This window comes from Salmo trutta, chromosome 16 (assembly GCF_901001165.1).
Source record: "Salmo trutta chromosome 16, fSalTru1.1, whole genome shotgun sequence".
NCBI lineage: Eukaryota > Metazoa > Chordata > Actinopteri > Salmoniformes > Salmonidae > Salmo > Salmo trutta.
The window spans coordinates 21,888,158-22,032,336 of NC_042972.1; the positions used below are offsets into that span (position 1 = coordinate 21,888,158).

Genomic DNA, 144,179 nt, shown 5'->3' on the forward strand with positions numbered 1-144,179 from the left:
AGTATGACGATTACACAGGTGCACCTTGTGCTGGGGACAATAAAATGCCACTCTATTGCGCAGTTTTGTTACAAAACACAATGCCACAGATGTCTCAAGTTTTGAGGGAGCGTGCAATTGGCATGTTGACTGCAGGAATGTCCACCAGAGCTGTTGCCAGATAATTGAATGGTCATGTGTCTACCATAAGTCACTTCCAACATAATTTTAGAGAATTTAGCAGTACATCCAATCGGCCTCACTACAACAGACCATGTGTATGGCGTCGTGTGGGAAAGCGGTTTGCTGATGTTAACCTTGTGAACATAGTGCCCCATGGGGGCGGTGGGGTTATGGTATGAGCTGGTATAAGCTACGGACAATGAACACAATTGAATTTAATCAATGGCAATTTGAATGCACAGAGATACCATGACGAGATCCTGAGGCCCATTGTGCCATTCATCCACCGCCATCACTTCAGCATGATAATGCACAGGCTCATATCGCAAGGATCTGTACAAAATTCCTGGAAGCTGAAAATGTCCCAGTTCTTCCATGGCCTGCATACTCACCAGACATGTCACCCAATAGGCATGTTTGGGATGCTCTGGATTGACGTGTACAACGTGATCCTGCCAATATCCAGCAACTTCTCACAGCCATTGAAGAGGAGAGGGACAACATTCGGCAGGATACAATCAATAGCCTGATCAACTGAGTATAGGGTCTGAATACTTTTATAATATTTTTTTTACGCCCGTTTTTTTTTTATCTTGTCTCATCGCTGCAACTCCTCAAAGGGCTCGGAGAGGCAAAGGTGGAATCATGCATCTTTCCGAAACATGACGCGCCTAACCACGCTCCTTAACACCCGCCAGCTTAACCAGGAAGCCAGCCACACCAATTTGTCAGAGGAAACACAATTCAACTGGCGACTGGGGTCAGCCTACAGGCACCTGGCCCACCACAAGGAGTCGCTAGAGCGTGATAGGACAAGTAAATCCCCACCGGCCAAGCCCTGTCCTAATCCGGATGACGCTGGGCCAATTGTGTGCCATCCTACAGCCGGTTGTGGCACAGCCTGGGAATGAACCTGGGTCTGTAAGCACTATTCATTCGGGCAGGTAGCATTCTCCTGGCATCTGCTAAACCCAGATTCGTACGTCGTACTACGAGATAGTGAAGCATGATTCATCACTCCAGAGAACACGTTTCCACTGCTCCAGAGTCCAATGGCGGAGGGTTTAATACCACTTCAGCACTTCTTGGCATTGCACATGCTGATCTTAGGCTTGTGTGCAGCTGCTCGGCCATGGAAACCCATTTCATGAAGCTCTCGACTAACAGTTATTGTGCTGAATTTGCTTCCAGAGGTAGTTTGGAACTTGGTAGTGAGTGTTGCAACCGAAGACAGACGATTTTTACGCGCTACATGCATCTGCACTCAGCAATCCCGTTCTTTGAGCTTGTGTGGCCTACCACTTCGCGGCTGAGTCGTTGTTGCTCCTAGACGTTTCCATTTCACAATAACAGCCCTTACAGTTGACCGGGGCAGACCTAGCAGGGCAGAAATTTGACAAACTGACTTGTTGGATAGGTGGCATCCTATGACGGTGCCATGTTGAAAGTCACAGAGTTCCTCAGTAAGGCCATTCTACTGTCAATGTTTGTCTATGGAGATTGGATGGCTGTGTGCTCGATTTTATACACCTGTCAGCAACTGGTGTGGCTGAAAAAGCCAAATCTACTAATTTGAAGGCATGTCCACATACTTTTGTATATCATGTGTATGCTGCAAGTAAGATGACCTAAACACATTTGGGTAGATTTAAATGTGGTGGATGCTTCTTTATTTTTTCAATTTAATAAAGTAACAACCGTATGAATATGATTGTCTGCTGTTGATTTAATTCATATGGATTATAACCCAATGGGTTGTTAGGAATTGTCTTATATAGTTGCACAGTGTTCATGCTTTAGGCCTCTTGAGTGGACCAAATATTACAACTAAAACAATTTGTAAATGAACAAGTTTTTAAATGTATTATATATATATATATATATATATGTATGTGTAAAAAAAAATTGATAAAAAATTGTTTTTGCTTCATCAATATGGGGTATTGTATGTAGATTGATGAGTATAAAATCTATTTAATCCATTTTAGAATGAGGATGTAACGTAACAAAATGTGGGAAAAGTCAAGGGGTCTGAATACTTTCCAAATGCACTGTATATGAGCTATAACTCAGTTAAATCTTTGAAATTGTTGCATGTTGAATTAATATTTTTGTTCAGTATAGTAAGGCATTATTTTTCTAATTAATATCCATTCTCCTCCCAGAGTTGCTGAATATCTTTCACATTTCCAGTTTTGTGTGACAATTCTCAAGTCAAGTTTGCGGGATATCCATGCTGATTTGTCATAGGTGCTGAAAAAAGATGCAGAGGTACTGTTGGACTGAAATGCTGGCAGAAACTGCCCTTGAAGGTGTAGTGACTTTGCTTTCATTAATCGGATTACTGTTATTTATCTAATCAACTAACTGTGTTTAATTGTTACCCAATTAAAAAAATCATGTAACAATTAATGCATTAGGAATTTGGGGCACCACGAGGGCAGTTGCTTAAAGAGTTACCATCTCGCAAATTAAACTCTAAAGGTCTTCACCTATCACATCCATAAAACAGGCAACGTATTAATCATTACCTCGTATCATATCATCATTCTGAACAGTTGTAACCTCCTTGCATCTGCAAAATCCCCAGCCTTACTTATGATTCTGTACTACACAAATTGGTTTAATTATTTATTTACTAGCTAACTAAATGGTAACACAGATAAACATACACACTTAATACATCAGAAAAAGGTCCCTTGTAGGAGGGAGAGAGAGAGAGAGAGAGAGAGAGAGAGAGAGAGAGAGAGAGAGAGAGAGAGAGAGAGAGAGAGAGAGACTTATCGTTGATACATGTTAGGAACTATTCTCACAGTAATCAACTTTGAACACAAACCACCGCCCGTTTGGAGTAAGAAATCATAAATGTATTTACGTGTAAATGCCTTCGTTCGCCGTGTCTCAGTTGGAACCAGGCCTTCTTAGGAAATGTGTTGGGCCTTTCCGTAGCACACTTGCAAGGCTCTGATTGTTCAAAAGGGGTCCCCCCCAGTCTTCTACTGTTGTTAAACTCTGGAAGATGCTCCTTTGAAGATAGGCTAGCCAGCCATGTCGACGGTTCCCATTAGTGATGACAGTAGTAGAACACGGTGATTTGAGAAGAGTAGTACAATGGAATGGTTTGAAGAGTGGTAGAAATGTCCCACTTAAATTTGCTTTTCTAGATACTTTAGTAAGGACAGCTAATCAGCCGTACCAATGATTGTCTGGGAGGTGAGCTTCCCACCTCTACCTCGTGTTGATATTCAGAGTTCGAACCACTTTGGATGTGAGCTGCAACTACATGCCTCCCCGGTCTCAATATAAATGTTTTATCAATTATTTTATACACTCTGCTCGAAAGGGACGGCTCTGTCAGGCTGACACGCTTTCTGACCTCACTCGGGGCGTGGCTACTTACTGTGTGAAGTTTGTAGAAAACAAATGATCTCTTATGACTCCTAAAATCACATCCCTATCTTAACAACAATACTCTCATCATTTTTCAAATTCATGCTCAAGGATGGAGACTTCGTATATGTAGTGTGTATACTTTTCAAGTTACAGTATTTCCTCTATAACATTTTTTATGACATCACAAAATAACCAACAATATGACATTAGTTATCTATAGCTCGCCTCTAACCATTCCCCATGTTCTTTGTTAGAAATATTGTTCCTGTATTTGCTTTAGAGCGTGTTAGAGTTCCGGCAGGAAAACGTATCTGGAGACAAAGCACATTCCTTTGTGAATTTGGAGAGGGAGACCCTAGATCTTTTACAACAGGGCGTGAAGTGTCAACCCACTCAGCAGCTCCCTTCTCCCCCCTGACCTGAACCATTTGGATCCTCACAGGACAGTCATGACAAAAAGGATAGCAAAACATTCTTTGAAAACTAGATGTAATGTTGGCATTACCAAGAAAAAACACTTTGACAATATGAACCTTTTAAGCTGTGTACAATGTAGCAGTGGTTCACAAACTGTGGGGCGTGCCCCCTAGGGAGGTTGCAAGGGGTCAGCAGGGTGGGCATGGGGGTCCCCCCACCCAAAAAAATAAACTTACTCTTGAAAGTTTTAATCGTAGAATGCACACGGTGCAATTTCAAAATTGGGTAGCGTGTCATCAGTTGTCCTCTTGTCATGTCAGTCATTGCATACCTTAGAGAGTTATTTATAACTTCGCAGAAATGTCCAGATCAACAAGTTTTTTAGCCCATAGATTTTGTAGTAATGTTAGAGTCAATCAAATATCACATGAATGAATACACATTAGACATGGAAAAATGTATAGAATTGCAAGATGTTCCCCAAGGCTGGAAGGAGTGCCTGAGTGAAACATTTTGGGAACCCCTGCAATATAGAGCCTATAATTAATTCACACTTAATGTAAATCACTCTAAGTAAGAGCATCTGCTAAATGAATGTAGTGAATCTCATGAATGTCCTACTTCACGTCACCTTGTCTCATTCATCCCTTGTCATCCCAGCCCAGTATTCTCCATCTGCTAAATGACTGAAATACCATGTAGGCTACTGTATCACGTCACCCTGTCTAACCCATCCCAGCCCAGTATGCTCCATCTGCTAAATGACTGAAATACCATGTAGGCTACTGTATCACGTCACCCTGTCTAACCCATCCCAGCCCAGACAGCCCACACACACACACAGACACACACACGCTTGTGCGCGGACACACCATGGTGGTGCCTGACATGTGACAGGCCGGAGGTGATTTGTGGAGGATCGCGAGGCCCAAGCAGTCAGAATGAAAATGAATACGACAGCAGGGAGACAGGCAGGGTGCGTGTGTGTGGGGGGGGGGGGGATAGGGCATGGATGGGGGTAGCTCTCAACAGGAGGGATGAGGAGGGAGGGAGGGGTGAGGGAGAAGTGGGGGGGTTAGGTAGCAGACTGAGGGGTTTCGGTCTAAGTTATCAAGACTGAGCAAAGGGGGGGAGGTTAGGTTTGAGGGGGTGAAGGGGGTGTGAAAGGAAAGTGGACGGGATGAGAGGTTTTGCGCAAATCTTTGAAGGTTCAAGGCTTGGACATCAAGGGGCGGGTGGGGAGGAGAAGGAGGGGAGAGGGGTTTAGGTTTTTTGGGCTAAGCTCTCAAAATGGATATAGGAGAGGGGCTGAAGTTGTGTTTGGGTGGTGAAGGGAGACAGTTTGGGGTTGAGGTTTTGGGATGAGAAGCTTTGAAGGCTCAGCACTGAGGGAAAAGAGAGGGGGTGAGGGATGGGTGACAAGGGAGGCTCAGGGGTATTAGGTCTGAAAAATGAGCACATCCATCAGCCATGTAAAGAGAGACAGGAACGATGGGAAAAAAATTTACTTCCCAGAACAGGGCCAAATAAATGAATTTGAAACCCTTTTACCACAAACACACATGTTGTCTGACATGGTTGCACTGCTCATTCATTAAGCAAGCCATGGCTTAATATAATATAAAAAGCAGATGAAGACAAAATGATCTACACTACATGACCAAAAGTGCTTGTTGTACATCTCATTCCAAAATCATGGAGTTGGTCCCCATTTTGCTGCTATAACAACCTCCACTCTTCTGGGAAGGCTTTCCACTAGATGTTGGAACATTGCTGCAGGCACTTGTTCTATTCAGTCACAAGAGCATTAGTGAGGTCAGACACTGATGTTGGGCGATTAGGTCTGGCTCGCAGTCAGCGTTCCAATTCATCCCAAAGGTGTTCGATGGGGTTGAGGACAGGTCTCTGTGCCAGCCATTCAAGTTCTTCCACACCGATCAAGTACTTCCACACCTATATCTGTATGGACCTCACTTTGTGCATGGGGGCTTTGTCATGCTGAAACAGGAAAGGGCCTCCCCCAAACTATTGCCACAAAGTTGGAAGCACAGAATCGTCTAGAATGTCATTGTAGGTTGTAGTGTTAAGATTTCCCTTCACTGGAACTAAGGCACCTAACCCGAACCATGAAAAACAGCCCCAGACCGTTAATCCTCCTCCACCAAAATGTACAGTTAGCACTATTCATTCGGGCAGGTAGCATTCCCCTGGCATCTGCTAAACCCAGATTCGTACGTCGTACTACGAGATAGTAAAGAATGATTCATCACTCCAGAGAACGCGTTTCCACTGCTCCAGAGTCCAATGGCGGAGGGTTTAAAACCACTTCAGCACTTCTTGGCATTGCGCATGCTGATCTTAGGCTTGTGTGCAGCTGCTCGGCCATGGAAACCCATTTCATGAAGCTCTCGACGAACAGTTATTGTGCTGACTTTGCTTCCAGAGGCAGTTTAGAACTCGGTAGTGAGTGTTGCAACCGAGGACAGACGATTTTTACGCGCTACATGCATCTGCACTCGGCGATCCCGTTCTTTGAGCTTGTGTGGCCTACCACTTCGCGGCTGAGTCGTTGTTGCTCCTAGACATTTCCATTTCACAATAACAGCCCTTACAGTTGACCGGGGCAGATCTAGCAGGGTAGAACTTTGACGAACTGACTTGGTGGAAAGGTAGCATCCTATGACGGTGTCATGTTGAAAGTCACAGAGTTCCTCAGTAAGGCCATTCTACTGTCAATGTTTGTCTATGGAGATTGGATGGCTGTGTGCTCGATTTTATACACCTGTCAGCAACTGGTGTGGCTGAAAAAGCCAAATCTACTAATTTGAAGGCATGTCCACATACTTTTGTATATCATGTGTATGCTGCAAGTAAGATGACCTAAACACATTTGGGTAGATTTAAATGTGGTGGATGCTTCTTTATTTTTTCAATTTAATAAAGTAACAACCGTATGAATATGATTGTCTGCTGTTGATTTAATTCATATGGATTATAACCCAATGGGTTGTTAGGAATTGTTTTATATAGTTGCACAGTGTTCATGCTTTAGGCCTCTTGAGTGGAGCAAATATTACAACTTAAACAATTTGTATATGTATCACTTTTTTTATTTATTGAGTAATTTCCCAATGCATTAAAACAGATCAACAAGAGCTTTCTAGGTTTCTTCAGAAACTTCTCCAATGAAAAACTTCTAACAACTAAATGATTTGTCTGAAAAAGAATGGAGGTCCCAGAGTTTTACAGCCTGGCCCACGTGTCTACACTGTCTGTTATTTCATCTCCTCAGCATCCAACTGAAACGTGGATTGTTCACACATTGTGTAGTTTCATTTGTATAAAGAGAGAAATACTCAATATATTTTTGTTGGTGGTGTTTCTCTCTCTCTCTCGCTCTCTCTTTCAGCTCCAGCATATCACAATAATACAGCAACCACTCTGAACACTCCCTGAGATTCAATTGCAGCCAAGATGACAGTCTTGGACTCAGGCCTGCACTGTTTGATACTGTAGATACACTCTATGAGTCTGCATACTGAATTAGTTTGACTCCATTTCACTCACTATGCTTGCTACCGCTGCTACCGCCGCCTACAACACATTCCCATTCTGCATGACATTGGGTTGAATTCATCTCTTTCTCATTTCAGACAACATTTAATGCGTGACCTCTTTTTATTAGAGTTAATGAGGTGAAAGTAAGAATTTGGACATGTTCATGTCAACTACACTCATTTTGGCACATTATTTGATGTTGATTTTCTGCAGCAATGGTGATTTGAATGTTGTCATAGTAACGGGCCCATTACTTGCCTATGAAGGAATTGTCCCATATACAGTGTCACTCATGTAAGTAATTCACCTACCACTGATCTACACGGGTGTATTATGAGTTATCATAACCGTGAAGATATACAGTATGTGTTAAGTTGCAGTTCTCTGTCTAGTCTTGCATGTCTAATAGTGTCTTGTATGCGCTAATTGTCTAACCCATGGTTAATCTCTACAGTAGGCCTGTGTGGATGTGCTTTGTAATAGTGCTCAAATTAAACTTGCATGTCTTATTACTGTATTTGTGCATGTTACTATTCCTTGTGAAGTCATATGTAGCCTCGGCTATATATGGCTCTAATTCATATTGTGCCTGTTCTTTTGTCATTAGTGCTGTGAGTGTCAGCGGCCTAATGTGGCCCATAGGCTGGGAGCGGGGCTCAGGTGTGTGTAGGCCTAGACTCCTAGATGAGACTGGTGTAATCATTTTAAGGGGAGCGCTTGAGCACCCAGTGCGACAGCCGGTCCCACTCCGTGATGATATTGTGTGCATATTGGGGCATGAGATGTTCATTAGTGAGGTGTGAAGGGAGGGTTGGGGGATGGGGGGCGGGTGCGCAGCACACACGGTCGAGAAACAGCGAGGGGGAGAGAAAGGGAGAGAGGGGAGGGAGGGGAATCACCGATGCTCCTATTCTGAAATGAGTAGCTAGCTGCTGCGTATGAGAGGCAGGCAACAAAAGCGAGGCAGGCGCGTTTTGTTTTTCTTCGTTTCATTCTAGAGGAGAAGAGAACAGAAGGTGAGAGAAGGGGAGGAGAAAGGTGGGAAGGGGGTATAGAAGCGAAAGAAAAAGAAGAGGGCTGCTTTTAGAGAATGAGAGGGAGATAGAGAGAGAGGACATCCTAATGCGACAGGGGCTGCAGCTTGACTAAATTGAGTAGCGCAGAAGGGGGGAGACAGGAAACAGAGCGTGAGCGACGACAAACGGAGATAGAGAGAGGGGGGAGAGAGAGCGAGGTAGAGAGAGAGGGAGGGACAACAAACATCTGTCAGATGAGGCTAGAGATGCTTCTATTATCTGAAAATCCCGTGTGGTCTCCTTTATTACAGGGCGTTCTGAGCGGGCTGCATCAGTGTGTCTCTTGCGCATGATCAGCCGTCTACACATCCCTTCTGGCCGGAGTGAACCCACATCTCAGCATCTCTCCGCCAGCAGAGAGAAAGAAATAAAAACGCTCGCTCTCCTCCGCTAATTGAGGTAGGTAAAATGCGCATTTATATTTATATGTCGCAATATCACATAAAATGTGTTTGTTGTCTGACCTAAAAATTGGGCGGATTAAACCTTGTGTTTACCTGTCGTTGAAAGGGTTTCAAATTGCATGATGTCGCTTGAGCGGTTGTTTTGGTTTGGTTTTCCGTTTTTATCTCATTAGACTCACTAACTGTGTGTGGGATGGAGATACGCACTTACATGCCATTTAGCATGATTATAGGTCTAGAGTTAACCCCCCATCTCGTTTTGAGACACCTCATGGATTATTCCCATAGTTTACGGGATCAAACAGGGGCATGGTTCATGCTCCATTGACAGCCCCCTGATTGGTGAACAGTAAAACGGTAGCTTGTGTTTTGGTTTTATCTCAGCTAAAGTGACGGGAAGCTCAACTTAGTTCAACCAATAGGTGGAGAAACCCTACGGCTTCTCCCGGTGAATATAGGATACCCATAGCCTACCTTCATCATACGCTGCTGAGGAGAACGGCTGGCGGGCAGGTGTATAACCTATAGTTGATGCCACCGGCGCACACTGTCGCTCACGCGCGCGCACACACACATCCGACTCACCCAGCAGCAGTGTCAAGGAGAGTAGACTGAGGAAAGGATGAGGGAACAGTCCACAGTTCATATGAACGCAATCAAGAGAGTAGGCTAATAGTGCTGAAGGGAAAGGGCACATGCAATGTATTAATACTGTTCATATCAAATTACTAATATAATGTTGAAGAACATACACAATTCAGAACATACAGTAAGTGTCTCGCTGCATTGCCCCCAGATTGTACCACTCCAGACAGTTCATGTTGAATGTTAATATTAACCTTTTAACATAATAGCCTATTCGGTTTTCTCTTTATCTCGAGCGACAGCACAGTCAGTGCATAATAAATCAATGCGTCTTCATGCCATCAACAGAACACCTCTAAAGTACGTTTTAATAAAATTCGTAATACTACGAAGTTATTGAATAGAAACACGCAAGTTGCAAGTGGAGGGTGAAGGTGCATGTTTATGCTTTTGTCTGGTCTATTTGGCAAAGCAACACTGTAGCATGTTTTGAATGTTCAGTGCAGAAACAGTCAAGCATCCACGCTTGCGTTGGTGTGATAGTAACCTTAGCAGAGTTGCCAACAACTACCATAAGTTCAGGTTTTCAGGGGAAATTGAAGATAGAGCCTAGCCTGACTTCCACTTTTGGACGATAACAATGCTACACCATGTCTTAACTCCTACTTCACATTTACTGGATTGGTTGAACAGTGCAGAAAATAACCTCCCAAACAGTTTTTTAAAATTCTCATCAAGACCAAAATGTGAGAGATTGGTTCCAGGCATTTCTTCTATGCCTGCTACTTTAGGATGATGTGAGAGTAGTAGAGATGGCAAGGATAGAGGTAGTAGAGATGGATATTGCTGTATCACTCAGAAGAACCATAATCTAGGCATTGTGAGCCTGTGACAGTGTTGCATTGTGGTGAGGAGAGCCCTGCTAATCCTCAAATTGAGATGTTAGCTATAGTGTTGTTAAAGCATGAATAGGCTACTCAGCCTTGAGGAGCCTTGAGAAGCTCTCTAGTTTTGTATCTCTGTGTTGCTGCAGCAGCACGGTCTTCCTATGTGAAAGCCAGCAAGGCTGTATCACCACCTCAGCAATGATCAGGCTGAGGCCTGGACACTGTGTGACCGCTGTGCACATTCACTTTCTTCTCATGTTGCTGATGATGTACTGGGGTTCCTCTCGTCTTAAACTTGGCAAGGTTAGCCCTCCCATGCTTAAGCATGCTTAGCTCCTTTAGCCGGAGCGTCTGTCTTTCCCCCGTTGGCTGTGTCTCTGTGTCTCAGTGACCCACCACCAGCTCAAAGACTCCTTCTGCTCCCTCTAACGAGGGGCTGACCACAGGGGTCAATCCTCCCTCAGAGCTCTGTGTGTCTGTATTGTGTGTGTGTGTGTGTGTGTGTGTGTGTGTGTGTGTGTGTGTGTGTGTGTGTGTGTGTGTGTGTGTGTGTGTGTGTGTGTGTGAGTGCGTGCGTGCGTCTGCGCGTGCGTGCATGTACGTATGCATGTTTTGTTCAGTGACTCATGGCACCACTGCAGAGCCTTGAGAATGTCTGAACATCTTAAAATCTTAGATCTAGAACCGATAGAAGGGAGAGGAATGCTTTGTCTTACACTGGTAAATAGAGCAGATAGAATACTGGTGAAATGCTTTGTTCTGTGTGGAACCCTCTCAGATTGGGAACTATAAGGCTACAATTGAACTTGACAGACTGATTGGCTGTATAAAACCCACTTCCGACAAAATGTATATTAGACCAGAAAGCATTGAGCTGTTGCTACATGTTGAAATGTTTGGCAATTTAAATAGAGACCAGTCACGTGCAGCGCCAGCTGAATACGTTACAAATGGTTGAGGCGTGAGCCGGATGTTGCAAAATAGTTTAAACTACAACTCTACCAAAGGACAAGACCAGAGAACGTGGGGATCACGTTAAAATGGTTAAGAAATCTACAAACTTAAGACCAATTATTCAGTCTGCAGCTGTTTAAGTATTTTAGTCTGGTAAACGCAACCGATCGAATGGTACTCTGAAAGATCTATTCTGGAGAACATTTCCTTATCAAGCGACCAGGGGTACGTCTGACGTATCCATTACAACAGACACTATCCAGAGCTTGCTGAGAAGACTACAACCACGAAAGACTTTGGGACTTCTGGGGAACGCAACCAGAGACTTTTTGTCGACTCTCTCCAGCAGACGGACCAGCGATCACAGAGAGACAACAAAGGCATACACTTGTAGATATGTAAATTGCAATTTATTTTCGAATGAGCGGCTGTGCATGTTCAAAGTATTAGCATTTCCATGGGTGTAGTTATCAACTGTATATCCGTGTTGTTTCTCTGGCTTTCCCGCTCTTGAGCTGTCCCCACCCCTTTTATTTGTCTACCGTCATATCGGTTTCGTCCACTAGGGACTTTTTCTTTGTATCATGTTAGTAACAAATGTATTGTGTGTGTATTTATGTAATTCTGTGTGATTATTTCGTTAATTAGTAAATGAATATTTAAGCCAATTTGTATACCGCTAATTTATGCTAGGGTTCGTGCAGATATCTAAGGGTTTGCGACAATCAGAATATGACTAATGAGGTAATAATACATTAAGAAGTGACTGTAATCGATAAGATATGAAAATATGTGAAGAGAGTTAAAATCGGGAAATTGCAACTCTTTAAACAACATTTTCCCGTGGTGCCCCAACTTCCTAGTTAATTACTATTCCGTGATTAGTTTAATCACATAGAGAATTGATTTGATGATATAACAGTCTTCACATTAATGAACAGCAAACGTTACGACATCAGTAAGGTCACTCCTATAGAATTCTCTGGTCACTCCGACTAAGGCTAACTTGAATGATTGATATCCCACACTTATATGTGCTATGTATGCAATAGCCTGGGGACGACGTCCCACCAAGAAACACTTACCTTGATGAAAGCCCCCAACCTAAAGAAATTTAAAGTCTATTTCTTCTGGAACCAAGTGACATGTTCCTCAGTACACAAACATGCACACAACAAAAACGAGCCATACCACGCGGATCTGGGCCCATTTGATAATTTATAACACATACATAAATGTCTTGTATCATATGACACTGTACTTACTATAAGGTCAGACACCTTTGGCCATTCATAACATACATAAAGGCTTAATGATGTAAACACAAATGTATTAACTCTTGGGGAATTATCACTAACAGCTAAACAAAGAAACATTAAAGACATGTTTAAACCATACATTTATTTTTATTTGTACTTTTTTTTAAACAATACAAATACATGAAGTCCAGCAATGCAATTACATTGGACATTACACAGGGCTATGATTAGTGTAGCTTGTCCCTGAGCTGGCGGAATAATGATTTTTTGCCTCTCTTCCTGCTAGAGGTACTGCATGTTGGTTCCAACCTTAAAGTAACAACAAAGAAAGTTAGCAGGTCTGTTAGGAAATGCCTTTGTCACACCGTCTGGTTAAAGGCATTTCTGTGCTGTGCCAGAAACTCTAAATGGGAAGATGGCAAACTCCATTCAATTCATATGATTATATTCCTCTTTCATTTACAAATCTCATGATGTGACTATGAGACATGGCTTTATCTAGGGGGATTTGTATCTAGCTAGCTACATTTCAACTAGCTAGCAATTGCTGTGAAGTCACCGAAATTATTTGAAATAATGATTGAGATAGCTACAGTATGTAACATTCAGAATCAGAATCACCTTTATTCACAAAGGACAATTACATATACCCAGAATTCGATTCGGTGAAATTGTGAATATAGGCGGTTAACATTATATACAGACAGAATATATTGACAAAGAATTTACGACTCCACACACTATAAACAGCAAAAAACACAATACATGCACATACATACATGCATTAATTGACATGAAGACTGAACAACAGTAACCCAGCAAACAGTGAAGGTCATGAGGACATTCTGCAAAGTTCCCATTAGGCCCCTTAAGGGTTTTGGCACAACGTTATCTCTCTGATGTTCTGAGAGCGTTCTAAGAACATTGCGTGATGGTCCCAAGAGAATATTCTCTGGGGGACCTTTGTCTAGTTTCAGGACATCACAGAGGACCATGTCAGGACCTTTGTAGAATGTTCTCAGGACTTTCATTTTACTAGTCCTTAGGACATCCCGTGATGGTCCAAGGGGAATCTTCTCTGGGAGACCTTTTTCTAGTTCCATGTAAGTTCCCAGGACGTCACTGAGGACCATGTCGAGACCTTTTTAGACATTCTCAGGACGTTTATTTTACTAGTCCTTAGGACATTGTGTGATGGTCGTAAGGGAATGTTCTCTGGGTGACCTTTGTCTATTTTCCTGTAAGTTCCCAGGATGTCACTGAGGACCATGTCAGGACATTTTTTGTGTCATGGTCCCCTGATGGTTTTATTTAGTTCCCAGTTTGTCCCGGGGACATACCCAAGGATGTTTTTAGGACGTTCTTGGGACGTTGTGTCATGGTCCCCTGGAGGTTTTGTCTAGTTCCCGGTTGGTCCCGGGACATCCCCGAGAACGTTTTTAGGACGTTCATGCGACATTGTTTCACGGTCCCCTGAAGCTTCCCTGGAAGTTCTTGGAGGTATTTGTCACATGATTGTCCCAGGTGGCCCAAATCATTATAAATAAAGTAATGAAATGGTGTGGGGTTTTGAAGGTTAGTGTTTACGCTGCAGTGTTAATTTTCTGAACAATAACTATGACAAAAAATAATTGTCAGCAACCTATTTTTCCTGACTAAAACTATGATAGGATGCCCTTTAAAAAAATCTATAACTATTACAATTTTATTTCAATTTGAGTCTACGAAAATGTGACGAGACAAGAATTCCACGTGAGACTAATGGACATTTGATTTGACATGAAGCTCCTTTTCATCTGTTTTGTCCAATCACAGGAATGCATTCGTTCAGAATATTTCATGCAATCCTCTTATTGGCAGAATTGACGTCTTTCAGTTGCGTGGTCTGATTGTGTCACGATCGTTGTAATAACATTCGGACCAAAGCGCAGCGTGATATGGGTTACACATGTTTATTGAATGAAACGCACAAAAACAATAAAGAACGAATGAAACGTGAAGCAAATGAAGTGCTCACAGGCAACTACACATAAACAAGATCCCACAAAACACAGTGGGGAAATGGCTGCCTATATATGATCCCCAATCAGAGACAACGAAAAACGGCTGCCTCTGATTGGGGACCATACCAGGCCAACATAGAAATAAACAACCTAGATTACCCACCCTAGTCACACCCGACCTAACCAAAATAGAGAATAAAAAGGCTCTCTATGGTCAGGGCGTGATAGTACCCCACCCCCAAAGGTGCGGACTCTGGCCGCAAAACCTGACTCTATAGGGGAGGGTCCGGGTGGCCATTTAGTGTTGGTGGCGGCTCCGGTGCAAGTTGTAACCCCCGCCAGACCCCGGATCCGGCCATGGCGCCGGGTTGGACGCCGTGCCTGGACTGGGCACCGGCGCAGAGGAAGGCTCTGGCCTTGGAGCGGAACTGGACGCCATGCCTGGACTGGGCACCGGCGCAAAGGAGGGCTCCGGCCATGGAGTGGGACTGGACACCAGCACAGAGGAATGCTCCTGCCCTGGATCTGGACTGGACACCTTGCCTGGAAGCTCCAGACCGTTGACCCTTGCTGGAGGTTCGGGACCGTTGACCGTCGCTTGAGGTTCCGGACCGTGGACCGTCGCAGGAGATTCCGGACTGTGGACCGTCGCAGGAGGTTCCGGACTGTGGACCGTCGCAGGAGGCTCCGGACTGTGGACCGTCGCAGGAGGCTCCGGACTGTGGACCGTCGCAGGAGGTTCCGGACTGTGAACCGTCGCCGGAAGCTCTGGACTGTGAACCGTCGCCGGAAGCTCTGGACTGCGAACCGTTGCCGGAAGTGCTGGACTGTGAATGCGCACTGGAGGCCTAGTGCGTGGATCCGGTGCAGGGGGAACCGGACTGGTGACACGCACTTCAGGACGAGTGCGTGGAGCAGGCACAGGACGTACCGGACTAAGGAGGCACACTGGAGGCCTGATGCGTGGGACCGGCACAGGTTGCACCGGACTGGTGACACGCTCTTCAGGGCGAGTGCAAGGAGCTGGCACAGGACGTACTGGGCTGTGGAGGCGCACTGGAGACCTGGTGCGTAGAGCCGGCACAAATTGTACCGGAACGATGACACACTTCACACGGCGTGTGCAGGGAGATGGCACAGGATGTACTGGGCTGTGGAGGCGCACTGGAGACCTTGTGCATAGAGTTGGCACACATGGTACCGGACAGATGACACGCTCCTCAAGGCGAGTGCGGCGAGCTGGCACAGGACGTACAGGGCTGGGGAGGCGTACTGGAGACCTGGTGCGTGGAGCCGGCACAGATTTTACCAGACTGATAGCACGCTCCTCAGGATGAGTACAGAGAGCTGACTCAGGTGGCATCAAACTGATAACACGCTCCTTAGGGCGAATGTCGTGCATCATACACCAACACAACAACTCTCTCCTTTCTCTCTCCTCCAATTTCGATATCAACTCACTGACGGTCTCTGACTCTCTCCGTTAACTCGCCTCTAATTTCTCCATCTTCTCCCAGACTGGCTCTGGTTCACTCCTCCCCAGAAAAATTGTGGGGCTGTTTTTTGGGCTTTCGTTGTGGCCGCGAACCCCGGCGTCGTCGCTGACCTCCCTTATCTCCTTGCGTCTGCTTCCAAGGAAGGCTTTCGTGTCCCTCCATGATTTCCTCCCATGTCCAGGATATCTTCTCCTCCTTGATCTCCTCCCAAGCCCAGGATACCTTCTCCTCCTGGGCACGCTGCTTGGTCCTGGTTTGGTGGGATCTTCTGTCACAATCGTCGTAATAACATTCGGACCAAAGCGCTGCGTGATATGGGTTCCACATGTTTATTGAATGAAACGCACAAAAACAATAAAGTACGAATGAAACGTGAAGCAAATGAAGTGCTCACAGGCAACTACACATAAACAAGATCCCACAAAACACAGTGGGGAAATGGCTGCCTATATATGATCCCCAATCAGAGACAACGAAAAACGGCTGCCTCTGATTGGGGACCATACCAGGCCAACATAGAAATAAATAACCTAGATTACCCACCCTAGTCACACCCCGACCTAACCAAAATAGACAATTAAAAGGCTCTCTATGGTCAGGGCGTGACAGATTGAGCTGATCTGCCCGGCTCTCCCACATACAGTAGCTCCCAGACATTCACTCCAGTCACAAGTCAATCTTTTGAACTGATGCGAAGCCAGGACACTTCACTTGTAACTAACTTCAACTAGAAACACAATGTTTTCTTTCTCTCTTACTTTCATGTAGGCCACCCCCCCCATACAATAAAACAGTACATAACACAACACATTAGCATACACTACTCTACCATAACATATCTACAATACAAAATCAATAATACAGCAAAATAACAGTATTAAAATGTGTGTGTAGAGTGCGTGTGTTAGTGAATGCTGTGTGGGTCTCTTCACAGCCCACGCTGTTCCATGAGGTGTAGTTCTCTTTTTTTGTGTGTTTTACCCCCTTTTCCTCCTCAATTTCAGTCTTGTCTCATCGCGGCAACTCCCCAACTGGCTCGGGAGGCAAAGGTTGAGTCTTGCGTCCTCCGAAACATGACCCACCAAAATGCGCTTCTTAAAACTTGCCCGCTTAACCCGGAAGCCACCTGCACCAATGTGTTAGAGGTAACACCATTCACCTGATGTCTGAGGCTCAGCCTGCAGGCGCTGGCCCACCACAGGTTGTCGCTAGAGTGCAATGAGCCAAGTAAAGCCCACCCAGCCAAACCCTCCCCTAACCCGGACGACGCTGGGCCAATTGTGCACCGCCGTATGGGACTCCCAATCACGGCCAGTTATGATACAGCCTGGGATTGAACCCGGATCTGTAGTGACGCCTGTGCGATGCAGTGCCTTAGACCGCTGCGCCAAAATGGGGATGCCTGTTTTATCTGTTTTTGAAATCTGATTTTACTGCTTGACTGAGTTGTGTGATGTGGAGTAGAGTTACATGTAGTCATGGCTCTATGTAGTACTGTGCATTTCACGTAGTCTGTTCTGGACTTTGGGACTGTGAAGTGAACCCTAGTGGCATGTCTTGTGGGGTATGTATGCGTGTCTGAGCTGTGTGCTAGTTGCTTAAACAGACAGCTCGTGATTTCAACATGTCAATACATCTCACAACAACAAGCCCTTGATGGTTATGATGGGGTTCAAATAAGAGCTGTAAATTGTTTAACCTTCAGCCGAGACTTTACAATCTACCACAATATCAATGTTGCCTGCTAAGGAATATGAGGGCATAGTAGGCCTATTTGGGCAAGGCCATCTACAGTGCATTCAGAAAGTATTCATACCCCTAGACTTTGTCCACATTTTGTTAAGTTACAGCCTCATTCTAAAATGTATTAAATCATTTTTTCCCTCATCAATCTACACACAATACCCCATAATGACAAAGCGAAAACAGGTTTTTAGAAATGTTTGCAAATTTATTAGAAATAAAAAAGAGAAATACATACTTATTTACAGAAGTATTCAGACTCGAAATTGAGTTCAGGTGCATCCTGTTTCCATTGATCATCCTTAATTAAGATGTTTCTACAACTTGATTGGAGTCCACTTGTGGTAAATTCAATTGATTGGACATGATTTTGAAAGGCACACAACTGTCTATTTAAGGTCCCACAGTTGACAGTGCATTTCAGAGAAAAAACCAAGCCATGAGTTCAAAGGTATTGTAGAGCACCGAGACAGGACTGTGTCGAGGCAGAGATCTAGGGAAAGGTACTAAAAATTTCTGCAGCAATGAAGGCCCCCAAGAACACAGTGGACTCCATCATTCTTAAATTGAAGAAGTTCGGAACCACCAAGACTCTTCCTAGAGCTGACTGCCCGACCAAGCAATCAGGGGAGAAGGGTCTTGGTGAGGGAGGTGATCAACAACCCGATGGTCACTCTGACAGAGCTCTAGAGTTCCTCTGTGGAGATGGGAGAAACTTCCAGAAGGACAATCATCTATGCAGTACTTAACCAATCAGGCCTTTATGGTAGAGTGGCCAGACTGAAGCCACTAATTAGTAAAAGGCACATGACAGCCCGCTTGGGGTTTGCCAAAAGGCACCTAAAGGACTCAGACCAAGAGAAACAAGATTCTCTGGTCTGATGAAACCAAGATAGAACTCTTTGGCCTGAATGCCAAGTGTCACGTCTGAAGAAAACCTGGCACCATTCCTACGGTGAAGCATGGTGGTGGCCGCATCATGCTGTGGGGATATTTTTCAGTGTCAGGGACTGGGAGACTCGTCAGGATCGAGGGAAAGATGAACGGAGCAAAGTACAGAGAGATCCTTGATGAAAACCTGCTACAGAGCACCCCCGGACCTCAGACTGTGGCGAAGGTTCACCTTCCAACAGGACAACGACCCTAAGCACACATCCAAGACAATGCAGGAGTGGCTTTGGGACAAGTCTCTGAATGTCCTTGAGTGGCCCATCCAGAGCCCGGACTTGAACCCAATCTAACATCTCTGGAGAGACCTGAAAATAGCTGTGCACTGACGCTCCCCATCCAACCTTACAGAGCTTGAGAGGATCTGCAGGGAAGAATGGGAGAAACTCCCTAAATACAAATGTGCCTAGCTTGTGGTGTCATACCTAAGAGGACTCGAGGCTGTAATCGCTGCCAAAGGTGCTTCAACAAAGTAGTGAGTAAAGAGTCTGAATACTTATGTAAATGTGATATTTACGTTTTTAATAGATAATACATTTGCAAAAATGTCTAAAACCTGTTTTTTGCTTTGTCAGTATGGGGTGTTATGTGTAGAATGATGAGGGAAAAAAACAATTTAATAAATTTTAGAATAAGGATGTAACATAACAAAATGTGGAAAAAGTCAAGGGGTCTGAATTCTTTCCGAATGCACTGTAAACGTGATGGAAATTAGTCTAAATATTCATTATTTAATAGAAGAAAATGCACTGACTATTATGTGACTAAAGTGTGACTAAAGCTAAACATACGTTGTCCAGCGTTTTAGTCGACTGTGAAATACTACAGTTAATGAAGGATGAAATGATTAAAATGTGACTGAGGCTAAAAGGTATTTTAAGGCTAAACCTAAATACTAAACCAGAATAACAGCAAAGTAGCTGTTTTCTATTGACATTTATTTGAATACATCCATAACAATGAGCTGATAATACCCGATTATGCCTGGCATAGCTCGAAAAGTTTGCCTTCTTGTCAGGACACTCAACACTGTTCATTACGAGGAGATCACATTGCATATCAATTACTAGGGTCGAAGCTAGCTAAATAGTTTGTTGCTAGCAAACCTGGCAATATGACAACTGATTTCAAAAATACCAGTTGCTGAAAACAGCTGGTGTAACTACAAACATGTGGGAGGATTTGGCAGCATAGTGCCACTTGCGTCATGACTGCAACAGTAGGGACCAGAGAATTTCATGTTCATCATTCACCAAGCTATCTCATCAAATCCTCCCAAAAAATATGTCTGTGCAACAACAAATACATGCTAGCTAGCCAACTAGCTAAGTATAAGTGTTGGGACGCGTTGGACCTGTGTTTACAATGTATCCAATTACGGTTTGTGTGGTTGGTTTACCTTTCTGTAACTTTTTGGCAAGTACAGTCTGCATGTGTAAGCGCTTATTAAGTCATGATTGCAAGGTGTCCTGATATCTTTTCACAATTGTCCCCTTATCTGGTTGTAATGTCCTTTCTAGAGTGCCTTTCTAGCCAATCAGAAATTAGTATTCACCCACACTGTGGTATAATCTGTTTTAATTTTACTCCTGAATCACTATGATAAATATCATAGTTTTTCTTGAGTGTGTTTTTAACAGAGCTGATATTTACTTTGAAGTGCAATAGGCATACAGGTGAAATCAGTCATACATACAGACATGGTGGCATAGCAGGAAGATTGTAACCCTGTGAATCAAGAGGTTGTGAGTTCAAATCCCAAGTGAGGACATGTTAATCAATAATTACTGTATGAGTAAACATATGAAATGTAAAACATGTAAGTTGTAACTACAGTATGCTAAAAGATGTGTGTGTATACCAGAAGTCCTCACAAAAATAGTACACCAACAAGTGTAAACCTCCAGGAGACCATGAAGCAATGTCCTTGGGACAAACTGTGTCAATGTGTGCTTGTGAGTGTCTATGTATGAGTATTCCTGTATGATGTCCATGAGTTTGTTTGTGTTGTAATTGGCAGTGGGGTGTGGTACAGTGCCTTCAGAAAGTATTCACACCCCTTGAATTTTTCCACATTTTGTTGTGTTACAGCCTGCATTTAAAATGGATTACACTGAGATTGTTTTGTCACTGGCCTACATACAATTCTCCATAAAGTTAAAGTGGGAATATGTTTTTCAATTATTTTTAAACAAATTAATCAAAGAGGAAAAGCTGAAATGTATTGAGTCAATAAGTATTCAACCCTTTTGTTATGGCAAGTAAGTTCAGGAGTAAAAATGTGCTTAAAACTTCTTGGGGCTATGTGGGACGTTAGCGTGCCACCCGTGGCGCACCCTATCAACAGCAGGTGCATTTCAAGAGCGGCAAATTTGAAACCAAATAAATGTCAAAATTCAAATTTCTCAAACATACAACTAACTTACAGCCTTTGAAAGATAAACATCTTCTTAATCTAACCACGTTTACCGATTTCAAAAAGGTTTTACGGGGAAAGCATAAAGTTAGGTTATGTTAGGAGAGTACATTGACAATAGCTGTGTGTAGTGTATTGTCGATTCAAAGACAGGCGTCACCAAAACCATAAAATCAGCTAAAATTATGCACTAACCTTTTACAATCTCCATCAGATGACACTCCTAGGACATTATGTTAGACAATGCATGCATTTTTAGTTCTATCAAGTTCATATTTATATCTAAAAACAGCGTTTTACTATGGCGTTGATGTTCAGGAAATCGTTTCCCTCCAATACCGGCAGTCAAGTCATGACAACAAAATAATTAATTAATATTAGAAAACATTGGTAAAATATTATATTGTCATTCAAAGAATTATAGATTTACATCTCTTGAACGCAATGGACTTGCCAGATTTAAAATTAACCTTACTGGGAAATCACACTTTGCAATAATCTGAGCACTGCGCCAGAAAAATACGCATTGCGATACAGACTAACCGCCATGTTGGAGAGATCTAAAATCGAAAATACTATGTAAATAATCCATTACCTTTGATTCTCTTCATCAGATGTCACTTCCAAAGAATCCCAGGTCCATAACGAATGTAGTTTTGTTCAAAAAAGCTCATCATTTATGTCCAAAAACCTCCGTGTTGTAGCACATGATCTAAGCCAGCCGGACTTCACTTCACTTCAAGAACGGAAAAAATATATTTTCGTTCGTTCAAACATGTCAAACGTTGTATCGCATAAATCATTAGGGCCTTTTTTAACCAGAACATGAATAAAATTCAAGGCGGACCATTGGGTTCTCTTTTAAAACGTTTCGGAATGAGAGTACCCACCATCAAATCGCACGCCAGGTGTCTAATGGGCCATCGCCGTTCCAACGCTCTTCTTCAGTCAGATCTCACTGTAGAAGACTCAAAACACTTTGTAAAGGCTGGGGACATCTTGTGGAAGCAATAGGAAGTGCCAAAATATTCCTCCTTCCCTTTGTTTTTCAATGGTATAGGCTTAAAGTCAATTCAACACATCAGGTATCCACTTCCTGTCAGAATCTGTCTCAGGGTTTTGCCTGCCAAATGAGTTCTGTTATACTCCCAGACACCATTCAAACAGTTTTTGAAACTTTAGGGTGTTTTCTATCCAAACCTGAACAATAATATGCATATTCTAGCTTCTGAGTTGGTGTAATAGGCAGTTAAAAATGGGCACATATTTTTTCAAAAATTCTCAATACTGCCCCCTATACCCTAACAGGTTTAACAAGTCACATAATAAGTTGCATGGACTCACTCTGTGCAATGATAGTGTTTAACTTGATTTTTGAATGACTACCTTATGTCTGTACCCCAAACATACAATTATCTGTAAGGTCCCTCAGTTGAGCAGTGCATTTCAGACACAGATTCAACCACACAGACCAGGAAGGTTTTCCGATGCCTAGCAAAGAAAGGCATCTATTCAATCGAATGTGTTTATAAAGCCCTTTTTACATCAGCCGATGGAACAAAGTTCTGTAAAGAAACCCAGACTAAAACCCCAAACAGCAAGCAATGCAGATGTATTGGTAGATGGATAATAAAAAGCAGACATTGAATATCCCTTTGAGCATGGTGAAGTTATTCATTACACTTTGGATGGTGTATCAATACACCGAGTCACTACAAAGATACAGGTGTCTTCCTAACTCAGTTGCCAGAGAGGAAGGAAACCACTCAGGGATTTCACCATGAGGCGAATGGTGACTTTGAAATAGTTACAGAGTTGAATGGCTGTGATAGGAGAAAACTGAGGATGTGTCAACAACATTGTTGTAACGTGCATCGTATAGAGGGGACCAAGGCGTGTTGAGTGCTCATGATTATTCTTTAAATTAAAACTAAACACTTTTACAAAGAAACAAAATGACAGCAAACAGTTCCGTCAGGCAGCAGACAACAAAACGGAAAACATCTACCCACAAAACACAATAGAAAAAACCTCAACTTAAATATGATCTCCAATTAGAGACAATGCGAACCAGCTGCCTCTAATTGGAGATCATCCCAAAACTCCAACATAGAAATAGAAAAACAAGAACTAAACATAGAAACAAAAACATAGAATGCCCACCCATATCACACCCAGACCTAACTAAACAGAGAAAAAATTGCTCTCTTAGGTCAGAGCGTGACAATTGTAGTTGTTGACTCCACAATACTAACCTAATTGACAGAGTGAAAAGAAGGAAGCCTGTATCAAGGCACAAGGCGAGACCCAAATGCAGACACAGCAGGCAGATGGTTGGAGTCTTACGATGTTTATTAATCCAAAGGGGTAGGCAAGAGAATGGTTGTGGGCAGGCAAAAAGGTCAAAACCAGATCAGAGTCCAGGAGGTGCAGAGTGGCAGGCAAGCTCGTGGTCAAGGCAGGCAGAAGGGTCAGGCAGGCGGGTACAAAGTCCAGAAACAGGCAAGGGTCAAAACCGGGAGGACAAGAAAAAGGATAATGCATAAAGCAGGAGAACAGGAAACCGCTGGTTGACTTGAAAAATACAAGACAAACTGGCACAGAGAGACAGCAAACACAGGGATAAATACACTGGGGAAAACAAGCGACACCTGGAGTGGGTGGATACAATAACGAGGACAGGTGAAACAGATCAGGGTGTGACAGCCTGTACAGAATAAAAATATTAGGCACTAAAGTAATACTGCAAAAAAGTTGGCAAAGCAATTAACATTTTGTCCTGAATTCAAAGTGTTTGTGGCAAATCCAATACAACACATTACTGAGAACCACTCTCCATATTTTCAAGCATAGTGATAGCTGCACAATTTAATGGGTATGCTTGTAATCGTTATGCTGGGGAGTTATTCAGGATATAATGGAATGGAGCTAAGCGCAGGCAAAATCCTAGAGGAAAACCTGGTTCATTCTGATTTCCACCAGACGCTGGGAGATTAATTCACCGTTCAGCAGGACTTTAATCTAAAACCAAATCTACACATGAGTTTCTTACAAAGAAGACAGTGAATGTCCCTTAGTGGCCAAGTTACAGTTTTGACTTAAATCTACTTGAAAATCTATGGCAAGATCTGAAAATGGTTGTTTAGCAATGACCAACAACCAATCTGATAGAGCTTGAAGAATTTTGAAAAAAATTATGGGCAAAAGTTGCACAATCCAGGTGTGGAAAGCTCTTGGAGAATTACCCAGAAAAACTCACAGCTGTAATCGCTGCCAATGGTCCTTCTACAAAGTAGTGACTCAGGGGTGTGAATACTTATGTAAATGAGATATTTCTGTATTTCATTTTCAATACATTTGATAAAATTTCTCATAACATGTTTTTCTTTGTTATTATGGGGTATTGTGTGTAGATGGGTGAGAAAAAACATATATTTAATAAATTTAGAATTCAGGCTGTAGCACAACAAAATGTGGAATAAGTCAAGGGGCATGAATACTTTCTGAAGGCACTGTATGTGCATCAAATTGAGCAAAGTAGTATATAAAAGCATTGATTTTGATATGTTATTACATGATTGGTTGAAATTTTTACATTATTCATACAAACAGTTGTTACTCACCACTTGTTAATGTAATAACTTATTACATTTAGCGTAAAAAGTTATTACATTTACAGGTCAACATTTTATTACGTTTACCAGCAAGTTAAACGTTTATTAAATATATTTTTTTTACAAATAGAAAAGTTATTACATATACTGTTGTTACAGGCTCTATGTGCGATGGAAGGAGATATCAGTCATTCAGTCTCTCCAGATGATTCCTCTGGACCATCTCTGCTCTGACCTTCTAGTCTCTGACTACAGCAGTGGGTACCAACCGGTTGATTGCGATCCACTGGTCGATCTTCAAGGCATTCCTAGTCAATCACCAACATTTCTGTAGAAAATCCAATGATAAAGCCTCACAGTCCTTTTTTTTGTTGCGCTGTTGGCGGTAGGTGCACTTGATTCAGAAGCCCTGCTCACTGGGTTGGCAAAGTGTTCCCATTTTGAACCATTTAATTTGTCCGGTGGCCGGAGAGATCTTTGGCTAAATTGAGTTTGCCCACTGCACTGGCCAATTCGATAGCTAAAATCAAGGTGCCACAGCGAAAATTGATACAAGCATACATGAGATGTCATAACTTTTAAGACTATGATCAGAGAGAGACTGTCAAAGAATACAGCGAAGAGCTGCTGTTTTTATGAGAGTTCATGTCTAAGTTTTTATTCAGCACTGTCAACACTATTTTTATTCAACACTATTACAAACATAAAACACACTTCTCTCTACTTCCACTCAGCTGCAGCTGAAATGAATGAGTAGCCAAGTGTATTGATAGCACTGCCTGTGTCTTATTATTATTAGCAGCTAGTCGTGTCTATTTTAATATTAAGGCATTTTTCACTTTCTCTGGTCATAGGAACAACATGAATTTGTGCATGAGGCAGATGCGGTGCGACTTGAGTGTCTCCATCAGGTGGAAGACGGTGTCCCCTCTCTCTGGACAGTCAAACCGGAGGAAAGGAAGAAGAGAGCAGGGACCGTGAGAGGCGGACCCTCTGCTGCTCACTCTCTCCCTCCCTCCGTTAAGACTAATGCCGTGTTCAAAACAACTGGGAACACGGAAATCTCTGACGTCAATGGGTTCAAGACATCTAGGAACTCGAAAAAAAAACTAGATATCAGGAATCAAGGTAAGACCCAGATGCAGACTGTCGAAGTAACAATGGAAACAGGAGACAAAGGGTTGTGAGACATAGGTTTGACTCTGGACACATGAAAGGTGGGATGTATACGAAGGGTACGGGGCAACAGAAGACGAACAGCAGAGGTGCTAATAATCTTGGAGATGAGAAATGGGCCGATAAACCGGGGGAAGAGTTTGCGGGATTCCACCCAGAGGGGCAGATCTCGGGTGGATAGCCATACCTTCTGCCCGAGATGATACCGGGGAGCCGGGGTCCAATGGCGATCCGCTTGTTGTCGATACCTGGATGTGGTCTTGAGGAGGGCCGACCAGGCTCTCCTCTAGGTACGACGACAGCGGTGGACAAACATCTGGACAGAAGGTACGCTGACCTCTTCCTCCTACTCGGGGAAGAGCGGGGGCTGATACCCCGGGGAACACTCAAACGGAGATAGGCCCATGGCAAAGCAGGGAAGGGTGTTGAAGAACTGAGGTCCCCGGTCGGAGACCATGTGCATGGGCAGTCCATGGATCGGGAAGACATGCTGCACCATGAGCTGGGCCATCTCCGTGGCCGAGGGTAGTTTGGGGAGAGGAATGAAGTGAGCCGCCTTGGAAAACCGGTCGACCACAGTCAGGATGGCAGTGTTACCCTCAGAGGGGGGAGACCCGTGACGAAATCCAGGGATATGTAGGACCAGGGACGATGCAGGACAGGCAGTGGTTGCAGAAGACCAGCCGGAGCTTGCCGAGGAGACTTATTCTGAGCACAGACCATGCAGGCGGAGACAAACGCGGCGACATCCGGAACCATTGTAGTCCACCAAAAGCATTGTCGCACGAAGGCCAGGGTCCGACGGGAGCCGGGTGGCAGGCAAGCCTGGAGGAATGGGCCCACTCCAGGACCACGGATCGGACAGCGTCAGGCACACACATCCGATTATTACCCGGTAGTCGATGCACGCAGGTGTCTTGTCCTTCTTCTCCACAAAGAAGAACCCTGCGCCGGTGGGAGGAGAAGAAGAATGGACAGTCGGACAGGCAGGCTCAGAGACAGGACAGGCAAGGGTCAAAACCAGGGGGGCGAGCAAAAGAGACACTGGGAAAATGCAAGAGCTGAGAAAAACGCTGGTTGACTTGACAAACAAGACGAACTGGCAATGGACAAACTGCGATCACAAGTATAAATACACAGGGGATAATGGGGAAGATGGGCGACACCTGAAGGGGGGTGGAGACAATCACAAGGACATGTGAAACAGATCAGGGTGTGACACTAGATCCCACTGGGAAAAATAAGTCATGCAACTCAGAATTTCAAGTCAGAAACTCTGGCATCTTTCTGGAGCTCTGAACTATTGACCTGATGATCACTGGGGACCTCGTTTTGTTCCCGAGTTCCCATTTGTCTTGAAAGCACCATGACCATCAGATGCAGGTACCATCAGTCCAATAAAATAAAAAAGCAAATTATTTGCAAATTATTTAAATTTATGTTCAGCTGTGTCTCGCAAGTGCTACACCAACTGATCTATTTTGTTATCAAAGCTTGAGTTTTGAAATATAATAAGGTCTGAGAAGAACAATATTTGCAGGCCAGGCATATAACCAATATGCTGTGATAATGTACTGCACAATCGTCTTTCCTACAGAACTGTTTTAATTAGATTCATGTAAATTAATGTAAGTAATGTTTAAAAAAAATCTGAGCGGTAGATCTCGGCTTGCTTTTTAACTGCGAAAGTGATCTTGACTCAGAAAAGGTTGATGACCACTGGTGAAGATTTTGAAGCATTGGACTGGGTTGTGTTCAGAAGGCAAGAAGCTGGAGAACATGTTATCAAATGGAGGAGATAGTTCTTGTCCAATGGGAACATACATTTGTTCAGAACCTCTGCTCTCTCTCTCTCTCTCTCTGCTCTCTGCTCTCTCTCTCTCTGCCTCTCTCTCTCTCTCTCTCTCCGCCTCTCTCTCTCTCTCTCTCTCTCCCTCTCTCTCTCTCTCTCTCTCGTGACACTTGTTCTGAACTCCCAACACCCCATCAGGGTACAGTGGTTTGGTGTTCTATCCCGGCTACACGCCATCCCTCCCAGTCACACATTCCTCTTCACACACATACTCCTCTTTCAGCTTGGTCAGTGTGATAATGTGCGTGATTAATAGTTTGAATGGCTAGACTGTTGAGCTTGTGACACTTGTTCTCTCTGGCTCAGTTCAGTAGGGACTGTTGAGACTGTGGCCCGTCTGACTGAGCTCTGATCTGGTCTCATACTGCTGATGAGTCCACACACATCCCCATGAATTAGCCTCCTAAAGCACTCTGTAAATTGGGAACTGAGTGGGAGACAGAGAGCTGTGTGTGTGTGTGTGTGTGTGTGTGTGTGTGTGTGTGTGTGTGTGTGTGTGTGTGTGTGTGTGTGTGTGTGTGTGTGTGTGTGTGTGTGTGTGTGTGTGTGTGTGTGTGTGTGTGTGTGTGTCCACAACCACACATATGAAATGTGTTTGAGACGTGTCAAGTGAAGAGTCATGCATGTGCTTTTTTTGATGTCACTATACATTTTATGTGTGTGTGATCTGCTTCACGTGCATGTATTCCATCCAGAAAACCTACATTTGTTCTGTGAAAGTTCCAACAACATTAGTTAGGTCTCTACAAATGTTCTCATAGCACAAAAACTGTCCAGTCGTGCTGATCTTTGTATAAAACGTTTGCCTGATGTTGCAAGAACTTCGTAGAACACATTTAATCTGTTCTTTAAAAGTTACCAGAATGTTTTGTTAGGTTGGGGGAACAGTCTGGTGGGAACTTGTGGGGACATCACAAAATATATGCTCCCAAAACACAAAAACTGTCCACTTGTGCGGACGATTCTACAACATTTCTTTTAGGGGGCAAAAAACATTCACCTGATGTTACAAGAACATACGGCAGAACACATTTCTTCATTTCTTTAAAGGCTCCCAGAATTATTTCTTATATTATGGGAACAGTCTGGTGGGAACATTGTGGGGACATCACAAAAGATATGTTCCTAAAACATGTAAACTGTCCAGTTGTGCAGATGATTCTACAATGTTTTAGGGTGCAAAAAACATTAACCTGATGTTACAAGAACGTCTGGGCTCTGGCTGGGCCACTCAAGGATATTAAGAGACTTGTCCCAAAGCTACTTCTGCATTGTCTTGGCTGTGTGCCTGGGGTCGTTGTGCTGTTGGAAGGTGAACCTTCGCCCAAGTCTGAGGTCCTGAGTGCTCTGGAGCAGGTTTCCATCAAGGATCTCTCTGTACTTTGCTCTATTCATCTTTCCCTCAATCCTGACTAGTCTCCCAGTCCCTGCCTAAGAAAAACATCCCCACCCTATGATTCTGTTACCACCATGCTTCACCGTAGGGATGGTGTCAAATTTCCTCCAGACATGACGCTTGGCATTCAGACCAAAGAGTTCAATCTTGGTTTAATCAGACCAGAGAATCTTGTTTCTCATGGTCTAAGAGTCCTTTAGGGGCCTTTTGACAAACTCCAAGTGGGGTGTCATGTGCCTTTTACTGAGGAGTCTACCATAAAGACCTGATTGGTGGAGTTCTGCAGAGATGGTTGTCCTTCTGGAAGGTTTCCCCAACTCGACTGAGGAACTCTGGAGCTCTGTCAGAGTGACCATCGGGTTATTGGACACCTCCCTGACCAAGGCACTTCTCCCAGATTGCTCAGTTTGGCTGGGCGGCCAGTTCTAGGAAAACTTCTTCCATTTAAGAATGATGGAAGCCACTATGTTCTTGGAGACCTTCAATGCTGCAGACATTTTTTGGTACCCTTTCCCAGATTTGTGCCTCGTCTCTGAGCTCTATGGACAATTCCTTCGACCTCATAGCTTGATTTTTGCTCTGACATGCACTGTCAACTGTGGGACATTATATAGGCAGGTGTGTCCCTTTGATCAATGGAAAAAGGATGCACCTGAGCTCAGTTTTGAGTCTCATAGCAAAGGGTCTGAATACTGATGTAAATAAGGTATTCCTGTTTTTATTTGTAATACTTTGCAAAAAAAATGTAAAACCTGTTTTCGCTTTTTCATTGTGGGGTATTGTGTATGTAATAATTTTTAGAATAAGGCTGTAATGTAACACATTTTTATGCAAAAAGTAAAGGAGTTCGAATACTTCCCAAATGCATTGTAGGTTCCCAAAACTCACACTGTCCAGTTGCGCTGACATTCAGACAATGTTTGTGTCAGGCTGCACAAAACATTCCTTTCATGTTGCAATAATGTTGACAGAAGAGCCTTTCTGAGTTCTTTAAAAGTTACCAGAACATTTAATTTAGTTTAGGAAACAGTGTGGTTACATTACAAGATAGGTTCCTAAAACACAAAATATAATCAGTTGTGATGACATTCATGCAATGTTTAAGTTTGGTTGCATAGGACATTTCTATAATGTTTTAAGAATCTTAACAGAACACCTGGTCTGTTCTTTAAATGTAATTAAGTTATGTGAAATGTCTTGGATGTTGCAAGAAAATTCTTGTTGATTTTCACAGAGAACATTCCCACAATGTTCCACCATTCCCAAGTAAGTCTGTTTATATGACAATCATAGCGTATTTGTTTTAGGTTTCACATAATATTGCGTTTATGTTCACACAATATACATTTTACTTTGTCTTAGAGGTCCTTGAAACATTTAAAAAGTTTGACATACTATTGCCATAACATTCTCATGTAATTCCTTAAAACACAGAACAACAGATCCCAATTATGTTTTTCTCCAGATTTAATGCAAATTCACATTTCAGAAATGTATTGTAGGTGATATAGCATTTTAATTTCATTCATAGTACATTTTACCAGCATTTACTCATTCAAACACAACAACATTTTGTTTTCTTCATATGTTGACAATTTGCACACATGGGGTTAGAACCTGCAATATTTACTTTTTAAGACAAGTCTTTTACCATCTGCGCCGCCAGAGAAGCTCTCATATGTCTTATTTTTTTCCATATATAGTGATGGAAGTATGTTCTTTTGAATTTGCACAGAACCAATTTGGGTTACTGAGAAAACATTACTGGTACATTGTGTTATTACATTACCTGGAAACCTAATGAGAACTTTTAGGGAATGATCTGCGGTGGTTGCTACAGATGTTGTGCACGTCATTTTAGTGAATGTTAGAACTTTCCAAGGATATTTCATTTAAAACAAAAAAAGATCAAACCCTATCGATAAATGTATGGGAATCTTAGCTAATGTTCTGGGGATGTTCCCAGTTTGCTGGGTAATGTGTGTGTACAGACTGGCTGGCTGGAGCGGTGTGGGAGTCCGGGGACTGTCAGGGCAGCAGATACAAGCCGAGCAGCAGAGGTGCAAATTAAAAGTCAGTGAAGCGCTATAGGGGAACACGATGCAGACTGCTAATGCTGGGGCCCTACACAGCTAGCCTGCTATCACATTGATAATGTTAGGGCAGCGTTAGCCAACTACTACATTGGTAATATCAGGGCAGTGCGAGCCAGCTAACACTGAGTCATGGCAGGACAGAGCACTGGGGGGTAACAAGGAGAAGAACATGAGTTTGGGGAAAAGAGGGAGAGAGAGGAAGAAGAGACTGAGAAAGAGCAAGACACAGGACAATGAGGATATACATTATATATATATATATATATATATATATATATATATATATATATATATATATATACAGTACCAGTCAAAAGGCTGTGTAAGGGCTATTTGACTAAGAAAGAGTGTTATGGAGTGCTGCATCAGATGGCCTGGCCTACACAATCACCCGACCTCAACCCAATTGAGATGGTTAGGGATGAGTTGGACCGAGTGAAGGAAAAGCAGCCAACAAGTGCTCAGCATATGTAGGAACTCCTTCTTGACTGTTGGAACAGCATTTCAGGTGCAGCTGGTTGAGAGAATGCCAAGGATGTGCAAAGCTGTCATCAAGGCAAAGGGTGGCTACTTTGAAGAATCGAAAATCTTAAATATATTTTGATTTGTTTAGCACTTTTTTTTGGTTATTTCATAGTTTTGATGTCTTCACTATTATTCTACAATGTAGAAAATAGTAAAAAATAAAGAAAAACCCTTGAATGTGTGTGTCCAAACTTTTGACTGGTACTGTATATGTACACTAAGAGGAGTGGGAGGCCCCGGTGCACAACTGAAAAAGAGGACAAGTACATTAGCGTGTCTAGTTTGAGAAACAGACGCCTCACAAGTCCTCAACTGGCAGCTTCATTAAATAGTACCCACAAAACACCAGTCTCAACGTCAACAGTGAAGAGGTAACTCCGGGATGCTGGCCTTCTGTTTCTCAAATGTATTTACATTTACATTTACGTCATTTAGCAGACGCTCTTATCCAGAGCGACTTACAAATTGGTGCATTCACCTTATGATATCCAGTGGAACAACCACTTTTCAATAGTACATCTATATCTTTTTTGGGGGGGAGGGTAGGGGGGGAGGGTTAGAAGGATTACTTAATCCTATCCCAGGTATTCCTTATTTGGCTAAGGTGTATGTAAACTTCCGACTTCAACTATATATATATATATATATATATATATAGAGAGAGAGAGAGAGAGAGAGAGAGAGAGAGAGAGAGAGAGAGAGAGAGAGAGAGAGAGAGAGACTCAAGGAGGACCTTTTTACTGTGACTTTTATAGATATATAGTTATGTTGGTACAGTCAGTGTTGTCTCATAACCTTAATGCTCTAATCACAGTCTTGCCCAGGACTGGCTGAGCTGGAATCATTTATAAAAATAAATCATGTAAATATAGCCACCCACACTGCACTGAGGGAGCCAGGCAGGCAGCAGACCACATCCACACAGGCAGCATGCTGCATTCACACACAGTAAATGGAAACTGCCCATTAGATGTTGATCCAACGTCAGTTTTGTGTTCCCCCCACCCCTAATGTTAAGGTTAACATTGTGTGAGGTAGGACTGGGCGATAAATCAATGTCAATAATTATCGAGGTAATTACTTCCCTCAATAACAATATTAAAACATTTAGATACATTTTCGATAATGTCGATATAGAATAATTAGGTACAGCAGTCCATTTCACCTCTGAAGCAGCAGGAATGTTCGGAGAAGTGACAATATGCACGTGGAGAGGTATACACCCACTAAAAACCACTTAGCACCTCGAGTGATGGAGTAGCCACTATTAACCACAAAAAATTGTGTTTTAGGCGAAAACAGTGGCAGTGATAGCCATGGAGAAGGAGCAGCTTCCAACGAAGAAATGATTGATGAAAAGGGTTCAACTGTTTCAGTTATTTGGAAGTGGTTGGCTTTTTGAAGTCCGACAAAGAGCAGAGCAATGTTCGGTGCAAATTGTGCGGTAGACAGGTGGCTACCACGTCTGGTAATACGACAAACCTGTTTCACCATCTGAAGCAAAATCACTCTTTGGAACATGCAGAAAGTTTGAGTTTGCGCCGTGGTATTGATAAACGCCCCTCAAGCACCTGCCAATCTAGGAATGTTCACCCGAAGCAGTCAACACTGACAGCGTTTACGCCCTACGAGCAAACATCGAAAAAACACAATGACATCACAAATGCTATTATGCATTGCATTGCAAAGGACATGCTACCAATTAGCACAGTCGAAAAGGAAGGTTTCAAGAGGCTTATCAATTTAATTGACCCCAGGTACGTGCTCCCTGGCCGCAAACATTTCTCTCACACCGCACTGCCTAAACTCTACGCTGAGTGTAGAGAAAAAGTTGAGGAACAGCTCAAGACAGATTTGACATATTTTGCTACTACTACCGATCTGTGGTCGGGCCACACGTCAGAGCCTTATATTAGCCTCACGATCCACTATATTGACAAAGAGTGGAATCTTTGAAATAAACATCATACTTTCCTGACGACCGCATGGGTGAAGCTATAGCAGAGGGGCTCATTGACGCTCTCGCCTCCTGGGGACTCAGTCAAGTCAGACACGTCTGCATTACAACGCATAGTGGTGCGAACGTGGTGAAGGCTGATCAAATCAACAAATGGACCCGACTGCAATGTTTTGGACATCGTTTGCACTTGGCCATTGGTAAGTAACCTTGTCAATTGTGTATATTGAAGTAATTGGTTAGATGAAACTAAATGTGTTTTTTTTTCATCAGCTGATTAAGTTAACTATTACATTCGGACTTAACTAAAGGGATTATTGTGATTTTAACATTTTATTAAAATCTCTTGACTTCTCTTCGAGCGAGTGGGTACAGACAAATGGGTAAATCGAGCAATTGGAGTGTGTAAGAAAGTGGTAGGTGCCTTTTCCTATTGGTGGAAAAAGAAGAGAGACCTGGCAGTTTCTCACAAAGAACACAACCTACCCCAGCACAAGTTGGTGACAGAGTCGCCTACCAGGTGGGGATCACGTCAAAAGATGGTGCAAAGAGTACTGGGGCAGGAGAAATACATTTCACAGGTCTTGTCCAGTGACAAGAAGACCTGGCACTGAGCTCCCACCTATACAGATATAGATGTTCTTGAGTCCATCAACGAGGCATTGACCCCACTAGAATTCACAGATGCTCTATCTGGTGAGTCTTATGTCAGTGTGTCTTACCTGAAGCCAGTACTACACCTGTTCAATACAGAGATCATGAAACCTGATGATGGTGAAACAGCTCACCCTAACCATCAAAACGATATTCATGGACTATCTGAATGAGAAATATGACGACCTAGCCACAGATGACCTCCTGGACAGGGCCTCGTTGGTCGACCCTCAGTTTAAAACACATTACATCAAAGAGGAGAAGGTGGGCCACAAAAAAGCAATAGCTGTCTCAGAGATGGTCAGTGAGGGACATGAAAACCCAAAACGTAAGGGTTTATAGCTTTAAAAAAAGTGGAGTTCGTGTTAATTGTGAGTTCTACTTCTGACAAGAAACATTAAAGCCTTGGGTTTGTTCAGGCAGGCTTGAGTCTGAAGCAGAAATGACATTTAAACATTTGATTAAAAATAGAATCATTAAAGCTAGAGACAGTAGACAGACTTGTCTTGCAACTTGTAAGACAACTACCCCAACAAACTGATGTGCCATTAGGCTAACAGTTCTAAGGCATATTGACTTGCACCATTATATTTTTTGCTCATGACTTGTAAGGGTTTACAGCTTTAAATAAAAGTGGAGTTAAAATGTGAGTTCTACTTCTGAAAATAAAAAATAAACATTAAAGCCTTGTTTGTTCAGGCATTCTTGAGTCTGAAGCAGATAAGCAAATTTTAAACATTATTTGATTAATATCGTGATCATCGATTTAAAATATATATTGTGAATTTATTTTCTGTATCGCCCAGCCCTAGTGTGAGGGTAAACTGATCATAGTTCTGGGCACATTAAAAACCAATCTATTTGTTCACAGACAATGGATGAAATGTTGAACCAAGGTCCTGACCCATCAGTCATTAACCTGTCACAAATGAATTAACCAAGATATTTATTGTAACACAGGGAGATATGGAGTGCAGATCTGGGGAAGCTCGGATGATATGTAGAAAACCAGATGTGGAGACTGAGGTTGGAGTGAGCTGGGTAGAACTGGGTAAACAGGTCCGGAGGGGAATCCAAAGTAGTGATGGTGAGCTAAATCCAGAACAGGGAAGTAGGGTGGTGAGATGTGGAACGGGAGACAGAGAGGTAAACTGCAATGAGAGGATAAACAGCGTCAGGCAGGGAAACTGGCACAGCAGTGTAACAGGATCTTGAATAATCATAAATAACTAGAAGCATGAAGTGACTGAGCAGAGATTACGATCTGGCAGAGTAGAAGTGGCAGGACTGAGTATTTGTAAAGGTCTTGATTATGGAACGAGTTGCAGCTGGTAGGGATCTGCTCTGACTCCAGCACACCTGTCTCCAACCACACAATCACACAGAGAGGGAGAGGGAGAGAGAGTGTACTGGGGGAGTAACTGCAGTTCAAGAAGACACCGGATGAACACAAGAGGGCGTAGCAGGAGCAGATGTGACACAGTGTCCTGGCTGGAGCAGTTCCCAAACTGGCAGCTCATGGTGCCATGGTAACATAATAATGCCCAGCTCCTCAACTCTTCCCTGTAACTCTTCCCTAGATCATTGCTGTAATGAGAATGCATTCTCAGTCAGCTTACCTGTTAAGTGAAGATCAACGGCAGCAGACTAGACACACACAATCTCCTTAAACTTGAACTTTGATTCAGAGAGTTGGCCTCTGCTACAGCAGCAAAGTTAGGATGTACCTCCAAAAGCTTCTTTTGGGAGCGAGTAACATTTAGAAATTATATTTCTAATTTATTTGACACAGCTTTTGCCTCACGGAATCCAACTGGGGTTTCCCTAAAACCAAGGAAGGCCTTTTGAATAATGGATACAGCTAAGGCTTTTCAAGTTATTGGGCAGAAATAAGATGTTGCACTCATTTCTAAAGAACTTTGTGCTGAGTTCGGCTTTGGGGGTCTTGGCACCTAACTATTAAAATGTCATGGGGAGAAAGTAAGATCTCCCTAGATGAGAGAACATGATCCTGAAACAAACATGCATTCTGAATATGATGTATGGCCAGCATAGTTTGTGGAGATGCTCCTTTGTCAAATCTACAGGAGCCTAAGTCAGGCCAGATGTGTATTTTCAGAGTGGCTGATGATCAATCAATCACCCAAAACACAGTGTGCGTTCTTCCCTAAGCCTGTTAGTCTTCCGCCATGAGCACTGATTTCTAAATACCTGCCTGTTAGTCTTCTACCCTGAACACTGAAGTCTAAATCTCTGCCTGTTAGTCTTCCATACTGACACTGATGTCTAAATCTCTGCCTGCCTGCCTTCCTTTCTCCTTGCTAAGCCATGAGTTTTGTTCTTTTGAAGGATCTCTGCTCCTAACCCAACCAGCTTGTGCTTCTGATTGCCGTAACAACGCACTTAGCATCAGCTCACTTCAATCAGACTTAATATATTGTATCTCAAAGCTGCAGTTTCTCCTCTCATGTGTGTCTGTGAGAGCTGAGTGGCCCTCTAGAACACTGGAGGCCCTATAGAACACTCTCTGCAGATGTAAAACTGCCTACTTCAGATATAACTGAAGTTGAGTAGTGATTGTTAGTTACGGTAGCTAGTTCCTCCTACCTCCTTCAGAGATGGCCATCTTTACATTCAAGAGTACATTTCTAATTATTTCAAGGTCGATCCACACAACACTTTCACCAACACTATGCCCACCACGCCAAGACATTTTTCTACAGCACTTATAAAAACGTTCTAGCTCAGCCAGACACATATAACACCTCTTAACATCGCCAGGTTATTCAAATTGCTTCATTTCCTGTGCTTGTGTGCTTGAGACAGAGGGTTAAACAGAGAGAGGGAGGGAGGGCGAGAAAGATTCTGGACAGGGTGACCGGAGACAGAGAGCAACTAGGTGCAACACATATGTCTCTATTTCAGCCCTGCTGGGCAAGACAGAGGCTGACATATCAAGTATTATTTTCTGGTGGCATGCTGTTTCAAGGTTAAGAGACTGTTACCTTGAGTATGTATTATAGATACAGTATGTTGTTTTACAGCTTAGCTCTCTGCTTTTGCTTTAATATATGTCAATTAAAGAGTCCACTCCTAATCTTTTTAATGCGATAACCGTGGAGTTTGCAATATTTTATTCTTACAGAGCTGTAAAAAAACGGATGATAAAAACCATTGGTTTGTCATGAGATAATATGTTAGGTATTTTGTTACAGTAATCACTCATTTGTCCCCCAAGATGAGATGTCATGAACTTATTTCACCCTGAGCAGCACATATACCATTAGGTTGGATATAACTCAACACCCTGCCGTTGGCATTGTGTGAGAAGCTTTCTGCTGTCGGAGCTATAAATGGTGCAGCAGAATGATGTCCTCTAGAGCAGTGGTTCCTAAACTTTTTGTAGTCCCGTACCCCTTCAAACATTCAACCTCCAGCTGCGCACCCCCTCTAGCACCAGGGTCAGCACACTCTCAAATATTGTTTTTGCCGTCATTGTAAGCCTGCTACACACACGCTATACGGTACATTTATTAAACATAAGAATGAGTGTGAGTTTTTGTCACAACCCGGCTCATGGGAAGTGACAAAGATCTCTTATAGGACCAGGGCACAAATAATAATATAATAATAATCAATCATTTTGCTCTTTATTTAACCATCTTACATATAAAACTTGTTCATCGAAAATTGTCAATAACTCACCACAGGTTAATGAGAAGGATATGCTTGAAAGGATGCACATAACTCTGCAATGTTGGGTTGTATTGGAGAGTCTCAGTCTTAAATAATTTTCCACACACAGTCTGTGCCTGTATTTAGTTCACGCTAGTGAGGGCCGAGAATCCACTCTCACATAGGTACATGGTTGCAAAGGGCATCATTGTTTTAACAGCGCGATTTGCCAAGGCAGGATATTCTGAGTGCAGCCCAATCCGTAAATCTGGCAGTGGCTTCTGATTAAATTACATTTTCACAGAACCGCTTGTTGCAATTTCGATGAGGCTCTCTTGTTCAGATATCGGTAAGTGGACTGGAGGCAGGGCATGAAAGGGATAATGGATCCAGTTGTTTGTGTCATCCGTTTTGGGAAAGTTCCTGCGTAATTGCACACCCAACTCACTCAGGTGCTTCGCTATATCACATTTGACATTGTCCATAAGCTTGAGTTCATTTGCACACAAAAAATAATACAATGATGGAAAGACCTGTGTGTTGTCCTTGTTAATGCAGACAGAGAAGAGCTCCAACTTGTTAATAATAGCCTCAATTTTGTCCCGCACATTGAATATAGTTGCGGAGAGTCACTGTAATCCTAGATTCAGATTATTCAGGCGAGAAAAAACATCCCCCAGATAGACCAGTCGTGTGAGAAACTCGTCATCATGCAAGCGATCAGACAAGTGAAAATTATGGTCAGTAAAGAAAACTTTAAGCTCGTCTCTCAATTGCCCCTTGATAACCAGTGCACTTCTTTCTGTATGTTGTAAAAGCATAGAGCAGAAAATACACGAGAGTTCAGGGTCCTTGTATTAACAAAGTTAACCATTTTCACTGTCGTGTCCAAAATGTCTTTCAAGCTGTCAGTCATTCCCTTGGCAGCAAGAGCCTCTTGGTGGATGCTGCAGTGTACCCAAGTGGCATCGGATGCAACTGCTTGCACTCCACTAAGTCTCCCTGTCATGGCTTTTGCGCCATCAATACAGATACCGACACATCTTGACCACCAAAGTCAATTTGATGTCACAAAGCTGTCCAGTACTGTAAAAATATCCTCTCCTGTTGTCCTGGTTTCCAGTGGTTTGCAGAAGAGGATGTCTATCTTAATTGACCCCCCATAAACATAACAGATATGTACCAGGAGTTGTGCCAGGCCCGCCACGTCTGTTGACACATCCAGCTGTAACGCATAGAATTCACTGGCTTGTATGCAAAGCAGTAATTGTTTCAAAACATCTCCTGCCATGTGACTGATGCGGCGTTTGATGGAGACATTGTCTGTATAGTTTTTGGGCCTTTTCCCCCAGCATTGTCCCAGCCATATCCACGGCAGCAGGAAGAATTAAGTCCTCCACAATAGTATGGGGGCTTGCCTGTCCTAGCCACTCGGTAGCTCACCATATAAGACGCTTCTAGCCCCTTGTTATTAATGGTATCTGTTGCTTTTATACATGTCTTACTATTCGAAAGTCATCTTAATTCTCACTCAAAAAACTCCCGCGGCTTATTTTTCAAATTGTCATGTTTTGTTTCCAAAATTGCTGCGCTAGAGTGAAGGTTTTATTGAATTGTGAGATAGTACTTTTGCACATTTAACACACTGTGGCTGAGGAAAGGCACTACACCCAATATAAGTGAACCCTAAATCAATGTAGTTATCATCATATTTGAACCTCTTCGATGGTCCAACGTCCCTGTCTGTTGTTCAGTGCTTTCTCAGGTATGGGGGCAGTAGCTCTTCGTCTGTATCAGATTCACAACTGTCAGTGTCCGTGCTAGCTGGGCTAACAACAAATGTAGAATTACTGATGCTAGCATTGGATGTGCTCGTGTCATCAACAGGTGCAGGTGTAGTACAGGTGCAGGTGTAGTACTGGTGCAGGTGTAGTAATAGTACTACCAGTAGAGCTGGTATGTGTCTCCATGCACGCTTACTTTTTTTGAACCATTTCTCCATTTACGAGTAAACGGAATGAGCAGGAGCTACGTTTGGCTACATATGGACCGTTAGTGGAATTCTTGCGAGAGAGTAACGGTTAATGTGATTGGATGTTAGTTATTTGACTAGGCTACCTGTATTTGACATTGTGTTATTTCACTGAGCACTAGATAGTTTCATTTAATTTTTGACAGTGAAACGAGGCTACTCAGGTGAGATGTACCCCAGTTTGGGAATACCTGCTCTGGAGGACCACTCATATCAGGGGCCAGAGGTCACTGGGCTACATCCGGGGTTCGTTTGTCAGGTCATTCCACATCTGCTGATTTATGAACACACACACACACACACACACACACACACACACACACACACACACACACACACACACACACACACACAGACACACACACACACACACACACACACACACACACACACACACACACACACACACACACACACACACATAGATGCTGAGAAGTTCCATCCACAGATTAAGTTACTATTGTTATCAACTCTTTCCAGCACTCTACAGTACGGAGGTAGATTTTAAATCATGGATGAAAATGGCCCCCAGCAAAATTCAGTTCATTCTGTGGGCTGCTAAACTTCCAGACATTTAGTCTGAACGCAAAATAATCCTTCTTGTCGTCTTCTTGAAAGGTCAGAGCTATAGACGTGTTTTCGTCCCGTTTCTGGAAAGGGCAAATGTACACAATCACCATTCATGAGAGGCAGAACATTCTGAAGTCCTATCTTAACCAATATCAGTCTAGAACACACACACACACACACACACACACACACACACACACACACACACACACACACAGACAGACGTATGTACGCACACACACACACACACACACAAACACACACACACACATACCTGCGGACCGCAACTCAGGGCAGGTGATGGTCAGTGTCAGGGAGACTGTTTTAGTCCTGCTCTCTTCACTCAATATCCACATGCTGTAGGCTACATGCTTAGATACATACACACATGTATGTAAAGAAATACACTGAACAGAAATATAAACCCAAAGCATTGGTCCCATGTTTCATAAGCTGAACTAAAAGATTCAGGTGCACAAAAAGCTTATTTCTATCAAATTTGGTGCACTAATGTGTTTACATCCCTGTTAGTGAGCATTTCTCCTTTGCCGAGATAATCCATCCACTTCCAGGTGTGGCATATCAAGAAGCTGATTAAACAGCATGATCATTACACAGGTGCACCTTGTGCTGGGAACAACAAAAGTCCACTCTAAAATGTGCGGTTTGTCACCCAACACAATGCAACAGATGTCTCAAGTTTCAGGGAGCGTACAATTGGCATGCTGACTGCAAGAATGTCAACCGGAACTGTTGCCAGAGAATTTAATGTTAATTTCTACCACATCCAACGTCATTTTAATGAATTTGGCCTCACAACTGCAGACCACGTGTAACCGCACCAGTCAAGGACCTCCACATCCGGCTTCTTCACCTGCGGAATCTTCTGAGACCAGCCACTCAACAGCTGATGAAACTGTGGGTTTGCGCAACCAAAATATTTCTGTACAAACTGTCAGAAACCGTCTCAGGAAAGCTCATCTGTGTGTTCGTCATCCTCACCAGGGTCTTGACCTGACTGCAGTTTGGCATCGTAATCTAAATCAGTAGGCAAATGCTCACCTTTGATGGCCATTGGCATGCTGGAGAAGTGTGCTCTTCACAGATGAATCCCGGTTTCAACTGTACCAGGCAGATGGCGTTGTGTGGGCGAGCGGTTTGATGATGTCAACGTTGTGAGCAGAGTGCTCATTGAAGAGGAGTGGGACAACATTTCACAGGCAACAATCAACTACCTGATCAACTCTATGTGATGTGCAGTGCTGCATGAGACAACTCTATGTGATGTGCAGTGCTGCATGAGGCAACTCTATGTGATGTGCAGTGCTGCATGAGACAACTTTATGTGATGTGCAGTGTTGCATGAGACAACTCTATGTGATGTGCAGTGCTGCATGAGGCAACTCTATGTGATGTGCAGTGCTGCATGAGACAACTCTATGTGATGTGCAGTGTTGCATGAGACAACTCTATGTGATGTGCAGTGCTGCATGAGGCAACTCTATGTGATGTGCAGTGCTGCATGAGACAACTCTATGCGATGTGCAGTGCTGCATCCCATAGATTTCATAGATTTCCTTATGAACTGTAACTCAGTAAAATCTTTGAAATTATTGCAATGTTGTGTTTATATTTTTGTTCAGTGTAGTAATGTCATTAACCTTTTCATATGTTTTCTAGTAAATATCAGGCGATGAAGCATTGCATTTAGATTTGTACTCGAACATTCTGGAACCCTGCAACACATTCACTGAACACTGGTGACACTGCCAAACCTTCTAAATCAGACTTTAAATTGCAATATTCCAGACTCTATCAGACTCTGTCTCTGTATCAGAAGGATTGTCAGCCCTCTAACCCTTGTTCCTCAGCAGAGCACTGTTCAAATACACACAGAGGAATGGTATCTCATCATTAGAGCTTAAAACACCTCTTGCTTCTAACCTAGACCAGCACACTCAGCTGCATATAGAAGAAGCACCTAAAAGACAGTTTGCGTTTGGGTGAAATATGGACCCCCGGATTGATTTACAATGTTTAGAGCAAGTTCTGTTTGCTCCTGCTCAGCTCTCTCTCTCTCTCTCTCTCTCTCTCTCTCTCTCTCTCTCTCTCTCACACACACACTTTCAGTCTATATCACACACACACACACACACACACTGTGTACAATATAGCCATCCCTCCTACGATCCACTTGCTGCTTGTATTGTTGATAAAGGGTTTTATTTACCAAGATATTTCTTCACACCACATTCAGAAAGGAGAATGTGTGAACAAGCAACGGCCCAGTCAAACAAGGTCATGGTTGGTACAATCCAATCCTGATGAACCCGGCTCAAACACACTCATCCCTGTCCAAATATTGCCATGGTTGTCTGCAGAGTTCTGAGCATCACAGAGGCACGCTTTAAACTCGTAACTCTGTCAAATCTAAACTGTAAACTATACTCGAAATCCCAACAGTAAACTAAACTCTAAATTCCAAGTCTAAACTTTAGGATATTGATGTCTGTAGAATATAGCGGTGTGATTATAATGCTGTTATTGATTTGTACTAATGTTTGTTCAACAATAGGACTACAATAGTCACATCTGAGTTCTCTGTACTCTCATTGCCCTGCATGGTCAAACGTTGCCCTTAGAAACGGTGTGTGTGTGGGGGGAGGTTATCGTGTGTGTGTGTGTGTGGGGGGGAGGTTATCGTGTGTGTGTGTGTGTGTGTGTGTGTGTGTGTGTGTCGTATAATCGTGTTTGTTTTTGACAGTGTGTATGTCTGTTTCCATCAGTTTGAATGTGGAAAACCCTCTAATCTTATTTTATAGTGAATCTGGTTGGTGCTTCCCCAGCGACTGACTGACAGCCAAGGTGGTGATTGAATACATAATGTATGACCAGCACTGTGTGTGTGTGTGTGTGTGTGTGTGTGTGTGTGTGTGTGTGTGTGTGTGTGTGTGTGTGTGTGTGTGTGTGTGTGTGTGTGTGTGTGTGTGTGTGTGTGTGTGTGTGTGTGTGTGTGTGTGTATTGTATTGTGTGTTTGTATTTGCTCAGACTTGGTCATGACTGGAGAAGGAGACAGAGAGAGAGAGAGAGAGAGAGAGAGAGAGATAGATGGGGGGAGCCAGGGAAGGACAGTAAGTATTTCAGAAAGTATGTGTGTGTCTATGCATGCATGCCTGCCTGCCAGCAATGTATGTGTGTAGAGTACTCTTCGTAAGTCAGATATACAAGCCCAATAGTATGTGAATGACAGTCTAACCATTTAAAGTGTGTATCAAGTGAGTTTGAGTCTGAATTCCAATTACCCTGGAGGAGATAGAATATGCGTGTGCAGAATACTGCTACTGTGACTGTCACAGTTCCATCTGTCTGCGGTGCTACATCTTACAGCTGTGGAATTGACATGACATGCATTATATCATTAGGTGTTAAAATCAGGAGCATTCTGATTTACCTGTGAAATCGTAGCTTAGCAGTCCTTAGTCTTCCTGACTAATTGTGGTAATGATCTCTTTACCTTTAATCTATGTGTGTGTGTGTGTGTGTGTGTGTGTGTGTGTGTGTGTGTGTGTGTGTGTGTGTGATGACTCCGTTATATGATTCCAGTCACGCTGCCAGTGTCTGTCGTCTCACGCAGCAATATCAGCCGTCTCCATCTTCAAGCCTCTCTATCTCTGAATCAACAGGGAGGGATCTGTGTGTGTGTGTGTGTGTGTGTGTGTGTGTGTGTGTGTGTGTGTGTGTGTGTGTGTGTGTGTGTGTGTGTGTGTGTGTGTGTGTGTGTGTGTGTGTGTGTGTGAGTGTGAGTGAGTGAGTGAGTGATATTCAGAGAGGTGCACTATGTAGAAGCCATCCAGAGCTCCCAATCTCCACAGTTCATCCCAGAGATGGATTTAGGGAGCAGATCAGTGTTTTGTTTGATGTTCTCAGGGGGACTGGCAGGGACAGCTAACTCCCTCTGCTTTCTCATCAAACACCTGCTAAAGAGATGGTTATCACCAAGAAGACAGGAGATTTCAGAGCAGCCTGTGCGGTGTGTGTACGTGTGTGTGTGTGTCTGTGTGTGTCACCTGCACCTAAGGCCAGAGCAGACAGGATATTAGTTGTCACCCCAGAGGATTGGGCAGTACTGTGGGGATCTTAGCTGATCAATAAAGGTTTTGTCTTCTGGTGTCCCCGTGGGTCACTTCACTTCCTTCCTCCTTTCTCATCCTCTCTTCCTCACTCCTTCCCTCTCTTCCCCTCTTCCCCTCTACCCCTCTTCCCCTCTACCCCTCTACCCCTCCCCGTGCCCAGAGTGGTGTCCCAAACAGCCAACTGGGGTGTGTAATGCATTTTGAGAGTGTCCTTTGTTGTCCCTGTGTGTGTGTGTGTGTGTGTGTGTGTGTGTGTGTGTGTGTGTGTGTGCGTACATACGTCTGTCTGTGTGTGTGTGTGTGTGTGTGTGTGTGTGTGTGTGTGTGTGTGTGTGTGTGTGTGTGTATGTGTGTGCGTACATTCGTCTGTCTGTCTGTGTGTGTGTGTGTCTGTGTGTGTGTGTCTGTGTGTGCGTACATACGTCTGTCTGTGTGTGTGTGTGTGTGTGTGTGTGTGTGTGTGTGTGTGTGTGTGTGTGTGTGTGTGTGTGTGTGTGTGTGTGTGTGTGTGTGCGTACATACGTCTGTCTGTGTGTGTGTGTGTCTGTGTGTGCGTACATACGTCTGTCTGTCTGTCTGTGTGTGTGTGTGTGTGTGTGTGTGTGTGTGTGTGTGTGTGCGTACATACGTCTGTGTGTGTGTGTGTGTGTGCGTACACACGTCTGTGTGTGTGTGTGTGTGTGTGTGTGTGTGTGTGTGTGTGTGTGTGTGTGTGTGTGTGTGTGTGTGTGTGATGTGATGACTCCGTTATATGATTCCAGTCACGCTGTCAGTGTCTGTCGTCTCACGCAGCAATATCAGCCGTGTCCATCTTCTAGCCTCTCTATCTCTGAATCAACAGGGAGGGATCAGTGTGTGTGTGAGTGTGTGTGTGAGTGAGTGTGTGTGTGTGAGTGTGTATGCAGATGTGTGTGTGAGTGAGTGAGTGAGTGAGTGAGTGAGTGAGTGAGTGAGTGAGTGAGTGAGTGAGTGAGTGAGTGAGTATGCAGGTGTGTGTGTGTGTATGATATTCAGAGAGGTGTACGATGTAGAAGCCATCCAGAGCTCCCAATCTCCACAGTTCATCCCAGAGATGGATTTAGGGAGCAGATCAGTGTTTTGTTTGATGTTCTCAGGGGGACTGGCAGGGACAGCTAACTCCCTCTGCTTTCTCATCAAACACCTGCTAAAGAGATGGTTATCACCAAGAAGACAGGAGATTTCAGAGCAGCCTGTGCGGTGTGTGTACGTGTGTGTGTGTGTCTGTGTGTTTCACCTGCACCTAAGGCCAGAGCAGACAGGATATTAGTTGTCACCCCAGAGGATTGGGCAGTACTGTGGGGATCTTAGCTAATCAATAAAGGTTTTGTCTTCTGGTGTCCCCGTGGGTCACTTCACTTCCCTCCTCCTTTCTCATCCTCTCTTCCTCACTCCTTCCCTCTCTTCCCCTCTTCCCCTCTACCCCTCTTCCCCTCTACCCCTCTACCCCTCCCCGTGCCCAGAGTGGTGTCCCAAACAGCCAACTGGGGTGTGTAATGCCTTTTGAGAGTGTCCTTTGTTGTGTGTGTGTGTGTGTGTGTGTGTGTGTGTGTGTGTGTGTGTGTGTGTGTGTGTGTGTGTGTGTCTGTGTCTGTGTCTGTGTGTGTGTCCTGTCGGCAGATGTCTGGGCTGAGTTAAAAGCTCCGTGGCCTCAGGCAGTCCTTCCCTCCTTAACGGAGCGTGACGACTTCAGAGGGACGACGGGATGGAGGGATGGAGGGAGGAGAAGGTAGACAATGACAGATAGTGGTAAAAGAAGGAAAGGGAGATGTTGTGGTGTCTATCTGTGGGATGTGGTTTGGAAGCACTGTGAAGGACGAGGATCTGAATGTCAATTGGCAAAATTGTCCGCCTCCCAAAAAAGTACCATCAACCAGCAGTCCTACTCAGTCTGATGGAGAGGAGAGGAGCACATAGGAGAAAACTGTGAAAATGAGTGGAGAGAAGAGTTGGAGGGAGCAGCAGAGATTTCTTCAGCAATCAGACCTACACTCAACTCCACACAAGTGGAGTCAGTGTTAACTCAACCCCTCAGCTACAGCACACACACAAACATGCACGGACACCCTCACACACACACTGCGCGTACTAGCAAGATGGACTACCGCATCCAGCCACCCTTTATTCTAGTCTAGACCCAGTCATCCATATTGTGTGAAGAGAGTGTGTGTGTGTGTGTGTGTGTGTGTGTGTGTGTGTGTGTGTGTGTGTGTGTGTGCGTGCGTGCGTGCGTGCGTGCGTGCGCGCGTGCGTGTGTGTGTGCGCGTGTGTGCGTGCGAGGCATGTTGTTGAGGACTGCTGAGAGCACTGCTGTGTGTGTTCCCTCTCTTTTCTGCTCACTCTATGCTGTAGAATCCCCACTCTGTAGAATCCCCACTCTGTAGAATACCCACTCTGTAGAATACCCACTCTGTAGAATACCCACTCTGTAGAATCACCACTCTGTAGAATCACCACTCTGTGGAATCACCACTCTGTAGAATCCCCACTCTGTAGAATCCCCACTCTGTAGAATCCCCACTCTGTAGAATCCCCACTCCGTAGAATACCCACTCTGTAGAATCAGCACTCTGTAGAATCACCACTCTGTAGAATCACCACTCTGTAGAATCCCCACTCCGTAGAATACCCACTCCGTAGAATACCCACTCCGTAGAATCCCCACTCCGTAGAATACCCACTGTGTAGAATCACCACTCTGTAGAATACCCACTCTGTAGAATACCCACTCCGTAGAATACCCACTCCGTAGAATCCCCACTCCGTAGAATACCCACTCTGTAGAATACCCACTCTGTAGAATACCCACTCTGTAGAATACCCACTCCGTAGAATCCCCACTCCGTAGAATACCCACTCTGTAGAATACCCACTCTGTAGAATACCCACTCTGTAGAATCACCACTCTGTGGAATACCCACTCTGTAGAATCCCCACTCTGTAGAATCACCACTCTGTAGAATACCCACTCTGTAGAATACCCACTCTGTAGAATACCCACTCTGTAGAATCACCACTCTGTAGAATCCCCACTCTGGGCCCTCTCCTCTTCAAACCACTCATTAAAAATGCGACATCAGTTCTCCTTTGTTAGATTGCTTGACCGGCTTGTCCCCAGAAACAGCCCAGAATGATTCAGCTGAGAGCAGAAAACAGATAACAATGAAGTTGCCACTACCAGACTCTGATCTAGGGTCAGTTGTGTTTCCCCCCTCTTATGATTAGGGTTAGGATATGGAGAGGCTATATAACAGGTTCTAGATCAGTGCCCAAGGGAGGAACTTCTCCCTTCTAGAGTGCTGGTTCCATTACTGTTATCTGTCAGAATGTGTCAGAGTTCTGAGTTCCAATTACAGGAGCAGAGAGAGGAGCAGAGAGAGGAGAGAGAAAGAGAGAGGAGGAATAGAGTGGAAGAGGTGTGCACTGATGGGTGACTCACCCCGAGGATCCACAATGGGCCACAATGTTCCACAGCGCTGCACACACAAATGGAAGGGTCTGCACTAACTGCACACATTGGACAGATTTCACTCTAATACGACAATTAGTCCCGCGCGATTGACAGAAAACTCTCATTCTGTGAGACAGACGTGTCTTGTTCATTTGTGGTTCGGTTGATTGCTAAATGCACAACACCTGGTTGTAGCTCCTCATTTAGTAATGAGATACTGTAAGGAAACCATCTGGTTCAACAAAATGTCTGCACTGATCTTTAAAGGGATGCACCTGCATCTGCAGGAGTCGTGTTCCATTGCAACAACCATTTATTTTTTTACTAATTGTCTTGTCTTGTCTTCATCTAAATCAAATCAATCAAATTGTATTTGTCACATGCTTTGCGAACAACAGGTGTGGACTAACAGTGAGATGCTTACCTACAGGTCCTTCCCAACAATGCAGAGAGAAAGAAAATAGAGAAATAATAGAAAAGTAAAACACATAATAATAAAATGAATAGTAGATACACGATGAGTAACAATAACTTGGTTATATACAAGGGGAACCAGAACTGAGTCTGTGCAGGGGTGCAGGGGTATGAGGTAATTGAGGTAGATATAAAGGGACAGATAGTAAACAGTAGCAGCAGCGTATGTGAGGAGTCAAAAAAATGTGTGCAAAATGGGTGTTATGGCTTGGGGGTAGAAGCTGTTCAGGGTCCTGTTGGTTGCAGACTTGGTGCATCGGTACCACTTTCCCTGCGGTAGCAGAGAGAACAGTCTATGACGGGTGGCTGGAGTCTTTGACAATTTTTAGGGCCTTCCTCTGACACCGCCAGCTAAAGAGGTCCTGGATGTGATGTACTTGGCTGTAAGCACTACCTTCTGTTTCAACTTGCGGTTGGATGCCAAGCGATTGTCAAACCAAGTGGTGATACTGCCAGTCAAGATGCTCTCAATGGTACAGCTGTTGTACTTTTTGAGGATCTGAGGGCCCATGGCAAATCTTTTCAACGTCCTGAGGGGGAAGAGGCATTGTAGTGCTCTCTTAACAACTGTGTTGGTGTGTTTGGACCATGATACATCGTTAGTGATGTGGACACCAAAGAACTTGAAGCTCTCGACCCGCTCCACTACAGCCCCATCAATGTGAATGGGGTGTGCTCAGCCCTCGATTTCCTGTAGTCCATGATCAGCTCCTTTGTCTTCCTGACATTGAGTGAGAGGTTGTTGTCCTGGCATCACACTGCCAGGTCTCTGACCTCTCAATGGGTTGTCTCATTGTCATTGATAATCAGGCCTATCACCGTCATATTGTCGGCAAACTTAATGATGGTGTTTGAGTTGTGCGCGGCCACGCAGTCATTGGTGAACAGGGAGTACAGGAGGGGACTAAGCACGCACCTCTGAGGGGCCCCCGTGTTGAGGGTCAGCGTGACTGATGTGTTGTTGCCTACAGTACCCTCACCACCTGGGGGCATTCCATCAGGAAGTCCAGGATCCAGTTGCAGAGAGAGGTGTTCAGTCCCATGGTCCTAGCTTAGTGATGAGTTTGGAAGGCATTATGGTGTTGAACACTGAGCTGTAGTCAATGAACAGCATTCTCACGTAGGTGTTCCTTTTGTCCAAATGGGAAAGGGCAGTGTGGAGTGCAATGGAGATTGCATCATCTTTGGATCTGTTGGGGAGAAATGCGAATTGGAGTGGGTCCAGGCTGCCTGCGATAATGGTGTTGATGTGAGCCAAGACCAGTCTTTCAAAACATTTCATGGCTACATATGTGAGTGTTATGGAGCGATAATTATTTAGACAGGTTACCTTGGCGTTCCTGGACACAGGGACTATGGTGATCTGCTTGAACCATGTAAGTAACACAGAGTGGGTCTGGGAGAGGTTAAAATATCATTGAAGACACTGGCCAGCTAGTCAGGGCATACTCTGAGTACACGTCTGGCAATCCATCTGGCCCTGCGGCCTTGTGAATGTTAAACTGTTTAAAGGTCTTATTCACATTGACAATGGAGAGTGTGATCACACAGTTGTCTGGACCAGCTGGTGCTCTCACTCATGGTTCAGTGTTGCTTTACTCGATGAGCATAGAATGCATTTAGTTCATCTGGTCGGCTTTTGTCACTGTGCAGCTCACGGCTGGGTTTCCCTTTGTAATCCGTGCTAGTTTGCAAACACTGCCACATTCGACGAGCATCAGAGCCGGTGCAGTAGGATTCAATCTTAGTCCTGTATTGACGCGTTGCCTGTTTGTTTGTTTGTCAGAGGGCATAGCAGGATTTCTTATAAGCATCCGGGTTAGTGTCCCGCTCCTTGAAAGCAGCAGCACTAGCCTTTTAGCTTAGTGTGGATGTTGCCTGTGGCTTCTGGTTGGGATATGGATGTACGGTCACTGTGGGGATGTAGTCGTTGATTCACTTATTAATGAAGCCGGTGACTGATGTGGTAAACTCCTTAGTGCCATCGGATGAGTCCCGGAACATGTGCCAGTCTGTGCTAGCAAACAGTCCTGTAGCTTTGCATCCGCTTCGTCGGACCACTTCCGTATTGAGCGCGTAATTGGTACTTCCTGTTTAAGTTTTTGCTTGTAAGCAGGAATCAGGAGGATAGAGTTATAGTCAGATTTGCCAAATGGAGGGCGAGAGAGAGCTTTGTATGCATCTCTGTGTGTGGAGTAGTATGGTCTACAGCCTGTCATGAGGTATTCTAACTCAGAACCTCAAGACTTCCTTAATATTAGAGATAGCACACCAGCTGTTGTTAACAAAGAGACAAACACCACCCCCCTTGAGTTTACCCGACATTGCCATTCTGTCCTGCCAATGCATAGAATAACCAGCTAGATGTGTATTATCCATGTCCTTGTTCAGTCAATTTTCTGTTGATAGGATAATCTTGAACGGAGCTCGTCCAGTTTGTTCTCCAGTGATTGTATATTCGCCACTAGAACAGAGGGTAGAGGGGGTTTATTTACTCGCGTCTGTAGTTTCATCAGGTTGCCCGCACGTCGGCCTCTATATCGCCGTCTCTTTCTTTTCCAAGTGTCGGGATTAGGGCCTGGTCTGGGGTGAGCAGTATATCCTGCACCGAAGACTCACTGAAGTAGAAATCTTAATCCAAATTGAGGTTAGTGAAGCTCTTTTCGGTCATAGGAAATGATGGCAGAAACATTATGTAAAAAAGAGTTACGATCAACGCAAAAAACCCCACAAAATAACAGAATTGGTCAGGAGCATGTAAAATGGCCGCTATACATTCCAGCGCCATTGCCAACTCAGTGTATCCAAGCCGTATTAAAGCATAGACTGGACATAAAGAATGTCATACAGAATGTTTCTATCTGCTTTGAGCTAACTGTTGAACCAGCCTCAGATGTTTGGCTGTGGTGCAATGGAGACGTGAGAGCAATGTGATATGCTGCTCCCCTCTTCTCCTTCCACAGTCCATTAAGCTGTGAGCTGATTTGATGAGCTATATCTCTCTGTCTCTGCCCGGCTCGGTTTCTGTCTGTTTCTCTGCTGTCTCTGCTGTCTTCAGGATGGCAGGTAGCCGCAAAGTTAGAACATTGGGCATTTCCGTTATACACTTGTGTTAACAGAACAAATATAAGCACCCTCAAAATATTATTATTTATTGCTATCTTTTGCTCTGTCTGCCCCCCTCTTTCTCTCTCCTTCTCCCGCTCCCTCTGCCTCTCCCAATCCCCCCTCTCTCTCATCATAACTCTCTCTCTCCCTCTTTCTTCCTTCCTCCCAATAGCCCCCCCCCCCCCCCCCCTCTATTTCCGCTGTGTGTTTAATAACAGTAGTATCCAGTGAAATGTCAGAAGGTGACAGTTTGGGGAGAGAGGGAGCGCACAGAACACTGTGCGAGAACACAGACTGACAGAGTAGATAATGTTAGCCAGGGTCTGTCAGGGGGAATTCTGCCATGGAGTAACTTGTTCCTGGTCTGTAAGCGAGTCTACTAGGCTGTGAGCTGTCTGGACGACATGTGCCAGCTTCCGAGGAAAAAAGCCTGAACCTTCCTGTTCTATTGATGTTTCTAAAGTCCTTGGACCTTTTTTATTGGATTAGAAGAGTATAATACACTTGATCAATTAATACCCTCTCATTGCTTTCTACGTTCGGATTGGACTATATTGTTTTGAGTTCTTTTTTGCCATACAGTGCTGAATTTAGATTAGGTGGAAATGTGTTTAGTGAGTCTGCGTGTTTGGCCAGCGATTTCAACTAAGAGAGAGCAAGAGAGAAAGGGAAGGAGATAGAAAGGGAAGGAGATGGAGAGACAGGGAAGGAGATAGAGAGAAAGGGGAGATGGAGAGAAAAGGATGGAGATGGAGAGAAAGGGAAGGATATAGAGAGAAGGGAAGGAGATGGAGAGAAAAGGAAGAAGATAGAGAAAAGGATGGAGATGGAGAGACAGGGAAGGAGATAGAGAGAAGGGAAGAAGATAGAGAGAAAAGGATAGAGATAGAGAGAAAGGGAAGGAGATAGAGAGAAAAGGATAGAGATAGAGAGAAAGGGAAGGAGATAGAGAGAAAAGGATAGAGATAGAGAGAAAGGGAAGAAGATAGAGAGAAAAGGATAGAGATAGAGAGAAAGGGAAGGAGATAGAGAGCGGGGACAGAGGAAATATAAGAAGGTAAGAGACGACATTGTTAAAGGTTTGTTCTGTTTGTTCTGTTTCTCTCTCTCTCTACCTTGGGCAAGTATTTATTCTGTAATGTAACATGAAGCAGAGTGCATACTGCATGGGGAGACAGTCTCCTGGGTGTGTGAGAGGCAGCAGGAGAGATAGCTACTGAAGAGATAAGGCCACTGGAGCATACTAACCAGGGTTGAGTCTCAAATGGCACCCTATTCCCTATATAATGCACTACCTTTGACATAGGCCCATAAGGCTCTGGTCCCCAAAAAATGATGTAGTAGGGAATAAGGTGCCATTTGGGACACACCCCAGCTCTAGTGTTGTTCCACAATGCTTCAGTCCAGAGACATTGTACTGTTAGGATGTTCAGAAGAATAGATAAGTTCTGCTTGTAGGCCACGTGTAAGAGTGCTAGCCGTGTAGTTTAACCAGGAGTAAATCTGTCTTTCTTTTTGTTCTCCACAGGCACTGATAAGCCACTTCTAATTTCCTCCTGGTGTGGTGCAGATCTGGTTCTGATCCTGTTCGGTCCAGTTCTGATCAGAGTGTGAAAATGGGGCTTTTGCTGTTTCTGTTGAGCCTCAGCTCCTTAGCTCTGAGCTACGCTGTCGGTAAGGTTTCTCACTTTTTCCTTCTATCTTCTGTTACCTGTCCTCTCCACTCCTCTCCACTCCTTTCCTCTCCTCTTCTCTCATGTCTTCTCCTGTCCTCTTTTCTCTCATGTCTCCTCCTGTCCTCTCCTCTCCACACCTGTCCTCTCCTCTTCTCTCATGTCCTCTCCTCTACTCTCATATCTTCTCCTGTCCTGTCCTGTCCTCTCCTCTCCTCTCCTCTCCTCTCCTATCCTATCCTCTCCTCTCCTCTCCTCTCCTCTCCTCTCCTCTCCTCTCCTCTCATGTCTGCTCCTGTCCTCTCCTCTCCGGTCCTCTCCTCTCCTCACATTTCATGTCTGCTCCTCTCCTCTCCTTTCCTGTCCTGTCCTGTCCCCTCCTCTCCTCCAGTATTCTCGTCTATTCTCTTTCTCCTGTGTTCCAATGTCAGAACCTTTCCTCCTCACATCCCCTTCACTGTCAGTTCTCCTCTCACGCCTACTCCATCAGTCAGAACCTTTCCTCCTCACATCCCCTTCACTGTCAGTTCTCCTCTCACGCCTACTCCATCAGTCAGAACCTTTCCTCCTCACATCCCCTTCACTGTCAGTTCTCCTCTCACGCCTACTCCATCAGTCAGAACCTTTCCTCTTCACATCCCCTTCACTGTCAGTTCTCCTCTCACGCCTACTCCATCAGTCAGAACCTTTCCTCCTCACATCCCCTTCACTGTCAGTTCTCCTCTCACGCCTACTCCATCAGTCAGAACCTTTCCTCCTCACATCCCCTTCACTGTCAGTTCTCCTCTCACGCCTACTCCATCAGTCAGAACCTTTCCTCCTCACATCCCCTTCACTGTCAGTTCTCCTCTCACGCCTACTCCATCAGTCAGAACCTTTCCTCCTCACATCCCCTTCACTGTCAGTTCTCCTCTCACGCCTACTCCATCAGTCAGAACCTTTCCTCCTCACATCCCCTTCACTGTCAGTTCTCCTCTCACGCCTACTCCATCAGTCAGAACCTTTCCTCCTCACATCCCCTTCACTGTTTGTTCTCCTCTCACGCCTACTCCATCAGTCAGAACCTTTCCTCCTCACATCCCCTTCACTGTCAGTTCTCCTCTCACGCCTACTCCATCAGTCAGAACATTTCCTCCTCACATCCCCTTCACTGTCAGTTCTCCTCTCACGCCCACTCCATCAGTCAGAACCTTTCCTCCTCACATCCCCTTCACTGTCAGTTCTCCTCTCACGCCTACTCCATCAGTCAGAACATTTCCTCCTCACATCCCCTTCACTGTCAGTTCTCCTCTCACGCCTACTCCATCAGTCAGAACCTTTCCTCCTCACATCCCCTTCACTGTCAGTTCTCCTCTCACGCCTACTCCATCAGTCAGAACATTTCCTCCTCACATCCCCTTCACTGTCAGTTCTCCTCTCACGCCCACTCCATCAGTCAGAACATTTCCTCCTCACATCCCCTTCACTGTCAGTTCTCCTCTCACGCCTACTCCATCAGTCAGAACCTTTCCTCCTCACATCCCCTTCACTGTCAGTTCTCCTCTCACGCCTACTCCATCAGTCAGAACATTTCCTCCTCACATCCCCTTCACTGTCAGTTCTCCTCTCACGCCTACTCCATCAGTCAGAACCTTTCCTCCTCACATCCCCTTCACTGTCAGTTCTCCTCTCACGCCTACTCCATCAGTCAGAACATTTCCTCCTCACATCCCCTTCACTGTCAGTTCTCCTCTCACGCCCACTCCATCAGTCAGAACCTTTCCTCCTCACATCCCCTTCACTGTCAGTTCTCCTCTCACGCCCACTCCATCAGTCAGAACCTTTCCTCCTCACATCCCCTTCACTGTCAGTTCTCCTCTCACGCCTACTCCATCAGTCAGAACCTTTCCTCTTCACATCCCCTTCACTGTCAGTTCTCCTCTCACGCCTACTCCATCAGTCAGAACCTTTCCTCCTCACATCCCCTTCACTGTCAGTTCTCCTCTCACGCCTACTCCATCAGTCAGAACCTTTCCTCCTCACATCCCCTTCACTGTCAGTTCTCCTCTCACGCCTACTCCATCAGTCAGAACCTTTCCTCCTCACATCCCCTTCACTGTCAGTTCTCCTCTCACGCCTACTCCATCAGTCAGAACCTTTCCTCCTCACATCCCCTTCACTGTCAGTTCTCCTCTCACGCCTACTCCATCAGTCAGAACCTTTCCTCCTCACATCCCCTTCACTGTCAGTTCTCCTCTCACGCCTACTCCATCAGTCAGAACCTTTCCTCCTCACATCCCCTTCACTGTTTGTTCTCCTCTCACGCCTACTCCATCAGTCAGAACCTTTCCTCCTCACATCCCCTTCACTGTCAGTTCTCCTCTCACGCCTACTCCATCAGTCAGAACATTTCCTCCTCACATCCCCTTCACTGTCAGTTCTCCTCTCACGCCCACATCCATCAGTCAGAACCTTTCCTCCTCACATCCCCTTCACTGTCAGTTCTTCTCTCACGCCTACTCCATCAGTCAGAACATTTCCTCCTCACATCCCCTTCACTGTCAGTTCTCCTCTCAACGCCTACTCCATCAGTCAGAACCTTTCCTCCTCACATCCCCTTCACTGTCAGTTCTCCTCTCACGCCTACTCCATCAGTCAGAACATTTCCTCCTCACATCCCCTTCACTGTCAGTTCTCCTCTCACGCCCACTCCATCAGTCAGAACATTTCCTCCTCACATCCCCTTCACTGTCAGTTCTCCTCTCACGCCTACTCCATCAGTCAGAACCTTTCCTCCTCACATCCCCTTCACTGTCAGTTCTCCTCTCACGCCTACTCCATCAGTCAGAACATTTCCTCCTCACATCCCCTTCACTGTCAGTTCTCCTCTCACGCCTACTCCATCAGTCAGAACCTTTCCTCCTCACATCCCCTTCACTGTCAGTTCTCCTCTCACGCCTACTCCATCAGTCAGAACATTTCCTCCTCACATCCCCTTCACTGTCAGTTCTCCTCTCACGCCCACTCCATCAGTCAGAACCTTTCCTCCTCACATCCCCTTCACTGTCAGTTCTCCTCTCACGCCCACTCCATCAGTCAGAACCTTTCCTCCTCACATCCCCTTCACTGTCAGTTCTCCTCTCACGCCTACTCCATCAGTCAGAAATGTTCAATGCTAACAATGAATATGTCTCCTCTCAGTCCTGGCCTGTGAATTGAATAAAATAACATTTTCCGTAGGAGTGGTATTCAATGCCTGAACTGACTAGTAAATTAAGATGGACTTCAGTTCCAGGCTCGTTCCCCATCAAAATGAACACATCCACTATGTCAGTCTTTGTTATTAAAATCACCCTCTCCCCTCCCCTTCATTCACCTCTCCCCTCACCTTCATTCACCTCTCCCCTCCCCTTCATTCTCCTCTCCCCTCCCCTTCATTCACCTCTCCCCTCCCCTTCATTCACCTCTCCCCTCCCCTTCATTCACCTCTCCCCTCCCCTTCCTTTACCTTTCCCCTCCCCTTCATTCACCTCTCCCCTCCCCTCCCCTCACCTCTCCCCTCCCCTTCATTCACCTCTCCCCTCCCCTTCATTCACCTCTCCCCTCCCCTTCATTTACCTCTCCCCTCCCCTTCATTTACCTCTCCCCTCCCCTTCATTCACCTCTCCTCTCCCCTTCATTCACCTCTCCCCTCCCCTTCCTCTACCTCTCCCCTCCCCTTCATTCACCTCTCCCCTCCCCTTCATTCACCTCTCCCCTCCCCTTCATTCACCTCTCCCCTCCCCTTCATTCACCTCTCCCCTCCCCTTCATTCACCCCTCCCCTCCCCTTCATTCACCTCTCCCCTCCCCTTCATTCACCTCTCCTCTCCCCTTCATTCACCTCTCCCCTCCCTTTCATTCACCTCTCCCCTCCCTTTCATTCACCTCTCCTCTCCCCTTCATTCACCTCTCCCCTCCCCTTCATTCACCTCTCCTCTCCCCTTCATTCACCTCTCCCCTCCCTTTCATTCACCTCTCCCCTCCCCTTCATTCACCTCTCCCCTCCCTTTCATTCACCTCTCCCCTCCCTTTCATTCACCTCTCCCCTCCCCTTCATTTACCTCTCCCCTCCCCTTCATTTACCTCTCCCCTCCCCTTCATTCTCCTCTCCCCTCCCTTTCATTCACCTCTCCCCTCCCCTTCATTTACCTCTCCCCTCCCCTTCATTCACCTCTCCCCTCCCCTTCATTCACCTCTCCCCTCCCCTTCATTCACCTCTCCCCTCCCCTTCATTCACCTCTCCCCTCCCCTTCATTCTCTTCTCCCCTCCCCTTCATTCACCTCTCCCCTCCCTTTCATTCACCTCTCCTCTCCCCTTCATTCTCCTCTCCCCTCCCTTTCATTCTCCTCTCCCCTCCCCTTCATTCACCTCTCCCCTCCCCTTCATTCACCTCTCCCCTCCCTTTCATTCACCTCTCCTCTCCCCTTCATTTACCTCTCCCCTCCCCTTCATTCACCTCTCCTCTCCCCTTCATTCACCTCTCCCCTCACCTTCATTCACCTCTCCCCTCCCCTTCATTCACCTCTCCCCTCCCTTTCATTCACCTCTCCCCTCCCCTTCATTCACCTCTCCTCTCCCCTTCATTCACCTCTCCCCTCCCTTTCATTCTCCTCTCCCCTCCCCTTCATTCACCTCTCCCCTCCCCTTCATTCACCTCTCCCCTCCCCTTCATTCACCTCTCCCCTCCCCTTCATTCTCTTCTCCCCTCCCCTTCATTCACCTCTCCCCTCCCTTTCATTCACCTCTCCTCTCCCCTTCATTCTCCTCTCCCCTCCCCTTCATTCACCTCTCCCCTCCCTTTCATTCACCTCTCCTCTCCCCTTCATTCACCTCTCCCCTCCCCTTCATTCACCTCTCCTCTCCCCTTAATTCACCTCTCCCCTCCCCTTCCTCTACCTCTCCCCTCCCTTTCATTCTCCTCTCCCCTCCCCTTCATTCACCTCTCCTCTCCCCTTAATTCACCTCTCCCCTCCCCTTCCTCTACCTCTCCCCTCCCTTTCATTCTCCTCTCCCCTCCCCTTCATTCACCTCTCCCCTCCCCTTCATTCACCTCTCCCCTCCCCTTCATTCACCTCTCCCCTCCCTTTCATTCACCTCTCCTCTCCCCTTCATTCACCTCTCCCCTCCCCTTCATTCACCTCTCCTCTCCCCTTAATTCACCTCTCCCCTCCCCTTCCTCTACCTCTCCCCTCCCCTTTCATTCACCTCTCCCCTCCCCTTCATTCACCTCTCCCCTGCCCATGCAACCTTTTTCTGTTATGGTTCTTCCCTTGCCAGCCACTGCCTCTCACAGCAGACACACACTCAACATGTCCATGCGTGTTATCAGACTGATGGTTGGGTGTGAGAGTGTGTGTCTGGAGAACCAAAAGTAGGGGGTCTGCAGATCTTGGGTGCTTCAGGCCAGATAACCATTTTCTGCTGTTTCTTTTTACCAGCAGGCGGAAGGGATTCGATTTTCTTGAGATGTCTTTTTCTTATTTTTTTTCTTTTGACGACAGAGTTGAAATAATTCAGCGATCTCATGAATGATAAATGAAGATGTGTTGTAGCGTTCCTTTGTTGAAATGTAAAAAGCTTTTCCACTGTAGCCAAGCGTGCAGTCACGCATAGTCGATCCCTGTGGACAGCACACAGTCCATGAAATTGTAATTACTAGCTCCGTCAATGCTCCGTTGGTCTGTTGATGAAGTGAATCACACACACACACTCATACACACACGCACACTCATACACACACACACATACACACACACATATTGTATACACAGAGGAGTTTGACTCGAGTCACAAATTTGACTTCTTGAGACTCGACTTGATAGAAAATCAAATAACTTGGGACTCGACTTTGACTTCAGACTTCAGACTTAAAATGATCTGGCAAGGTTTTGTTAAGGTTTGTCAGTCATTTTGTGGGCCAGATTCCCTGTGGATTACTGTCCACGCAGCCAGAGACAGTATAGAGACAGTATGGCAGTTGCAAAAAACGAATTGGCTAGTGAAACACACACTCAGCCCTCTGATTAGACCAGCACACTGTAAATCAATCATTTACTTATGAAGCTTGCATTTGGAATTTGTTGTAAAAATGTATTATTACATAATCAAAATGTGTTGTATACAAAATAATGAAAAGGGCTGTCTGGTAGCCTCAATAAATAGACAAAGATATGTTGTTGAGGTCATTGCCTGCATAGATTTTTTTTTCTTGACATGAGACGACTTGAAAAAACTTAACTTGCTCTTGGAATGCACGACTTGGATTTAACTGAACTCGACCCATTCTACTTGGGACTCGACTTGAGATTCGAACCTTGTGACTTGAGACTTGCTTGTGACTCGAATAATAGTGACTTGGTCCCACCTCTGACACACACACACACACACACACACACACACACACACACACACACACACACACACACACACACACACACACACACACACACACACACACACACACACACACACACACACACATACAAATATACACATAAAAATACACACACAACATCCATCATATATTGACTTAATTATAGCACAAGAAACATGTTTCTGGTATGGACAAATAATGAATGTTCAGTGATTTTGGTGGGAATTCAGGTATTCAATTTATAGTCCTTTTTTTTTATCTTAGAATGCACTGACATTTTCTTATTGTATCAGGTATTTTTTTTAACTTTGTGATAGAAAATGATACGCGCCTAATTTGCATAAATACACTTGGTGTATTTGCATATATGAATAAAATAACATAAAGGAGAGGAAAAAGGCTGCAGCCACCAAACACTTGCTCTGTCTTGCAGTGGAGGCTAGTAGGAGGAGCTATAGGAGGACAGGCTCATTGTAATGGCTGGAATGGAATTAATGGAACAGAGTCAAGCATTTGGTTTCCCAATGTTTAATGTGTTTGATACCGTTCAATGTATTCCATTCCATCTATTACAATGAACCGTCCTCCTATAGCTCCTCCCACCAGCCTGTACTACTGTCTATTCCTACCTGCACTCACCTGTGCTGTCTAGACTGCCTCATTAATTACGTTTGTTGTGGTGTTCTCTTGCGTAATTCAACAGGATACCCTGGGATTAAAAATCAACATGCTTAGCTCTAGATTACACCTATCTCAACGTAATTTACAATGTTTGTGAGATTAGACATAATATCACTAATATCACTAATCCGAGTTTTCATTTTCGGCAGTCATTTCAGCTAATCTATTTTGTAAAATTTAAACTGTATTAAATTATAACTTTTTTTAAGTTCCACAAAAAATGAACACCCATCAAAATAACGTTCTGTTTCTTCTCTTTCTTGTGATGTGGAGATATCACGAGAAAAATCTTATAGATTCAACAGAAAGCCAAGGTATCCCATTGAGCCCATTTCAGCCATTACCGGGGTGTGTTTGACAGGTCATTACAAACATTTCCCCGGTCGTAACGTTAGCGGGAAAAAACGACAGGCACAAGCAAGAGTATGAAAGGGTCGCAGGTGTAAAATGAAAGCAATCAATCCAGCGAGATTTACAGTAAGTGACCAGTGGATTTCACAGCCCCCAAACACAGGAAATAGATGGCTGAAAAAGATAGATGCTCGCTTTTATATACACACACGCACACACACACACACACACACACACAAACACACACACCATCCCTCTTACCCTCTCTCTCTCACACACACGCTCTGTGCCATGAGGACTCAGCATTAGATTCCCATATGTTCATGAGGCATCTTTAACCCAGTTTGTGCTGTGTAACATGGATGGATTCTCTGTGTACCTTGAGAACAGCTGTCTGCTCCAGGCTGCTGTTTCACCTGCACCTTCTACTCTCCTCATCTATCGCTTTCTCTTCCCCTCCACCTCTACCCGCGCCTCTCCTCCCTCTCTCCACCCCTACACCCTTTACTCTCCTCCCCTCCACCTCTACCCGCGCCTCTCCTCCCTCTCTCCACCCCTACACCCTTTACTCTCCTCCCCTCCACCTCTACCCGCGCCTCTCCTCCCTCTCTCCACCCCTACACCCTTGACTCTCCTCCCCTCCACCTCTACCCGCGCCTCTCCTCCCTCTCTCCACCCCTACAACCCTTTACTCTCCTCCCCTCCACCTCTACCCGCGCCTCTCCCTCCCTCTCTCCACCCCTACACCCTTTACTCTCCTCCCCTACACCTCTACCCGCGCCTCTCCTCCCTCTCTCCACCCCTACACCCTTTACTCTCCTCCCCTCCCCCTCTACCCGCGCCTCTCCTCCCTCTCTCCACCCCTACACCCTTTACTCTCCTCCCCTCCACCTCTACCCGCGCCTCTCCTCCCTCTCTCCACCCCTACACCCTTTACTCTCCTCCCCTCCACCTCTACCCGCGCCTCTCCTCCCTCTCTCCACCCCTACACCCTTTACTCTCCTCCCCTCCACCTCTACCCGCGCCTCTCCTCCCTCTCTCCACCCCTACACCCTTTACTCTCCTCCCCTCCACCTCTACCCGCGCCTCTCCTCCCTCTCTCCACCCCTACACCCTTTACTCTCCTCCCCTCCACCTCTACCCGCGCCTCTCCTCCCTCTCTCCACCCCTACACCCTTTACTCTCCTCCCCTCCACCTCTACCCGCGCCTCTCCTCCCTCTCTCCACCCCTACACCCTTTACTCTCCTCCCCTCCACCTCTACCCGCGCCTCTCCTCCCTCTCTCCACCCCTACACCCTTTACTCTCTTCCCCTCCACCTCTACCCGCGCCTCTCCTCCCTCTCTCCACCCCTACACCCTTTACTCTCCTCCCCTCCACCTCTACCCGCGCCTCTCCTCCCTCTCTCCACCCCTACACCCTTTACTCTCCTCCCCTCCACCTCTACCCGCGCCTCTCCTCCCTCTCTCCACCCCTACACCCTTTACTCTCCTCCCCTCCACCTCTACCCGCGCCTCTCCTCCCTCTCTCCACCCCTACACCCTTTACTCTCCTCCCCTCCACCTCTACCCGCGCCTCTCCTCCCTCTCTCCACCCCTACACCCTTTACTCTCTTCCCCTCCACCTCTACCCGCGCCTCTCCTCCCTCTCTCCACCCCTACACCCTTTACTCTCTTCCCCTCCACCTCTACCCGCGCCTCTCCTCCCTCTCTCCACCCCTACACCCTTTACTCTCCTCCCCTCCACCTCTACCCGCGCCTCTCCTCCCTCTCTCCACCCCTACACCCTTTACTCTCCTCCCCTCCACCTCTACCCGCGCCTCTCCTCCCTCTCTCCACCCCTACACTTGTTTATCTTCTCCCCTCCACCCCAACACTATCTTCCCCTCTTTTTAAGCTATGTCCCCTCCATCCTCTCCCCCTCTCAGGCCCTCCTCTTCTCCCTCTACCCATCTCCTCCTCTCCCTCTCTCCTCTTCACTGTAGCAACAGTATTATCCCTGACAGCCTGAAGCCCCTCCAGACTCACTCCCACCTCTAGTGCAGATGGATCCTGTACTCTGTTTGCCTGCACAACTCCTGCTTCACACACACACACACACACACACACACACACACACACACACACACACACACACACACACACACACACACACACACACACACACACACACACACACACACACTTGCATAGACATTTACTACACAAACCAAATCTGATATTTCTCAATTTTAGTTGGTTATTTTTGGGGTTATTTTTGGGGGGTGGTTATTTGTGTATTCATATTGTACTGTTAGAAATGTACAGCACTGCTGGAGTTAGAAACATAACCATTTCACTACACCTGCTTTAACATGTGCTAATCTGTGTACACCACAAATACGTTTTGATTTATTTTGATTTGATTTTAAATAATTTATGTTACCATCTCTGAGCCATGCAAAAATAAGTATGGGTTTCTGTCAGGGGAAGAGGGAATAGGGGAAAAGAGGCCATCTCAACACTCTCCCAGAGGACAAGATTCAATTGGATTAGATTACATTTTATCAAATTCTTCTGTTTGTAAAAATGTATCATTCAATTAAACAATTTCCCAAAGCACAGATTAACCTCTAATTTACCTCTAGTGAACTGAATGGGATTCAGGATGTTTTGGTGATGAAACATTTTCATTTAATTAGGCAAATATATGTTAAAGTGATGGAAAACAACTTGTTTGAAAAGGGAAAGTCACTGGAATCAGTTTTTGACTCTGAATCCTGATTGGTTGGAAGGGGCTGGTAGTAGGTCATTGAGGGGATTCAATTATCAGGCCCGGGTTACCTCGGTGGGAGGAGTTTGCACTGGGTGAAAAGTGATTGCATTCATTTTGTAACCAGGCTGCCTCCCTGGCGTGAGCCATGTTCCCTGTTCCAAGCCCAAGGCAAAGTCGGCTCAAAACAAAAGTGACGTAGCCTTGGCTAGATTAAGCACGTGGAGTAATGAGTAAAATTCTGTTTTCAAATGCAAAAGTGATTGCTTTTGATTTAAAAAAACACTTTATCTGCTTTCCCAATGAAAATTTGCTTGAAAATATGAACATATATTTTATGGAAAAGAGATGTTATGTGTTTCTGGACGATGCACCATCCTGCCTTGTTGATTACATGACCTAACAGCACAGATTACTATTCCATTTGAGACGGGCGCACCTCCCTCATCTATTTTGCCCGTTTACTCCACGGGCTATAGACCGGTGCACCATGGCTCAGGTTAATAGAACTCCCTCATTGGGTGATGGGGGATTCTGATTGGCTGTGTGTGTTGACAGGCGGGGATGTGTGCATAACGGGTCATGACAGCGGACCAGTGTTTGAAGAGCAGCCCAGCAGTGTGGTCTACCCAGAGGGACTCAGTGAGGGCAAAGTCACTCTCAACTGCCAGGCTAGAGCCAGTCCTGCTGCTACGTACAGGTAAGCACACACACAGACACAGACACAGAAAACAAATCAAATCAAATGAATTGGTCACATACGAGAGAGAAGGGTACAGCCAGAGTATACATCTGACAGGTTTGTTATCTAACCCCTCCCTGTCCGGTAGCTGGCGCGTCAATGGTACAGACGTCCCTGTAGGTGACCCCCGGTACACGCTGGTAGCCGGTAACCTGGTGATCAGCGGTCCCCAGTTCGTCCGTGATGGAGGCTCCTACCAGTGTCTGGCCATCAACCGCTGTGGCACCATACTCAGCCGGGCCGCCAACCTCAAATTCGGCTGTGAGTACATTGATTTATTTATTCAGGTATTATTTACCATTCTCTCAGTGTTGATGGGGACAATGCATATTCATCTACATTTACAGGATCCCAGTTGTTGTTCATCAAACTTTATCTGGATCTCATCTCATTCCATTGATTGGTTTACATAGTGAAACGAATACATTTCTCAGTGAGAAGTACATTTTTGTCTTGCCTGAGTGGATTTCATAGATTTTTTCTAATCTTGTGACATCCTTCTTTCCTCCTTTTCCAGACCTCCATGACTTCCCTGGGGAAGGGAGGAGCCCACAGACGGCTTACGAGGGAGCAGGTGCCTTCCTGGCCTGCCAGCCCCCCGCCCACTACCCAGGTGCACACACACACACACACACACACACACACACACACACACACATGCACACACTCACACACATGCTCAATCTCTGCATCCTCTCTGAGTCTCACTCTCCTCTCTTCTCCTCTCCTCTCCTCTCCTCTCCTCTCCTCTCTCCTCTCCTCTCTCCTCTCCTCTCCTCTCCTCTCCTCTCCTCTCCTCTCCTCTCTTCTCCTCTCTTCTCCTCTCTTCTCCTCTCCTCTCTCTCTCTTTTTCTCTCCTCTCTTTAGCTCTTTCCTACCGCTGGTTCGTTAGCGAGTTTCCTAGCTTCATGAAGCCTGACGGGGGTCGGTGGTTCGTTTCCCAGGTAACGGGCAACTTGTACCTGGCCAAGGCGGAGCCTAACGATACAGCAAGTTACTTCTGCTTCACCACCATCAACATGGACATTAGCACCAAGAGTACCTTCAGCAAGGCTAACCAGCTCACCGTGCAGCCAGATGGTACAGGACTCTCTGTGTGTGTGTGTGTGTGTGTGTTGGTGCGTGTAGCTGAGGGAGAAAAAATGCCTATTCAAGACTCTGTTACTCTTACACAGTAATTGTACAGCTTTGAAAAGTTGTGACATTTCAATTGACAATTTCAGGACAGGGAAATAAAGTGGAAGGATAAAGTGTGTTTCTCCTGTAAGAGGGAAGATTTTAACCACATCAGCTCTTTTCTCTGTTGTTGACATGTCCTCTCTATTCACCACAGCCAACGCCAGGAAGTCAGCTCCTGCTATCAAAGTGGGTTTCCCAGCAGAGACGTATGCCCTGACAGGACACACCACCCAGCTTGAATGCTTTGCCTACGGAAAGTAAGTCCCTGATCCATTTTCTGGTCCCATGTTAGAATATCGCTGATTTGTTGTATTTCTTTTGTTTTCACACACTCTCTCCCTACATGTCCCTTCCTGCCTCTCCCTCCTTCTCCTCCTCTTGTACTTCTCTCCTTGCCTTCCACCCATTTCCCCTCTCTCTCTCTCTCCTCCTCCTCCCCCTCCTCCTCCCCAACTCCAACCCTCTTGCACTCTTTATCCCCCTCTCCTATTCCTTCCCTCCGCAGTCCCGTCCCAAAGCTCCGTTGGAGGAAGGTGGATGGTCTGTTGCCGTCTAAGGCCGGGGCTAGTGCAGAGGGACCTATCCTCACACTGCCTGAGATGACCTTCCATGAAGAGGGGGTGTATGAGTGTGAGGCCTACAACTCTGAGGGCCGCGACACACAACAAGGACGCATCACCGTGCAAGGTAGGGTAGAGACACACACACACACACACACACACACACACACACACACACACACACACACACACACACACACACACACACACACACACACACACACACACACACACACACACACACACACAATATGACCATCAAAACCATGCGTGTTGACCTGCACTTTATTGTCCCTGTGTTTATCTGGTCCCTTCTAGCACAGCCAGAGTGGCTGCAGGTAATGAGTGACTCTGAGGTGGAGATCAGCTCTGAGCTGCACTGGACTTGTGTTGCAGCAGGCAAACCAAGACCCTCCATACGCTGGCTACGCAATGGACAGCCCCTCAGCACACAGGTATACACACACACACACACACACACACACACACACACACACACACACACACACACACACACACACACACACACACACACACATACATACACACTTACAATCCCCTATCTCCCATCATCTCTCCCTCCCTTTATCTCTCAATCCATCCCCCTCTCTATCTCTCCCATCATCTCTCCCTCCCTTTATCTCTCAATCCATTCCTCTCTCTATCTCTCCCATCATCTCTCCCTCCCTTTATCTCTCAATCATCCCTCTCTCTATCTCTCCCATCACCTCTCCCTCCCGTTATCTCTCAATCCATCCCTCTCTATCTCTCCCATCATCTCTCCCTCCCTTTATCTCTCAATCCATCCCTCTCTCTATCTCTCCCATCACCTCTCCCTCCCTTTATCTCTCAATCCATCCCTCTCTCTATCTCTCCCATCATCTCTCCCTCCCTTTATCTCTCAATCCATCCCTCTCTCTATCTCTCCCATCATCTCTCCCTCCCTTTATCTCTCAATCCATCCCTCTCTCTATCTCTCCCATCATCTCTCCCTCCCTTTATCTCTCAATCCATCCCTCTCTCTATCTCTCCCATCATCTCTCCCTCCCTTTATCTCTCAATCCATCCCTCTCTCTATCTCTCCCATCATCTCTCCCTCCCTTTATCTCTCCATCATCCCTCTCTCTATCTCTCCCATCACCTCTCCCTCCCGTTATCTCTCAATCCATCCCTCTCTATCTCTCCCATCATCTCTCCCTCCCTTTATCTCTCAATCCATCCCTCTCTCTATCTCTCCCATCATCTCTCCCTCCCTTTATCTCTCAATCCATCCCTCTCTCTATCTCTCCCATCATCTCTCCCTCCCTTTATCTCTCAATCCATCCCTCTCTCTATCTCTCCCATCATCTCTCCCTCCCTTTATCTCTCAATCCATCCCTCTCTATCTCTCCCATCATCTCTCCCTCCCTTTATCTCTCAATCCATCCCTCTCTATCTCTCCCATCATCTCTCCCTCCCTTTATCTCTCAATCCATCCCTCTCTCTATCTCTCCCATCATCTCTCCCTCCCTTTATCTCTCAATCCATCCCTCTCTCTATCTCTCCCATCGTCTCTCCCTCCCTTTATCTCTCAATCCATCCCTCTCTCTATCTCTCCCATCATCTCTCCCTCCCTTTATCTCTCAATCCATCCCTCTCTATCTCTCCCATCATCTCTCCCTCCCTTTATCTCTCAATCCATCCCTCTCTATCTCTCCCATCATCTCTCCCTCCCTTTATCTCTCAATCCATCCCTTGGTCTCGCTCAGGACCGGGTGGAGGTCAATGGGGGTCGTCTGAAGGTCATCAACCTGGCCCTGGAGGATTCTGGGATGTATCAGTGTGTGGCTGAGAACAAACACGGCACCATCTACTCCAACGCCGAGCTGAGGGTGCAAGGTGAGAGGTCAGGGTTCAAGGGTTAAAACCAAACCCTGTAAACACTGCAGTCCAAGAGAACTGGAACTCAACACCCCAGTTGTAACTTCTCTCCCCCTCTCCTCCACCCTATGTTGTGGTCTCCAGTCCAAGTCCCAGACTTCCGCTCCAACCCGGTGAGGAGGCTGGTTCCAGCAGCTCGAGGAGGGCAGGTGATGATGGAGTGTCGGCCGCGAGCCGCCCCAAAACCCACCCTGTTCTGGAGCCGCGGTACTGAGCTCCTTACCAACAGCAGCAGGTAAACACACGCACTAACTCACACACACACACACACACACACACACACACACACACACACACACACACACACACACACTCACTCATGCGGAAGACCCATTTCAGTTGAATACATTCAGTTGGACAACTGACTATGTATCCCCCTTTCCCTTTCCCCTTTCACACACTCACCCACACACACACACTTAGGCACACACACACACACACACACACACACACACACACACACACACACACACACCTTACCCTGAGGCTTGATTGAGAAACCAAAATGTGCAATAGGTATGTAGTAGAAGGTAAGATCAAAAGAGCATTCCCCTGTTGTGTGTGTATCAAAGGAACCTATTTCAGCGGATTTCATCACATTTTGGTGCTTTGTTAGGTCTGTGTGTCTAGATGAAAAACATAATTAATTAACCTGTGTGTCTATGCGCATGTGTGTGCGTGTGTGTGTACGTGTATGAATGTTCACTTGATACATCTCCAGCGGGAATTAAACATAAAAGGTAGAAGTTAAGGTCAAATGGAGATTAGAAGAGAAACGTGATCTGAAGGAAAGTCTGTCATGTTTTCATCCTTAACTCCTGTCTAGCAACAAACTGCAAACACTTAAAATGCCCAAACATTTAAAAAGCCCAAAATAATTTCCAAACTGTTCAGATAATGAAGGTAACTTGAGCTTCCTGCTTCTTCTTCCAGGGTGACAGTAACTCCAGACGGGATGCTGCGGATCCACAACATCAGCAGGGCCGATGAGGGGAAGTACACCTGCTTTGCTGAGAACTACCTGGGCAAGGCCAACAGCACTGGACACCTGTCTGTTAGAGGTACACGAACACACACACACACACACACACACACACACACACACACACACACACACACACACACACACACACACACACACACACACACACACACACTGAATCTGTCAGAGGTAACTGAACTCCCTCACTATCCTCCCCTCCTCTCCACTCCTCCTACTCTCCCCTTCTCCTTTCCCCTTTGTCCTTTCCCTCCTTCGCTCCAGATGCCACTAAGATCACCTTGGCTCCCTCTAACGCTGACATCAACCAGGGAGAGAACGTCACGCTGCAGTGTCACGCTTCACATGACCCCACCATGGACCTCACCTTCACCTGGGCTCTCAACGAAGCTCTGCTAGACCTGGAGGACCCCGGCGGACCGTACCACCGCGTGGAGGGGGTGAGTTAGTCAGGCCACTGTAGAACAAACCATTGCAGGAATGGGGGTGCGTCATGATGAATGACACACAAAATATCCACGGGTTCTCTTGGGGTAATTTTGAATCAAAGAGTTATAAATTTAATGAAACTGCTTAACTGATTTTGGAATCAAACAGCTTGAAATTAATATGATTCCCAGTGTGATTAATGAAAATAAGAACCATTCAGCAGGGTTTATTTAAATAACAAACATTTTATTAGAGACAGCTATTACATGCTTAATTGAATCACTTAAGATCTATGCTGCAGACCATATCAAGGAGACCATCCATGTAATGTGCAGTCTCCCTCCCTACCGTTCACGTCTTGCTGACCAAACACTTCTAGGTTGATGATGTGACTGCCATTTTCCATGCCTCTGGGTGTACTGGGGATTAGAGTTTAGAATCTTGACCCAAACACGTTTCGGTCAGTACCGAAATTTCACTGTCACTGGAGTCATCTTTATAATGGTGTATACTTTTAAAGCCGAGTGTTGGATATCATTGAATTTCATTTTAATTAAAGTTACCTTCAATACTGCTGTGAAATGGTGATGATATGAATACTGAATACCTGGCTTGTTTCTCTGTAGCAGACAGACCATGTCTCCAATTACTAAACAAGCTCTTACTCTCTTTCTCTCTTTCTCTCTCCACTGTCACTTGCTCTCTCTTTCCTCTCTCTCCTCTCCCTCTCTGTCTCTCTCTCTATATATATATCTGTCTCCCTTTCTCTCTGTCTTTCTCTCGTCCTCTTTCTCTTTAATCTCTCTCTCTCGCACTCTCTCTTTAATCTCTCTTTCTCTTTAATCTCTTTAATCTCTTGCCCCCATTCTCTTTAATCTCTCGCACTCTTTATCTTTAATTTCTCTCACACCCTCTTTCTCTTTAATCTCTTTAATCTCTTTCATCTCTTGCCCTCTTTCTCTTTAATCTCTAATCTCTCGCCCTCTTTCTTTTCAATCTCTCACTCTCTCTCATTCTCTCTCTCCACCCTCCCATTCTCTCTCCCTCTCCACCATCTATCTCTCTCTAACAGAAGGAGACCATAGGTGACCTGTTGATAGTGAGTGGTCAGTTGAGTCAGGCAGGTACATACAGCTGTACAGCTCAGACCGTGGTGGACAGCGCCTCAGCCTCTGCTAAACTAGTGGTCAGAGGTAAGACCCCCAACATATCACAACAACTCACCTGACCTTTTTCTATGATGGTCATCCTTATAAAATGTTTGTTTTACAGCATTGCAAAACTTAGTTGTAACATTTTATGAGGATTTTTTTAGTTAATTACTTACTTACATAATCATCTTTATCCCCAGGCCACAATGAGCTACGTCAACTACTTTCTGGGTGAGAATTTGTACTTGCATGTAAATGAAGGACGTTAGATAAAAGTCCTGACTTGGCATTCTCCAACTGTCTCTCCTCAGGTCCCCCGGGACCTCCCGGTGGTTTGGTGGTGAAGAACGTTGCCGCGACGTCGGTGGAGTTGCGGTGGAGTCGTGGCTATGACAACCACAGCCCCATCGGGAAATATGTTATCATGGGTCACTCTCCGCTGTCTCCTGGTTGGAAGAGGATGAGGACAGGTAAGAGGACCACCACTGTCTGTGTGTGTGTGCTTATCTGTGTACCTGTGTGTTTTTGTGTCAATCAATTAGTCCCTGACTTCTCCTTATTTCCTTCCTCCCCCTTCTCCTCCTCTCTTCTCCCACAGACCCATCTAACATTGAAGGCAATGCTGAGTCGATTCGTGTGGTTGGCCTGTTGCCATGGATGGACTATGAGTTCCAGGTCATCGCCAGTAACATCCTGGGCAGTGGAGAGCCTAGTATGTCCTCTCACACCATACGCACCCAGCAAGCAGCTCCCACAGTGGCCCCTAGTGGACTAGGTGGAGGAGGAGGAGACCGCAACGAACTCATCATCACCTGGACGGTCAGTGTGTATGTGTGTATGTGTGTGTGTGTGTGTGTGTGTGTGTGTGTGTGTGTGTGTGTGTGTGTGTGTGTTAGAGAGAGAGTTTTGTCATTGTGAAAATTGACATAAAGTTTTGTTTGAATCTGATCCCAGCCCATGGCCAGAGAGTACCAGAACGGAGATGGCTTCGGCTACATCCTGGCATTCCGTAAGCAGAACTCGCCGACGTGGGTGGTGGAGCGTGTTTCCAACGTGGAGTCGTCTCGCTATGTTTATTCCAACCAGAGCCTGTCTCCCTACTGCCTCTTTGAGGTGAAGATCAAAGCCTACAACCGTAAAGGAGAGGGTCCCTTCAGCCAGATCGCTGTGGTGCACTCTGCAGAAGAGGGTGAGCAACCCAAACTCTAACTCTAACCCTAACCTCAACCCTAGCCTTAACCCTTCAGTCAGATCATCCTGGTGCACTCTGCAGAGGAGGCTGAGTCAGAACAGGCCTGGGGCATGCAGGAAGGATTAGGAGCATTATGCTGGATTGCCACAAGAGGGCGAACAAAAACACAAAAAAGCAGATGTTTACCAACCACATTATGTAAATTCATTGTGTTTATCGTACTTATGTGTGTTAGATATGATCCAACTCCCCAACCCTTATTTTACCCATGACCCTCCATGCAGAGCCCACGGTGGCGCCCTCGAGGATCAATGCCACGGCTCTGACAGCGTTCGAGATGCAGGTATCGTGGGACCCCATCCAACATCTCAGCACCAACGGTATCCTCCAAGGATACGAGGTCAGGACCTGCACAACACCAGCATATAACACATATGTGACAAGCTATTCTATGGGCCCTGGTCAAAAGTAGTTCACTATGAATGGAATAGGATGACATTTGGGACCCATCTCTGGACTTTTGCTCAAAACCAGTCAGTACCAGCTATGGCGCCATCAGTCCCCTGACGCCAGTGAGAGACCGTCCTGGAGTTGACCTCACCTCATCTTATCTTCTCAGCCTTGATCTGTTACCCCCACACTAATAAAGATGGTACTAATTTATTAGCTGGGCTGTGTGTGGTTGGGATCAGCATGTTCAGTCTGTCGACAGGCAGATTAGGTCTGATGGTTGGTTACCATGATGGCCCTGTGGGGAAATAATGGCAGAGTCATTAATATTATCACGGTTCAACAGGTGTCACACTTTCATCTTACTTATGTTTATTGTACATATTTGAAAGGAAACATAGTTTAAGAGAAGAAAAAATACAGAATACACAGTGCCTTCAGGTGAAGCATGAAACAACAAAGGGCTTAGATGCAAGGCTCACCAGAAAATATGCTCATATTTATAGTACCACACAGTATATTGTGAGGAAGAGTGCAGGTATCTAACATTCCTAATGATTTGACAAAGTTTGTGGGTTTTTTTCAGTAGAAGAAACAATTCCAGTATTAGGCATCTCATTCCTTTAAGAGATGTACCCACGGTCACATAACAAATTGTTTGACAATGCTGTGTATGTGTGTGTTTACAGATCCGGTACTGGCGTCAGCATGAGCGGGAGGCGTCTGCAGACCGTGTGCGTACAGCTGGGCTTGAGACCACGGCTCGCGTGGTGGGACTGAGACCCAGCACCCGGTACCATGTTACCGTAATGGCCTACAATAGCGCTGGCACTGGACCAGCCTCACCCAGAACCACTGTCACTACCAGGAGACCACGTATGTAGCACACACACACAAACACACACACACACATACACACACACACACACACACACACACACACACACACACACACACACACACACACACACAGTATTGCCACCATCAAGACACCATTCCGTATATATGACAACACACACTCAAATATGATTTAAATCTCTGGCCCAAAGCCTCCTTCAGGAGCAGATGTGAGCCGTGGGTTGACATTGCATTAGTGTAAGTATGAGTTCTCCCCTGTGGGCTGAGATGGATTGTCCCTACCAGCTGAGATCACCCCAGGGGGTCAAACACAATGGGGCCATACTTGCAAACATTAGAAAAAGTATAAGTTCAAGCATCAGCCAATTTAAATCGCTGACGTAGGGTCACGTGATAAAACACTACATTGTAGCTGTCCAATCAGATAGCATAAGGCTAACGTGTGCCAGGTTAACTTTACCAGGTGGCACTGACTATTTCCTGTAACAACTTCCTCATCAGCGTATCAAATATGTTAAACTTTTTCTCCACAAACCAACGGCATTTCAATGAAATAGGTCAACTTGGCCTCCAGATGGATTTGGTAAACATCCAAAGTCAAGGTTTACTTTTGTTCCACTTGGTCTGTCACAAAGATCAATGTGTTGCATGATGCATCCTTGACTAGGCTACTAGCTACTAAAGTTAGACAACGTTTTTCGTACATAGTATAAAAAAAAAAGACGAAGAGCCTTGTGGCCTTGTCAGAAAGCTGTCATTTACCACAATTTATATCCCTGCCAGATGACATATAGCACTAAGGGGTTTAACATGTCATCTCTGGGGCACAGTAATTGTGGGTTTGAGTCCCTGTGAAGTCAAGCTTTTTTGTTGAGAAAATAACTGTTCACTGCTTGTCCTTGATGCTCAATTCAAATAAGGCTTAAATGACGAAGTGGATGATTCTAACAATGCATACAAAACGTTGTACATGTAAGTGTAGCCTACATCAGAAATTAAAGGACGTTTTTGGTCTAACAGTACAGTTATACTATGCTATTATATTCTATGCTTGGCCTATGTAGATTACAAATTCATCATTAAGTGGTCTTGCAAGACATTGATTCAGCTTTGATATAAACTGTATTAAACATGCACCATTCTGAGAAGTGGTGGAGCGTCGCTCCAGCAGCACTAACGTTACACGCCTGCTAGTAGCAGTAGCCTATTTGTAATCTTCATTTCCAAGGTTTTGCCCTGCAATTCCCTGCAACACACTAACACTATGGTTTTTGCAACGCCAGCATGGTGTGTGCAACGCCAGGGTTGTGGGTTCGATTCCCACGGGGGGCCAGTACAAAAAAATGCATGAAATGGTATGAAATGTATGCATTCACTACTGTAAGTCGCTCTGGATAAGAGCGTCTGCTAAATGACTAAAATGTAAAATGTAAATAAATGTCAATCTATATTTGAAAGGAAAAAAAATCTATCTTACCTGGGATTCCAACTTGCCGCACACCGTGAAAAGTACCAGGTGCCAGGATCGTACACTGTGATCTAAACATCCAGTTTAAATCAGAAGCTTTTTACTAACTTCAAAAGCAGATTGTGCCGTTTTACTTTTGTCGCCCACAAGTTTAACGTCTTTGATAGGTTGATGAGGAAGTTGTTAAAGGAAATAATCCCTGCCACCTGGTGAACTTAGCATAGGGCTAACGTGTGCCATGTTATCTGATGGGACCAGTTGCAATGCAGCATTCTATCGCGTGACAATACAGCAACAATTTTTATTGGCTGTTGCTTAAACTTGAATTGAAACTTTGTCTGAAGTTCGTAAGTATGGCCCCAGTGTTTTTGGGAGGGTGGATATGCACCTGGCTACCAGTATCTACTGGGCTTAAGGGTGTAAAGGGATTCTTGTGGAGGATTTATAGAGTGAGAGAGAGTCATGTCTGTGCTGATCCTGATACAGAGGATCTCCTCTCCTTAAGCTACTGATACTGATACCTTAACCCACTGTCAACATTAGGCAAAAATATGCCTATATTAATATATTCTATATAATATCATGCCTTTTGGTTTGCATTTCGGTTACAGTTTGGATCGTCATGTTTCTGTGTCCGTAAAACGTGTGTGAGACCATTGTATTATCAAGTACATGTATCTAAGTTTAATTCATGTCTTGGTCATCTGACTCCCGGAAGGTGAGACAGGTCAATAAGTTGTTGTCTCTTGTTGTTTTCCTTCGTTTACCTTTACAGCTCCTAATCGTCCCCCTGGCAACGTGTCCTGGAAGACTGATGGCTCATGGGTAACTGTTAGATGGGATCACGTCAAGACCCTAGACAATGAATCAGCCGTACTGGGTTACAAGGTGAGTGGTGTCTGTTTGTAGGAGGGGTGTGTGCAGGTAGGTACGTTATTGTCATATTGTGAATGCACTGTCAAAATATATTAAATCATGTTAAGATGTGTGAAGTGAAAGGGGATATGCGGTCAAAATGAATAAAGTTGTTCGCATAAGCTACTTGTAAACCCTTCTGTAAATAATCAGATATGTAGTGCAATAAATAGGTAATGTAAAAGAATCAAAGAGCATTTGATAAGGCTCAGCCTGGCAATAGAAAAACATTCAAGATATAGCATGTCATCAATAGATAACATGAACCATGCTATACTGGTTTTATAGTGTGATGCTGTGCAGAGAGAAAACAGAAAAGTAATGAAAATATTAGCTAAATAAAACAAATAATAGTTAGCAAAGGGGGAAAGGACACACACAATAACCCAACAAATGTATTTCCTCTGTAGAGTTTGTGTGAATAGGTTCCCTCCCTCTGTCTTCTCTCAGGTCCTGTACAAGCACGAGGGCCAGTCTGCTCTAAAGGTTCTGGACAAGGGGAAGACGTCTGTGACCCTGCCCCTACCCAAAGACAATGGCTACGTGGTCCTGGAGATACGCTCCTGGGGGGAGGGTGGCGACGGAGCCGCACAAGAGACCATCGTCTCCCGAGACTCAGGTGAGACTTGGACTGACTGTGTGTGTCCCAATAATATATTTTTTCTCATAAAGTGTACACTCGTTCACTACTTCCCCTAAATCTATAAGCATTGGATTGGTGAAAGGATGGGCTATAGATTGTTTCTACCATATTTCTTATACCACTCATTTCCTTTCATATCAGTGAAGGGAAGTGAACAAGTGCACACTAACATAATTTTTGTAACTTTCAAGGATTTTGTGGAATTTTATCAGATTGCATCTAGGGCCTTTTTGTGTACTTCAGATTATCACAGGTGTCTAATTATCTCTGTCCCTCTGTGTGGCCTTATCACATGTATAATATGTTAAATAATCAAATAATACCATTGGTGTTTCTACTGAGGGTTTCAGCATGAAATAGCCTTTGTCTTTTTTTTACCCACTTTTATTTATTTTACGGTGTCAGTATGTCTTTGTTGTAAATGTTTTAGGGCCAAACTGGTGGCAGTCGTGATAAAAGACAATTGTTGGAAGAGTTGCAGAGTTGCCATTGTTGATTAGATACTTTTTTCATGAATTAGTCTATATTATCTTAAATCTTATGGTCTATCCAATAGAAACTCATGGACAATATGGACACAGATATTTTTAAAAAATAGTGTTAAAAATGAATACATGTAAAAGTTATACAAGTATAAATTACCAATGTTGCCATAGATTACCTGTTCATGACCAACATTCCAGTAACCTTGGTAAATTACCAGTAGCCCCAGAGCTTCTTCAGGCAAGGTTTTGTGCCAAGTTTAAGTTACAACCCCACCTAGGACTAGTCTAACAGCTACACCACTCCTGCTGTGATCAGAACTCACTACAGGAGGATATAAATAACCAAATCCCATCTCCTGTTCTGCATGAGTCCGCCCCAACAGCTAGTGTAGCCCACGGCTAACAGGATTAGCTAGCTGTCACACACAGAAGGTTACAAGAGCTTAAGTGGTAATTGGAACCACACGGCTATACACGGCAGCCCAGTCATAATTAGCTGGGAGGATGAGGTCAAACTGTTCTGTGAAATCCATGTCAAATCAAATCAAATCAAAAATCACATTTTATTGGTCACATACACATGGTTAGCAGATGTTAATGCGAGTGTAGTGAAATGCTTGTGCTTCTAGTTCCGATCGTGCAGTAATATCTAACAAGAAATCTAACAATTCCTAACAATTTCACAACTACCTTATACACACAAGTGTAAAGGAATGAATAAGAATATGTACATATAAATATATGGATGAGTGATGGCCGAACGGCATAGGCAAGATGCAGTAGATGGTATAGAGTACAGTATATACATATGAGATGAGTAATGTAGGGTATGTAAACATTATATAAAGTGGCATTGTTTAAAGTGACTAGTGATACATTTATTACATCCAATTTTTATTATTAAAGTGGCTAGAGATTTGAGTCAGTATGTTGGCAGCAGCCACTCAATGTTAGTGATGGCTGTTTAACAGTCTGATGGCCTTGAGATAGAAGCTGTTTTTCAGTCTCTAGGTCCCTGCTTTGATGCACCTGTACTGACCTCGCCTTCTGGATGATAGTGGGGTGAACAGGCAGTGGCTCAGGTGGTTGTTGTCCTTGTTGATCTTTTTGGCCTTCCTGTTTCTGATAGGCTATCATTTCTCAGGTGGGAATTGGAATATTGGAACTGGGTAGCTTTCTGGAGTCCTGTTGCTGCCTATGAGGTTGCTAGGCTGTTGTGGGAAGTTGAGGTTCGTCAGTGAGTGACAGAGTTTAATGAGAGGTAGAGAGGGTTAATGGGGGTTTACCTCACTGGATTCTGTATTAGTGCCTGTCTATCACACACATGCAAGAATGCACACATACTGAACACATATGCGCGCGCGCACACACACACACACACACACACACACACACACACACACACACACACACACACACACACACACACACACACACACACACACACACACACACACATTGCTCTTTGGAGTATGCTTAAGACTGCTTAAGACTAGCTGTGTTCCAGTCCCAATCTCTAGAGCCGGGAGGGCTGTGTGAGCCAGTCAGAGAGACAGTGGTTGTTAGTCAGTGTCTGTCAATTAGCTTTTGCTTACTGAGCTCAGTATTAGAACTGTGACTCCTCCAATAAGCAAAGGAGACAAGAAGGCAACTGTTATGATTATACTGTACCAGAGCATGTCCCCAATTTTCTCTCTGTCTCTCTGTCTCTCTCTCTCTCGCTTTCTTTCTCACTCTCTTTCTCAAACAGGAACTGGAATGATGGTGCAGAACCAGGCGGGATCCCCATGGTCCAATCATGCTCCTCTCCTGCTCACCGCCACACTCTCCATCACTCTCATTGGCTTACTGGACCTGTGATCTACAACAATCCCTGGACATTATGTTTCATGGTCTAAGCCAATTGGTCAAATTCACCTATCTGGAGTTTTGTTGGGGTGGGGTTAAGGGATGAATTCAAATAGGTGGGGAGGGATGTGTGGGGTAATATTTTGAAGCAAGGGGGATGGTGGGAGTTGTCAAAATGACTAATGGTTATTTTATTCTTCTTTTTATAAGAAAATCAAAGAGGGTAATTTTTTATGTGTGGGTCTGTGGGGTTTCAAGTGGGTCAGACTACCTGATTGTCAGTTCCATTGGTGTCGTTAGAACCATGCCTTATGGGGATAAGAGAGGCCTTTGTGCTTCACAGCAATCGGTCACTCTCTCCGTGTCTCCTGGCTTTCCCTACTCTGCTATAAACCCAAGCTCACTGGCGTATGTCACCCAAATCAGCCTGTGTATGTAGAGCATCATGTGTACATACCATAGAGAATGAAAGAAGACTCTAGTGCCCAACAGCACGTTTTAACATGCGCTGCGCAATTGAGGACTTTCACCATTTTGAAGTTGTCAAATGGGTGGGACATCCTATGGGTTAAGGAAGGATCACATAATTCCATCCAGGTCCTCAGGAGGGATCAGCCAATGAATTATACTTGTGATCAAACATTCCGTAACTGCAGGTGGCAGTAAATCGCCAACCTTCACTTTATACCTGTTTAAACAACACACTACCAGGTGGCAGTATGCACCCTTTCAGTTTTTTTACCAACTCATAGAAGTAGTAGTAGAAGAAAATGTACTACTTCAAAATGGAGATGGTCTCAATGGCGCTGCCCGTGCGCTCACAGACGCCATAATGGGACAGGTACAATGATGAGTCCTCTATAATTATCTATGGTACATTCATACAGAACAGTAGACAACATCTCTGGTTCCCTCAGACACTGACCAACTCAAATGTTTGTATATAGAGTAAGATGAAGGGGGATAAAACAGTGATGTCATAAACCTCATGATTTTTGAGAAAGTCTTCTTCAAATGGAACTCACTGTAAATAGAACGCTAACTTAGCCTACTGGTCTTTCTTATGACACAGTCTCTGTTTAAAATGGTCCTTTTTCTCTTTGGATTTTCTGCCTGTGTATTTGTTTGGTTGCCTTATTATTTGTTTGCGATGGCAGCATCAGGATGAATAACTTCAATGGTCCAAATGAATGTTTAACTTTTTTATTGTTTATGTTTAGATGAGAGAACTGAACTTGATAAAGAGCTTCATCAGTTCTTTCAACAGCAAAAAACGATGAAAGTGTGATCACCAAAGTACAGAGTTATCGTTAGTATTATTATTAATGCCACCATTATTCTATCACCCTCTATTAACTTTTATGTAACATGTCCTGTTGTTCATTAACTGTAATCATGCAACACACCTGCCATAAATACTGTCTGTCTGAGAAGGGTTCACAGCAAGGATACGACATCTAAGGAACATACCGCATATGCTAGTTAATCATGAAGCCCCTGTGATATTGATTTGGGTGTAAAGCAAAGAGAACTCCCGCAAGCTGTTTAAATGTTCCCGATGTTTCCAGAGTTACAATAGCAACATGTCAACCACTGTCTTTGTCAAGTGTTATGCCACTGTACATTACAACCGTGGCAGCTTTTGAACAGTGGGTCTTCTCCTATATTTTCCCATCTGATAACTCCTGCACCTAGAAAGTCTGTGGAATGTATGTTCAGTACAATACCTTGAACTATTGATTTTGGGCGTAGCCAAGAAGTTCAATGGTAAACTGCTGTATCAACACAGTGTATCTGTTCTCAATATAACTACTGTTAGACACATCTTAACGTGAAACAAGTTGGCAACTACTGTATGTTGTCTGTTGTTGTTTTATTCCATTTCTGTTGGTCTGAACCATCTAAAGGCAGGTTGGCCAGTAGCAGTACGTTTGTGCTGCTACATGTTGTTCTATGCAGTAGAACAGTTCTATGTACCTAGAAGCTTTGTGACACTCCAGGGTTTGTTAGTCATCACTCATTGTAATTGTAATTCTATGATTTCAAAACATCTCAGGAGTGTAGAAATCAAACAATACCTTTTATGGTTTGCAAGGGGTCTTTTTTTGTTATTTGTAAAAGCCTGGGAGTTGAAAACGGTTTGTTGAGCAAGTGATTGGATGATGGACCACTTGTTTTTTCCAGTGCTGTTTGCTAGCTACATCTCACATTTTAGGGCCAAAGCTATATAGAAGTTATTGTTTGTTTGAAACAGACATCGACTGATTGTCAACATTAGAATGAGCGAGATACAAACACACTGGATATGAAACATTTTGATGACAATCTGTTAGTACAGCAACAACGCTACTATACCCAGAGCTCCCAGTTTTACATTTACATTTTACATTTGAGTCATTTTAGTCATTTAGCAGACACTCCTATCCAGAGTGACTTACAGTAGTGAATGCATACATTTCATACATTTATTTTCCCCCGTTCCCCCGTACATTGATGTATTCAACACCTGTCAATTTTGATGTTTCAGACCCATAGTGTTATTTTGATTCCAGTGTGTGAAGCCACCCAATCCTGTGCCTGACAGTGTTCAGGTCATTTTCTATTGGATCGGGAGTGTTGCGTTTTATAAACTGTTTTGGTATGTTGATCACTGTACCTTAAAATAAAGAGGGCAGCTAAAAAGGAAAAGACGTGAATGTCCATACGTCTTATAGTAATGACTTATTGAGGAAACACAAACTCTCACTTTGAAGTTGAAGACAATGAATGCATGGTAATACTGTCGTTAAAACTGCAGAACAAGGGCATCAACTTGACTCTCTTTCAACATGCCGGTCAAGCTATAGTCAAACATGTTGTTGATGATATATCTCATTTAGCAGCTTCTGCAGGGTCAAACAGTTACTAAGGGCTGATATGCTGAAAGCCACTGGACCACTCAGCTCTGTGCACTGTATCACATCTAGCTGTTCAATAATGTTTAAGATAAACTGATACAGCCACCAACTGGGAAAGCAGCCTGTGTTCCCGTAAGCACAGGACAGAAGTCATGGTAAAGACATAGACTGAGCATACAAAACATTAGGAACACCATCCTAATATTGAGTTGTACCCTCTTTTGCCCTCAGAATATCCTCAAGTCGTTGGGGCATGGACTCTACAAGGTGTTGAAAGCGTTCCACAGGGATGCATGCTGGCCCATGTTGATTCCAATGCTTCCCACAGTTGTGTCAAGTTGGCTGGGTACTCTTTAGGTGGTGGACCATTCTTGATACACTCGGGAAACTGTTGAGTGTGAAAAGCCCAGCAGTGTTTCAGTTCTTGACACACTCAAACCTGTGCGCCTGGCACCTACTACCATACCCAGTTCAAAGGGACTTAAATATTTTGTCTTGCCAGTTCACACTCTGAATGGCACACATACACAATCCATGTCTCAATTGTCTCAAGGCTTAAACGTCCTTCTTTAACCTGTCTCCTTCCCTTCATCTACACTGATGGAAGTGGATTTAACAGGTGACATCAAAAAGGGATCATAGCTTTCACATGGATTCACCCGGTCAGTCTGGGAAGAGCAGATATTCCTAATGTTTTGTACACTCAGTGTATTTGTACACTGGATCTCACTTATCATCGGTCTGTAGATACTGTACTGTACTGTACTGCTAGAGTACAGTTGTTAGCACACACTTAGCTCACAACTCAGAGCCTACTGTTTGGTGGGTAGTGTTGTTCCTTCTTCACCCAGCACTGGTATAGGTCTGAGAAGACGCACAAGTACACGTGATTTGCCCTTGCTTATTCTAACCCAATGGGGAAGGTTGCCTCAGCCATGGAATGTTGTTGCCCTTTTGGTTATGTACTTAATGCTAGGTTATTCATTTGTGTATGTGTGTGTGTGTAAATGTTTTTGTTAACGCAACGCTTTTCATATTTAAAATTACCATCAGATATCTCTATAATACTAAGGTGACGTCATGTCCAAAAACTGTTCTCGGAATGTTGTGTCAACTTCAGGAAGTCTGATTGGTCGGTTCATCTCACACTTCGTGGTGGAAGCTATGATGGTGCTCGAAGTAGATGTTGCCCATAACCACAGATCTAGGATCAGTTACTCTCCCCCTAATACTAACCTGAAGCATTCGGGGGGTGAAAACACTGTCCCTGTATCAGTGGTTAAAAAGGGCAACCTCTCTGCTAGGATGTGTTTGTCTGTCAGCTGGCCGGGCTGAAATGTTGATATGTTATGATACCGTTTGGCCAATCTAAATCTGTGATTGAATGGGAATGTGAAGGGGGGATGGTACTTGTAAATATGACTAAATAAACACCTTGGGGTTGTATTTAAAACGTCTCTGTTCCACTGGGTTTTTTATTTCCTTACCACTGTTGAATTTGCATGGATGATGTAGCATGATCAAAGACTGCTTTATTTATCAGTTGTGACATATCAGGATGAATAGCCCCTAAATACTTGTCGTTTTACCTAGTGTGCGTCATTTCATCTATTAGGGAGCGGGGACCTGGGTTGATTGTCTCAAGGGTTGGTTGTCACAGTCCTTATTATTCCCAATATAGAGATTGCTGTGTAATATTAAAATATGTCAATTATTTAAAAGAACTCATCCATCTGGTCAATTCACGTCACCATGACAGGTTTCACATGTTTATTAGTCGTATGTACAGGATATACACGTGGTATACACCGTCCAATGAAATGCACACACACGTGTATGCAAAGACATGCATACACAAACAAATTTACTCAAAATGTCTTATGTTGCTCTCAAGGCATAAAATGCTGAATTTTGTTGGGAATATTTTTCGATCAAAGAAAGGCTTGGCTATTTCTAAGACTCTGTATGCTATAGTTCCTGTTACAAAAGGAATAAGCAACTAGCAAACATTGTGACAACTAACCCCATACTGTGTGACAACCAACCCCAGAATGGAGTGTGTGTTTGATGGCTTTTAGCTCAATGTTGGAATACGATATGAGGATAGAAAGGGTCCCTACTGTATGTCAACCCAAGGCCTTGGTATTTCTAATAAGGCTAAAACGAGTCTTGTAAGATATACTGGCGCTGAGAAATACACGAGCGTAAAAAGTGTGAAAGCCAACTCCGGTCTCCCCTAATCAGTCAATCTCCCACTACCCAGAATAGCCGGGGAACTTATCACTTGCACTTTGATACCAATTATTATTAGGGAAAGTGAAAAGTATAAATCAGCAAGAACAAAGCACAGCTAGAAACTCGCCCTCTGTCACTGGTGGAGAAAGGTAATACGATCACATCCATATTCATGTTTTGTATGTAATATGTAATGTTATATTAATGTATGTAACATAGCTTGTAATTTCATATGTAATATCACCGCTATATTGCAACTTACTTATCATGCATGACATGGTGATAACAGCGTGTTTATTAATTAACGTGTGAATAGCATTTGAAAAGATTTATGTTTGTTAACAGTGGATATAAGTGTGTGTATGCTTACATCAGACTTGGTTCAAATACATTATTGAATACACTGCAGGGAGGGTGGAGTTTACCCTTTTGGTTATGGTGGCCAGGGCGTAAATAAAGGTTACATTTAAAACATTTAAAAATGTTTAAAAAACAAACATTTTTGGGGACTTTTTAATTGGTTCCATTATACCAGTCAAGTTACAGTATGTGAAGTGCACTTCAAGTATTTGAAAGTGTTTCTACATTTGACCTAGGTCTGGGTATACATGAAGGTGGTTTTGTTTGATATCCAGCTAATCAAGAACAATAGTTACATGGGTTACTAAATGTTAGAGATTGTGAAATACGAACACTATCCAATACTTTGTGATATCTAATATTTACAAACTTGGTTGATCTGAATTAACAACATAACAACAGAATTGGACTCTGCTTTTAAAAAGTATTCCATGTATGAAATGTTATAATTACATAATTATACGATGTTTGTTATATATTTATATTTAAGAATGTATTTATTAAGTCATTTGTTTGTTTATATGTATTCATTTATTTTAATAATCTATCCTTTCTTTTAGGTACATTGTTTCTAAGGAAAACATACTTCCATTTTTACAACATTTTTACAACACAATGGCCAGACTTATTGTGCTTGCAGGTACATGCCTATGCCTTCTTCAGTCATTACCATCACTATCATCATCCTCATCCTCCTTATCATTATCATCATCCTCATCTTATTCTTCAACATGACCCTCTGGCAAACGAGTCCCTAGTGTCTACTCTGTTAACTCAGTAATCTTTCCTCAGGTCTGGGCCTTCTGCTGATGTTGCAGATTGGTAAGCGTTTCCCTCATCATCTTTTTTACATTTCTCAATTGACATGTTTAGACCATAGAGATAAAGATTGTGCTCAATTTAATGATGTGGTTTAGATCTCCTTATCTGAGCCCCAATTACACCTCTGAGGCTCGGTAATCCTACTCAAATTCAAACATCCTACATAAGCATTTAAAATTAGGAATCCCATAACGCACAATGATCCAACCCACTATTTTAGAGCACCCCAAAGGGTCAATGTGAAATTCAGCCTTTGGATAGATTTCCTGTTCTACCTTCAGCCGCCTCCACCAAACTGGTGTGTCACATGACCAACTGGTCCCAGTACCGCCCCACCACTGGGAAGTTCACCCCTGAGAACATCGACCCGTTCCTCTGCACCCACGTGATCTACGCCCTGGCCACCATCAACAGCTTCAACCAGGTCGCCCCCATCGAGTGGAATGACGAAACGTTATACAGCAGCCTCAATAACCTGAAGAATGTGTGAGTGACTCTGGATTGACATCAGTGAGAGTTGGGCCTTAGTTAATTACTCCATGGTGAACACTAGGTTTGACTCCTCATCTTTCCTCTCTGATCTGCAGGAACCCAATGATGAAGACTCTGCTGTCTGTCGGAGGCACAGTCAACGGACTCAGCCCGTAAGTCTCTTATTGGTTCTTCACAGTATTTTATTGCGATTTCACAGCTCTCCAAAAGCATGGTTTGTGATAAGATAAAACTTAACTTTCACATCTTTCCACTAATCCACATTAAACAGATTTGTGTTTTTGTACCCAGCATCTAAAAAAGTCAATTTCAATGGTGCAGGTTTTTATTGTTTCCCAGTCCACTCCTTTTTATCAGGTTTAATCATTGTGTTTTATCATAGTGTTAAATCATAGTGGTTTATCATAGTGTTTAATCATAGTGTTTTATCATAGTGTTAAATCATAGTGGTTTATCATAGTGTTTTATCATAGTGTTTTCCATTTCCCTACTTCTGCACATCAATAGGCTCAGGACCAGAGTAACGGTTTACATTGTCTCCCTCCACCCCTCCAGATTCATCGGCATGGTGTCCAAGCCTGAGGGCCGCCAGGCCTTCATCAAGTCAGCCATCAGCTACCTGCGTTCCCATGGCTTTGACGGTCTCAACCTGGCCTGGGAGTTCCCCACTCAAAACGGCAGCCCCAGTGGAGACAGGGAGAGGTTCACCGAGCTCGTCAGAGTAAGCTTGCACATAAACTTTTTTACTGACAGTTATAACATGAGTGAGGATTTGCACCTTTATCTTTCAATGTGTTTCTGTCATTTTCTGTGACTTGTTATTGTTGTAGCGCTGTCTATCCAGCTCAGCCTGAAGGGCCGTATAGTTTTGACTATTTTCTGTACCTAATGTCTCTGTATGGCTTAACAGGAGCTGCAGAAGGCCTTTGAGAACGACGCTAAAGACACAAGGCTGACCCAGCTGCTCCTGTCTGCCAACGTGGCTGCTCTTCAGCCCACTATCATCTCCAGTTATGAGGTGGCCCAGATCGCCAGGTACTGTAGACAGCATGGGTCTGGGAGAAACCCACTCAGCTGATGTAAGTCTCTGATATAAATTGAAGTCTCTGTTTTCTCTCTTTCTCTTTTTTATCTCTCTCTCTCTCTCTCTCTTTTTCAAACAAACACACTTTATATACTTCATTCCCCTGTCTATTCATGATTCTGCAGCTCTCTGGACTTCATCAACGTGATGACCTATGACTTCCACGGACACTGGGAGAGAGCCACAGGACACAATAGCCCACTGTTCCGCAGCAGCCATGACTCGGGGACACACTACCACTTCAATGTCGTAAGACACACATTCTTTTTTAACATCTACACCACATTTTTCACCAGGAAACTTGTGAAGAAATTATGTAAATATAGAAAATATTGGTATAGATGTCCTCCATTGTAGCTCCCTTGTCTTAACCACCTGTCCCTGTGTGTTAGGACTCTGCCATCACCTACTGGCTGGACAACGGTGCTCCCGCTGAGAAGCTGCTGATGGGTTTCCCCACCTACGGCCGTACCTACCGTCTCACCACCTCCAACACTGGCCTGGGAGCCCCCACCAATGGCCCGGCTGACGCTGGCCCCTACACCCGTGACGCAGGATACTGGTCCTACTACGAGGTGCGCTAAAACTTTAATAACTATGTTCATGATCATACATCTATATATATATATTTTTTTTTACTCAAAGCACACAGGCCACGAATCTCAAAACACTATACGTCATTTTGTGTAGTTTGTTTGTCATTATCTAACAGACTGTTTCGCTTCTCCCAGGTCTGCTCCTTCACCTCCGGTGCCACTATCGAATGGATTGATGAGCAGAAAGTCCCCTACGCCGTCAAAGGCAGTTCCTGGGTGGGCTACGACAGCAAGGAGAGCTACGCTGCCAAGGTACATGTCAGGAACATCTGAGTCAATATCAATCAATCATGCAATCAACTGATTTATCTCTAAAGCCATGTCCATGTTAGCACATCTGTCTGTGTCTTCTTTGCTTCATCAGGTCCAGTGGCTGAAGACCAAGAACCTGGGAGGAGCCTCTGTGTGGACCCTAGACATGGATGACTTCAGTGGTGCTTTCTGTGCTGAAGGCCCCTTCCCTCTCGTCAACCACCTCCGCAACTCTCTGGGTAAATGAACTTCCATTCAGTTCAATTCAATTCAATTCAATTGACTTTACAAACCTCTAAGTCAAGTACAGTAAAGGTATACAGTATGTAGGTCTATATATAATCTCAAACTCTCCTACCTTTCTCCATACCTCCTTCCCTCAACCTCCCAGGCTTCGCCCCCAAGCCCACCACCACTCGGGCACCCACCACCACCCCTGACCCCATCCTCAGCTTCTGCTCCGGACGCCCAGACGGCCTCTATGTCAACATCTTCGACAGCACCACCTACTTCCAGTGTTTCCGTGGCAACACCTACCTGCACAAATGCCAGCCCGGCCTGGTCTATGTTGATGCCTGCAAGTGCTGTAACTGGCCCTGAATTACCGGTAGCTATGTACTGTAGGACCAATTAGTTAGAATGCCATAACAACCTTCAATGACAACATGCTGTTACGGCAATAACCTACCTTAGCAACTTAGTCATGAAAATACATTTTTTAATTTTGTCCTTTCCTGTTTGCCTGGCTACAATCTTCCTCAATAAAAAAATAATAACATATAATGTGAATGTTTCATTTTGCTTGGTGTTTGACATAGAAACACAGACTTTTCTGAGGTTTTTTCCCATCCAGTATATTAATTATGAAATTATTACAAATAATTAACAACGTTCCACCCATGAGGCCACTAGAAGGCAATCTGGTCGTTTTAAATGTGTTAACATTGGTTTAAATGTAACCTTTATTTAACTAGGCAAGTCGGTTAAGAACAAATTCTTATTTACAATGACGGCCTACACCGGCCAAACCCGGACGACGCTGAGCCAATTTTGCACCGCACTATGGGACTCCCAATCACGGCCGGTTGTGATACAGCCTGGATTCGTTTGAATGCAGGAAAGAGCTACACTGCATATATCAAGCATTTAGTCAACGGTCTCTCTCCTCCCTGCAAATATAACCACATATAAGAATGCGTCATAATCAATTACATTACTATAGTTTAGTAATAGTTTCCCAAAGTTAGGAGGTTACGTCATCTCACATAAGATTAAAAATAACCAAGATTATGCATTTACCAAGTCGTTTCTAAGTTAATATCGGGGACTGAAAAATAAAGCAACATTTTATATTTTCATTCCTACAAACCACTCCCATGGTGGTTTATCATGTTTTTTGGTAAACATCCAGGTAGAGCAGTCTATAACCATGGGAGTGGTTTATCATGTTTTCTGGTAAACATCCAGGTAGAGCAGTCTATAACCATGGGAGTGGTTTATCATGTTTTCTGTTAAACATCCAGGTAGAGCAGTCTATAACCATGGGAGTGGTTTATCATGTTTTCTGGTAAACATCCAGGTAGAGCAGTCTATAACCATGGGAGTGGTTTATCATGTTTTCTGGTAAACATCCAGGTAGAGCAGTCTATAACCATGGGAGTGGTTTATCATGTTTTCTGGTAAACATCCAGGTAGAGCAGTATATAACCATGGGAGTGGTTTATCATGTTTTCTGGTAAACATCCAGGTAGAGCAGTCTATAACCATGGGAGTGGTTTATCATGTTTTCTGGTAAACATCCAGGTAGAGCAGTCTATAACCATGGGAGTGGTTTATCATGTTTTCTGGTAAACATCCAGGTAGAGCAGTCTATGACCATGGGAGTGGTTTATCATGTTTTCTGGTAAACATCCAGGTAGAGCAGTCTATGACCATGGGTGTGGTTTATCATGTTTTCTGGTAAACATCCAGGTAGAGCAGTCTATAACCATGGGAGTGGTTTATCATGTTTTCTGGTAAACATCCAGGTAGAGCAGTCCCACCATAGTGTATGGGTTAGATTGGCAACACTTAACCTCAGATAATGGCCATCAGGACAGTAATAAACTCCATGCTGTTGTCCAAAGTGTTGCATTATAATTAGGCTTAGCTCTGGGCTGAGAATTCTCTTTTGTCTCCACACATATAGCACCATTCCTGTTCACAGGATTCAAGTGGTCTTAGAAACAATTTATGGTAGCTAACTAATGCTTTATGTTACAGACCCGTTTCAACTGGAATATAGAAGGCTGAAGGATTTTTTTTTTTTATTGGCAAGTCAGTTAAGAACAAATTCTTATTTACAATGACAGCCTACCCGATGAACAGTGGGTTAACTGCCTTGGTCAGGGACAGAACAACAGATTTTTAACCTTGTCAGCTCGGGGATTCAATCCAGCAACCTTTCGGTTACTGGCCCAACGCTCTAACCACTAGGCTACCTGTCACCCCATTTACAGTGCAAAAAAAAAAACTTTTGTCACTTGTTGAAATAATGAAATAGAATAATAATTATTATTACATGTAACCAAGGACCTATATTATTATTACATGTAACCAGGGACCTATATTATTATTACATGTAACCAGGGACCTATATTATTATTACATATAACCAGGGACCTATATTATTATTACATGTAACCAGGGACCTATATTATTATTACATGTAACCAGGGACCTATGTTATTATTACATGTAACCAGGGACCTATATTATTATTACATGTAACCAGGGACCTATATTATTATTACATGTAACCAGGGACCTATATTATTATTACATGTAACCAGGGACCTATATTATTATTACATGTAACCAGGGACCTATATTATTATTACATGTAACCAGGGACCTAATTTTTTCAATTACTTGTTGATATAGTCTTGCTTGGTCAATTGAAGTAAATAAACAGCTGTCTCTAGTTATAGCGCCTTCAGAAATCAAATCAAATCACATTTTATTGGTCACATACACATGGTTAGCTGATGTTAATGCAAGTGTAGCGAAATGCTTGTGCTTCTAGTTCTGACAATGCCGTAATATCTAACAAGTAATCTATCAAATTCACAACAACTATCTTATTCACAAATATAAAGGGATGAATAAGAATATGTACATATAAATATATGGATGAGCGATGGCCGTGCGGCATAGGAGAGATACAGTAGATGGTATAGAATACAGTATATACATATGAGATGACTAATATAATATGTAAACATTATTAAAGTGCCGTTATTTAAAGTGACTAGTGATACCTTTATTAAGTCCATTTATTAAAGTGGCCAGAGATTTGAGTCTGTATGTTGGCAGCAGTCTCTCTATGTTAGTGATGGCTGTTTAACAGTCTGAGGCCTTGAGATAGAAGCTGTTTTTCAGTCTCTCGGTCCCAGCTTTGTTGCACCTGTACCCAGCTTTGTTGCACCCTCGCCTTCTGGATGATAGCGAGGTGAACAGGCAGTGGCTCGGGTGGTTGTTGTCCTTGATGATCTTTTTGGCCTTCCTGTGACATCGGGTGCTTCCTGTGACATCGGGTGGTGTAGGTGTCCTGGAGGGCAGGTAGTTTGACCCCGGTGATGCATTGTGCAGACTGCACTACCCTCTGAGAGCCTTGCGGTTGAGGGCAGTGCAGTTCCATACCAGGCGGTGATACAGCCCGACAGGATGCTCTCGATTGTGCATCTGTAAAAGTTTGTGAGTGTTTTAGGTGACAAGCCAAATTTATTCAGCCTCCTGAGGTTGAAGAGGCACTGTTACACCTTCACCACCATGCTGTCTGTGGGTGGTCCATTTCAGTTTGGCCGTGATGTGTATACGCCGAGGAACTTAAAACTTTCCACCTTCTCCACTACTGTCCTGTCGATGTGGACGGGGGGGACGGGGGGAACGGGGGACCGGGGGGACGGGGGGGACGGGGGGGACGGGGGCTCCCTCTGCTGTTTCCTGAAGTCCACGATCATCTCCTTTGTTTTGTTGACGTTGAGTGAGAGGTTATTTTCCTGACACCACACTCCGAGGGCCCTCCCTCCTTCCTGTTGGCCGTCTCGTCATTGTTGGTAATCAGTGTCCTCTGCAAACTTGATAATTGAGTGGGAAGCGTGCATGGCCACGCAGTCATGGGTGAACAGGGAGTACAGGAGAGGGCTGAGAACGCACCCTTGTGGGGCCCCAGTGTTCACCACCTGGGGGCGGCCTGTCAGAAAGTCCATGTCCCAGTTGCACAGGGCGGGGTCGAGACCCACTCAAGCTTAATGACGAGTTTGAGGGGACTATGGTGTTGTATGCTGAGCTGTAGTCAATGAACAGCATTCTTACATAGGTATTCCTCTTGTCCAGATGGGATAGGGCAGTGTGCAGTGTGATGGCGATTGTATCGACAGTGGACCTATTGGGGCGGTCTAGGGCATCATCGGAGTGGGTCTAGGGTATCAGGTAGGGTGGAGGTGATATGATCCTTGACTAGTCTCTCAAAGCACTTCATGATGACAGAAGTGAGTGCAACGGCGATAGTCATTTAGTTCAGTTACCTTAGCTTTCTTGGGAACAGGATCAATGGTGGCCATCTTGAAGCATGTGGGGACAGCAGACTGGGATGGGGATTGATTGAATATGTCCGTAAACACACCAGCCAGCTGGTCTGGGCATGCTCTGAGGACACGGCTAAGGATGCCGTCTGGGCCGGCAGCCTTGCGAGGGTTAACAAGTTTAAATGTTTTACTCACGTTGGCCACGGAGAAGGAGAGCCCACAGACTTTGGTAGCGGGCTGTGTCAGTGGCACTGTATTGTCCTCAAAGCGAGCAAAGAAGTTTAATTTACAAAGTGGGAAGAAATGGATTTAGTTGTCATTTTTTGTCAACGATCTACACAAAATACACTGTAATGCCAAAGTGGAAGAAAAATGTGAACATTTGTAAAATAATAAATATAAAAAATAAAACGCTAACATATCTTAATAAGTATTTTGAATCACCTTTGGCAGCGATTACAGCTGTGAGTCTTTCTGGGTAAGTCTCTAAGAGCTTTGCACACCTGGATTGTACAATATTTGCATATTATTCTTTAAAAAATGTATCAATTTTGTCAAGTTTGTCGTTGATCATAGATAGACAGCCATTTTCAAGTCTTTCCATAGATTTTCAAGCTGACTTAAGTCAAAACTGTAACTAGGCCACTCAGGGATATTCAATTACGTCTTGGTAAGCAACTCCAGTGTATATTTGTCCTTGTGTTTTAGGTTATTATCCTGCTAAAAGGTGAATTTGTCTCCCAGTGTGTTGAAAAGCAGACTGACCTAGGTTTCCCTCTAGGATTTTGCCTGTGCTTAGTGCTATTCCATTTATTTTATCATTAAAAAACTCCCTAGTCCTTGCCAATGACAAGCACACCCAAACATGAGTGGTACTCAGTGATATGATAGATTTGCCTAAAACATTACGAGTTGTATTTAGGACATAAAGTTAATTTATTTTCTACATTTTTTGCAGTTTTACTTTAGTGTCTTATTGCAAACAGGATGCATGTTTTGGAATATGTTTTACTCTGTACAGGCTTTCTTCTTGTCACGTCCTGACCATAGTAAGATGTTATTTTCTATGGTAGAGTAGGTCAGGGTGTGACAGGGGTTGTTTTCCTATGTTTTCTATTTCTATGTTCATGTTCTAGTTTTGTATTTCTATGTTGGTTTTGTTTGGGATGATCTCCAATTAGAGGCAGCTGGTCTTCGTTGTCTCTAATTGGAGATCATACTTAAGTAGGGTTTTTTTTCCACCTGGGTTTGTGGGAGAATGTTTCTGAGTTAGTGTATGTTTCTACTCTGCATCACGGTTTGTTTTTGTTCGTTAAGTTTATTCTGTATGTATTGCAAAGTTTCACAGTGAAAATAAAAATGTGGAACGACACACACGCTGCACTTTGGTCCGCTTCTCCTTCCTACGACAACCGTGACACTTCTTTTCACTCTGTCAGTTGGGTTAGTATTGTGTAGTCATTACAATGTCGTTGATCCATCCTCAGTTTTCTCCTAACACAGCCAATAAACTCTGTAACTGTTTTAAAGTCACTATTGGTCTCATGGTGAAATCCATGGGCGGTTTCCTTCCTCTCCGGCAACTGAGTGAGGAAGGACACATGTGTCTTTGTGGTGACTGGGTATATTGATACACCGTCCAAAGTGTAATTAATAACTTTACCATGCTCAAATGGATATTCAATGTCTGCTTTTTTCATTTTTACCAATCTACCGAAAGGTGCCCTTTGTGAGGCATTGGAAAACCTGTTTGGTCTTTGTGGTTGAATCTGTGTTTGGAATTAACGGCTCGACTGCGGGACCTTACAGATAATTGTATGGTGGGGTACCAAGATGGGGTAGCCATTCAACAATCATGTTGAACAGTTTTGAATTTAATTCATTTGTAAAAAATGTGTAAAACATAATTACACTTTAACATTATAGGGCATTTGTGTAGGCCAGTGACTAACTTTTTTTTTTTATTCAGGCAGTAACAAAGCAAAATGTGGAAAAAGTAAAAGGGTATGATTACTTTCTGAAGGCACTGTAACTACTTACCCACTTGTGCTGTGGTTGGTGTTGACAGTCTGACTTGAATACATTTCAGGGCAATTGGTGTAGCAATCTTTGGTTAATAGTGGTGTGTCATTGAGCCCCCATGCCCTAGTCCTGTTGTGCACCATCTATAGCTGGGAAGGAGCATCTACTGTTTCTACAAGAAAAGCTGAGTATCATTTGATAGTTTCCCAGTCCCTGCCACTGAAAGACATCCCCACAGCATGATGCTGCCACCACCACACTTCGCCGTAGGGATGGTGCCAGGTTTCCTCCAGATGTGACACTTGGCATTTAGGCCAAAGAGTTCAATCTTGGTTTCATCGGACCAGTCCTTTAGGTGCCTTTTGGCAAACTCCAAGTGGGCTGTCATGTGCCTTTTGTCGAGGAGTGGCTTCCGTCTGGCCACAATACCATAAAGGCCTGATTCGTGGAGTGGTGCAGAGATGGTTGTCCTTCTGGAAGGTTCTCCCATCTCCACAGAGGAATTCAGGAGCTCTGTCCAAGTGACCATCTCCCTGACCAAGGCCCTTCTCCCCTGATTGCTCAGTTTGGCCCGGCGGCCAGCTCTAGGAAGAGTCTTGGTGGTTCCAAAATTCTTCCATTTAAGAATGATGGAGGCCACTGTGTTTTTGGGGACCTTCAATGCTGCAGAAATGATTTGGTACCCTTCACCAGAGCTGTGCCTCGACACAATCCTGTCTCGGAGCTCTACGGACAATTCCTTCAACCTCACGGCTTGGTTTTTGCTCTGACATGCACTGCCAACTGTGGGACCTTTATATAGACAGGTGTGTGCCTTTCCAAATCATGTCCAATCAATTGAATTTACCACAGATGAACTCCAATCAAGTTGTAGAAACATCTCAAGGATGATCAATGGAAACAGGATGCACCTGAGCTAAATTTTGAGTCTCAAAGCAAAGGGTCTGAATTCTTATGAATGTAAGGTATTTCCGTTTTAATTTTTTATACATTTGCTAAAAATTCTAAAACCTATTTTTGCTGTGTCATTATGGGGTATTGTGTGTAGATTAATGAGTAAAACATTGTATTTAATCAATTAAAAAAAAATGCTGTAACATAACAAAATGTGGGAAAAGTCAAGTGGTTCGAATGCACTGTATTGGGCTTCTTGCCGTCAATTTGCAGTCTACAAATTATACTGAACTAAAATAGAAATACAACATGTAAAGTGTTGGTCCCATATTTAATGAGCTGAAGTAAAATATGCCAAACCTTTTCCATACACACAAAAAGGTCATTTATCAAAAAAGTTGGCCACAAATGTGTTTACATCCCTGTTAGTAAGCATTACTTCTTTGCCAAGATAATCCGCCTACCGGACAGGTGTGGCATATTAAACAGTATGATCATTACACAGGTGCACCTTTGTTCTGGGCACAATAGAAGGACACTAAAATATGCAGTTTTGTCACACAACACAATGCCACAAATGTCTCCAGTTTTTAGGGAGCGTGCAATTGGCATGCTGACTGCAGGAATGTCCACCAGAGCTGTTGCCATAGAATTTAATGTTAATTTCTCTACCATAAGCCGCATGAAATGTCATTTTAGAGAATTTGGCTGTACGTCCAACCATCCTTACCACCACAGACCACGTGTACACACTCCAGCCCAGGACCTCCCCATCTGGCTTCTTCACCTGTGGGATCGTCTGAGACCAGCCACCCGGACAGCTGATGAAACTGTGGGTTTGCAGAAGTGAAGAATTTCTGCACAAACTGTCAGAAACCGTCTCAGGGAAGCTCATCTGTGTGCTTGTCATCCTCACCAAGGTCTTGACCTCATTGCAGTTTGGCGCCGTAACAGACTTCAGTGGGCAAATGCCCACCTTCGATAGCCACTGGCATGCTGGAGAAGTGGCTCTTCACAGATAAATCCCGGTTTAAACTGTACCAGGCAGATGGCAGACAGCATGCATGGTGTTGAGCGGTTTGCTGATGTCAACGTTATGAATAGAGTGCCCCATGGCGGCAGTGGGGTTATGTTATGGGCAGACATAATCTACGGACAACGAACACAATTGCATTTTATCGATGGCAATTTGAATGCAAAGAGATACCATGATACCAGGTTTTCTGATCCACACCCCTACCATTTTGTAACCTCACTAGTGTACGTGGGACGCTAGCATCCCACCTGGCCAATATCCAGTGAAATTGCAGAGTGCCAAATTCAAAAACAGAAATACTCATTATAAAAATTCAGAAAATATACAAGTGTTATACATAGGTTTAAAGATGAACTTCTTGCGAATCCAACCACGGTGTCAGATTTCAAAAAGGCTTTACGGCGAAAGCATACCATGCGATTATTTGAGAACATCACCCAGTAGACAAATCATTACAAACAGTAACCAGCCAAGTAGAAGAGTTACACAAGTCAGAAATAGAGATACAATGAATCACTTACCTTTGACGATCTTCATATGGTTGCACTCAGACATTCATTTACTCAATAAATGTTTGTTTTGTTCAATAAAGTCTCTCTTTATATCCAAAAACCTCCGTTTTGTTTGCGTGTTTTCTTCAGTAATCCACAGGCTCAAACGCAGTCACAACAGGCAGACAAAAAGTCCAAATTGTATCCGTAAAGTTCATAGAAACATGTCAAATGATGTTTATATTCAATCCTCAGGTTGTTTTTAGCCAAAATAATTGATCATATTTCAACCGGACAATAACGGCGTCAATATAAAAGGTAAACAAGAAAGGCGCGCTCTCAGGATTGCGCATGAAAAAGCTCTGTGACACTTTAGTGTCCAGTCATTCAGACTGGTCTTACTCCCTCATTTTTCAGAATACAAGCCTGAAACAATTTCTAAAGACTGTTGACATCTATTGGAAGGCATAGGAACTGCAATTTGAGTCCTAAATCAATGGATGCTGTAATGGCATTGAATAGAAAACTACAAAAATAAAAATATCGTACTTTCTAGATGGATTCTTCTCAGGTTTTCACCTGCCAAATCAGTTCTGTTATACTCACAGACATTATTTTAACAGTTTTGGAAACTTTAGAGTGTTTTCTATCTAAATCTACCAATTATATGCATATCCTCGCTTCTGGGCCTGAGTAGCAGGCAGTTTAATTTGGGCACGCTTTTCATCCAAAATTCTGAATGCTGCCCCCTACCATAGTGAAGTTTTAAAGTATCTGTTACCAACAGATGCATATCTGTATTCCTAGTCATGTGACTTTATTTCAATTGACTGATTTCCTTATATAAACTGTAACTCAGTAAAGTCTTTGAAATTGTTGCATGTTGCATTTATACAGTATTTTTGTTCAGTAAAGATTTTAAGAAAAAATGTGACATGATTGATATGAACTGCCATTGCTGTCACTGAACCCTAAAAGTGAAGGTTTGAAAAAAAGAAACAAATGCATAGCTGCAAGCTGTACTGTATTTCATGAGGACAGTTTAGATAATGCTTTATTACTTACAGATAGACAGTTTATTAAAGGTTGTTGAAGACATTGCACCACTAGTATCTATTACTGTAATCAGTAGACTCAGAAGTACCCAGATAGCAACACGCAGGCAGCAGGAAGGCGGCCCTCCAAAGTGATTGCGCCTGGCGAGATAGCCGAGATGCTCGGTGGCCTCACCGGTGAAGTGCTTGCGATTGGCCACTTTAGTCACATGACAGCTGTGCTCCTGCTGCTGACATGCCGTTTTCCTCACACCCCCCAACCGCCCTTTTCCTGACCTGTGACACTACAGCTGCCAGTCAAAGGGCAAGCTGATTGTTTTTCAGTGTCAAATCAGCAGCATGCCTGCTCCCTGGTCCCATTTATTTTCAAATACACTTAACTGACAAAATAATGGAAACATGAGTAAAGGAGGGATACAAAGTATATTGAAAGCAGGTTCTTCCACACAGGTCTGGTTCCTGAGTTAATTAATCAATTACCATCCCATCATGTTCAGGGTCATGTATAAAAAGGCTGGGCAGGCAATTATTTTGGCTACCATGGCTATTCCCCCATAGGATGACAATATCCCCATCCACAGGGCACGAGTTGTCAGATCTCATCCCAATTGAACATTTATGGGAGATTATGGAGCGGCGCCTGAGACAGCGTTTTTCACCACCATCAACAAAACAACAAATGCTGGAATTTATTGTAGAAGAATGATGTTGCATCCCTCCAATAGAGTTCCAGACACTTGTAGAATTGAGCCAGCTGTTCTGGCTCGTGGTGGCCAAATGCCCTATTAAGTAGTAATGTGCAGATCGCGAACCATTCATAATTTTTCAAGCACTAATTTTTCTGACTGCAGAGTCATGATCGTTTTTCTGAGTGACTTGTTCACTTTAGTCGTTAGTTTGACCTGCTGGGCGCAATGATTTCTATAGCAGGGTTAATACACGCTCCTCTGGCTCAGCTGCTCCGGAGACGTCTATCATGTGTGTGCAGAAACAATAGATCATGCATAGAGAAGAAAAATACATGTACATTGTTTGAAGCACATTTTAATAAGTCTCAGTCACAGATAACATCTCCAATAAGCCCCCTATGGTGAATGAGAAGCTTGCAGAATTATGATTTATTCTAGTTTTTAGTTCATCGTTCGCCGGTGGGTCCTGTGTGCTCTGGGCATTACTGAATCAAATGTGTCGAAAGATTCAGTCCTCTTACTGAATGAGTTGAAAAGTCAGTAAAAGAGTCCAACTTCTCATCACTACTATTAAGACACTTTATATTGGTGTTTCCTTTATTTTGGCAGTTACCTGTATGTATTATATATTTATTGATTTTTTGTTTAGTGTTCCTCTGAGTAGGGGCTACCTACCAGAGATGCAAATCACGTCATAAGCGGTTTGTCAAAGGCTTGTAGCGGTCCTCTGAGTAGGGGCTACCTGCCAGAGATGCAAATCAATGTCTTAAGGCCTTTTCGCACTGTACATCAGACTCAGTCATTTGCTATTATCACGTCACACCTTGCGATGTTTATATAATTATAGTTGATAAAAGTATTGCAGACTGGAAGTTAGGACAGCATGAATATGTGAAAGTTGGTTTGGTGTCTTTAGCTTGAGCGGTTCAAGAGTTACTGTTGGTGAGTTAATTTATGCAAATGTATAAAGTTATAATTGATAAAGATCTTTAAGAATTTGAACTTAGCATAGCGTGATTGTTTTTCAAGTTGGTTTTATAGCTTATTTGGCCAAGGATTAGGACAATTTTAAATAGCTACCATTGTATTACTGTGGTTCTATTTCAAACCCATGTTAATGTATGCAAATTGAAAATGGTTATAATTAAAAAATGTTAAATATTATAAAACATCTGAATGCAGGCTATCTAAGTTGGATAAGACTGAACATCTCAATATTAGTCTTGCGTTGATAGCTTAAACTGTGTAAGAGCAGTGGAGAATCCAAATACTTCCCATTAAAGCCTGTGGACCTTTTATTAACATTTAAAATGTTGGGTCAGTCTGTACATTTGGAAGATGTTAAAGCACTAGAGCGAGCAATTAATGATACTAATAATATGAGTAAGAAATCTAGAATTGTGCATGCACACCTAATACAGACTGAAATAGCTTGGTTGGATGAGTGTCCACCCCCCTTGTAATAGCAATCCTAAATTAGCTCAGGTGTAATCACCTTCAAAATCACACACCAAGTAAATTGGCCTCCGCCTGTGTTAAATTGTAGTGATTCGCATAATTTCAGGATACAATTGTTTAAAAAAAAAAATCCCCCTTTATTTAACCAGGTAGGCTAGTTGAGATCAAGTTCTCATTAACAACTGCAACCTGGAAACAGTTCCTGTTGGTTCCCTTTTCTGGGTAGTGAATTGCAAAGCAAACACTCAACCATGAGCTCCAATGAGCTTGTAAAATAATTCCGGGACAAAGTTGTGGAAAGGTACAGCACAGTAGCCTGAGTACCAATCTCTTTAGCTAACATTCCACTCCTTGTCATTGTCAAAGAGACTAGCCTTTCGGCAAGCTCAACGTTCAATATGCAGCTGGATTTACGGCGCAGTTGCTAATTGGTAGTTGGAAACAACATTCATATTTTCCATGTCAACGTTACGGAACATCACAAATTTGGCGCAATATAGAATTTTAAGAACAACTATACAATACCGTCACGACCTGCTGCAGTAATTCCCTTGTGAGAAGAAAGCGTCAATCCAAGATCATGTTGTTCAAAGTGACTAGAGAGGACTCTGTAATGAGAGAGAAATAATGATATGACAAATATTCGCCTACAAGATTCAATCGAGCTGCGTTTTCTTCAGTTGCATCACATTAATGAGAGGAAAGAAACGCAGAACTGGCACCTGTTGTCATTCATCGCATCATGACTTGCTTACACATTTTTACAAGACAGGTCACTTTAGGAAACTTTCTGAATGGACATAGAGAAAATTAGTGAACACACACACACACACACACACACACACACACACACACACACACACACACACACACACACACACACACACACACACACACACACACACACACACACACACACACACACACACACACACACATACACACACACACACACTAAAAGGAACCATCAATCAAAGCCACCAATGCACCTCAGACACACACAAATCATTTCTTCTTTCCTAAAAACGTATTCGGACTCACCTTCAATTCTTGGCTGAGGTCCATCACAAAGTAAGCCTAGGCTGCGGTATAGCATAATGTTAAAATAATTTTGCCTATCAAATTAATTGACAAGGAACGTTTAAAGGGTGAGAGAGAGACAGCTTTAGTATTACTAGAGAAGTTGGTTACTATGTAATTATTATCCCAGCTTCTGCCTTATTCCAGAAGGAAGATTTCCATGGGATTCGTTTTTTCCAAACTGCCTCCCATAATTCTTTATTTGTTCATTAAATTGAGTCTATGCCGGAAGCCTGGTGGTTTTATTCGGTAGGCGTGAAGGTATTTCAACATCATGTCCACATGATAAAAGGCTACAATGATCACTTGCGCCTGGCTGCCAATATAGGTGTCCCCATAGGTCTAATATGTGATCAAAATCATTAATTTCGAGATCCACGTTAGACATCCCTCCTAATGAAAGGCCCCCCATCCTGCTGATGTGAGCTGCTGGAAAGTGCACTTGATATTTGTTTATGGATGAGAAAGTGAACTTTCCATTTCCAAAAGGAGCTCAGTTGGGAATTGGAAATTCTGTTTTGTGATCTGTTGTCCATGTCAACAGCCGTGGTTTCATAAAATAGGCCTAGGCACTAAATATTTTGGCGATGTTCAAGTTCAGCTTCAATTCATTGGCACAAAACATGCGTCAGACAAAAAACATTTTTGTCTCTGGGTTGCATATCACAGGTGGTCACCTAAATTCACTGTAGTAGGCTAGGCCTAATATACAGTTGAAGTCAGATGTTTACATACACTTAGGTTGGAGTCAATTAAAACTAGTTTTTCAACCACTCCACAAATGTCTTGTTAACAAGCTATAGTTTTGGCAAGTCGGTTAGGACTTGTGCATGACACAAGTAATTTTTCCAACAATTGTTTACAGACAGATTATTTCACTTATAATTCACTGTATCACAATTCCAGTGGGTCAGAAGTGTAGAGACACTAAGTTGACTGTGCCTTTAAACAGCATGGAAAATTCCAGAAAATTATGTCATGGCTTTAGAAGCTTCTGATAGGCTAACTAACATCATTTGAGTCAATTGGAGGTGTACCTGTGGATGTATTTCAAGACCTACCTTCAAACTCAGTGCATCTTTGCTTGACATCATGGAAAAATCAAAAGAAATCAGCCAAGACCTCAGAAAGAAAATTGTAGACCTCCACAAGTCTGGTTCATCCTTGGGAGCAATTTCCAAATGCCTGAAGGTACAACGTTAATCTGTACAAACAATAGTACGCAAGTATAAACACCATGGGACCACGCAGCCGTCATACCGCTCAGGAAGGAGATGCGTTCTGTCTTCTAGAGATGAATGTACTTTGGTGAGAAAAGTGCAAATCAATCCCAGAACAACAGCAAAGGACCTTGTGAAGATGCTGGAGGAAACAGGTACAAAAGTATCTATATCCACAGCAAAAGGAGTCCTATATTGACATAACCTGAAAGGCCGCTCAGCAATGAAGTAGCCACTGCTCCAAAACCGCCATAAAAAGCCAGACTACGGTTTGCATCTTCACATGGGGCCATAATGACCATAATGATGGCCATAATGACCATCGTTATGTTTGGAGGAAAAAGGGGGAGGCTTGCAAGCCGAAGAACACCAACCCAACCGTGAATAGATGGCATCAATAGGTAGGAAAATTCTGTGGATATATTGAAGCAACATCTCAAGACATCAGTCAGGAAGTTAAAGCTTTGTCGCAAATGGGTCTTCCAAATGGACAATGACCCCAAGCATACTTCCAAAGTTGTGGCAAAATGGCTTGTGGACAACAAAGTCAAGGTGTTGGAGTGGCCATCACAAAGCCCTGACCTCAATCCTATAGAAAATTTGTGGACAGAACTGAAAAAGCGTGTGGAAGCAAGGAGGCCTACAAACCTGACTCAGTTGCACCAGCTCTGTCAGGAGGAATGGGCCAAAATTCACCCAACTTATTGTGGGAAGCTTGTGGAAGGCTACCCAAAACATTTTACCCAAGTTAAACAATTTAAAGGCAATGCTACCAAATACTAATTGAGTCTATGTAAACTTCTGACCCACTGGGAATGTGATGAAAGAAACAAAAGCTGAAATAAATCATTCTCTCTACTATTATTCTGACATTTCTCATTCTTAAAATAAAGTGGTGATCCTAAATGACCTAAGACAGGGAATTTTTACTCTGATTAAATGTCAGGAATTGTGAAAAACTGAGTTTAGATGTATTTGGCTAAGGTGTATATAAACATTCGACTTCAACTGTAGGCTAGCATATGAAAGGTGGATTAATAGCCCAGCCTATGAATTAACTTCTAATTTACACATCTCTGTCTTCACTGTTCCCTTCTTGCACAATTCATGCATCTCCGCTGGCATCTCCACTGGCCTCTCTCTCTTCCATCCACTCTTCCACTCTTCCTTCCATACCTCTTGAACCAGCAGCCTGCCGAACAGGCAGGTCAGTATTTGACGTCCGTCCGTGTCTGAGGGTGTCGGGAGAGGATGTGGAAACTGGCCACTAGGGGCAACAGTGAGTGCTTTTACCTTCAAGTAGGTTTCGGTTTTGTTGGATGTTGTGGACAGGGATGGTGGATAGGCGGTAGCATCTGGCTCTGGTTCAAAAGGTTGCATGTTCAAATCAAGTGATAGAAAAGTATCTGCCTCTGGTTCTGAAGATTGCATGTTCGAACCAAGCAATATCATGTATTTGGGGATACATTTTTTAAAAGCCTATCCCTATCTCAGGGATAGTATAGTTTAATATAAAAACGAAAACATTTTTAATGTTTCATAATTTTTTTATGAGGATGATCCTGCCCTTCCTCCTCTGAGGATCATCCTCATAAAAATAAAAAATAATGAAACATTAAAAATGTTTTTGTTTTTAGATTAAACTATACTAAATATTTTAATATCACCAAAAAATGTATTAAATACAGGGTTTTGCAATGGTCTACAGTATTCTCAGCAGCACTTTGTAGGGTAGCACCATGGTGAGTAGTTGACACAAAGAGAAAGACTATAGTTTGACAGTTCTGAACAAATACATTTCTTCTAAATTAAGGAGAAGCAAGAGAGAGCGGGACAGAGAGAGAGAGATATTTGGTTATTTTTTTTTTAGCAAATGCAGCTAGCTAGTTTAGCCTACTAAAACAGCCTGCTCAAACAGAGAGGGATGGTATGTTAGCTAGCTTGCTATGGGTATCCAATACTGGAACACTTCCAAGTCAAGGTAAGCTTTTGGTTTTATTAATGTATTGCCAATGGAGCCTGCCGGTGTAATTGCTAAACTGCTTATGCAGCTAGCTAGTTTAGCCTTCTCAAACAGCCAAAGATGCTATGTTAGCTAGCTGACAGTGGTGTAAAGTACCACTTACTACTTATTTTGGGGGTATCTGTACTTTACTTTACTATTTATATTTTTGTCAACTTTTACTTTCACTACATTCCTAAATAAAATAATGTATGTTTTACTCCATACATTTTCCCTGACACCGAAAAGTACTCGATACATTTTGAATGCTTAGCAGGATAGGAAAATGGTTTAATTCACACACTTATCAAGAGAACATCCCTGGTCACATTGCCTTTGATCTGGTGGACTCACTAAATGTAAATGCTTAGTTAGTAAATTACGTCGGAGTGTTGGAGTGTGCCACTGGCGATCCATAAAAAAATATCTAAAAAAAATACAGTTTTGTATTTTTATTATATACATTTTTTTCTTCACTATAAAAAAATATCTATTTTTCCCTTAAAAGTGTGCAGTATGGTATGTAGATAAGTAGGAGAAAAATCCTTATTTAAATGCATGAATCTCTGACTTACTGATCATATATTTTTACATGCACACCAATATCCCGTTATTATTCGGGATACTCAAGTATTCTGTTTTTGAGTTGATGCATATAAACATAATTTCCCGTTTATAATAACCCGAAAACCTTGTATCCCGGCTATGAGAAACCTGGATAAGGTGCCTGGGATATACTGATCTTGGAGTTCAAAAAGTAGACTTCCTGCACAGTTCAATCCACCATAATAATTCAATAATCACTTATTTTGCTGATAGTCCGTACTGGACCGTATAGCCTATTGGCTTAGGCTACTTTCACACCAAACTTAGATATTTTTCTGATTACAGTTTTAAACATATGGTATGGCATATTATAACTTCTGACATATCGAAGGCCATTTGTTTGTCAACTATAGTTAGATACATGCAGATTCTCTTCTTTCATAACATGTTGCCCTTGAACACAAAAAAAGTAGAATAAGGTCTTACATTGATATAATGAATGCATTAGTAAAATAGTTAACATTGGTAAATGTGTCTGTTTCGTTTAGGGACCGGGGAGTAAACGCAATGACTTCAAAACATTAGAAAGAAGTCTACACGTTTCTGATAAGACTTCAGTTTGCATTGGGTGCATATTTCATGTGGTTGAAATACTGTCTGCTTGCGTAGCAGTGTCAAAGATAACTGTTACACACATATTAAAATGTTCTCAAGAGATGCTTAAAGAAAGTAATCATATTTCTGTTCCAGAGACAAAATGAACATGTGTTATATCATTTTACTGCAACAAATGCATAATTCTACAGTAATTAATATTTTATTAGGCTACATGTGAGAGGTTACAGGACTACAGTCAGTGTCCAGATTTCAGTTACCATTCCATTTAACCCATATAAACTTAAATTAGGAATATTTTGTTTATTCATGGTTACAGGAATACTTGTAAGAGTATGTGCTACTATCCGTAATACTGTGCACGTGTAAACGTGGCCAATGACACAGCAACACAAAAACAAGTTCAAGGCGGTGTACTTTCTATAGGCACTGTGTCTTATCTGTCTTGTTTTGCATTTCTCAGCTGAGTACTGTGCATTACCTGGCATGCGCCTGTCATAAATACATCTCCACCCAGTTCAGACCATTCTGTAGTTATCTTATCTGATTGTATTGCAATAATTTTATCAACCCCCCTCCCATTTGGCCACATAAACTATATAAAAGGACAGACTAAATTTCTCATCATTGGATCTTTCATCGTTGAAATTCCCAAGGTAAGCTTGGAAGGAAACTCTGAGAGCTGACCGTTTATTCTGTCATATATCGACCAATGATTCATTGTTTAATTGAATGAAAAAACCTTTGATGTTAGTTGCTATTTTGTTTTAGTTGCTAGACACTGTTGCTTTTAATGCTATTGCTAAATTAGTTTACTAAACATTCTAAGTATCTAAATGTATTAAGGAGAGTCAGTGAATGAACACATGTAATGCTATAATTTCAATAGTGTAGGACATGTTGTTTAGGTCAGTACCATGCACAGTACAGTTGGTCAGGTTTATTTATTTAATGGGGAGATAGATATGGGTAGTTTATTGTTGTGATGTAGTGAGCAGGTAAATGTTTGACACCTTGCATCAGTTCCATGCTGGCATAACCCACTGTAAATACCAACTGTAATCATTAATATCAGAATCAAGATTAATTAATGAATCTCTCTCTCTCTCTCTCTCTCTCTCTCTCTCTCTCTCTCTCTCTCTCTCTCTCTCTCTCGAATCAAACAGAAGTCAAGATGTCTACGCTGACAATCTTAGCAGGTGATAACATACAACTCATCCACTACGACTCCATAGTTTACATTAGGCACAATCACTGCCCTTTGTTGTCTAATAAAATGATATGCTTTGACAAATGTTTTTTGGCTATTTACACAGGCATTTGCTTTGCCTTTCAAAACTGCACTATCACATCAGTGCACATAAAAGTTATTCTCATGAGTTACTCATGTATTGACCTCAGATTTCTCTCTCTCTCTCTCTCTAGGCTTGTGCCTGGTGCTGTGCCAGTTGGGCGCTTCCACCTCAGTGTCCACCACAGCTGCAGCCTCTCCCAAGATGGTGTGCTACTTCACCAATTGGTCTCAGTACAGACCAGACAAAGGGAAGTACAAGCCCGAGAACGTGGACCCCCACCTGTGCACTCACCTGATCTACGCTTTCTCCATCATCAACAGCCGCAATGAGCTGGTCACCTACGAGTGGAACGATGATGTCCTCTACAAGTCTTTCAACGCCTTGAAGACCAAGTAAGTGGCTCGCTTCACAACTTATTAGTGTTGGTGTTGAATGAGGAACTTAGTTTCCCAATTGTCCAGGATATTTCATTGGTGTTGTTATTCATTTCTCTGAACTGGGGCTAGTTTTTAGCAGCCACTTAGATTTTTCTATCTACTTATATCCAAAATTGCTGACTAATCTCAAACCCGCCTTTCTTTGCCGTCTCTCTGCAGGAACCCTCATCTTAAGACTCTGCTGGCTGTCGGAGGATGGAACTTCGGTTCTTCCCAGTAAGTACCTTCCTTAGTCATGCCACAGGGCTATGAAACACACCATACATTTGGCTTAAACAACCATGGTTAGGTTTAGAGTACATCTTCAACTGTGCCTACAGTATTGTAGTGATTGGTGGAAAGGGCGGCAAACCGAAGGGTTGCTAGTTCGAATCCCTGAGCCAATAAGATCCAACATCTCTCGATGTGCCCTTGGGCAAGGCACTTATCTCTAATCGCACCAGGGTTGCTGTTAATAATAGCAGACCCTGGCTGTGACCCCACTCCCTGAGGTTGTTTCAAGAAGAGTTGGGATATGCAAAAAATACATTTCCAATTCACACATACATATTAATACACACGTGTACATGTGTGAAATAGCTGAATTTAGGTTGTCTGGATGTATGTTAACTATACTAGGGGACCTGAAATCACACAACGATCATGTTTTACAAGCAAAGTGAAGATAAGATGCTGTTCAAAGTGCTTTTGATGAAGGACAATGCCACACGTTTGTGTTGTCAAGATAACTTTCATCATGACTATCAGTACTATATGACTACTGATATCTGTACTAATTTACTTTTAGCACACTTTAGCAACCATAGTGTATTATATTAATGCATTGTGATAAAACCTTGATCTTCTCTCAGGTGTTCCATCATGGTGTTCTAGTAGTAAACTGAGTTAACCCAGAACAAAAATCTCACCTAGTTCTGTCAGATGCTCGATTTATGTTTACGTAGTTGGTCCATGAGAGATTAGCTAGTAGTATATCTGTGGAAGTGGAACAGTAGTAGGTAGTATTTAGAAACCATATGGTGCATTGTAATACAGCCTTATGATAAAACTTTCTTCCTCACCTCAGGTTTTCCATCATGGTGAGCAATGCTGCCAACCGTAATACATTCATCCAGTCATCCATCAGCTTCCTGAGGACTTATGGCTTTGATGGGCTGGACCTGGACTGGGAGTACCCTGGAGCCCGAGGGAGCCCCCCAGAGGACAAGAAGAGGTTCACTCTGTTGTGCCAGGTGGGTGTGGCACCTCCACTACAGTTATTAGTCAATGGAAACAATGTAGATAATGGTTTGGATTTATTAGTGCTTTTCCAATCATCCAAAGAGCTTTACGAAACTGGGTGCATCCTATTCATATATTTTCCTAAGCTCGTATGGTTTCCCATAATACATCTTTACAGTGTATCTCCAACCCTTTCTGACCCATGATGCTTTGTGTATGTACCTTTTACAGGAGCTCGTGGCTGCCTACGCAGCTGAGGCCAAGTCCACCAGCAATTCACAGCTCATGCTGACTGCTGCCGTGTCCGCTGGAAAGGGAACCATCGACGCTGGATATGAGATTGCTGAGATCGCCAAGTGAGTCTAGAGGCCATTTTGAATATGAATGTTTCCAGCAGTGTTCCATCAGTTTTTATAGTGAGCTCTGGAGCTTTAGAAACAGCTTCCAGGTGCCATTTCTGATCTCAATAGTTATAGTTTATGTGTCTGCTTGTGTGTGTATCTCCAGGTCTCTAGACTTCATCAATGTGATGACCTATGACTTCCATGGAACTTGGGAGCAGTTCACTGGACACAACAGCCCACTCTACCGTGGTGCTCATGACACGGGAGACCTTATCTTCTTCAACACTGTAAGGAAAGATTCCACACAAACTGACAGAATGCTTAGCAGTGTGTATAATGATACTTTTGTAGTGACTAAACCTGTAGAAGGAAGAAAGTAGTAAGTTTAAACCCTTCTCATTCCAACCATCTTCATGAAGGCAAATAGATTTCATACGTCATACAGCTTTACCGATGATATTTACTTATCGTGGTATAATTATGACATTTGCTACGATGATAAAGAAACACCATAGTGCCGCTTTACTTTTGAGGGTTATTCTACAACAGGGATGGGACTCAGTCGGCACCCATTATTTTTTTTATTTTTTTGGGGGGGGACTCAGTCAGGGTCTTAGAATACAAGAGGTGCAATTTTGATGTTTGGTTGTGCATCAGCAATCCCTTAATTAGCCCATGTCAGCTGCATTTGTTATAGATTGGTAAGTTAGTCTAGCGGCCAGCTATCTAAACTTGTAGTAATCATGGTCGAATTACCGACCGGGGTAATCATCAGTTATCACATTAAACACATTAAACATTTGCCTCCACCTTTTTTGGAAAATGTGTAGAATTGCAGGAAATTAGCTGTAAAACTTCACATTTTTATCTCCACCCAATGGCAAGATGAGTAGAATTGCAGGAAATGTTTTCTCTTTGCTGTCACGAGGGGGGCCGCTAAAATGTTTTGCTCACAAGGTGGCGGGGTATGGATGTGAGTACGCAGACCCACGAGCCACTGCGGCCCCTAATGATGAGTTCCGTTTTTTTGTGGCCCCATCCCCATCAAAGTTGCCCATCCCTGTTCTACAACAATAAATGCCCTAGGACTGCTGAGGTACTTGCTATATTTCTCACCTCTCTCCCCATCCCCCCCTCCATCCCTCTCTTTCTCTCTCAGGACTACGCCATGAAGTACTGGAGAGACAATGGCACCCCAGTGGAGAAGCTGAACATGGGCTTCGCCTCCTATGGTCGTACCTTCCGCCTGACATCATCTGACACCGGTGTTGGAGCACCAGCTAGTGGCCCCGCCTCCGCTGGGCCCTACACCCGTGAGGCCGGCTTCTGGGCCTACTATGAGGTGAGAGCTGGGGGCCAAATCATTCAAACACTCAGGACCAAAATGTTAAGCAAAGTTATATATTTGTTTTTCATTGTTATTTCAAGAATGCAGTACAAAAGGGTGATTTCATTTGCATGATGATTTCACAAAACAATCTCCCGTTTCATGTGTTTTGTTCAGATCTGCACCTTTGTGAAGGGCACAACAGTTGAGATGATTGCAGACCAGATGGTTCCTTATGCCTACAAGGGCAATGAGTGGGTTGGATTTGACAACAGGCAGAGCTACGAGACCAAGGTCATTTTCAACTCAACATTTACCATAATACTAATTTAGAAAAGAAGACATTCTTGCTCAGTCATTAAAGTGGTAAACAAAATATCTGGTACGATACTTAAGGTTTGTGAAATCTTGGGTGACATAGCCTCTAAATATATACCCTTTCTCTCTCTGTCTTTGTCTCTACCTTTCTCTGTCCTCATTCAATCCCACAGGTCCGCTACATGAAAGACAACAAGTTTGGAGGTGCCTTCGTGTGGGCCCTGGATCTTGATGACTTCGCCAACCAGTTCTGCGCCGAGGGTAACCACCCTCTGCTGGGACATCTGCGCAAGCTTCTTGACATTGGTAAGTCTGACGTTTCAGTGAAGGAACAAACTTGATAATCCAAAACTTAACTAAAGTGTAATCTGAAGTGAACCAACTACTGGACCAGATTATCTCACTCTGGAGGGAGTCACTATGATAAATGCAGTCAGATTAAATAATGTCCAGACATTTCATCACTGTTTCATCATCTCAGCTCTGTTCCTCATGGTAAAACCCTCTCTTCTTTTCTCTTCCCTTCCATCCAGAGCTGCCCCCTCTGCCCCCTACCACCACCCCCAAACCTGGCTCAGTCACCACCACACGCCCCACCACCACACGCCCCACCACCCACGCCCCTGGGACCGGCTTCTGCAACGGCAAGCCTGATGGCATCTATGCCAACCCAGAGGACAACAGCTCCTTCTACATGTGCGCTGGTGGCATCACTAACCTCAGCAAATGCGGCAGCGGCACCATCTTCAACGATAGCTGCAAGTGCTGTGTGTGGCCTTGAGCGTGTTGTGAGGGAGTGAATTTATGATTTGTGATTTTAATTTCAGATCCCCATTAGCTGTTGAAGAAAAAACAGCTATTCTTCCTGGGGTCCATTAGTATCGTTAATGCTAAAGCTAACACGAACTTTGTATTTACCAACTTCAAGTGTTACTGTGCTGAAAAAAAGGTTTTGTGGAAGAATGATTTCTGTACACAATAGTTGAGATGCATTCAGTTGAGTCTTGCACTTAGTTAAGTAGTAGTGGAAATTGGTTGTTTTGAATGTGCATTTTACTTTAGATTAGAAGCATATGAATAAAACATTTTTTTCCTGCTTTATCTTCTTGTATTTTCCCTGTGTTTGACATGGTTTTAAAAACTTTTCATTCTTACCCCTACAACATATATTACCTTGAGGCTACCTTTTTTAACATTGCACCTTTGTGTTGCGATACTTCTACAAACCCAAAGCCATTTAACTATATTTTCTCTATTCTATTTGACTATCCGTATCTTTTCCCCTTTATTTACTGACTCCTCATCAAATGGCAGGTGAAAATATACCAGTAATACAATAAGGTATTATTACTACTGGGGTTTAGTAATACAAAATAAACATATAAAAATCAAAACAACATATAGAATTCACAATACAAGAGTCTATATTGCTACTGGCACAATACAATGTGAAAAGGGAGTGAAAACATGTGGTAAACACATTTAAGTTAAATACATCCACTATCTTTGGGAATGGGGCTGCAAATTAGATATAGTACAAAACAAATGTTGAAATTCCTCATATAACCAAAAGATTCATGAAAAACATCCCACAGAGATTATTTTTAAAACCACTCCCATCTCTCAAACATACATATACACAGCAATTTAGCACAAAACACAAAAGAAAACCTTAAGAAATAAATAAATGGCAGCGTAATATTCCTCAGTTCACAAAAAATGTTGGACTGACAGACATCATGACATTGTAGTAGGTCAGGTTTCTCTGTATAGGACAGTATAGGAACACCAGCCAGTAGCTAGGTGAGGAGCAGTCGGGCTGACAGCACAGTCCAGTAGCCATAGGCCTGATCTAAGGAAGTGACATGGGGATTACAAGGATCCTGCCACCCAACACGATGCAGGGTTTGCAGTGGCGTATATTCATAGATGTCGAGGGAAGTAAGGCTTCCCCTCAAAACAATTACCAAGAAAATAAGAAAAAAATATACACAACAATATATCTTTCATCTCTCTGTGTTTCATAATTGTCCTTCAATTCACAAGAGGCTGAATATATCTCACTGGAAAAAGCATCCGAGTGAGTGAAACAGCACCCCTCTGTCTCTGTATGTGTACGCCATCTATCTGATGATGTCTGGTCAAAAATAGTATGACAATATTGTCACTCGTAGCATTGAATGCAAGGTAAGCCAGTGACCATTTGGTCTCCCTTGATAAAAAAAAGTATAAAATAATAGCCAATCAGCGTTGAGCTAAACTGAGTGAGCTCAACTGTGAATGGGAAGCCAGTTTGGATTTGGCTTCACCTCAGTCCCACCACATCGAGAGCAAAACGTTGTTGACAGAAAAAAACTTCAATTGTTGTGTCTCGTTGTGTTGTTGTCCTCCGGTGGCTAACTAGCTAGCTAAAATTGGTTTCACTTAATTTTCCATAATGGTCAATGATTTCAAATGCGATTCTGATCCAACTATAAACTCACACATTGGCCTGAGAGGATGGAAGTTCAATATGGAACTAGATGTAGTAGGCTAATCTTAATGAAAGGAAGTTAGGGTAGCGAGCAAGCATTTTAGCCAGGTAGCCTAGGACACCACAATTTAAAAGCATGTACTGTATGACAGAGTGTTACGTACACTTCTTGGAGGAGGGAACGCAATACCCTGCTACATGTCAACTCCCCATGGAGTGAAAAAAGTATGTGATCGTAGGTGCGGGGAAAGACGACAAAGGCAAAGAAAAATACCGTTTACAGGTTATTTATTATTCCTAAACACGGCAATGTGGGGAATAGGGGCTGGACGGCAACAAAGCAAAGAAAGTAAAAGTGTTCCCTCTCCTACCTTACCTGCCTTCCCACATCTTACCTAACCTTTAGCACCACCTGGCGCGCTAACCAAAATACAGGGGGTGGTCCGCCCAGGTCTTACCTAGTGTGCATAGACAGAGTAAATACTACGGGTTATGTATGCCCGCAGGTGCCTTCCCCTTCCCCCCCAGGAACAAATGAAAAATAATAATTCACCAATACTTTAAGTGAACAATTTCAATAACCAAAAACACTAAGTCCTATTGGCATACACATATCTCTGCAGGAGCGGCTACAAAATCATTTCAACAAAACCTTTACTGACCAACAACCAACACAGGACATACAAAGAAGCTCTCTTTCTGACAAAGGAACACTGGCTTTTATCAAGATGGAGAAAGAGCTGGTAATTGAGAGCCAGCTGTTTCCCCTGACGAGAGGGAGAGTCAGAGCTTCAATCAGCGATGGGGCCGACCAATCAGCTGCTTGAGGAATCAGGATTCCATTTCCTGAAATACACACACACATACAAACCCACAACAACACAGAAACTGGGGAACGTAACACAGAGTCATAGACTGTTTCATCAACATGAAAGAGAGGAAAATGGCTTTGGCGTTTCTCTACAAGTAGGGCAAGTCAACATGTTTTTTTCTACTTGCACAAATGCACACACACACACACACACACACACACACACACACACACACACACACACACACACACACACACACACACACACACACACACACACACACACACACACACACACACACACACAGAGAGAGAGAGAAATCAGAAACATGGACAGCCACATAATATTTAGCTCATGTTGATTAGACTAAATTGTTTTTGGTATATTTTGTCACTGTATTAGACTAAGCATAGGTGATTTGATGATGTTGATGATGATGAAGTTGAAATGGTGTTAGAAAGTGGAGGCAGCTCCTGTCTTCTTTGAGGCTTGCAGTAACTCTCCGTGATTCTAAATAAAGAGTTGTTTAGTAGTCCAAAAAATGTGGAAACATTTACTTGCTTGCCCATGCTGTAGGTCATGTAACTGTTTTTTACATGCAATATACTTTGTGGACTTCACCGGACAGAGGTCGCTCTCTGGTACTGTGATGAATCAAAGGTGTGATTGAATTTATTCTGCCACTGTGTATTCTTATTGTCTCTGCCTTAGGCCTATACATCACGGTCACAAGGCATATGAACTAAAGGGGTTATAGAGCAAACAACGCATTTCTCACACACAGTATCTTCTGCTTGGATAGTATAGACGGGTTAGCTGAGATCATCACAAAAATGATGTGCATGCCTCAATGGAGCAGAAGGCCGTTTGATGATGTGATTCTGGATGGCCAGATAGCTAGCAACAATGACAAGAAACTGGCAAGTGGGGAATTGTATGTAGCTCGTTTCAGCTAGTTGTATCTTGTTTTTGATACCATGTCACGTCTATGCTAATATGGCAAAAAAATTGCTAGCTAGATGACCAACAACTGTAATGAAGTATTTGAGAGAAAAAAGTGCTCATTGGATAAGTGGGTTTGGTGTCTCTAGCTTGAACGCTTCAAGAGTTACTATTGGTGAGTTTTGTCATGCTAATTTATGCCAATGTTCAGTATTCATACCTCTTGATTTTTTTCACATTTTGTTGTGTTACAGCCTGAATTCAAAATGGATTAAATATATTTTTTCTCGCCCATCTACACAATACCCAATAATGACATATTGAAAACATGTTTTTAGAAATGTTTACAAATTTATTGTAAATGAAATACAGAAATGTGATTTACCTAAGTATTCACACCCCTGAGTCAATACTTTGTATAAGCACCTTTGGCTGTGATTACAGCTGTGATGCTTTCTGGGTAAGTCTCTAAGAGCTTTCCACACCTGGATTCCACATTTGCCCATTATTCTTTCAGAATTGTTCAAACTCTGTCAAATTGGTTGTTGATCAATGCTCAACAATCATTTCCAGGTCTTGCCATACATTTTCAAGTAGATTTAAGTAAAAAATGTAACTCATCCACTCAGGAACATTCACTGTCTTCTTGGTAAGCAACTTTAGTGCAGATTTGGCCTTGTGTTTTAGGTTATTGTCCTGCTGAAAGGTGAATTAACCTCCCAGTGTCTGGTGGAAAGCAGACTGAGCCCTTATCCTCTAGGATTTTGCCAGTGCTTAGCTTACATTTTTATCCTTAACTCAGAAATGCTTAACGATTACAAGCATACCCATAACATGATGTAGCCATTACTATGCTTGAAAATATGGAGAGTGGTACTCAGTCATTTGTTGTATTGGATTTGTCCCAAACATAAAACTTTGTATTCAGGACAAAAATGTAACTGCTTTGCCACATTTTTTGCAGTATTACTTGAGTGCCTTGTTGCAAGTAGGATTCATGTTTTGGCATATTTATTCTGTACAGGCTTCCTTCTTTTCATTCTTCCAATTAGATTAGTATTGTGGAGTAACTACAATGTTATTGATCCATCCTCAGTTATCTCCTATCACAGCCATTAACCTCTGTAACTGTTTTAAAGTCACCATTGGCCTCATGGTGAAATCCCTGAGCGGTTTCCTTCCTCTCTGGCAACTGAGTAAGAAAGGACACCTGTATATTTGTAGTGACTGGGTGTATTGATACACCATGCAAAGTGTAATTAATAACTTCACCATGGTCAGAGGGAACATGAGAAAGTTGGTTTGGTGTCTCTAGCTTGAACAGTTCAAGAGTTACTGTTGGTGAGTTATTTTATGCACGTGTGTAAATGTATTTAGTTATAATTTATAAACGTTTTTAAGAATTGGAAGTTAGGATAGACTGGACATGAGAAAGTTGATTTGGTGCCTCTAGCTTGAACGGTTCAGGAGTTACTGTGGGTGAGTTATTTATGCAAATGTATGTACATTTGTATTGTTTTAGTAGATAAAAGTTTGAAAGAATTTTGGATAGCCTGAACACGTGAAAGTGTGTTTGGTGTCTCTAGCTTAAACAGTTCAATAGTTACTGTTGTTTGGTTCTTTTATGCTAATCTATGCTAATGTTTATAATTGTAGTTGATTAAAGTTTTGAAGAATTTGAAGTTATGAAAGACTGAACATGAGAAAGTTGGTTCGGTGTCTCTAGCCTGAACGGTTCAACAGTTACTGTTTGGTGAGTTATTTATGCAAATGTGTGTACATTTGTATAGTTGTAACCTGTTGGTGACCCCTTCCCATTCTTATCCCGTTAACGGGATTGATTTTGACAACAGCCAGTGGAAAATCAGAGCGCCAAATTTAAAACAGCTAAAATCTCATAATTCCATTTACTCAAACAATCAACTATTTTACACCATTTTAAAGATAAACTTCTCGTTAATCTAACCACATTCTCCGATTTCAAAAAGGCTTTACGGCGAAAACATAAAATTAGATTACGTTAGGACATAAACTTCACAAGAAACACCGCACAGCCATTTTCCAAGCAACTAGATGCATCACAAAAACCCAAAACACAGCTAAATGAAGCACTAACCTTTGACGATCTTCATCAGATGACACTCCTAGGACATTATGTTACACAATACATGTATGTTTTGCTCGATAAAGTTCATATTTATATCCAAAAACAGCATTTTACATTGGCGCGTAATGTTTAGAAATGTTTTCCCTCCAAACCTCTGATGAATGAGCACAATGAGCACACATAGTACGTAAATTCTCATCGTAAACATTGATCAATATAGAAGTGTTATGCACAGAATTATAGATACACTTCTCCTAAATGCTACCGCTTTGTCAGATTTCAAAAAAGGTTCACGGCGAAAGCACAATTTGCAATAATCTGAGTACAGCCCAGATGACACTAACAACTAGCAAACAGAAACCCGCCATCTTGGAGTCAATAAAACTAGGAAATTACGTTATAAATATTCACTTACCTTTGATTATCTTCATCAGAAGGCACTCCCAGGAATTCCAGCTCTACAATAAATGTTCGATAAAGTTCATATTTATTTCCAAATAATCCATTTTGTTCGTGCGTTAGGTTCACTATCCAAATCCACTGCGCGCGTGCTTACTTAGTCCAGACGAAAAGTCAAAAAAGTTATACTACAGTTTGTAGAAACATGTCAAACGATGTATAGAATCAATCTTTAGGTTGTTTTTATCATATACCTTGAATAAAATTCCAACCGGACCTATCCATTCTCTTTAGGAGTGAATATGAACTCAGCTCGCTCCCAAGTCATTGCGCGTGACTTGAGCCCATACCTTATAATGGGACACCAGTTTACCACAGCTGGTATTCCCTTCAAATTCACCATAGAATCTTCAAATACCGTTCTAAAGACTGCTGACATCTAGTGGAAGCTTTAGGAAGTGCAAAATGAACCCTAAGTCCCTATATACAGTCAAGGCAATCACTTGAAAGAACTACAACCTCAGATTTTCCACTTCCTGCTTGACTTTTTCTCAGGTTTTTGCCTGCCATATGAGTTCTGTTATACTCACAGACACCATTCAAACAGTTTTAGAAACGTCAGAGTGTTTTCTATCCAAATCTACTAATAATATGCAGATTCTAGTTTCTGGGACAGAGTAGTAACCTGTTTAACCTGTTCATCCGGCCGTGAAAATACGGCCCCCTAGCCCTAAGAGTTAAAAGTAGTAAAGAATTTAAAGTTAGCATAGTCTGAACATGAGGAAGTTGATTTAGTATCTCTAGCTTGAACGGTTCAAGAGTTACTGTTGGTAAGTTATTTATGCAAACGTATGTACATTTGTATTGTTATCGTTGATACAAGTTTTTAAGAATTTTAAGTTAGGATTGCCTGAACATGTGAAAGCTGATTTGCTGTCTCTAGTTTGAATGGTTCAAGAGTTGCTGTTGTTTGGTTATTTTATGGAAATTCATGCACATTTATATAATTATAGTTGATAAAAGTTAAGAATTTGAAGTTATGATAGACTGAACATAACCAAGTTGGTTTGGTGTCTCTAGATTGAACGGTTCAAGAGTTACTGTTGGTGATTTATATTATGCGTAAATGTGTATAGTTAAAGTTGATAAAGATCTTGAAGAATTTGAAGTTAGGATAGCTTTATTGTTTTAAAGTTGGTCTTATAGCATAATTGGCAAAGGAGTAGGACAATTTTAAATGGTGTAAGAGTAGATACACGCCCAAAAATGTCAAAGTTTTTCCCATGTAAGTCTAAGGCACTTTTATTGCTATTGAAATGCTTTGGGGGCTCATTGAGGGATCTCATTTACATATTGTTGTAGTACAAAACGTATAAATAATGTAATAATGATTTTATCAAGCAATCTACGTTGGGGCAGTCTGCACATTTGGAAGTTGGTTTCATGTCAATAGTTTATGTCATTTAAGCGATAGCGCGAGAAGAATAAATCAAATAATAATATCAGTATGTAAGAAATCTAGAGTTGAGCACTGCTTTGCATGCACACCTAATACAGACTGAAATAGCTTGGTTGGATAAGTGTACACCCCCCTATCTTCAGAGCTTGTGCTACTAGGCGACCTAAACTGGGACATGCTTAACACCCCAGCCATTCTACAATCCAAGCTTGATGCCCTCAATCTCACACAAATTATTAATGAACCCACCAGGTACAACCCCATATCCGCAAACACTGGCACCCTCATAGATATCATCCTAACCAATGTGCCCTCTAATTACACCTCTGCTGTTTTCAACCAAGATCTCAGCGATCACTGCCTCATTGCCTGCACCCGTAATGGGTCAGCGGTCAAACGACCTCCACTCATCACTGTCAAACGCTCCCTGAAACATTTCAACGAGCAAGCCTTTCTAATCGACCTGGCCCTGGTATCCTGGAAGGATATTGACCTCATCCCGTCAGTAGAGGATGCCTGGTTATTTTTTAAAAATGCCTTCCTCTCCATCTTAAATAAGCATGCCCCTTTCAAGAAATTTAGAACCAGGAACAGATATAGCCCTTGGTTCTCCCCAGACCTGACTGCCCTTAACCAACACAAAAATATCCTGTGGCGTTCTGCATTAGCATCGAACTGCCCCCGCGATATGCAACTTTTTAGGGAAGTTAGAAACCAATACACACAGGCAGTTAGAAACGCCAAGGCTAGCTTTTTCAAACAGAAATTTGCTTCGTGCAACTCCAACTCTAAAAAGTTCTGGGACATTGTAAAGTCCATGGAGAATAAGAACACCTCCTCCCAACTGCCCACTGCACTGAGGATAGGAAACTCTGTCACCACCGATAAGCCCACTATAATTGAGAATTTCAATAAGCATTTTTCTACGGCTGGCCATGCTTTCCACCTAACTACCCCTACTGCATTCAACAGCACTGCACCCCCCACAGCTACTCGCCCAAGCCTCCCCCATTTCTCCTTCTCCCAAATCCATTCAGCTGATGTTCTGAAAGAGCTGCAAAATCTGGACCCCTACAAATCAGCTGGGCTTGACAATCTGGACCCTTTCTTTCTAAAATTATCTGCCGAAATTATTGCAACCCCTATTACTAGCCTGTTCAACCTCTCTTTCGTGTCGTCTGAGATTCCCATAGATTGGAAAGCAGCTGCTGTCATCCCCCTCTTCAAAGGAGGTGACACTCTTGACCCAAGTTGCTACAGACCTATATCCATCCTACCCTGCCTTTCTAAGGTCTTCGAAAGCCAAGTCAACAAACAGATTACCGACTATTTTGAATCCCACCGCACCCTCTCCGCTATGCAATCTGGTTTCAGAGCTGGTCATGGGTGCACCTCAGCCACGCTCAAGGTCCTAAACGACATCGTAACCGCCATCGATAAGAAACATTACTGTGCTGCCGTATTCATTGACCTGGCCAAAGCTTTTGACTCTGTTAATCACCACATCCTCATCGGCAGACTTAGTAGCCTTGGTTTCTCAAACGATTGCGTCGCCTGGTTCACCAACTACTTCTCTGACAGAGTTCAGTGTGTCAAATCGGAGGGCCTACTGTCTGGACCTCTGGCAGTCTCTATGGGGGTACCACAGGGTTCAATTCTTGGGCCAACTCTTTTCTCTGTATACATAAATGATGTCGCTCTTGCTGCTGGTGAATCTCTGATCCACCTCTACGCAGACGACACCATTCTGTATACTTCTGGCCCTTCTTTGGACACTGTGTTAACAACCCTCCAGACGAGCTTCAATGCCATTCAACTCTCCTTCCGTGGTCTCCAACTGCTCCTAAACACAAGTAAAACTAAATGTATGCTCTTCAACCGATCGCTGCCTGCACCTGCCCGCCCATCCAGCATCACTTCTCTGGACGGTTCTAACTTAGAATTTGTGGACAACTACAAATACCTAGGTGTCTGGTTAGACTGTAAACTCTCCTTCCAGACTCACATCAATCATCTCCAATCCAAAGTGAAATCTAGAATTGGCTTCCTATTTCGCAACAAAGCATCCTTCACTCATGCTGCCAAACATACCCTCGTAAAACTGACCATCCTACCAATCCTCGACTTCGGCGATGTCATTTACAAAATAGCCTCCAATACCCTACTCAACAAGCTGGATGCAGTCTATCACAGTGCCATCCGTTTTGTCACCAAAGCCCCATATACAACCCACCACTGCGACCTGTATGCTCTCGTTGGCTGGCCTTCACTTCATCATCGTCGCCAAACACATTGGCTCCAGGTCATCTACAAGACCCTGCTAGGTAAAGTCCCCCCTTATCTCCGCTCACTGGTCACCATAGCAGCACCCACCTGTAGCACGCGCTCCAGCAGGTATATCTCTCTGGTCACCCCTAAAGCCAACTCCTCCTTTGGTCGTCTCTCCTTCCAGTTCTCAGCTGCCAATGATTGGAACGAACTACAAAAATCTCTAAAACTGGAAACACTTATCTCCCTCACTAGCTTTAAGCACCTGCTGTCAGAGCAGCTCACAGATCTCTGCACCTGTACATAGCCCATCTTTAATTGAGCCCAAACTACTACCTTTTCCCCTACTGTATTTATTTATTTTATTTATTTTGCTCCTTTGCACCATATTATTTATATTTATATTTAAACTTTTAACTTTCTTCAAACTACAAATCTACCATTCCAGTGTTTTTTTCTTGCCATACTTTATTTACTTTGCCACCATGGCATTTTTTTGCCTTTACCTCCATTATCTCACATCATTTGCTCACATTGTATATAGTCTTATTTTTTTTCTACTGCATCATTGATTGTATGTTGTTTTACTCCATGTGTAACTCTGTGTTTTTGTATGTTGTCGAACTGCTTTGCTTTATCTTGGCCAGGTCGCAATTGTAAATGAGAACTTGTTCTCAACTTGCCTACCTGGTTAAATAAAGGTGAAATAAAAATAAATAAATAAATAAAAAATAGAAATCCTAAATTAGTTTAGGTTTAACCAATCGCCTTGAACAATCACACACCAAGTTAATTGGCCTCCACCTGTGTTAAATTGTAGTGATTCGCATAATTTCAGGATACATTCAGCAGTTCCTGTTGGTTCCCTCTACGGGATATTGAATTGCAGAGCAAACACTCAACAATGAACACAAAGGAGCTTGTAAATGAACTCTGGGACAAAGTTGTGGAAAGGTACAGCACAGTAGCCTGAGTGCCAATCTCTTTAGCTAACATTCCACTCCTTGTCATTGTCAAAGAGACTAGCCTTTCGGCAAGCTCAACATTCAAGCCGGATTTACGGTGCAGTTGCTGATTGGTAACATTAATATTTGCTATGACAACGTTATGGAGCATGGGGTGAGAACATATTTGTCGCAATATAGAATTAGAATTTTAAGAATAACAATAAACAATACTGTCACGACCTGCTGCAGTAATTCCCTTGTGAGAAGGCAGTGTCAATGCAAGATTATGTTGTTGAAAGTGACTAGAGAGGACTCTGTAATGAGAGAGAGAAATAATAATATGGCAAATAGTCGCATACAAGATTCAATTGAGCTGCGTTTTCTTCAGTTGCATCACATTTAATGAGAGAAAAGAAATGCAAAACTGGCACCTGTTGTCATTCATTGCATCATAACTTGCTTACACATTTTTACAAGACAGGCCACTTTAGGAAACTTTCTGAATGGACATAGAGAGAATTAGCGAACTCACACACACACACACCTCCTGAGACGGCCCACAGTCCGGAACCTCCTGAGACGGCCCACAGTCCGGAACCTCCTGAGACGGCCCACAGTTCGGAACCTCCTGAGACGGCCCACAGTTCGGAACCTCCTGAGACGGCCCACAGTCCGGAACCTCCTGAGACGGCCCACAGTCCGGAACCTCCTGAGACGGCCCACAGTCCGGAGCTTCCAGCGACGGCCCACAGTCCGGAGCCTCCAGCGACGGCCCACAGTCCGGAGCCTCCAGCGACGGCCCACAGTCCGGAGCCTCCAGCGACGGCCCCCAGTCCGGAGCCTCCAGCGACGGCCTCCAGTCCGGAGCCTCCAGCGACGGCCTCCAGTCCGGAGCCTCCAGCGACGTCCTCCAGTCCGGAGCCTCCAGCGACGTCCTCCAGTCCGGAGCCTCCAGCGGCGGTCTGCAGTCCGGAACCTCCAGCGGCAGTCTGCAATCCGGAACCTCCGGGGATGATCCATGGTCCAGGTCCTTCGGTGACGATCCAGGGTCCGGTGACACAAAAGCGGAGGGATCAGCGGGCGTAGCGGGGGTTACGCCCCGAACCGGAGCCGCCTCCTCTGCTGGAGGATCCGCGGGATGAGAAGGTTCTTCGTCCTGCACCAGAGCCGCCACCGACATTAGTCACCCACCCTAACCCTCCCTTTTTTTTTTCTTTTTTTTTTTAGGTTGCGTTCGGAGTCCGCACCTTTAGGGGGGAGGGGTACTGTCATGTCCTGACCACAGAAAGCTGTTATTTTCTATGGTAGAGTAGGTCAGGGCATGACGGGGTTTTACTAGTTTAGATTTTCTATGTTGTTATGTTCTAGTTTTTGTATTTCTATGTTGTTGTTTTTTGGGATGATCTCCAATTAGAGGCAGCTGGTCATCGTTGTCTCTAATTGGAGATCATACTTAAGTAGTTGTTTTTCCCACCTGGGTTTGTGGGAGATTGTTTTTGAGTTAGTGTATGTTGCATCTCTTCGTCACGGTTTGTTGTTTTTGTTCTTTAGTTTATTTGTGTATCTTGCATAGTTTCACAGTTCAATAAAATACGTGAAACGATACACACGCTGCACTTTGGTCCACTCTTTCCGACGAACGATGTGACATTAGCGATTGTTTCAATGCGGCATGATTCAAAGTTGGCCGAATTTACAAAGCATCCGAATTAAAAATGTCCATTGAGAACGCACAACAACTATACCATTTAGCTAAGCTAAGAATGAAGTGAATAATCAAGACAATAACCATTGGGTAGTTAGATAGCATAAACAGTTGAAGTCAGAAGTTTACATTCACCTTAGCCAAATGCATTTAAACTCAGTTTCACAATTGCTGACATTTAATCCTAGTAAAAATTCCCTGTTTTAGGTCAGTTAGGATCACCACTTTATTTTAAGAATGTGAAATGTCAGAATAATAGTAGAGACAATGATTTATTTCAGATTTTATTTCTTTCATCACATTCCCAGTGGGTCAGAAGTTTACATACACTCAATTATTATTTGGTAGCATTGCCTTTAAATTGTTTAAAACCTCTTAGGGATCCCTTAAGCTCGAATCCCGCTCGAATCCCGTTACCGGGATAGATTTGACAACATCAGGTGAAATTGCAGCGCCAAATTCAAACTACAGAAATATAAATATTTAACATGCATATAAATACAAGTGTAGTACATCAAAATAAAGCTTAACTTCTTGTTAATCCAGCCACTGTGTCAGATTTCAAAAAGGCTTTACAGGAAAAGCACACCATGCGATTATCTGAGGACAGCTCCCCGCATACAAAAACATGAAAACCATTTTGCAACCAGGCAGGTGCGACACGAAAGTCAGAAATAGCAATATAATAAATGCCTTACCTTTGAAGCTCTTCATCTTTTTGCAATCCCAAATGTCTCCGTGACACAATGAATGGTCATTTTGTTCGATTAATTCCTTCTTTATATACCCAAAATGTCCATTTATTTGGCGCGTTTGATTCAGAAATACACTGGTTCCAACTCGCCCAACATGACTACAAAGTATCTAATATGTTACCTGTAAACTTGGTCCAAACATTTCAAACAACGTTTCTAATCCAACCTCAGGTACCCTAAAATGTAAATAATCACTCAAATTTAAGACGGGATAAACTGTTTCCAAAACCGTAGAAAAATAACGAGGAGCGCTCCTGTTCACATGCACCAAAAGACTTGGGTCTATCTGAGTGACACATGGAAAGAATAGGACTACTTCTTCATTTCTCAAAAGAAAAACATCAAACAATTTCTAAAGACTGTTGACATCTAGTCAATCAATCTGGGCCCTAATAAATCAGTTTTCCCATAGAAAATCCTTGGAAAACACAATGACCTCAAATGTTTTTCCCTGGATGGATTGTGCTCGGGGTTTCGCCTGACAAATCAATTCTATTATACTCACAGACATTATTTTAACAGTTTTAGAAACTTTAGAGTGTTTTCTATCCAATACTACCACGCATATGTATATCCTAGCTTCTGGGCCTGTGTAACAGGCAGTTTACTTTGGGCACGCTTTTCATCCGGACGTGAAAATACTGCCCCCTAGCCCAAAGAGCTTTTAATAAATATCACCTGGGAGCATGAGCAGCAGTGTAAGGCGTTTTCCTTTCTGTTTTCCATGAGTTTGCCTGCAACTCCAGCACCTGCGGAAAGTACCTGGATGTGCGTATGTTCTTCAGCTTTTGTACCTTTACTAAATTAGCCATGGATGGAGATAAGGATTTTGACTTGTGGTTTTACTTAATTCTCCATAATGGCCAATGCTTTTAAATGTGATTCTGATCCAACATACATTGTGCCCTTGGCCTGAGAGGATGGAAGTTCAATTTGGAGCTAGATGTAGTAGGCTAATGTTAACTTAGTGGCCTGGCGCATTGTTGCCCATGAAAGGAAGTTAGGCTAGCATTCAAGCATTTTAGCCAGGTAGCCTAGGACAGCAAAATATAAAAGCGTGTTTCATCAACATGAAAGAGTGGAAGAAGTCATTTGCCTTTCTCTACAAGAAGGGTTAACATGTTATTTTTTTCTATTTGCACAAATGCACACGCACACACGCACGCACACACACACACACACACACACACACACACACACACACACACACACACACACACACACACACACACACACACACACACAGAGAGAGAGAAATCAGAAACATAGACAGACACATCATATTTAGCTCATGTTGATTAGACACAATTGTTTTTGGTATCTCTTAGTTGTCACTGTATTAGACTAAGCATAGGTGATTTGATGATGTTGATGAAGTTGAAATGGTGTTAGAAAAGTGGAGGCAGCTCCTGTCTTCTTTGAGGCTTGCAGTAACTCTCCGTGATTCTAAATAAAGAGTTGTTTAGTAGTCCAAAAAATGTGGAAACATTTACTTGCTTGACCATGCTGTAGGTCATGTAACTGTTTTTTACATGCAATATGCTTTGTGGACTTCACCGGACAGAGGTTGCTCTCCGGTAAACAAAGGTGTTATTGAATTTATTCTGCCACTGTATCTTCTTAGTGTCTCGGCCTTAGGTCTATATATCACGGTCGCAAGGCATATCAACTAAAGGGGTTATAGAGCAAACAACGCATTTATCACACATACAGTATCTTCTGCTTGGATAGTATAGACTGTTCAGCTGAGATCATCACAAAAATGATGTGCATGCCTCAATGGGGCAGTTTGTTGTTGTGATTTTGCATGGCCAGATAGCTAGCAACAATGACAAGAAACTGCCATGTGGGGAATCGTAAGTGGCTCATTTCAGCTCGTTGTTGTGGAATCTAACAATTCCACAACAACTACCTAATACACACAAATCTAAAGGGATGGAATAAGAAAATGTACATGTAAATATATGGATGAGTGATGACTGAGTGGCATAGGCAAGATGCAATAGATTGTATAAGATACAGTATATACATATGAGATCAGTAATGTAAGATAAGTGAACATTATTAGAGTGGCACTATTTAAAGTGATTAGTGATCCATTTATTAAAGTGGCCAATGATTTCAGTCTGTATGTAGGCAGCAGCCTCTCTGTGTTAGTGATGGCTGTTTAACAGTCTGATGGTCTTGAGATAGAAGCAGGTTTTCAGTCTCTCGGTCCCACCTGTACTGACGTCGCCTTCTGGATGATAGCGGGGTGAACAGGCAGTGGCTTGTGTGGTTGTTGTCCTTGATGATCTTTTTGGCCTTCCTGTGACATCGGGTGCTGTAAGTGTCCTGGAGGGCAGGTAGTTTTCCCCCGGTGATGCGTTGTGCAGACCGCACCACCCTCTGTATAGCCTTGCGGTTGAGGGCAGTGCAATTGCCGTACCCCGACAGGATGCACTCAATTGTGCATCTGTAAAACTTTGCCAGGGTTTTAGGTGACAAGCCAAATTTCTGAAGAGGCGCTGTTGCGCCTTCTTCACCACGCAGTCTATGTGGGTGGACCATTTCAGTTTGTCTGTGATGTGTACACCGAGGAACTTAAAACTTTCCACCTTCTCCACTACTGTCCCATTGATGTTGATAGAGGGGTACTCCCTCTGCTGTTTCCTGAAGTCTACGATCATCTCCTTTGTTTTGTTGACATTGAGTAAGAGGTTGTTTTCCTGACACCACACTCCGAGTTTTTAAATTTTTGAATTTTTTTATTTCACCTTTATTTAACCAGGTAAGCTAGTTGAGAACAAGTTCTCATTTACAACTGCGACCTGGCCAAGATAAAGCAAAGCAGTTTGACACAAACAACAACACAGAGTTACAAATAGAATAAACAAACATACAATCAATAATACAGTACAAAAATCTATATACACAATGTGCAAATGAGGTAGGATAAGAGAGGTAAGGCCACAGTGGCAAAGTAATTACAATATAGAAATTAAACACTGGAATGGTAGGATGTGCAGAAGATGAATGTGCAAGTTAAGATATTGGGGTGCAAAGGAGCAAAATAAATAAATAAATACAGTATGAGGATGAGGTAGATTGGATAGGCTATTTACAGATGAGCTATGTACAGGTGCAGTGATCTGTGAGCTGCTCTGACAGCTGGTGCTTAAAGCTAGTGAGAAAGGTAAGAGTCTCCAGCTTCAGAGATTTTTGCAGTTCGTTCCAGTCATTGGCAGCAGAGAACTGGAAGGAGAGGCGGCCAAAGGAAGAATTGGCTTTGGGGGTGACCAGTGAGATATACCTGCTGGAGCGCTTGCTACAGGTGGGTGCTGCTATGGTGACCAGTGAGCTGAGATAAGGCGGGGCTTTACCTAGCAGAGACTTGTAGATGACCTGGAGCCACTGGGTTTGGCGACGAGTATGAAGCGAGGGCCAGCCAACGAGAGCATACAGGTCGCAGTGGTGGGTGGTATATGGGGCTTTGGTGACAAAATGGATGGCACTGTGATAGACTGCATCCAGTTTGTTGAGTAGAGTGTTGGAGGCTGTTTTGTAAATGACATCACCGAAGTCGTGGATCGGTAGGATGGTCAGTGTCATGACGTTGGCCTGTGGGTAAGGTTTATGACCCCCCTTTAAATACCTTTCTCCCTTTCCTCTCTTGACTCTACTGAAGGACTCTTGAAAAGCCTTTGTTAAACATAGAGAGTCGGGGAACATCAAAAGATGGGGGGAAAGGAACCATATTTCGGTAATCCAACCAGTTGAAAATATGCGTTGGTACTTAATGAATATGATGTCAGTTCGGTTGTCATCTGAGACATTCTTATTAATGATAGGATGACAAACTGTATCCTGGAAAGTCTACACATTCTAGTTATCATATTCACATGGAATTGTTGAGCAATTTAAATGTTTAAATATGAAACTATTTGTGAAAAGATTAAATGTAATCTTAGCTTCCAAATGAGAGAATTGGGTTTTCATAAGGTTAGAGCTCTGCTCAATCAGTGGCCCGCCCCTGTGAAGATACATTGGTTATAAACTATGAAAAACACCCTTCTCTCCCTCCACTATATAAGCCCTTTAAAAATATATAACTTTCTGTTCCGAGTACACGAGGCCTGTAGCCTCACATTAAAAGGACTCAGATAATAAGCTGTTCCGAGGAAGTGAGGGTGACGGCTCCACGTTAAAAGGACTAACATGTCAACTACAGAACTAAGCCAACCTCAGCGTGTGCTTTGGTTGCGAATGGTATGAACTTTGAACTCTTATTCACTACATAAGTGATACCTCCTAGCATTTGAGTTAGCGGCGGCCACTGTAAACGTGGGCTAGGAAAGGATGGACGATGGATCCAGTCTAACACACAACGATGATACTACAACGTATCCAATTTACCACCAGAGACATTCTTCTGAGGACAGGAAGATCTCTGTTGGGCAACACGGCCAGCATCTACGACCAACCTACCGAAGCGCAGCTCAGAGTAAATATTTATTGCATTTTCCTTTTCCAAATGGGCGGTAATTGAGAATGCATAAGATACTGTATTTACGATAGCATAGCTTCTCCCTTTGTTCCTCAGTCTTCCCGCTCTTTCACTCAAACCCAACCCCCTTTCCTTTGTGTAACCAGCCGTCATGTCGGCTCCATCCACCAGAGACGTTTTCTGTATGACATAATTTGCATTCTGTGTATATGTAATTCTGTGTGATAATTTAGGTATATAGTAAATAAATAATTAAACCAAAATTTATATTGCTGATTCAACTTGTTAGCCAGGGTTCAAGAATTTACAACTTTCTGGTGAGACTGAAATAAGGTGACGATTAATATTGACTGCTGTTGATGTAAAATATTACTAGGTCTTTAAGAGTTTATTCGGAAGATAACAGCTCTATAAACACTCTTTTGTGGTTCCCCGACTTTCTAGTTAACCTGTTGGGGCTAGGGGGCAGTATTTTCACGGCCGGATAAAACACGTACCCGATTTAACCTCTTACATCTAGATGTTCCGCTAGCGGAACACCGCTCCAATATCCAATGATAGGGCGTGGTGCGAATTACAAACTCCTCAAAAATCCCAAAACTTCAATTTTTCAAACATATGACTATTTTACACCATTTTAAAGACAAGACTCTCCTTTATCTAACCACATTGTCCGATTTCAAAAAGGCTTTACAACGAAAGCAAAACATTAGATTATGTCAGGAGAGTACCCAGCCAGAAATAATCACAAACCCATTTTTCAAGATAGCATATAATGTCACAAAAACCAAAACCACAGCTAAATGCAGCACTAACCTTTGATGATCTTCATCAGATGACACTCCTAGGACATTATGTTATACAATACATGCATGTTTTGTTCAATCAAGTTCATATTTGTATCAAAAACCAGCTTTTTACATTAGCATGTGACGTTCAGAACTAGCATACCCACCACAAACTTCCGGTGAATTTACTAAATTACTCAAGATAAACGTTCACAAAAAACATAACAATTATTTTAAGAATTATAGATACAGAACTCCTTTATGCAATCGCTATGTCAGATTTTAAAATAGCTTTCCTCCGGCCCAAAAATAGCTTTCCTCCGGCTCTGTCCTCCGGCCCAGCCCGAGTGGCCCTCCTGTCCTCCGGCCCAGCCCGAGTGGTCCGTCTGCCAGGGTCAGCCCAAGTTGCCCATCTGCCAGGCGCAGCTAGCAGCGCCACCAAAGTGGGCGACGCCGAAGGTGGAGCAAGGTCCACGTCCTGCACCTGAGCCACCTCCAGGATAGGTGGGTTGGGGAGGGAGGGTGTAGCACAGTGCCGTTGGTGACGGCAGCCACCCTCCTTTCCCTCCCTTATTGTTTAGGGGTTATTGTTTATGGGTTTTTTGTTGGTGTTTTCTGTTGGTAGGTGCATTCCGGGGTCTGCACCTTGAGGGGGGGGTACTGTCACGTCCTGACCAGCAGATGGAGCTATTGTATTAGTTTTGGGGTCAGGACGTGGCAGTTTTGTGTGTGTGAATGTTTGTGTTGTTGATTGGGACTTCCAATTGAAGGCAGGTGTGTTGAGTTGCCTTTGATTGGAAGTCCTATATAGGTGTGTGTGTTTTTCGTTGGGGTTGTGGGTGGTTGTTTTTGCACTGCGTTTGTAGAGCCTGTAAAACTGTTGCTGCTGTCTAGTTTATTGTTTTTTCACCGTGGATGCTTTACTCTTTTTTTTTATTAAACTATGAGTATCCACAAACCCGCTGCGCCTTGGTCCTCTTCTCTCCATGACAACTTTTGTGACAATAATTAGTACTTTCAGTGACAAATTCAGTGACAAATAAGCAGAAAAGTATGACAAACAATGATGCATACAGATATCATGTAGCTTTTTTGACAAGAATAGAACAGGAAATGATTGGTAGGGATTACAAGTAGTTCAATGACCATAAAGCCCAACTTCAATTAATGTTTTATTAAGTACTAGCTTAAATTCAGTGAAATCTCTTTGGTTTCGAAAACACATCACCCCAAAAAAGTGCTGCATGAATCTCCTCAATCATTACTTTTGACTAGGTCCCAAAGTAGTGTACTACTGTATATAGGGAATAGGGTGCCACTCGGACTCCCAAGTGGCACAGCTGTCTAAGGCAGGGGTCCCCAACCTTTTTTGCACCATGGACCGGTCTCATATAGACAATATACGACCAAAATATTGATTAGGCCTCCAAGTTTAGTATAGCTGCTTTTTCGTAACATTTTAGTTTAAGTAGGTCTAACGTGATGATATTATATAAACATAAACTGCATATTTTTCCCTAATGACCATATAATAAAAACATTGCAACTCACCATGTTGCTGAATCAGTGGGAGCCATGAGCTTGTTTCCCGGCAACAAGACGGACCCATCTAGGGGTGATGGGAGACAGTGACACACGAAGCGTGTTCCTTATGTCCAGTCTACTCCGTAATTTCGTTTTTGTTGCCGTCATTGAGGAAACCCCCGCTTTGCAGAGATAGGATGTTGGAAATGGAAGCAATGTTTTCAGTGCTTTTGTGACTATCTCAGGATATTCAGCCTTGATTTTAATCCAGTAGGTTGACAGAGATGAAGTTATCTCAAACATACTTATAAGGACACCATCATTTGCAACCTCAAGGAGATGGACGATTCACCTGGGACATTCAGAAATGGGTCGCGGCTCCATTCCTTCGCACTTTGTGGGTCTTTGGCTGTTGGGAAGTAACGCTCAAACTCCGTTGACAGTGAAGCTAGGTGATCGTGTACCAGTTGGGAGAAAGACGGCCCAGTCGCAGTCTCTCCCAAAATCCCCACTGATGTTTGGAACATTAGATTATGTTAGGAGAGTACATAGACCAAAATAACCACACAGCCATTTTCCAAGCAAGCATATATGTCAATAAAATCCAAAACACAGCTAAATGAAGCACTAACCTTTGATGATCTTCACCAGATGACACTCCTAGGACATTATGTTATACAATACATGTATGTTTTGTTTGATAAAGTTCATATTTATATCCAAAAACAGCATTTTACATTGGCGCATGATGTTCAGAAAATGTATTCCCACCCAAACCTCCGTCGAATGTGCACATCAATTTACAAAAATACTCATCAAAAACGTTGACAAAATACACAACAATTATTTTAAGAATTATAGATACAGTACTCCTTTATGCAACCGATGTGTCAGATTTGAAAATAGCTTTTCGGCGAAAGCACATTTTTCAATATTCTGAGTACATAGCTCACCATCAAAGCAAGCTATACAGACACCCGCCAAGTTCGGGGCAACCTAAACTCAGAATTAGTATTAGAAATATTGTATTACCTTTGATGATCTTCGTCAGAATGCACTCCCAGGACTGCTACTTCCACAAGAAATGTTGTTTTTGTTTGAAATAATCCATAGTTATGTCCAAATGCCTCCGTTTTGTTCGTGCGTTCAGGTCACTATCCAAAGGGTAATGCACAAGCGCATTTCGAGACACAAAAAGTCAAAATGTTACATTACCGTACTTAGAAGCATGTCAAACGCTATTTAAAATCAATTTTTATGGTATTTTTAACGTAAAATTGCGATAATATTCCAACCGGACAATAGTGTATTCATTCAAGGAGAAAAAGAAAAAATAGCATGCTCGCGGGAACGGGCATATCCAATCTCTTTGTCCTCAGGCAGACCACTCAGTAACTGAGCTCCTATACTCTGCCCAGAGACAGGAGAAGGCTCAATCCACTTTCTGAAGGCTTTAGACAGCCAATGGAAGCCTTAGAAAGTGCAACGTAACAGCACAGATACTTTAGTTTTGAAAGGGACTAGAAAGAAGAACTACATTTCTCAGATCCCACACTTCCTGGTTCTCAGGTCTCAGGTTTTTGCCTGCCAGACACCATTCAAACAGGTTAACCTGGGTAGTGAAACCAGACAGCCATCCAGTCATGGCTGCATCTCCATCCGTGCATACGCCAACAGAGAATGACCAATCCAACTTTCCTGACATGTAATCATCCAAAGACTTCAATAGTTCTGTGGCCGTTGTGTTAGTCAGCAGGGACAGCGCACACAACATATCCTCATGCACATCATCCTGAAATATATATCGCACATAAACAAGCAGTATTGCCTTATTGTTGACATCGGTAGATTCGTCAACCTGGAATGCATACCACAGTGACTCGTTAAGCCTCTCTAATAATTGTGCCTCAACGTCCTCCGCTATTTCATCAACTCGCCTAGTGATGGTGGTAGCCGAAAGAGGAACCTGTGCTATCTTTTTAGCTGCAGCCTCTCCTAAGAGTTCACGGCAAATGTCCGTAGCAGCAGGTAGAATCAACTCCTCGCCAATAGTGAAAGGCTTCTTGGCCTTAGCAATACGGCTAGCCACTAAGTATGACACTCTCAGTGCAGCCACGTTTGTTGATGCGGTGGCTTTCAAGACTTGCTTCTGTCCTTCTTGTTCACGTTTTCTTCACTCAAAGAATTCAACAGGTTTGTCTTTAAGTGCAGGATGCTTCGATTTGATGCGCCGAAGCAGTTTTGAAGGCTTCATTGCCTTGTTAGATAGCCTATCTTCACATACTACACACAGGGGGCTTGGAGCATGTGAGTCACCTGTCGCAATAAAACCATATTTTAGGTAAGACTCATCATATTTTCTATTGAATGAGGCTTTCTTTTTTTTGCAGTCTTGGCCTCTGTACAAAGTTGGCGGGCAACACAGCTCACGCAGACCGTGATGAATTCGCGGCACGAGCATTACTCAAGTTCAAAATCTGTAGCGAATGTGCGGCCCGGTGGTTGGGGACCGCTGGTCTAAGGCACTCAGTGCTAGAGGCGTCACTACAGACCCTGGTTCGATTCCAGGCTGTATCACAACCGGCCGTGATTGGGAGTCCCATAGGGCGTCGCACAATTGGCCCAGCGTCGTCTGGGTTAGTTTTCTTATGGCTGCTTGATTGGGTCCCACAGTTGTCTGCGTGACAGGTGTCTGAAGTATAATATTATGTGTCTTGTCCTACTGACTGTGTTTCTACTGACTGTGTTTCTACTGACTTGTACTACTCCCTGTGTTTCTACTGGCTGTGTTTCTACTGTCTTGTCCTACTGACTGTTTCTACTGACTGTGTTTCTGCTGTCTGTGTTTCTACTGTCTGTGTTTCTTGTCACAACTTCCTCCGAAGTAGGTCCCTCTCCTTGTTCGGGCGACGTTCGGCGGTCGACGTCACCGGTCTTCTAGCCATCGCCGATCCACCTTTCATTTTCCATTTGTTTTGTCTTGTCTTCCCACACACCTGGTTTCAATCCCATCAATTACATGTTGTGTATTTAACCCTCTGTTCCCCCCATGTCCTTGTCCGGTATTGTTTTTTGTAAATGCTTGTGCACGTTATGCCTGGTGTGCGTCGGGTTTTGTACCCATTCATTGATTGTTCTGTTTTCCGGTGTTTTTTTATTATTAAACTGCGCCGTTGGAAACACAGTTTTTGCTCTCCTGCATCTGACTTCTCTGCCGCTAGAAGGCACCCCTTACGTTTCTACTGTCTGTGTTTATATTAAAGTGTCTTGTTCTACTGACTGTGTTGTAAGGCTGGGTGAATCCTGTTGCTCTGCTGTGCTGACGGGCCAGAGAAATGTCAAAACCAGTTGAGGAAGATTACATTGTCTATGTGTGTGTCTGATATTGTAATTGCTCAACAATAAGCACATGTCACACACACACAAAAAAGTGGCTGCAGTCAAAGTGACACACATTTTCAACACCAATCCCTGGGATTTGGGAATAACCAATACTTTCCTGACATTCTTAAGCCAAAACTCCCTGGATCATTTGAACAAGCAGTTCCATGAACAGAAACTGGAATAATGAGCAACATACCAGCTTGAACTAAGGACCTAGTGAGCAAACTAGGAGGACTCACCAATGTACCAAAGGTAGCAGACTTCAGGGCTTTAGCAATATCTATACTGATAGATATAGTCACGTTGGCCTTCAAGACCCTGAACCCTTATTGAGCAACGCAGACATTCTGTGCCATGTGTTTGCAGATAAGGCATTTACTGTGCACGATGTCATCAAGGAAGGCCTGAAGAGACACACGATGAACATGCATGATTTGGCCAAGATTAAGAGTGACATCAAGCACGGGGAATGCAAACTTAATTTTGCTCTGACGCAACTGAAGAACTCCATGCTGGTAGATGGCCACAAGAGCACTCCTTCTCTCAAGAGCTGGATCAACAGAGCGGCCTTCCATGTCCAGATGCCTATCCACATGGCTCGAAGCTTCTCTCTGTAACCAGTGCCTGTAATCTGGTTCAGGTTATTAATCAATCTACCAGGGTGTTTACAAACACTACAGGAACAAGATCATCCACATGTATCAATCACTATTTTACTAATGCTGTAGAACTTTGTTCTAAAGCTGTCTCCATACCCATCCAAAAGCTGGGCCTAAAATAGTGTATAACAGATCATACAAAATATGTTGCTGTGATTCTTATGTGGGAGATGTTAAAAACATTTGTTGGTCTGATGTGATTAATAAGGAGCATCCAGATGCTGCACTTGATTAATTTATGAAATTGCTTCTTCCAATTATTGATAAACATGAACCTTTTTAGAAACGGACTGTTAGAACTGTTAAGGCTCCATGGATTGATGAGGAATTGAAAAACTGTATGGTTGAAAGAGATGGGGCAAAAGGAGTGGCTAATAACTCTGGCTGCACATCTGACTGGCTGACTTACTGCAAATTGAGAAATGATGTGACAAAACTCAACAACAAAAAAGAAGAAGCTGTATTATGAAGTCAAGATCAATGATATAAAGAATGATGGGAAAAAAAAACTTTGGAGTACTTTAAATTAAATGATGGGCAGAAAGACATTCGACTCGAATCAAATGGCTTATTCATCACAAAACCATTTGATGTGGCCAATTATTTGAACAATTACTTTGTTGGCAAAGTGGGCAAACTTAGGCAGGAAATGCCAGCAATGAACAGCGAGCCATCGTATTCATGCATAAAAAAAACTAGTAATAAAAGAAAAGCATTGCAAGTTTGAATTTTGTTAGTGTGGGAGAGGTGGAAAAATGATTAGTAATGATCAATAATGACAAACCTCCTGGTATTAACAACTTAGATGGAAAGCTACTGAGGATGACAGCTGACTCTATAGCCACTCCTATCTGTCATATCTTTAATCTGAGCCTAGAGGAAAGTATTTGTCCTCAAGCCTGGTAAAGTGGCCTTTACTGGGTCTAACAGACCTATAAGCTTGCTGCCAGCTCTTAGCAAACTGTTGGAAAGAATTGTGTTTGACCAAATGCAATGCTATTTCTCTGTAAACAAATTAACAGAAGATTAAAAAAAATTAACAGTCTGTTTTGGAATGGGTGGCCAGTAATAAACTGGTCCTGAACATCTCTAAAGCTAAGAGCATTGTATTTGGTAAAAATCGTTCCCTAAGTTCTAGACCTCAGCTGAACCTGGTAATGAATGGTGTGGCTGTTGAACAAGTTGAGGAGACTAAATGACTTGCCGTTACCTTAGATAGTAAACTGTCATGGTCAAAACATATAGATTCAATGGTTGTAAAGATGGTATTGGTTGATGATGTTTTAAAATATCCTCAAATTATACAGGTGTGAGAGGATTTCAGGGAGTTCAGGGAAAATCTGTCTGAACTCATCAGTCAGAGAGAATACGTCATACTGTCTTAGAGACTCTAGATCCAAGGCCAGCGATCTACTGTAGCAGTAGCAATATCATTGGTTAGATTACAATATAATGCATAATGGTATAATTAAGCAATAAAACATGATGGGTTGTGGTATATGGCCTCTATGCCACGGCTAAGGGCTGTTCTTATGCGCAACGCGGAGTGCCTGGATACAGCCTTTACCCGTGGTATATTGGCCATATATCACAAACCCCAGAGGTGCCTTACTGCTATTATAAACTGGTTACAAACGCAATTAGAGCAGTAAAAATAAATGGTTTTGTCATACCCGTGGTATACGGTCTGATATACCACGGCTGTCAGCCAATCAACATTCAGGACTTGAACCACCCAGTTTATAATGCATAATGTTAGAAATTATGTTGCATACAGTTATAATTATAGTATGGTAGTAACTATAACATCTTATCAATCTTGTCGTCACCAAACAATCTACGGCCATTATTCTGCAGTAGTCTCATAACATATTTTTTTTCAATATAATGCGTACTGTAGCTATAATTATATTTTGTTGATATTATAATTTAATTATATTTTACTGTATCATTTATGATAATTTATGTTTATCCCTTTGTCTGAATATTTTTGTGAAATATAAATACAGACTTTCATTACTGTAAAAATCGTTATTGATAGGATCATTGACTGGGTTTGAATTTTTTTCATTTTTGTATGTACATTTATCTTACATAATACCTTTCTGATAAAATAGCAACATGACTGTGACGATCGTCATCGAAAGGAGTAGACCAAAGCGCAGCGTGGTAAGTGCTCATGATATTTCTTTATTTAACTCAGAACACTAAAACAAAACAATAAACAACGGAAAATGATCGTCACATTCTGCAGGCTAACTGAGCTGTGCAAAAACAAGATCCCACAACTGAAAGTGGGAAAAAGGGCTGCCTAAGTATGATTCCCAATCAGAGACAACGATAGACAGCTGCCTCTGATTGGAAACCATACTAGGCCAATAAAGAAAAAGACAACATAGAAATATAACACATAGACTGCCCACCCCACACCCTGACCTAACAAAATAGAGAAATAAAACGTCTCTCTCAGGTCAGGGCGTGACAATGACATTATTCTACCTCCATGTGTTCTGGAGCATGTCTATTTTACAGTTAATTGTTTTCATGTTTGACCTAATCTCTTATAACATCCTGACTCTGAGTCTACTCCACTCTGCTGTTCTCTGTTGCGTTCAGCAGGATGCAACATTTTGAAACATTTGTTTTAAATCATTTGGTGTGGATATGTTCAGTCATTATGGTCGGGCCATTGAAACCAACCTGGTCTCAAAACATTTCGTATTATTCTGTATGTAAATCTGGACACTCAATTTAGTATGATATGTAAAGTTTTGTGTGGTATGTGTTAATTTGTGGATGTCCATCACATCAATTCAAATGATATGTTACGACTTTGCAAAACGTACTAAATGTTACTAATTCTCAAAACATATGATATACATGTCACGATTGTGTGTAGGAATGGACCAAAGCGCAGCGTGGGTATCGTTCCACATATTTAAATTTTAATGTGAAACTATGCAAGACAGACAAACTATAAACAAAAACAACAAACCGTGACAAAGAGGTGCTACATGCATAAACTCAAAATAATCTCCCACAAACACAGGTGGGAAAAACAACTCCTTAAATATGATCCCCAATTAGAGACAACGATGACCAGCTGCCTCTAATTGGGGATCATACCAAAACCCCAACATAGAAAAAAGGAACTAGAACATAACATAGAAAAATAAACTAGATAAACCCCCTAGTCACGTCCTGACAATCTCTACCATAGAAAATAAGACCACTCTATGGTCAGGACGTGACAATACAGTACCAGTCAAAAGTTTGGACACACCTACTCATTCAAGAGTTTTTCTTTATTCTTCACTATTATTCTACAATTTAGAAAATAGTAAAAAAAAATAAAAAAATGTAATGAGTAGCTGTGTCCAAACTTTTAACAGGTACTATATGTTATGAATTCTAGCTAGGTGGCTAGATTGGTAGGCAGGCTGACCAGACCTGCCTATTTACCTGGCCAGCCGGACCGACCTGGCTAATGTTAGCTAGCTGGCTAATGTTAGCTTGGCTAGGTTTTAGGATTAAGGTTAGGTTTAAAGTTAACCCCTTAAGGTTTGTGTTAGAGGAAGGGTTAGCTAAAAGGGTTAGGAGAAGGGTTAACTAACATGCTAAGTAGCTAAAATGTAGTAAGCAGTTGAAAAGTTGCTAATTAGTCAAAATGATCAAACTCACAACCTTTTGTGTTATACGTCCACCCATCCACCCCAAACAACCACCCTGTTTTAGTTTTTGACTTAAGCAACCACCTGTCGTATGTAACCATACCAAAGGTATCATATCACACTAATTTGAGTGTCCCTGATTTACGTTTACTATGTTATGTCTAGTCTATGAGACCAGACCAGTTGGAACAGCCTGCTGGAGGATCTGAGGGCCTCAGAGACAGTAAACATTTTTAAGATGTCATCAGTCTCTCATCAGTCTCTCTGGTTACAATGTTGTTGTAATGCCCTGGTATGATTTTAATATGTTCAGTTTCATTTTACCATTTTAATTTGGTCTAGATCAGGTATTCCCATACTGGGGTATGCCGTCGAGGGTACGCCAAATAAAATGTGATTCACATTTTAAAACATTTAAAAAATCTTCACATTTTCAAACAGTCCATTTATATTTTCCAATGGGGCTGTACATTTGGGTGAGGTTTTTTTCTCACCTGAGTAGCCTCGGTTCACTGCCAAAAATAAAATGTAACCATCTAGTGTTCAGAGAAATAACAACACAATGTCAAATACAGGTAGCCTAGTCAAATAATTAACATCTAGTCACATTAACCGTTACTCTCTCGCAGGAATTCCACTAACTGTCCGTATGTAACCAAACGTAGCTGCTGCTCATGTTGGTATCTGTACTGACAGGCACAAAAACCATGACAGCGAGACATAGTGGATTGGTAACGGGTGACATAGTGGATTGGTAACGCGCGTGCAAGCAGTTGCTCCCGACACCACTTGGGTACACTGCAGCATCCACCGAGAGGCTCTTGCTGCCAAGGGAATGCCTGACAGCTTGAAAGACATGTTGGAGACTACAGTGAAAACGATTAACTTTGTTAAAGCAAGGCACCTGAACTCTTGTGTATTTTCTGCACTATGCAATGATATGGGCAGTGACCATGTAACACTTTTACAACATACACTGGTACACTGGTTATCAAGGGGCAAAGTACTGACATGTTTTTTGAATTGAGAGACGAGCTTAATGTTTTCGTTACTGACCATCATTTTCACTTGTCTGACCGCCTGCACGATAACGAGTTTCTCACATGACTGGCCTATCTGGGTGATGTTTTTTCTCATCTGAATGATCTGAATCTAGGAGTCCAGGGACTCTCCGCAACTATATTCAATGTGCGGGACAAAATTGAGGCTATGTATAAGAAGTTGGAGCTCTTCTCTGTCTGCATTAACAAGGACAACACACAGGTCTTTCCATCATTGTATGATTTTTTGTGTGCAAATTTACTCAAGCTTACGGACAATGTCAAATGTGATAAGAGCGAAGCACCAAAGTGAGTTGGGTGCGCAATTACGCAGGTACTTTCCCGAAACGGACGACACAAACAACTGGATTCATTATCCCTTTCATGCCCTGCCTCCAGTCCACTTAATGATATCTGAACAAGAGATCTTCATCAAAATTGGAACAGGCGGTTATGTGAAAATTTTATTTAATCAGAAGCCACTGCCAGATTTCTGGAATGGGCTGCACTCAGAGTATCCTGCCTTGGCAAATCGCGCTGTTAAGACACTGATGCCCTTTGCAACCACGTACCTATGTGAGAGTGGATTCTCGGCCCTCACTAGCATGAAAACTAAATACAGGCACAGACTGTGTGTAGAAAATTATTTAAGACTGAGACTCTCTCCAATACAACCCAACATTGCAGAGTTATGTGCATCCTTTCAAGCATATCCTTCTCATTAACCTGTGGTGAGTTATTCACAATTTTCGATAAACAAATAAGGTTTTATATGTAAGATGGTTAAATAAAGAGCAGAATTATTGATTATTATTATATTATTATTGGTGCCCTGGTCCTATAAGAGCTCTTTGTCACTTCCCACGAGCCGGGTTGTGACAAAAACTCACACTCATTCTTATGTTGAATAAATGTATCGTATTTATTTTTTATTTATTACGTTTGGATATATATATATATATATATATATATTTTTTTTTTTTTTTTTTTTTTTTCCCAAGTTGGGCACCATTTTAATCTGGATAATCTCCTTTTTCTAATGACATAAAGTTGGGCAGCGTACTCTGCTGTCATCAATCGGTATAGACTAGAAATAGAAATTCTTCATTAAGCAGAAATAAGGAGAAGCCCTGACTGCAGTGTGCAGTTCGGGGCCGAGCTCAATGTGGGCCGAACCCTTCCCGTCTCATTCAAGGCCACCCAAATTGAGGTTCACATCGAAGGTATCAACGTCAACGAAAGCAAATCTTAATAGAACCTAACCTACATGGATACAAAATTAAACCATGGGAGTAAGTGAGACTGTCATTATGCACTTTGTAATATTCATGTTATACCAGTGCAGTGGTATATTTTTATATAACCAACTACCACACCGATGTTAGCATAGCATTAATTAGCACGTGAGCTAGCTAATTAGCAATAGCACCCTTTTGCACGTGAGCTAGATAATTGCTTAGAATGAGGGAATCTTATTTGGACAAATTTGCCTACTTCAGCAGTAAGCCTAGGTTTACATGTACAGTTATGTAATCGATTTTATCGTTGATTTTCTATGTTTCTTCAATGTATGCCTTGTTGTGTATGGCTGGCTCTAAATGTGTATCGTTGATGCCGACGGCCATTCCCTAAGTTGCACATAGCGAGTCTACACAGCCTACACATAGCATATACAATAATTAAATTAAATGCCTATCGCTTATTTTATGTCTATACTTATTTTCTTTGATGTATAGAAACACGTTAGTGTGTTATTGGAGGGCGAGAGTCCCAAAATGTAAAAATGTGGCAGCAGTCAACTTCATCACTGCCCCTTCTGCACATGTAAGGCTGAACAATATATGGTCAACAACCACATCAAAGGTCATGCTTCAGTGGGGCACAGAGGTACTAATTCTTTATTTGTTGATTGAATATATTTGACGTTCACATTTTTTGATTTGCCCTATTTTTTCAGTTACATCAGTGTATTTAATTTAATTTTAGAACTTGTTACTTTAATGTTATTCCTCTCTTTCACAAGCTAGGGAGATTTTCTTTCTAGATCCCCTCCATGGCACTGGCTGGAGAGGATGAAAATCACACCCAACCATTCATTTTTTTATTTTTTTTTATTTTTTATCTATGGCTCTGTTTTATTTAAAGGAAAATGTACTATGTAAAATGTCTATGTACTTACATACATGTATGATACGTAACTTCCCATTCGGTGCATTAAACAGATGGAAACAGAACCATAGATATTTGCCCCACTGATAATGTTCTCTTTGAACCCATTATGACCCCCCCCCCCCAAAACAAAGTGAGTTCGAGTCAACTGTGTTCAAAACTGTTATGCATGCTGGAGTATAAAAAGCTGTTGAATTATACTTTTTCTTTACTTTTACATACACTGTGTTCACAGAAACAGTGCTCAGATCTTGTCCCCTAGACCTTGGAGGACTTTTGGTGTGGATGATGTTCAGGTTAGATATTTCTTTAAATGATTCCACTGAACTGTACCATTTGATTGTCATTCCTTTATAGAAAATGGTACCTTGTTCACACCACAGGGCCTACCAAAGCAAGGTTTCTCTAACAACTGTGGGGTGTTTGTTTTGATGGTAAGATGCTGGCTGTTCAGTATATTATAATTAGTCTTATTTTCTGTTATAACTTATTATTATTATTATTTCTGTGCTGGCAGCATGCAAAGCACACTATTGTTATTGTTCATACTTTTCTTGTTTATTATTCTTGACACTTTTTGGGACCTATTTCATACAGTTTTTACATTACATACACAATTCATACGTCAAACTCCTGCAGTGCTGGATGCTGATGTGACATGCTGTGACTTCTTGGCGGGGGATGTTTTCGACATACTGAAATATATTCCTGGGGGGGATGGTATTATTATTATTTACCATTATTATTGTTGTTATCATAACTATCAAACTTAACAACCTACTCTTTCTTAACTTACAGCACGCTCTGTACATTGCAATGGAAGCAGTGTGAATTCACTGAGGTATGTATAAATTATGAAATTCTCATCACTAGTGGATATAAGGTTTTTTTGGGATACACATCCGATTGTGTGATTTTCTTTTCAAAGGAAAACATGCAGCAAATTAGACGATGGTGGTGCCTAGTTCTCCTGCAGAACTTTTCCATGCCATAAGTCTTTTCATTTGCATCCTTAAAATCACTTGTTTCACTGTAGCCAGACTGACCTGAATATATTTTCATATTGAATGTATGTCATTCACTCACTAAGGTCTGAAGAAGAGAGGTTGAAAGATGGAAAAAGGCGTTGAAAACAAAACACACTAAAGGTAGGTGTCATATGATGCGTGGTATGGTCTTAAACCAATGTTTAAAGACTTAACCTCCCCCTTCTCCAATATATTTCAGGATGATGTAGAAGATGCCCCCCCCCCCCCCCCCCCCAAGAAGACACAGCATGTCACATCAGCATCCAGCTCTGCAGGATCAGGTACTGTATAGGCTATTATCTAAAGTAAGGTGCATTCTTGTACACACATCCCTAGAGGTTCCCTTACATTACTTAATGACCACAATCAGTTTTCTTTCTAGACGATACAGAAAACATAATACACAACGAGCTGTGAACTGGGTATGTAGTCTACTGTATGTAAAGCTGAAGGCTTGATGCATGGCAAGATATAATAGTTGTGATGACTTGTTGAGTAGTTATAGATATCACTGAAATTAGTAATAGTGGCTTTTGTTTGCATGGTGGTATTGTGAAATTGGGGTGTAATTTGACTTGATCATCCAATGAGGCACTACTCTTAATATGCATTCTTCATTTTTCTTCAAGGAAGCAGATGTTCTTCTAAGGGACACCCTAGAGGCAGCCAGGTGGTGTGAACAGCAGGAGTGAAGCCATTTTTGAGGAGTGGTCAAACATTGTTTTTGTCTGCTGTGTTAATTATTTGTGTTGTTTAGTAAAGATGATGTAGAAGTCAGCCGAGTCTCTGATCTCTTTACTGGAACTGGTATAACTTCATGTACAAAGCACATTCAGCTTGTTAGTATGTCTATATGGCAGTCTGTCTCCATTCTCATGAGGAAAGTAAATAGCATTATAAATCAGGATAGGCAGTAACTGTGTATATATATATGCTCAATTAAATGATGTTATAACTTTGTAATTATATTAACACAATTTTAACAGTATATGACATACATAACAAGTCTGTTGTTCACTGCAACAATATCAGTAGATTGTCTCAAATATAGCATGAAGCAAAAAGTGTTACAACACATCTGCTGGTACTTTATATAATATTTCTTACGATCTTCAAAAATGAAATACGTTTGTAATTCAATGTGTGTGTTTGTATTCAGTGTGTGACTGTCAAACATCAGATGGACAAAAAAAAGTGGGTGGGATCAAGCGTGGGCGGAGTCAAACGTTTGACTACGCCCACATTAAACCCGGCCCGAATTGCACACTGCAGTCAGGGGTACTTGGAACAGCACACTGCAGTCAGGGGTACTTGGAACAGCACACTGCAGTCAGGGGTACTTGGAACAGCACACTGCAGTCAGGGGTACTTGGAACAGCACACTGCAGTCAAGGGTACTTGGAACAGCACACTGCAGTCAGGGGTACTTGGAACAGCACACTGCAGTCAGGGGTACTTGGAACAGCACACTGCAGTCAGGAGTAC

General features: G+C 43.1%; 3 protein-coding genes across 3 annotated transcripts; all 3 read left to right on the plus strand.

The window, feature by feature from the left end:
* Positions 1–8,448: 8,448 nt before the first annotated feature.
* Positions 8,449–81,422, plus strand: cntn2 (contactin 2). The gene is made up of 23 exons (XM_029693456.1): positions 8,449–8,546; positions 8,858–9,005; positions 53,562–53,707; positions 64,441–64,582; positions 64,713–64,885; positions 65,142–65,237; positions 65,492–65,704; positions 65,958–66,060; positions 66,309–66,490; positions 66,682–66,818; positions 68,112–68,241; positions 68,368–68,518; positions 69,217–69,344; positions 69,548–69,723; positions 70,785–70,905; positions 71,175–71,333; positions 71,462–71,682; positions 71,818–72,052; positions 72,340–72,455; positions 73,195–73,381; positions 75,607–75,719; positions 76,197–76,365; positions 78,625–81,422. Exons 3-23 carry the CDS (start codon positions 53,650–53,652, stop codon positions 78,732–78,734), a joined length of 3,120 nt encoding a protein of 1,039 aa, XP_029549316.1. The 5' UTR covers positions 8,449–8,546; positions 8,858–9,005; positions 53,562–53,649; the 3' UTR covers positions 78,735–81,422.
* A 2,511-nt stretch (positions 81,423–83,933) lies between these two features.
* Positions 83,934–88,243, plus strand: chia.1 (chitinase, acidic.1). The gene is made up of 12 exons (XM_029693468.1): positions 83,934–84,003; positions 84,775–84,854; positions 85,007–85,036; positions 85,318–85,522; positions 85,624–85,680; positions 86,084–86,249; positions 86,439–86,563; positions 86,738–86,861; positions 87,005–87,187; positions 87,344–87,460; positions 87,573–87,699; positions 87,852–88,243. The coding sequence occupies exons 2-12, from the start codon at positions 84,830–84,832 to the stop codon at positions 88,058–88,060; spliced, it is 1,368 nt and encodes a 455-aa protein (XP_029549328.1). The 5' UTR covers positions 83,934–84,003; positions 84,775–84,829; the 3' UTR covers positions 88,061–88,243.
* A 17,502-nt stretch (positions 88,244–105,745) lies between these two features.
* On the plus strand, positions 105,746–111,179 carry LOC115150312 (acidic mammalian chitinase-like). Its single transcript, XM_029693469.1, has 11 exons — positions 105,746–105,792; positions 106,303–106,335; positions 106,562–106,823; positions 107,028–107,084; positions 107,935–108,100; positions 108,321–108,445; positions 108,597–108,720; positions 109,593–109,775; positions 109,938–110,054; positions 110,252–110,384; positions 110,612–111,179. Exons 2-11 carry the CDS (start codon positions 106,311–106,313, stop codon positions 110,857–110,859), a joined length of 1,440 nt encoding a protein of 479 aa, XP_029549329.1. The 5' UTR covers positions 105,746–105,792; positions 106,303–106,310; the 3' UTR covers positions 110,860–111,179.
* The last annotated feature ends 33,000 nt before the right edge of the window (positions 111,180–144,179 follow it).

What these genes read in the sequence shown, in the direction of transcription:
- cntn2 (XM_029693456.1), top strand. Translation starts at nt 53,650, where the DNA reads ATGGGGCTTTTGCTGTTTCTGTTGAGCCTCAGCTCCTTAGCTCTGAGC. An exon ending in GCTCACCGTGCAGCCAGATG is followed by an intron (nt 65,705 to 65,957) that starts GTACAGGACTCT and finishes TATTCACCACAG; the next exon opens with CCAACGCCAGGAAGTCAGCT. An exon ending in GGTGCACTCTGCAGAAGAGG is followed by an intron (nt 72,053 to 72,339) that starts GTGAGCAACCCA and finishes CCCTCCATGCAG; the next exon opens with AGCCCACGGTGGCGCCCTCG.
- chia.1 (XM_029693468.1), top strand. Translation starts at nt 84,830, where the DNA reads ATGGCCAGACTTATTGTGCTTGCAG. An exon ending in TCTGCTGATGTTGCAGATTG is followed by an intron (nt 85,037 to 85,317) that starts GTAAGCGTTTCC and finishes TTCTACCTTCAG; the next exon opens with CCGCCTCCACCAAACTGGTG. An exon ending in GATACTGGTCCTACTACGAG is followed by an intron (nt 87,188 to 87,343) that starts GTGCGCTAAAAC and finishes CGCTTCTCCCAG; the next exon opens with GTCTGCTCCTTCACCTCCGG.
- LOC115150312 (XM_029693469.1), top strand. Translation starts at nt 106,311, where the DNA reads ATGTCTACGCTGACAATCTTAGCAG. An exon ending in ACCTTATCTTCTTCAACACT is followed by an intron (nt 108,721 to 109,592) that starts GTAAGGAAAGAT and finishes TTTCTCTCTCAG; the next exon opens with GACTACGCCATGAAGTACTG. An exon ending in GCGCAAGCTTCTTGACATTG is followed by an intron (nt 110,385 to 110,611) that starts GTAAGTCTGACG and finishes CCTTCCATCCAG; the next exon opens with AGCTGCCCCCTCTGCCCCCT.